The sequence below is a fragment of the Juglans regia genome, chromosome 12 (assembly GCF_001411555.2).
Source record: "Juglans regia cultivar Chandler chromosome 12, Walnut 2.0, whole genome shotgun sequence".
Classification (NCBI taxonomy): domain Eukaryota; kingdom Viridiplantae; phylum Streptophyta; class Magnoliopsida; order Fagales; family Juglandaceae; genus Juglans; species Juglans regia.
The window spans coordinates 30,257,543-30,364,605 of NC_049912.1; the positions used below are offsets into that span (position 1 = coordinate 30,257,543).

The window sequence follows — 107,063 nt, forward strand, 5'->3', positions numbered from 1 at the left end:
AATATGTGATAATATCGAATGAGAAGTGTTAGTTGAAAGTTTTTACACTATACATCATCTATATAACTTAACTTAATTTGTAATATTTAAATTTTAAAATTTATTTTTCAATCTAAATTATGTCACATAATAATATATAATGTAAATTTTTTTAAATATAATTATTCGTGACCAATATCAATATGTCCCCAAATTTAAAAAGTGAAAAATGAAGGTCCGAAACGGTTGGAACCATCTCAATAACAAAAGCCGTAGACCAAGTATAAAGCCTCGGCCCATCTGCAGACATTATAGCATGTGCTTGTTTTTGTTCAATTGTAATTTGTTCTGTTCTTTTGCCTCCTCGATCACCGTATTATAAATGAGAATTCCTACGAGCTGGTCCGTCCAACCATCCTCATTTAACAGCCTGTCAATAGTGGAGGGGCACTTAGACATTCCACCATAATTATTGTAAACTAGTACTACATGAAATACTCGGCTACTGCAAAAGAGACCGCCCTTACACCGGCCCTTCCCTTTCGTAAGAGACAGCTCCCTCCCCTTCGCCCACCTTCAAATCAACACCAACCCCTTCGCAGCCCCTTCGAATCGCAACGAAACCCCGTCGAAGACCCACCTCTTCGCAGCTCGCATCCCCTCTCCCTCTCCTTCGCCGTATGGATTTTTAATGATCTAAATGTACTTAATAATATTCATTTTGATTATTTATTTTAGGACATATAAATTTCTTGTTATATTCTTGGATTTGGATTTGGGGTTGTTAATGTAATTTGGAGGCCGAGGAATTTGGGATAGGAATCTTTGAGGGGAGGTTGGGTGGGTTCTGGAAAGGAAAATTCTATTCCTAAGCCGGTCCAAGGATCACACTCCACACAATTATGAGGTGGCAAACCCGGTCCATGCCAAATCCGGCCTAATAGCCTAATCACTCTCCCCCTTGTTCCCTCTCCCTCTATCGAATCCCTCAATCCCGTCGACACGAAGAGCTCTCGCCCATAAATTTTGGGCGTGGTAGAGGAAGGATCCCTAGTCGGTTAGACGCTATACATTTTGATTGTTACTCGAGAATTTCTGAAGTGGTTGGACTGAGGCATAGCGAGACGCTCGGGTTTTTCATGATGATGCTATAGAACCCATGTTCACACTATCTCAACCTGCATATGAGGGAGTGGAGTAGGTGGACACTTTGCCCAAGGTGCTAGGAATTTTTCTTCTTTTTAGAGAAGGGGTCTTCCCCAACTTCATTCAAAATCCCCAATAAAATCCAGATTTCGTGTCCCATGGCCATGGCCATCTCCAGACTTCATTCAAAGTCTCCTATCCCATGGCCATCTCCTAGAAGAAGATCTCAAGATGGTTTTGATGGACATCCGGAATTGACTCATTCAAGCTGGAGGCAGCCCAGACAGAAGAGTGAAACTAGTAGCGGCCCCAGACGGTGAAGCTGGCGAAGGGGTGAAGTGGGGAGGAAGAACATGCTGGAGGAAGGAAAAAAATTCGAAATGCCGTCAAATCTTGTTTTGGATATGTGAACCAAAACGCATGCGTTTTAAAAATAAATAAATAAATGCCACTTCATCGCGTGTGTGGTGTATGTAGAATAGATGGGCAGATGAGTAGAACTACTCGGTAGAAGCGGCTTTGATTATAAATATCACTTTTCTTGGGCTTTGAAGTGAACCAATGACCAAATTCCTTGTTCTTTTTTTTTTTTTTTGGGGGGGGGGGGGGTTTTGACTTGGTACTCACGCAAACTCCATTTGTTTTCACAGACATTTTAAGGAAAAGAATTATTCAAGCTAGGACGCACTCAAAAGTCAAACCTTCAAATGTCCATACAAGATTATTGTTTCTTGAATCTCAAATCAGGAAAACAAATGATGCGAACAAATACGTGGGATATAGACTGTAGCTAGGATTCAAAAAAGTAAGATATATAAGTCATTTTACCTCGTGTCAAACATATATATATATATGTATAATGTGAAATGAATAGATCATAGACCTTTTTTTTTTGGAAAGGAAAATGAATAGATAGACTTGATGTGATATTTAAATTGTAAAACATTTTTTCTTCTATCGTAACACATGATCAAGTTACTATGTCCTATAATTTCTCTTGTACGCTGTCTAACCTTTTCGCCAAACCAAACAATTTCTTATGGAATTGGGTTAAATATAATCAATCTGTTTAAGAGTATAAAAGACAAAGGTTTATTGGTTCGGTACATTAGTCAAGCAATGTTTGAATTACATCATCACCCTTCAAGTTATAAACGTGATTTTTCATTTAGATCGTACAATTAATTAATGGTTATTGCAATAATGTCAAAGTTCGATTGCGTGCACAGAAGTATGTCATGATACGCGCAACAACGACCTAAGAGAAGCTCCTCATGAATTACTTGGAGAAAGCGAACGCGTCGGTGGAGCAGCAGTACCACTACCAATATTATTAATTGGTATTGGGCAAACATATATAGGAACATTTCTCATTGCTAATCTATCTAGCTACCACTACTCCACTTCCGGCCATTTGTGCCTCGCCCGCCTTCTAGGTTCGAAAAACTAATGTAGAGAAGCTTGAATGTTATTAATTTCCACCTTCAAGCTATTTTTTTTCTTCTTCTTTTTGGGAACCTGCAGAGAAGTTAGCCGGCCTGTTTATTGAACAATGACATATATATATATGGATCTAATCATAATGGCTGATGAGATGGCAGCAAGCAAACCTCAGCTTTGCAAGCTCAGCCCAATCAAAATATTGGGATTTTAAGCTGCAAAAGCTAGCTCAAGTTGCGCTTAATAACTTGATCAAACTGCTATTGTTCATTGATGCTAGATAAAGATAGTATCATAAGTACCATGCATGTGATGAAAATTCTAAATCCAAAACCAAATTATAAAAGAAAAGAAAAAGTGTTGGTGGGGGGAGGCAGCTAGCTACAGAGGATCGCGCTCGGAACTCTCTCTCATGGCTACCTACCATCACCACCACCGAAAACTGAAAATTGCCTGGTTAAACCGGCCTCAACAATAGCATCCCCATCAGTACCGACCGAAGTCTGCGTGCTGGCCTTTTGAGAATACCACGACATAGTGGGAAAAGATTGCTCGTGGTTTTCAAACTGATCACGACCCCAAACAGCATAAGCACCCTTTTTGCTATATGGCACCACCACCATCTCCTCCCGCAGCTCCGACTCCCCCTCGAGGTACCTCACCAACTGCCGCGTCGTGGGGCGTGCCTCGGGAGCATCATTGGAACATATTAACCCCAGCTTGAGCACCAAAACTGCCTCAACCCTATCAAAATTGCCCTCCAACCTTGGATCTACAACATCAAGTATTGCTCCTTCATTCCACTTCTTCCACACCCACTCCGCCAGCAATATGGGCTCTTGATCAGGGGATGTTTTGGAATCTATGGGTCTTCTACCACATGCCATTTCTAGCAACAAAGCACCAAAGGCATACAGATCTGAGCTGGTTGTCGGCTTGCCCGTGCGCACGAGTTCAGGTGCCAAATAACCCAGCGTGCCCACCACCCTGGTAGTGCATGGGTTGGAGCCGTGCTCGTATAACTTAGCGAGCCCGAAATCACTCAGCCTTCCGTTAAAATCAGAATCCAATAGAACATTTCCTGCCTTGATGTCTCTGTGAACCACGGCCTGTTCCCACTCCTCATGTAAATAAAGAAGCCCTGAAGCCACTCCTTTGATGATCTTGAACCTTCGCTCCCAGCTCAGGATTACTGTGTTAGGCTCGTCAAAGAGGTGCTTATCCAAGCTTCCATTGGGCATAAAATCATAAACAAGTAGCAGGTCGCCTTCCCGACGACACCAACCCAATAATTGAACCAAGTTTCTATGGCGAAGGCGACCAATACTAGCAACCTCCGACACGAATTCTCGCAAGCCCTGTGTTGAATCATGTGAAATACGCTTAACAGCAACTTGGGTGTCTGTGTTTGTCAGAATTCCTTTATAAACTCGACCGAACCCGCCAGATCCAATTAGCTCGCTGAAACCCCTCGTTGCTTTCTTCAGCTCATTGTAAGAAAATCTATGAGGACCAATATCATGCTCCCAGGCTTCAACCACGTCAGCCTTCCCCATTCTCCTCACAATGTAAAAAGCCAAAGCGGTCCCCAAAATCACAATCAAAGCACCTGAAACTGAGACGCCAACAATTAGGCCTGTGCGATTCTTTTTGGTCCCAGGAATCGTGGGGAGATTAGGGAGTTTATCAAGGTAGAGATTTTTAGACTCTCCATTCATTTCGAAGCTCCAACCCAGGATATAATGCGAGCTCGCGGATGAACCAGTTGAAGCAGAAAAACCGACGTACATGGATTCTTGAAGAATTTCTGATAGGTTCACTTGACCGGACAAAAGTACAGACCGGGGTTGAGCAGAATCCGGCGAAACCTTTACAACTAGTTCACTTGTTTGCGAATTATATATGACCCAAGCCTGAATTACCTGACCACTCTTCAAGTTAAGCTCTTCCTTGTTCGTAGGACTGCCCTTAAATCGAATGATACGAACAGATGTGTTCGATGAAACGCTATTGATGTCGATGCCAACATGGTTGTCATCGATGTCACCAAACTCCGAGTCTTTGACAGTGTCCATCTCGACGGCAAATACGTGGTTCGAGAAGTTCCCATTATTGCTGGCGTTGAATAGGCCAAGATAAGGGCCTGGAGCACCCCCAAGAAGCTCTTTTGTAGGAGAGATCGTGAACGCGAGGCCATCGCCGCCTCGTTGCCCATGCTGGGTGATTATAGCAAAAGCGAACGAGGTGGAGAAGGACATGACTTCCCCGCTGGCGTTCTTGAATTGGATTGGGTGTGAATAAAACCCGTGGCCAACTACTTGGAGCGAGCCGTTTGTCAGCCGAAGTAGGCCATTTGTCTGAATCTCTGCAACGCCGTTTACGCTCATGTTGTTTCTTTCAGCACCGAACCCATCGGTGAGCTTGGTCGACAAGGGTCCATCATCGCCTAGGTCAGACTTTACTGAGCATAAAAGCAGAACAAAAACACAGAAAGAAATGAGTTTTTCTGCCATGTGAGAGAAAAGATAATTGGGCTTTGTGAGGTAAATGATAAAGCAGCTCAGGTTTTTATATGATTACTGACATGGTGGGTGTGGAAATTTCTGAAGTATAGTTTCTCTCCATTTTTGTTCTTTTGTCTTTGTCTGGCGAATATGTGGAGAGAATAAAAAAGAAAAAGAAAAAGAAAAAACAGAGGAGTTTATGTTCTGTGATGTTGGGTGGTGCTTGGAATGGGAGAAGCTACCTGTACCTGATGATTTCACATGGGACGGGAATTCAGGCTGAGTAGTACGTAAACATACTTCTACGTATTTTATGTATTTTATTGGTATGATTGATTAAAAAGTTATTTTATATTAAAAAAATAACATAATAAATAATATTAATAAGAAAAATGTTTGTTACATCTGATATAAATGGTGTACAAACGTAACTGACGTGAAAATACTTGATGAGAAATAGATTAAACTGATGAGAGAGATCGAACTATTAGAGCTGGTGAAAGAGAAAGATCGAGCTGATGAGAAAGAGTTGATGAGAGAAAGATCGAGCTGATGGAAGAGAGAGCTGATGAAAGGAAGAATTTATTTTAAATCTAACGTGGCGTAGACAATTGTACGCTGGTTGTATTTAACAACTGTATATAGAATATCTGTATTAATAAAGTGCACAAAAATTAAATAAAAATGATTGTAAATAAAATTTTTTATTCAAGATATGATTAAACACCAACGCACTAGCACTGCAAAACAAAGATGAAGAAAAAAAAGCCGAGAGCCTATAGCGTGAAGACATATAACCCCCCCACTCGATCCCTTATTAAAAAAAAAAAAAAAAAGGTAAAAGATTTGGTTCTTCCACAAAATTAACCAGCTAGCAAGACTGCTTTTTAGAGATCAGGATTTTCAATGCTCAAATTTCATAATTTAAAAAGATATAAAAAGACTATGCAAAATCTTATTGTATTTCAGATTTAAAAGTAACATTTACTATTGTAAAATTTAGATAAAAAATTATAAAGCGTGTTGCTGAAAGGTTCCTACCTACCGCTGCTTTGTTTTAGCAATGTTAAAAAACAAAGGAAAACAAGTCCTTATGTTATCATGATTGTAATTTGTACGGCCTCCGACCCAATGTGTTGTTCACTATGAAGGTGTAGTTTCATTACGAGACCTCCGAAGGTCATCGGAACATGTCCTTTCGAAGATGACAGGCCCTCTTTCTCTAGCTGTCTCCCCCAAAGTCCACTGAGTTTTCAATAATAAATTAAAATACGAAAAATACTATACATCATATTTTTATTTTATTTTAATTATATTAAATAATATATAACATATTTATTATTATTAAATAATAAAAAAATATATAATAAATGAACATTTAATAATAATAATAATAATAATAATAAATATGTATAGAATTTAAAAAAAAAAATCAATTTTTTCTTATAATATATTAGAAAAATTTTATATATCACATTATTATTTTATTTTTATGTTATTAAATAAGATGTGGTATATTTATTGTTATTAATTAATTAATTAATTTATTATATATTAATCAATCACAATAATTCCTCGGAATCTGTCCCATTCGGAACTCGTAATGCTGGTTGTACGTAAAGAAAACTGGTCCTTATTTTTATTTTTATTTTTTCTTTTCATGAAACGAATGGGAAGGGTCCGATGACGTGTACAGCTCACCTAGTTAGAAATTAGCTAGATGGCCAGCCAGTGTCAAACAATGGCAGTTGGGTTCCCTAATGAAATCTTGGACTTTCAAATCTTATGTTTTTTTATTTTTTTTTCTGATCTCCCGTGTTCTGCTAGACGTTAGCTAGATTGATTACATGATAGAAAAAAAAAATCATTTAGAAATAGAAAAAATTTATTTATAAGTCTTTTTATTATTGATGAATATGTATTTAACATGTGAAAACCTTATATATATATAAAAAAAAAAATTAGTATTTTTTATATTTTAAAACACAAGTCCCGAAAATAATAAAAATATCTCGAGTCTTTGACCCGTCTAAAATGTTCTCCTTTGACCTCCCCCCAGATATTTCAATTTTCAAGTCCCCCATATTATATATATATATATATATATATAAGCTCATGAAAGTTTGCAAATACCCAAATGCCACATACAAATTCTACGAGAAAGATATGTTTTTAGAAATTTATGACATATTAATAAATAAATATGCGTTCACGTCCTTGAATCTATTGATATGTTGACGATGATGAGCACGTGCTTTTGACTCCATCCCTGATCGGTAGTTACACAAATTTAATTACTGTATATGATGGAAGAGGTGGAATAAATATATATTTAATTTCTTTTCGTCACAAAATACTAAATAATTAGTGGAGATGCCTTTTATTTGATTGTTTTTTTTTTTTTTTTTATGTTATTGTCATAACAAATGTGGTTATTGTTAGTTGGTTTTGGACCTCTCTTAATTCTAAAAGTTAACTCAATAAATGAGATTTTTCTTTATATTTATAAACTGACTCCAACAATTATAATCAATATATTTTATATCATGGTCAAAATTAAGAAAAGGAGCCTTAGGAATTCCTAGCTATCATTTGTAGTTTGTACAAATATCCCTGCATGATCTTGGGGTGGTCCTATATATCCGTGTTTCATGGTACAGAAGTTTGGGTCAATATAATAGAAAAGATCTAATGTCTGATTTGGTGGTTCATGGCGGCTCAACAAAGACCATTAAAAAAATACGTTTTGCTTTGACAATGATGTTAAGAGGTCTCATTCGCATGAATAAATTAGGTCTTCAAATAGAGGATCTAGTAAGGTTTTTGCTTGTTTTTCTTGCATGTTACCCACTCATCGGTTGCTTTTGTATTAGGTCAATAGTCTTTCTTTTGGCACAGTAGTTGCATGTTATGGTTATTAAGGTTTGATGCCTAGGCTTTGGTTTTTATATTCTTCAGGTATCAGGTTGTAATCATATTTTATTTTATCACTAGTAAGTGTAAATTTAATGAAATTTAGGATATCATCCTATTTTAAAAGAAGAAGAAGAAGAAAAAAAACAAAACAAAACTTCAATGCAATACGACTGTAAAAAATAAAAAAACTCAATTCAATATGGAAATAATTAGGGGTGAAAACCGACGTCGTCGGCGCGGTTTTTGGGCAAAACCGACGCCGACCGACGTCTGGAAAAGTGGATGAGATGCCGACCGTAACCGGTCGATGGCGAGGAGGACACCGATCGAGGTAGTTCTCTGCCGGTTCTCGGTCGGCGTCGGTTCTTTGGCAGTTCTAGTGAGATAATTATGAGAGAGAATGAGAGAGAGAGAGAGATGCATAGGAGAGAGAGAGAAAGTTACAGAAGAGAGAGAGAGAGAGGGTTGCAGAGGAGAGACTTTCGGGAAGAAGAAGATCGGGGAAGAAGAAAGCTCTTAACAAAACGACGCCGTTTCACTTAAGTTTAAGTGGAACGACGTCGTTTCAGACTTATTATTTTTTTCTTACGTCCTTAATAAAACGACGACGTTTGGTTTAATGCCAAACGGCGTCGTTTCCAGTATCAGTTGCAGTACTTATTAACTAAAACGGCGCCGTTCAACTTAAACTTAAGTGGAACGACGCCGTTTTGATAAGGGTATATTAAAAAAAAAAAGGATTTTATTATATCGGTCGGTTCAGCGGTCCGGTCCAGCTTCAAACCGAGACCGAACCGCTGAACATCGGTTTCTAGCTATTTCCACCGCACGCCGACCGGTTCTTCACCGGTTCCGGCCGGTTCCTGACGCGGCCGGTCGGTTCGCGTCGGTGGCGGCCGGTGCTGTCGGTTTCTGTACAGCCCTAGAAATAATGTATAACGGAATAAAGCTGTACCTAGGAGCATTGGCAATGACCTAGCCATTAGCCAATGCAAGTTCAAATTAGAAGGAAACGTGAGAAAGAATCCCAGCATTGGTCTAGCTAAACTTCATAAGTTTAACATTTCATCTACAGTAAATGTTAGCAGCTCTCCATACTTGGCGAGGGACTGTACACAGACCAAAGTATATTTTTATCATTTCTCTACCTCCTGCTCTTCTTTCCCTCGGTTTTATTCTTCGTCATCCCAAAACCAACATTTCATCTATCTTCATTTTCTTTCTCCCGAAACCTATTTTTCTCCTGAAACTCATTCTCTTCTTCGCCCTTTTCTTCTTCAACCAGCAAGCCATAATCTCCATTTTCTTCTTCAGCCCGCAAGCCATAATCTTCTAGCCTCATTCTTGCTAAGACGTCGCTCTTCCCCAACCCGCAAGCGTCCCCTTCTCTCCAGCGATCGCCTTCTCCAGTGGTTGTCGTCGTCTTCATTCTCTCTAACGTAAGTCCCTCTTCCTTGCTCTTCTCTCCTTCTTCTTGTTTTGTGCTTTTGATTTGTGGGTTTTGTTTGAATTATAAGCGTTTTGTTGGAAATACTGCTCCTGCTTGGTTTGTCAAGAAAACACAAAAAAATAGTGAAGTTTCGTGGTGCTTTCCAAATCCAAATTAGTAAAGGGATGGGCTAGATGGCCTTGCCTTTCTTGATTCTGGTTTGTCGATTTCTATGATTTTCTTGATTCTGGTTTTGATTTCATGATTTTGGTTTTGATTTGTTGGGGAATGGTTTCCTTCCAAGTCTCCAACAATCTAAGAAAATTTAATGTTTGGGTGAATGGCTGAGAGAACGAGGGTGATTTTTTACACCTATTTGTCAACAACCAATGGTTGTTGACAACTTCTTGTGTGTATAAGCTTTATTCTATTTGAATTTGTCTTGTTTTCACACTCATATTTAGCCAATGGAAGTCTAGTAGCCTGTTTATGCATTATTGGACATTAGTTCTTCCCTCAAGTAATCGAAAAATTATAGAAACAAAGCATTGCAACAGAGCATTCACATGTATAGGCCATCGTGAATTATGTCTATAGCTTTTCTTAAGCATCAATACTTCTTAAACTTTTCTGTTTACACATGAAAATCTTGTGAAATGTTTTGTTTTATTGGTGGAATTTAATGTTGGGTAGCAACTGATTTATGAACTGTTTTTATAGCAACAGGTTTTGTTTTGTTGGTTTGGTAGTTGCTGAAGTTGGTGGATTTCTCAACTTTTGGATTAAATGTTGGTGAAAATGTTGCTGAATTTGATCTGTGATATTTAAGAATATTTAAGAATATAAAAAAAAATTGAAATGGCCTTATTGGGAAGATTCCGAAGTGGGAATTAGGGTTGAAAATTGACGTTTTCGGTGTGGTTTCAATCCAAAACCGATGCCGCACATACGAGTTTTGAAGAGGCTTAGAACCAGCTGATTGGGGTAAGAAAACCGGCAACTTCAATCTTGGCATGAATCGGTGCAGTTCGTCGGTGTCTTTGTGAAGGAGGAGGGAAGCAGTGGACTATGCCGATGGAAAGAAGCGGACATGCAGAGAAAAAAATCAGAGGGAAGAAGAAGATGAGATTATTAATCCCAAGTCGAAACAACATCGTTTCATCTAATTTTTTTTATATTAAAACGAAGACGTTTCACTTACTTAAGTGAAACGACATCGTTTTATATACGTATAATATAATATATATATATATATATATATATCGGCCGGTTTCGATTTGGTTTAGACCAAAACCAAATCAACCGACATCAGTTTTCTTATTTTTAAACCGCCGGTCAATTGGTATTTTGCCAATTTCGACTAGTTCCAGACTTCGAAGGCTGGTCCGCATTGGCAAAGGCTAGTTAGATTTCTGTACAGCCCTAGTGGGAATCCTCGATAGCTATAGTGCTACCCTCTATTTATTGATTTATTGCTTTTTTGGGTTCTCGGGCCCTCCCCACGAAGCCGGTGCTCAGATACTTTGGTCTTGATTGGGCTTTTCTTTCTTTTTTTGGATCTTCTGAATGGGCTTTAGTTGGATTGGGTCTCCTATATTAATTGTCCATGCGAGTGTGTGAGTATGGATGCACGTGACGCTGCAGGATTTTATTTGTCTGGAGTCCATTAGAGCATTAGCATTGAATTGACTATTTTACTCTTCAAATTTTGATTAATATGTAACTTTTTCACTTTTAACTAATCATTCAAAACTTAAAATCTACATTGGATTAGTCATCACACTCTCTATAATAATAAAATATTATTATTTTTTATTTTTATATTTTATAATTAATTTTTTTTATAATTAATTCTATTTTCATAACCTCCTATAATCACTTATAATTTCTAACAATCATATTCATATTCATTTTCACAATACAATAAACAAAATCGATATCAATATTATCAAAACAATTCCATCGATCTTCAATACTCGGGAGAGGAAGAGGAAGAAGAAAGAGAAAGGAGACGTGGGAGAGGGAGAGAGAGAGAGAGAGAGAGCCAATATTAATAAACAATATATTTGGAGGTAAAATAGTGCTTTTCATATTTGAAGAAAAAGATGAATTTACTGTAGCTGATATTTAGGATGAAAAGTGTTTGGCTAATTCAATGTGGGCCAACTATTGATAAAGTTATTTAAATTTAGAGATGAAATGTTATTTGAAGAAGCCAATGTGGATGCTCTTACATAAACATATATAATAAGTTTTGTTAAAAACGAAAAAAAGAACAGAACAAAACAAAACAAATAGAGAATTATTATAGACACAAAGAGATTACACAAAAGTAAACCCACAAACTAACATGATTTCATGTGATGCATTAGATCTACTTTATACTAAAAGTAACTTTACAATCTGACGTACTATATCAAATCACGTCAGTTTGTAGATTTACTTTTGTGTAATTAATTTATGGCTAATATTTCTCAAACAAAAAATGCTACTAATTACTATTAAGTTTTACTGATTTCATACATTAGGGTGTGTAAAAGTAGAGCTAATTGAATTAAATTATTTTTTTTAGAAGAAATTAAATTAACCTCCATGTGGTTAATTAATTAAAAAGGAAAACGTCAAGGCAGAGCAAGAGGCAAAATGCACTAAAAGTAAAAGCTCGGTGGTAGGAAGAGATCAGGATCGATTAAGATTGGAAACAGTACACTGTACTACACACGATTAGAACACAAAATTAGATCAGGATCCAATCCAATCCATTCAAACATGGTAACAACATTAATATTGTCTATCTAAAATCCTTTAGAAGCGTTTCTCTGAAAATTAACCTAGACAAGGCTTAGAAAATGTACGTGCACCTCCCATCATCACTCATAGAAATTGTATCAAAGTTCTCTGCATTTAGATCAGTACAACCTTCAAGGACAGGAATCTTCACTTGCTGCATGGGCTGCTTTGCCTGTGAAAGAAAATTATAAAAGCTTAGGATAGTTTTCTCTTAGTCTTCACTCTTAATGTGCTTCTTTTTATTTAAGGAATGAGTACTGGGCAAGGGGAGATGGAACGGATCTGGCCGAAGGGGAAGATCCAAGCTAGCTAGCTAGTGATCTCCGCTTCCTGATGATCATGATCAGTGTACTATCTTAAGGGGAAATTTACCGTAAAGATTGCAAAAAAGAAGGATCCAAACCTCCCATCACGGCCTCTAGGGTCAAGGAGCTAACCCTAGAAAGTTCCTCTCTTAATAGCATCCTGGTTGGCATCTCCAAGAGCAGCCTCGCTCAAGTACTTGTCGGCAAGCTGGACTCTCTTCACATTCTCTTGCTCTTGGACCAGCATGTTTCCGTACTCCAGGAGCTTCTCGAGGGTCATCTGGGGCTGCTCGAAAGTTGGAGGTCCTTCCTTTGAGTTCACAAGTTTCTTCCCAACGCCCGCCACACCAACACCAGAAACCCACTTCCTCACTTCGTCATCATAAACTCTGGCCCTTAGAGCACCAAAGAAATCTGCAAAAGCATCAATAGCATAAATTATATTGAGCTATATATTTTTTGAAGAAATTAGGTAGTCGTAAATATATACTGTTAGTTATGTGTCAACTATTTTCTCCCATCACTCTTTATTTTGTTTTTCCTCTAACACCGTGTGTATGCAGCATTTATAAGAGTGGGACCCTTTGGTGATAAGCAGCGGCACTTATTGATATGCAGAGTTGAGGTCATGTGATTCTCACGTGAGCAACCTCTTTGGCCTTCTGACTTGTGCTCTTCAGCCGCTGGATTAAGGACACGTGCGGTCATCTCTACAGTGTTTATATATATATGCCTCTTAGCCGTGTTAGGGTTACGGGATTATTGGGTGAGCTATTGTTTTCTGCCGTTTGTGAAGAGAACCGAGTGAGAGCTTTGTACATATGTGAGGGATCTGAGGGTTTTACTGAGGGAAGAAATAAAGCTGTATTGAGGCTTGTATTTTGGCTCAGTATTGGCTTGATCTGTATATATACTTTGGCTTTTGAAGATTGCTCAATAAAGAATAATCTCTGAGGCTGTTCCTGCCGTGGATGTAGGCCATTAGGGCCGAACCACGTTATATCTGTTTGTATTTCTTACCCTTTTACTTTTCTTGTTATTTTTACTTGTTCTTGTTAATATTCGTGCTGCTGATCTACCATTCTTGAGATTTCTTGTTTGGGTCTTGTTTCGTGGTTACTGAGTACCTTATTAAGTAGAAGGAACTCTGCTTGTGTTTATCACAATTGGTATCAAGAGCTTAGGTTCTATGGGGACCACGAAATTTGATGTTGAGAAATTTACAGGGCTTAATGACTTCGGGTTATGGAGAATAAAGATGAGAGCTCTGTTAGTCCAACAGGGCTTACAGGATGCTCTCACCTTTGATAAAAGGGGCCTTTCTACGAAAGAGGAAGGAAAGGGAGAAGTCCATAAGGACATTCTCCAAAAGGCCCACAGTGTTCTTATTTTGTCTTTAGGAGATAAAGTTTTGAGGGAAGTAGCAAGTGAGGAAACTGCTGCTGGTATTTGGCTTAAGCTAGAACACCTCTATATGACAAAATCTCTGGCTAACAGACTTTGTAAGAAAACTAGGTTATATACTCTCAAGATGACTCCTGGAACTCAAATAGGGGAACATCTAGATACCTTTAACAAAATTATATTAGACCTAGCTAATATAGACATTAAGGTGGAGGATGAGGATCAAGCAATCCTCTTGCTGAGTTCTTTGGACTCTTCATATCAGAATCTTAAGGAGACCATGATGTATGGTAGAGATACTCTGTCACTAGATGAAGTGCAGTCTGTTCTTCATGCTAGAGAATTACAGAATCAAGAAGATAACAAAAGAGATCTTGGTGAGGGTTTGTCTGTTAGAGGAAGATCAGAAAAGAGAGGCAAGAAAAACAAATTAGATTTTAAGAAAGGAAGGTCTAAGTCAAAAGGAAAACAGTTAAAATGTTTTCTTTGTCATAAAGAAGGACATTTCAAGAGAGATTGTCCTGATAGGAAAACTCAGACTAGTAACAAAATTAAAGAGGATGGAGATGTAGCAGTGGTGTTAGATGGGTATGAAAGTGCTGAGGTACTGAATGTATCTGAGGTAGGGTCTGGAAAAGAGTGGATTTTAGATTCTGGTTGCTCTTTTCACATGTGTCCCAACAGGGACTGGTTTGAAACCTTTTCTGAATTAGATGGTGGACATGTACTTCTAGGGAATAATAAATCCTGTAAAATCATGGGCATTGGGTGTATAAGACTTAAATTACATGATGGAATGGAGAGACTTTTGAGGGAGGTCAGATTTATACCTGACTTAAAGAGAAATTTGATTTCTCTTGGCACACTTGATAATTCAGGTTATTCCTTTAAGTCTGAAGCAGGGGTCCTTAAAGTTACTAAAGGTTCACTCATTATTATGAAAGGGGTAATTAAAAATGGCCTTTACACTCTAATTGGAAAAACCACTGTAGGGGAAGCATCCCCTGTGCAGAATGCCATTGAAAATAAAGCTGTGCTTTGGCACAGGAGATTAGGGCATGTTAGTCAAAGAGGACTTTCAGAATTACACAAACAAGGATTGTTGACTGATGATAGTCTGGAAAATTTACCTTTCTGTGAAGACTGTGTTTTTGGAAAGGCTAAAAGAATTAGTTTTAAAAGGGCAACTCATTTGACTACTCAGCCCCTTGATTATGTACACTCTGACCTTTGGGGACCTTCTAGAGTAGCTTCTCATGGTGGAGGGAATTATTTCCTCTCCATCATTGATGACTACTCTAGGAAGGTATGGATTTACATTCTCAAGCACAAGAGTGACACTTTTAAAACCTTCAAGGACTGGAAATCCTTAGTTGAGAATCAGGTTGACAGGAAACTTAAAGTCTTAAGAACAGATAATGGCCTAGAGTTTCTGTCAACTGAGTTTAATGTTTTCTGTCAAAAGGAGGGGATCTTAAGGCACAAAACTGTGAGGGAAACTCCCCAACAGAATGGTCTTGCTGAAAGAATGAATAGGACTATTCTAGAGAGAGTGAGATGCATGTTATCTAATGCTGGGTTACCTAAAACTTTCTGGGCAGAAGCTGCTGCCACTGCAGCACACTTAATTAATAAGTGTCCTTCCTCTGCCATAAATTTCAAAACACCTCAAGAAATGTGGACTGGTAAACCACCTAGCTATGATTATCTTAGAATTTTTGGTTGTACAGCTTATGCACACTCAAAAACAGATAAGTTAGACCCTAGGGCTCTCAAGTGTATCTTTGTGGGATATCCTGAGGGTGTGAAGGGGTATAAATTGTGGCTTGATGAACCTGGTAGATATAAGTGCATCATCAGCAGAGATGTGGTCTTTAATGAATCCGAAATGGCTAGGGTACCTAAGTCAGAGGTAGATCAAAGACCTAGTATCACTAGGGAAAAGGTTCAATTTGAGGTGGAGAGGGCAAACACCCAAATAGATCCTAAGACTGGGCAAAACAGTAACTCTGAGGACTCAAACTCAGAGGAATTAGATAAACCAGGTTCTGATTCTTACAATTTAGTAAGAGACAGAAAGAAAAGGATTATAAAACCACCTCTTAGGTACGGTCAAGCTGAGCTTACAGCTTTTGCTTTGACTGTTGCAGATGAAGTTGTTTATCAAGAACCAAGAACCTATAAAGAGGCTATATCCAGCAAGGATGCCACTAAGTGGATACTTGCTATGCATGATGAAATGGAGTCTTTAAATAAAAACAAAACTTGGGAACTAGTTACAAAACCTAATGGGGTTAGACTAGTGGGATCCAAGTGGATCTTTAAAAGAAAGGAAGGCATACCAGGGGTAGAAGGTACTAGGTTCAAGGCAAGGTTAGTGGCTAAAGGTTTTACTCAAAGAGAGGGAATAGATTTTAATGAGATATTCTCTCCTGTGGTTAAGCATAGTTCCATTAGATTACTTTTGTCTCACATTGCATATCATGACTTGCACTTAGAACAGCTGGATGTAAAAACTGCTTTTTTACATGGAGAATTAGAAGAGGTTATTTACATGCAACCCCCTGAGGGGTTCATAAAAGACATTAACTCAAATCAAGTTTGTTTACTTAAAAATTCTTTATATGGTCTAAAACAATCTCCTAGACAGTGGTATAAAAGATTTGATAACTACATGCTTGAAAATGATTTTAAAAGGAGCTGTTATGACAGCTGTGTTTACTATAAAGATGTTAATGGAACATTACTATATCTTTTACTTTATGTAGATGATATGTTAGTGGCTTGTAAAGACCCTGCTTTAATCAAACAGGCTAAGTGTATGTTAAAATCAGAATTTGACATGAAGGAACTAGGACCTGCTAGTAGAATTCTAGGAATGGATATTATTAGAGATAGGTCAAAGGGATGTTTGTACCTATCTCAGAAAAATTATCTCTTAAAAATTCTAAAAAGGTTTGATTTGGACCAAGTCAAACCTGCAAGTACACCTCTGGGTCAGCATTACAAGCTGTCCTCTAGCCAGGCTCCAGAATCAGAATCTGAAATTAAATTCATGCAACAAATTCCCTATGATAGCATGGTGGGAAGTGTGATGTATGCTATGGTATGTACAAGACCTGATCTTACTTATGCTATCAGTGTTGTCAGTAGGTTTATGGGTAATCCTGGTAAGGCTCACTGGCAAGCTATTAAATGGCTCTTAAGGTATATTTCTGGAACTATAAATTTGGGCCTGAAATATGGTTCAAATGTTAAAAGGGGTTGTGAGTTGGAGGGTTTTGTAGATGCTGATTATGCTGGTAATTTGGATACCAGGAAATCCTTAACAGGATATGTTTTTACTGCTTATGGAGGGGCTATTAGTTGGAAGTCAAACTTACAATCTGTTGTGGCCTTGTCTACTACCGAGGCTGAATATATAGCTTTGACAGAAGCTATAAAAGAAGCCATATGGCTAAATGGTATATCACGAGAATTAGGGATTTTCAATGGAAATATTACTGTACATTGTGATAACCAAAGTTCCATATACTTGGCCAAAAATCAAGTATATCATGAAAGGACTAAGCATATAGATATTAGGCTTCATTTTGTAAGGGATGTAATAGAGTCTAAGGAAGTTGGAGTAGAAAAAATTCCAACTGAGGAAAATCCCTCAGACATGATGACTAAGTCCCTTCCTGTAGCTAAGTTCAGACACTGTCTGAACCTTATTAACATGCAGGATGTTAAGGATCCCTAATAGAGGGACATTGCAGGAACAGCCGATATGAGATTAGGATAGAAGTGATGGTTTTAATATTGTCAAGGTGGAGAATTGTTAGTTATGTGTCAACTATTTTCTCCCATCACTCTTTATTTTGTTTTTCCTCTAACACCGTGTGTATGCAGCATTTATAAGAGTGGGACCCTTTGGTGATAAGCAGCGGCACTTATTGATATGCAGAGTTGAGGTCATGTGATTCTCACGTGAGCAACCTCTTTGGCCTTCTGACTTGTGCTCTTCAGCCGCTGGATTAAGGACACGTGCGGTCATCTCTACAGTGTTTATATATATATGCCTCTTAGCCGTGTTAGGGTTACGGGATTATTGGGTGAGCTATTGTTTTCTGCCGTTTGTGAAGAGAACCGAGTGAGAGCTTTGTACATATGTGAGGGATCTGAGGGTTTTACTGAGGGAAGAAATAAAGCTGTATTGAGGCTTGTATTTTGGCTCAGTATTGGCTTGATCTGTATATATACTTTGGCTTTTGAAGATTGCTCAATAAAGAATAATCTCTGAGGCTGTTCCTGCCGTGGATGTAGGCCATTAGGGCCGAACCACGTTATATCTGTTTGTATTTCTTACCCTTTTACTTTTCTTGTTATTTTTACTTGTTCTTGTTAATATTCGTGCTGCTGATCTACCATTCTTGAGATTTCTTGTTTGGGTCTTGTTTCGTGGTTACTGAGTACCTTATTAAGTAGAAGGAACTCTGCTTGTGTTTATCACATATACGAAGAACCAAAGGTTGTTAATCTATAGTTAGAACCAAATATTCTCTCTAATTGTAACTAACCGATTGATTGGCCTGGGAAGGTGTCAACAACCTTGACAATGTCATCTTCAGCAACGTTGTCACTCCGGAATATTCCTTTGCAGACACCAATGCGGTCTTCCCGAGTAGGTGCCCAGTAGAACTTCTCCATTCGACCATCACGGATGAGAGGAGCATAAAGTGTTGAGAAGTCGTTTCCAGTGACTATGATGGGGACACGTGGATTCTCCTCCTTGTTGTACATACCAGGGAGCTGGACATTTGTTGGGTTATCAGCAATGTTCATGAGAGTTGCATTAACCATTTGGTTGTTGACTGTGTATTGGGTGGTTCCACCAAGTCGACCAGCTCCTGCATCCAGATCGTTGATGAAGAGGCAGCACATTTTTCCCTTCCTGATTATATCGGCTGCCTCGCGGTACCTTTGCCTGATCAATTTTGCAGGCTCTCCTGCGTTCCCACTTTCCAGTTCTCCAGCACTCATCATGATGGGGCTGAAATTTCGTTGTTGAGAAATTGAGATTAAAGTGTAAGAAGCAAAAGCATTTCTATGGGAGAGTTCGATTTAAAGTGAACAAGAGATCACACTAATATATTAAGACAATGGGTACATTGGATTTGCTTGGATAACATTAGTTCATCTAGAAATATGAACTGACCTGATTCCCATCTTGGCAAAAACAAGCTCACACTGGAAAGATTTCCCTTGACCTTTACCTCCCCAAATACCCAGGATGAGAGGAATCTGTGAAAAAATACTTGAAAGGTTTATTGTTCCACTTTTGGGGTAATTTACAGAATACAAAATAATGTAACTTACATATATTCCCAAAGTTTTGAATATGTACCTTGATGTTGGGTAGGGCCATGAAGTTCTTGGTGATGTGAACAACAAGCTTATCCATGAAGGCAGGTGCAATGTAAAAACCATCCATGTTGTTGTCCAAGTTGTAACTGAAGCATGATCATGATCGATCAAAACCAACTTCGTTTAAGATAAAATGAAATTATAACCAATTTTAATATCTGAGGAAGAGCATCGATAATAAGTCCTCTTACTGGCGAAGTCCGGTACTGATGTAGTCATAAGAACTCATGACGGCATAGTGAGTTCCAGATCCCGTGGGAGCTTGGAAGAGCGAGTCAACCATGCCCTTTCCTCTGGTAATGTCTTGCTGGTCATCGGATGTGTCGAAAGCAAGGCCTTTCCATTTGTCCTTAGTGGTCTGTTTGTCCTCTTCAACCTCTGCCACAACCTTGAAGCTCCCAGTGGAAACCTTGGAGTTGTTGAATCTGGAGGTCACCTTCTTCAAGCTGCTGCCTAAGAAGGCTGAGCTTGGAACTGAAGCTCCAGCACCAGTGCTATTCAAGCTCAGCTGCATCAACATAATCCACCCGGTACATTATTGAGAAGTACAAAACCCAACTCTTTTATAACAATTTAAATACATACTGATATAATAAAAACCAAATAAAAATCTCTTGAAGGATTCCAATTTTTCTTCATTGCCATCGAAACACAAAGATTCTTGTTTCATTCTACATGTGTGGTGTGAAATCACCACTTATTCTAAATATTTAAACTGATAGGAAATAGATTTTTATTATATATTAGGGTAAAAGGATAAAATTACATATTTTTAAATAGTGTGCAGTACTTATATTTAGAAGTTTTTTATTTATTTTGTATCAACACGTAGCTTGATACGCATAAACAATTTCGCTACATAGCCTATATTCATGAAGATACATGCACGTTGTTCAGAAACACAAATACGTAATAAGTACGCAGTGTACTCATTGAAGGAATATATAAGGAGTGAAGCCTTCAGAATCTCATATGACGGGAAAAGGAGTACTCCATACCGGTGCTCGGTTGACAGCTCCAATGGTGGAGACGGCTGCAGCCATCAATATCCGCGATCAGACAGCTGTGAACGGCAGAACGGGGGAGGAGTAGTTGTAGATTTGAGCGAGGCACTGCAAGCCAATGCAGAGAGCTGGCGGGAGACCGAGATGAATTATGAGGATTGGTACCGTCAGGACTTATAGTAGTTCCTATTTGAGCGTACAGAAATCGAAATCCTGAGCATTGGTTTTTGAATTCTTAACGGCCACACAATCAAGATTGCCCTCTATTACACGTGGCAAGCGTTAGGGTGCCTGGAAATTGAGTCCTTACTAGTCCTTGAGGCTAGAATTTAAGCTCCCTCCTTCTCCACTTAAAATTGGGTTAATTCATTACCACAAGCGTATAAAAACAAGGTTCTATTTTTGAAAGCAAAAGAAAAAAACAGATAGGCGAATATATAACATGCTTGTAATGTTCTTTGAGTGTTTCTGGTTTCATCTCGAATGGTCTGTCATGGGTCCCCATTTAGACGAGCAGTCTTGATTAATGGAAGGTACATAATTTTGGAACAGAAAAAATATCGAAGTTAATGCATTATCCATTCCATAGGAGCATTTGAACCTTCCATTTACAGAAAATAAATTATATCAATATAAGTAGTGTTATACGTATTTATACTTTTATTTATAAGACTCATTTTATTATAAGTTTTTTTTTAATTTTTAGCATATCAATAACTGATATGTGGAGAAATAAGTTATTTTAAATATATTTAACATTTTTTTATTAATATAAATGATGATAAATAATCTGAAAAATGATTTGCCAAGAAAAATTGTTATGAATTTGAAAATATGCTCAATACTGGTTTTTTTTTTTTTTTAAAAAGTGCTGCTCCAGGCCCATAACTCAGAATTAATTGGCTTGCAGCTTGCTCTCTCTAAAACTGAGGTCTGGAATCTCCAGGGCCAGGGGGGACCAGCCCAAGCTAAGCATTTTTCTGCTCACAAATCCTCTTTAATTGTATTTACACTGCCAAGTATTTTTATTTTTTTTTCCCTCTACCAACCAACCTTCAGATCTGTCCGCGCACGTACGTCTTGAAAAAACTACAGTTCTTGCTTCTGACTACGCCATCCTCGTTATAATTCCATATAAATGGGGCATAAGAGGGAAAGAAATGTATGAGTGGGCAAGACAATTGCTCAAAGAAGATGCTCGGAAGTAAAAATCTTCTGCATCTAACATGTACTAATTAACGAGTAATGAAGTACCTAGAAGATGAAACTTAAAGAGGTAAACCAGTACGTAGGACCTTCTCAAACTGCAATATTACACAGAATGTTGGCTCAGTTACCTCAAGCAGTACTCAGATTGAGATCATCTTAAAATTCATAACCCAAATTGTCTGGTCTAATTGAAGAAAGACAAATACAATATTGTATGTTCCGAAAACACATTACACGTTCATTTGTAAAATCGCATGTTTTATGTTTCAAGGTTTCGAGTCTTAAACTAATTAGGTATTTAGGTCCATGGAAATGGACAAACGAACAACATTGTTGGAGTTGGCAAAACCGACAACTGCAGTTAGAAAAGAGTGATATTGATCCACGATATGCTAAAGCATAACTTACCTCTTTCCTTTAGAAAATACTACTGAAGATAACGCCAATTTATGATGCAGTTTTTTCAATAAAGTCTATTAATAGTATTTTGTTATTATAGAGAAACTTTGTTATCGTGCATCTTGGGACAGTATGAGTTTTAATGCTCTGTAATTTTCAATGCTATTTATATAATGTACTTCTCCATCTATAATCTGTAGAACATCAGAATCAATCAATAAGTATTTTGGTTGAAGTTCTCCTCTACTTTTCCATCTTTTTACTTCACTTCTGTACTAAAAATACCAACAAATACAGTACTTTTATTACCTTGTCGAGGTAATAAAAGTATTGTATTTCCTCAAGGAAAGAGATAAGGTTGTGTTTTAGCATTATACAGCAAGAACAATCGTAGAGATTCCTAGCCTTTGATCACTCGACTTTCCGTGATCTGTCCGATGGTTCAGTTACTTCGCTCAAACTTTATATGACAGCTCCCGCCCTTTATGTTCAATAATTGCACTTTCCAAGTTCGAAAATAGTACTGTTCTATAAGTGAACAAAGCCTGGTATCCTTTTTCATTGCCTAGAAATAGGAAAACCCGACTTTTTTTTTCTTCTATGCTTGCGTTTTTGTGGCTAGAGGGGGATGTCCTGACATCTCATATGCCGACTTTCAGAACCCAACAAAATAATGACCATAAGACTTCTTTTCCACCCCAAGAGAAAAGGCAATAAGATGATCATTTAAATGAGAACCAGAGGGTTTCAAACTTTCAATAACTTCGGCGTCTCTACCTTTGTCTCCCTACCATGGGAATTCTCACCTTTCGGGAGTCATATAAGTGAGATAAAAAAAAAAGAGGAGAAATTAGGAAATATTGACAAAGCCAGCAAGGCTAAACCTTCTAATGATGCAGATCATATTTGACCTTCACCCGACTAAATGCACATGAGCTGAACCTTAGTGAGAATGAACTAAACTTTTGCTTTCTTTCCTGGCTGCACATAATGTAATCCACGAAAAATAAAATCATCTTAATTACTTGTTTAAGCATATCAAAGCACTAGGAAAACAATTGGGAATGGGTGGAAGGGTTAAAAGTAGAGCAAGAACACCGCTGGGGCCAGGGATGAATCGTTTGTGCTGTAGCAAACTAGAGAGCAAAACTAAAAGCAAGAGATCTACGAACATAACAGTAGTAAAAAAGTAATGATATTCCGTGAGGTATTCTACGAATAATAGTGAAGTATTCTAAGATATTTTGTGAATAGTAGTAAAAAAATAACGATATATTATTGAATAATAATGAATAATAATAAAAAGTAATAATAAAATAATAAATAATAGTGAAGTATTATGAAAATAATATCCAAACTAGGCGTTAATTGTAAGCGATGCAGTAGCCATTGAACATTAGGAAATTATTCAGGATCCCAATGACTTTCCCGTAAAAGAACTTGGTCTTAATGGAATCAAATTCATCAGTTCTTCTCACAATTGCTATTATTCTTCTCGTACTAATAGCCAACATCTAGAACTTCATCACTGAGAAACCAATTCAAAGGGGCATCAGAATGCAAATAAAAGTTACTAGCGTATCAAAATAATGATACAAACCCGTTTATGTAAATAGATTAAACAAATCTGAAATTAATTCGTTTGACCTGATTAAGTTTCGCATAATTTTATATAAATGTTAAAATCGCAATATCTATAAAAAATATAAAACTAATTATAAGTCAAAAATTACAATCCAAATAATAGAAATATCGAAATTAAAATCCCAACAATTTTACTTCTAGGTATAATGGTATAATTGTAATTTTAACTTTCTTAACAAATCATAACCGGTTATCAACCTGTTAAACAATCGTGTCTTAACGGGTCAATCTGTTTTGACCCGAACCCGTTAAGACTAAACTCAAACCCGTTATTATCGATCATGTTGGTGTTAGGTTAACGAGTCGTGTCACATATTGTCACCCCTAGTTAAAAATAAGACAAGAACAATACCATTGGGGCAAGGGATGAATCGTTTGTGAAAGCCGTAGCAAACTAGAGAGCAAAACTAAAAGCAAGAGATCTACAAACATAATATTAGTGAAAAAGTAATGAAAAAGTAATGAAAAAGTAATGATAGAATATTGAATAATAATGAATAATAGTGAAAAGTATGTGAAAAATAATGATAATAATAAATAATAGTGAAGTATTCTGATAATAGTACCCGATCTAGGCATTAGTTGTAAGCGATGCAGTAGCCATTGAACATTTGGAAATTATTCACGATCCTAATGACTTTCCTGTTAAAGAACTTGGTCTTAATGGAATCAAATTCATCAGTTCTTCTCACAATTGCTATTCTTCTCATAGTAATAGCCAACATCTAGAACTTCATCACTGAGAAACCAATTCAAAGTGGCATCAGAATGCAAATAAAAGTTACTAGAGTATTAGAATAATGATACAAACCCCAAGGAGTTGGCCCAAGTGGTGAAGGCTTTGATCTTGGAGTATCACTCCCTCCAAGGTTCAACACCTCATGGGTGCAAACTATTCTTTGGGGTCATATCACTGGTGAAAAGTCAGTGATTTAACTAGTTCTGTGTAAGAAAAATTTCGAAGTTAAGGTGTACAAGAACTGGAATTTACTCTACAGGGATGGTCCGAAGGGTCCTGCCTTGAAGAGGTTCCCCAACATAAATAATAATAATCACGATGATACATACCAATCTTATGGTTCAGTCAATCATAAAAACATATGTTATAAGAAGTTGGATGTTAGTGCCTGCATACTAGACCAAAAACTTCCCAACATTTTTCACATTCAAACATTATTACAGAAAACAGAAATGAATTTTAAATACCTTGAACTGATTACAGAAAACATTATTAAAGGTTCAAGAAGCAGTACAGCCCACGAGATAGTGCACAACATCATTGGAAGCAAAGGAAATTAAACGAAACTAACATACAAATGCAAGTTATGGTTTGTGGCTGGATGGTTAAAAAAGTAAGAAGTGCACAAGAAGCCCCTACCCCCCCCCCCCCAAAAAAAAAAAAAAAAAAAAAAGACTATGCATTTACACATTCAATTACAAAAATCAGTCTCAATAACATTTGGCTCAAGCAACTCAGTATCAGATATTACATCCCTCTCAACCCAACTACATCTCTTCTCACATCCATTTACATTCTTCTATTGTATATGACATTTCCTCTAGCTCAATTAATTACTGGATATTGTCCATAGAAGAACTAATACCAATCCCCGCTCTCTCAGCTCTACATGTGCATAGGCACACGAGTGTTGCATTCATATTCTAAATTTAAATTAGCACTGTTTTCAATAAAATTTATAATTTTTTGACTAATCATATTGAATGAGTAGGCGTATTAGTGTGCAGAATTGCTTACAATTAAATTTTTCATGTATGTAAAATCCATATCATGTTAAGGTTCTGTTGGATATAGGAATTTGCACTCAAAAAAATCTATATAGCACCACAAGAATTTCTCTAGAAACTAATGATAATCAGTACTTTTTAATAGAAGTATGTATAATTCCAACAACAGCCACCACCTTGGAAATTTCTCATTGACCAACTTCAACCACCCTTTAATTACCAGAAGAGGGTAGATGGGGGGATTTGTGGAGTTAACGAGTTTAAGAGATTCATACAATAGTTAGTAACATATACATGAATGATAGATAATGTAATGATCTTAGATTATTCTGAGCATGGCTCAAAATCATTGAAAATGGCTGGAAGCTATAATCACGTTTTGCAATATAACAGTCCAAAATATTCATTCTTTTATATATTATACCTTTTCCTTGCACATTCTTTGATATCTAATTTAATATTATATTATACAAATAAATGAATACAACACTCGAATTACCAAAACGAAAACAAACATGGACAGATGCCATAGAAGTATAATTCTCATATATATATATATATATATATATGTTGCTACGTCACCCAGCACTCTCAAGTTTTTTACCAGCAATATTTAACCATCATAATAATTCCTAAAAGCCATAGTTTTGCATGCCAGCACACCAAGTACATCAACTGCTGAAAATCATGTATTTGGGTTCTTATTTCCACTTCAGATTTAAAAATCTTTATAAATTTGTCAGTGTCTTGTATTGAAAGAAATCAATAGTTTATGGAAGCAGTAAACACTGGATAAAGTCATCAAACTGCCCTAAAAACTACGTGAACATGAAGAACCGAATTAAATTAAATCAAGCATATTGCATTCATGAGGTCAAATCCCCTTTACTGTTAAGAATTTATCAACAAATGACCTAGTATACAGAAGGAAAGTTTCTGGACAAATGAACTTACATCACCACTAGCTAGGTCACTCACTTCTAACACAATCAACTAAAATGCCATATGCATTTGTAAAAATCGTTTAATGTATCTTGAAATTTGGTGATACCAAAAGGCAAAAGATAGCTATAAGGCCATATATATCAGACTCAACCGCATAAAACGAGAGCAGCGAGTCCACTCAAGGGGAAAGCCCATGAGGAACTCAATCTGTGCAGCCAAACAAGATTACAGCTGATAACCTCCCGGTCCTCTTAGCATGCCTACAATCGCTACATTCCGCACATTACTCTTACATCACCAGATGAAACCATGCCTATAAGATGGAGCACTCTTATACATCAAACCAAAGATGAAACCATTCGACCGCTGATAAATCTACACACCAGGACAGCTGATCTCTAAGAGAATTTGTCAATTCGCTTTATGTGGTGCTCAGACATGACTTCAACAATGAAACCCAAGATATGGCAAGTGTAAAGTGTCCCAATTAAACAACTTGTACTCACAGAAACTATTCTAGGAATTACTAATGAACCTCATCTATTTGAGGAGTCAAAAGGACCCCTGAATGTGAATGAAATTATGAACCTCTCTCCCTCCCCTCCCCCTCCCCCGTGAAAGTTCGATAAATTGCTCAGTCATTAGATTTTTCAAACCAAAGTACCTATGTTCTATCTTGATAGCAAAGTAGCTTTTCGGCATCGTCATTGCTCCATGAAAAACAATACATAATCACGTTTTGAAAAACATCAAATCTATTCCATTTTAAATTTAAAATCCAAGATATAAATTTCATTTATGGAACTGCTTACCAGAAGAAATTTCTTCTCGTAACTTGCAACTCCGACTTCATTTCTTGATCACTCAACCTACATCGTCAAATTGCATTCTTCCAAAGAAACTTGATTAGAGCGAACCAAGAAATCAAAAGTTTTAGAATATAGAAAATACCTAACGAGGAACACATATATTGATTTTCCTTGCCCGGAGCCCTGGAGACTGAGATTTACAAGAAGAAGATAGAAACAAGTCTTATCTTCATTTCTATGCTTACAATAATATGGACAAAAAAAAGTCAGCAAAACCATACTAACATTGAAACCCCCCCCCCCCCCTCTCTCTCTCTCTCTCTCTCAGAAAGGAGTACGAGGATGACCCCAAAAAACATCGTGGGGTATCTGACCATTCGGTAGTGGATTCGGAGGTAGATTGTACATAGGCATTGAAGCTGCTGCTGGTTCACTCAAACCTTGACATGCTGAATTTCCGGAAGTACCCGAATTGACCCCTGATTGTTGTTGCACTTGCATTGCCTGATCCCCAGCAGCCAGCTCATCCTCTAGTGGCAATCTCTCATACGTTGCATTCGTAAACGTCGCAGCAATAACCATAACCGGGCCCGACGCCGCCAGCGCGCCCACCACAGTCCCACCAACAATCTGCCCCTGCCCGCCAGCTAAATACAAGGTTAGCCCAGAAGCCCCAGGTGGCGATGGGGCTGGCAAGAAGGCTCCCGATAGGGACAATATCTCAAATCTTCCATGCAGCGAGATCAACCCGCTCGGTGCAGCAGGTTGCCTGAGAGTAACGTTGGTAACAATGCCACTACCACTGAGAACCGAGACCCCTCGATGCCGTCTATTGGCGAACGACGCAATGCAATCGGAAATATCGCTGCCACTACTGATTTCCAACACATGACTTCTGAGGACATTGGGACTTTCTTTGGCAATGACTATTGGAGGCTTCGGCTTGTTCTTCGACCCCGGCGGTCGACCTCGGGGACGGCGGCCACTACTACCTGGCTCAACGCTTTGTTGAGCTCCCGTGTTGGGGTCCTCGGCCTCGCGCTCATTGTCTCGGATATCTTCTTCTTCGATATTTTGCTTCTGTGGGGCAGCGTTGCTGGTGCTGCTCTTGGTTGGAGTAGTGTTTGCATTGCTGTTGTTGTTGTTGGTAATGTTGCCGTCCATGAATTCTTGCTCTCTTCTGGGTCCGAGCCGGTTTAATCCACCATTGTCATCTTCTGGGTTTCTGAGGTCAAGCGACAAGGCCGAGGACATGGGGTCCACCCCTGTCGTCGCAACATTTCCAGCCCACCAGCGATTCGCCATGTTCGGGTTTTGGCAGAGAGAAGAAGCTCTCACCTTTCAGAAAATCAAAGCCAGACGGAAAGACAAATCCAAGGACCAAATATACCCTCTTTATTACCTTTGTTGCATTTCTTTCTCTCTCGAGTCTGCTATATTTGCCTTGCTGAATTTAACAATGATAAACACCCAACTCAGAAAGCTAGCTTGGATACCCACCGAACAGAGAGTATGGATCATAAAGTAGTCTTCTTTCTTCTTTGTTTGTTTGCTGTTTTTGTAGCTTTAGATGTTAATAAGAAGACCAAATCCAACAGATAAAATCCAAAACCTTATCATCCTCTTTTCTTCACTGAAATCCAGCCAGCCATCTTGCATGAATCACACTACACGAATGGGTTTCCCTTGTAGTGCATGAAAACCCTAAACGGTACCACTCCAAATTAATTGCGAAAATCAGATCCAGCAAACACTAAAGATGAATCATAGATAACCCACCTTACCAGAGCTCAATAACATCAAAGATCTAGCACCAATAATTTGCAACTTCAGATACAGGACAAACCTTTTCTCGCACGCCCTACAATAATCACAGAAAAAAGGAAGCCATTTTCATGAAACCTAGATACGTAAATCGGCAGTGCACATAGTTTTCCGTTATGAACATAAAAGAGGAGGAGATGAGGTACTACCTGTATGCTGCAGAGCAGATTAGTACGAAGCTACGAGATTTTCAGGCCTCTTACGGGGGGTCCCTTCCAGTTTCCTGAAGCAGGTTAAGCTGCGTTCTGATGCACGGCGTACGTCAAAGAATTTAGGGTCCGTTTTACCTGAGACATGAGATAATTTTAGATATAGATTAAAAGTTAAATAAAATATTTTTAAAATTATTATTAATTTTAAATTTTAAAAAAATTAAATTATTTATTATATTTAAAAAAATTATAATGATGAATTACTGCTACATAACAAGTTATATACAATTATATAATAAAATAATGTTATTTTAAATTTGATTTTAACTTTTACTTTTAATTTGATGTGTTTAAATATAATAAAAAAATAATATTATATTTAAAATTGTCTATAAATTATGAATGGATTGTTAGCACTAGGTAGGCGCTACAGTCGCTGCTCCGGAGCTCCTAATTGTTGTGTTATTTTTTTTACATATATTTTTGTAATATTTTTAAATATTTTTTTAAAAAATAAAGAATATAATATTATTTAAAAATACTTATTAAATTACTAGATAAAAATAAAAATAAAAATGCAGCGGGAGATCTAGCGGTGAGAGTTCCTTTTCTCAGCGACTATCCTATCAAAAAACGGGGCTTAGAGCATTCTCATTGGATTAGCTAAAAGCTAAATCTAATGAGAATTTAGCTATTAGGTGGATAAATTGTTCACATTGAATTAGCTATATTCTAAATATTTGGAATATAGCTACAGTAATATCCAAACTAATTTCCAAATTTGGAAGATACTATTCATTCATCAAATCCTTTTTATATTATTTCTTTCTCTTTCCTTTTAATATTAATTATTTCTCTCTCCATTTTAAATGACAATTGAAAAAATATAATTAGAATACAATTACTAATTAATATATAATATTATGAATAGTAAAATATGATAAAATAAACTAAATTCATAATTAAAAAAATTAAAAAATTTTCAAAATTATTAATTACTCATTACTATATAATGAATAAATAGATAATTCAATTTGGAGATTTGATGTGAATAGTCAAAATTAAATTCATCTTATATTATTTTATTATCATATAATGAAAAAATGGCTATTCCAATATAGAGATTTATATAAATGGAATAACTAAAAGTTAAATTCATCTTACATTCATCAAAAATGTACTTTAATTTAACTATTGTGCTCTTAGCCCATCCTGGCTTTCGACAAGGATTCGTGTGGTACTGTATCTGTCTGTAGCGGTTTTGCAGTGGGCTGAGTTGTCTTGTCTGCCTGGTAAACGGTATTGTTCTGTTCAAAGTTTCGGGCACCAAGTTGAGTGAGATACAATATCCTACACCAAATCTCATGGAACCTAACGAGTAACAAACAGTGATTTGAAAAAAAATAATGTTATATTCGAAAATATGTAAATATCGTATAATTATTTTTAAAAAAATAAAATTTATTATTAAAATATTAATTTTTTTATATAAATTTTATATTTATTTACTGTTTTAAAATAATTATATAATATTTATACATTTACGATTATAAATATATATATACTTTTTTTTTTTTAAATAACTGGGAAATATGATATTGCCAGTTTGAGTAGTTTAGAGGGTTTAGATTTTGACGAGTGCGGAGATGGGATCAAAGTACAAAAAGCAGCTGTGAGGATTTCTTTCTTTCTTAACAGGTGGACTTTCTGGCAGCGTATAGGAAAGGGAAAGGGCAGTGGTGCGTTGGTTTGGGTGTTGGGTAACGTGCTCATGGGCCAGGAGTAGTGGGAACACGTCAGTGTCAGCGAGTCACGACAAGGTATCAAATGCCTAGATCTGCATCATCACCGCCCAAAACCGAGCCCCCAGAACCTACCAGGCCCGGTCAGCCCTCCCTGCTGGGACTCTTCTGCTTCACTTGCACGCACCCTCTCTCTGTCAACTGAACGACGTTTTTGAAATTTTCATTGATGTTACCGATGCCTCTGGGTGAAACCATACTGCACTGTTTACTAAGATTAGAATATAAAAATAAAAGTGAGATAAAATATTATTTTTTAATATTTTTATTATTTAAAAATTTAAAAAAATTAAATTGTATATTATATATTATACAAAAATTTAAAAAAATTAAGACTAATGAAATAAAATAAAATAAAATATTTTCACTAACTAAATAGATTTAAAGACTAACACGAGTCTCTTTTTTTATTTTTTCTCTCATTTTTATGTGATTTGATTTTACTATCAAGTTGCACATTTGGATTCCGTTTAGAATTTAGATTGAATAACTATTAATTCAGTTTAATCTAATTTTAAATTAAATATAATATCTAAATATTTAACTTTTAAATCATTATATTTATTTTAATTCAAAATTTTTTTACACGTGTAATCTATAATTTTTTTTAACTTAATATATTTTTACATACAGGATTCACAATTTTTTCAACTTTCTATAATACATCTGAAATCATTTTAAAGTCTAAATATATCTAAACTTATTTTAAGTGTATTCTACAAAACTCGTCTCACCATTTCAACTCAATACTATTTATAAAGAATTCAACTTATCTCAATTCAACTTAACATCCAAACAACGATAATAAAGAAGAATTGAGAATATTCTCATAAAGAAAATTGAAGTTTTGACTTTTGAAAATTGTGAAATCATCGCTTTGTTTTAAATTGACAATATAAGTGATAATTTTATATGCTATTAGTTCTCAATTTAAATATTAGTCTATTTCTTATTTTATTTAATTAAATATTTTATACTTTGGATTCACTTCTTAAGAAGAAAATTTGGCCTACACACAATAATAAATATTAATAATATAAAATAAATAATTAGATCAATCGTTTTCTATCAACTTCAATTTTTTAGAATTATGTGGTAATTTCATAATAATAAATTTTTATTTTCTTAATGCGATTTTACTTCTAAGCTGCACACACCCTCGAGTCTATGCATCCCCAACAAACAAAAAGTCTCGTACTTAAGAAAGTTTTGATATTGTTTAAAAAAAAAAAATTATAGATCGAGGTATCTTTTTCACCAATTTATAAATAAAGTATTCAATGCGTTGATTTGTAAATAGATTTTTTTTCACCTTTTAGGATTTCTCATCTGTCTATCATTGTTATATGATCTATACACGTGTGTTTAAACGTGATGTGTATACATTTTTTTTTGGGTTGAACAGTTTTTTGTTTGAAAACTCAAATTCAATACTAGATTCCTGTCATTCTCAATATATATATTTTTTTACCAGTATTATTATTATTTTGGAAACGTTGGATGTAATTGGAAAGGATGTTACTATCATTCCTCTATTATTTTAAAAGAGATCTGGATAGTGAGTTGTGATGAAAAAAAATTAAAAGTTGAATAATATATTATTTTTATTTTAAAATTTAAAAAAATTAAATTATTATTTATATTTATATGAAAATTTTAAAAAATTATAACTATTAGAAAGCTTTTTGCATTCAAACCTCCTTTTTTAACTGTTTTGAATTCAAAGATTGCTCTTTGTATAGGCTCAATTCAATATAACTGTTTTAAACAGAATCTCACCGACTAGTAATACTGGCCTACTATCAGTCCCTTTGACAGTTGGTTGTCAGTATTTAGAAATAATTTTAGATGAGTTGAATAAAATATTATTATTATTTTAATATTTAAAAAAATTAAATTATTTATTATATTTTATATAAAAATTTTAAAAAATTATAATAATAAAATAAAATGAATTGAGATGAGTTAATGTGAATTTTAAATATAAAATTTGAGCTTGTTTAAGCCGAGTCAAACGGGCCAACTCGGCCGACAGGGTCCAGCCCGTAATTTGTAATCGGCCCAAAGTTCAAAACCCCAGACCATCATCAAACACTTTCACCACGCGTCGTAAAACTATGCTTCAAAGCCCAAGCTTACTTGGTATTTTTATTTATATTATTATTATTCTTCCTCATTATCCACTTCCGATTCTCAGATTAAAACGGCAAGATCCCAAGGTCGCTTTTCGCTCCCAATGGCGCTTCTCAACGTCTCCTTCGCCTGTAGCCCTCACGTCTCAAATCCACACCCTCGTTATTCTTGCTCTCTCTCCCTCTGTCCTACGCTCCAGGTAGATTGAATTACACATCTGTTTTCCTCCTCGCAACATGTCCCTCTACTGCTCGACTGTCGCCGCGCCTTGGCTAATTCTCGTTCTTTTTTTTATAGAAACAGGTGCCGAAGAAGCCACGGACGGCTCCTCGGAATCTGATTCTGTTGTCGTTGGGCGAATCGGCGTCCAAGGCAAGCTTGCTGGCTCTCCTCTCTGCTTCTCTCTTCTTGGCTGATCCCGCACTCGCATTCAAGGGAGGAGGTCCGTACGGTCAAGAGGTGACGAGGGGACAAGATCTGACTGGCAAGGACTTCAGCGGCAAGACTTTGATCAGCCAGGACTTCAAGACGGTCTCTGTTTTTTTATTTTCCGGCCGCACATGAATATGTTTGTCGTAATCCGTTTTGTCTATATAATGTGCGATTTGTTTTGCATATTTATTCATTTGTTTGTGTTTTTTTTTCAGTCTATACTGAGGCAAGCAAATTTTAAAGGCTCAAAGTTACTTGGTGCGAGCTTCTTCGATGCAGATTTAACAGGTATTTAATTCTTCATTGTGTTCTTACACTATTGTCTTTGAGTATCTTAGATTCGCAGATATTCTTCGGAAAATTTGTTAGGATGCATGCTCCAATACAACTTTAAGTACTGTGTGATAATGTAGGCAGGGTGAGACAACTTGGAAGAGTTGTAGTATTCGATTACTAAGCCATAAGTGCAAAGTATAATCACAATCAAATTGAATTAATTGATGATGATACAGTCTTACTTTGACAGTCAAATTATTCTATTTTGTAGATTTATAATCATTATTTAGTTCCTTTTTTATCTCTACAAAGGGGCTGATCTTTCGGACGCTGATCTCAGAGGTGTAGATTTTTCCTTGGCAAATGTGACTAAGGTATCTTGATTCGATATTTTGGCGTCTGGTTCAATTTCTCTAGGAAATACTAGTTGCAATGTTTGTGTCCGTTCTCCCTCCGAGTATGTTGTGTTTGTGAGAACCACTTTCTTCAGGCCAACCTGAGCAATGCTAACTTGGAAGGTGCTCTGGCTACGGGAAATACATCTTTCAAGGGATCAAAAATAACAGGGGCTGGTATGTAGAAACTCTGCTTAACATTGTTTTCTTAGAGTTGATGTCAGATTTGGCCAATTCAATTGAGAGGGAATGAATGAATCGTTTTTGACTGATTTTTCCCGAGTTTGCTCAGATTTCACGGATGTTCCATTGAGAGAAGATCAACGAGAATACCTATGCAAAGTTGCAGACGGGTAAATATATAGTTTCCTTTATATTTGCGTTCTCAACTATTGGCTTTATTCATTATTAACCGCATTTTTGTTATCAGGGTGAATCCAACAACTGGAAACGCAACGCGTGAGACACTGCTATGCAATTAATTAATAATATTCGATTGCCCCCAGTAAACCATCACGTTTAAACATGGGGAGCGGATTTGCTGCTTCTGTAAGAGGCTGGCTAAGAGCTCCAGTTTTCGTGGGGTTGAATTTGATGCTGATTTATTGTAACGATTGTATCATATTACTAACAGTAGCACTATCTAATGATTGAATTTAATATCATATGGTTGAGGGTATTACTTGGGAGTATAAAATTGAATTTAATATCATATGGTTGTGGGAAAGAGAGGAAAGATGGAGGAAGGGAGTAAAAGCAGAGGGCAGGGGTTAACATTGTGCATTATGATTTATATATTGCTTCTACACAAACCGGAAGAAACAGCGATGAAAATCGATCGGCGGTCCTGGTATTATAATTTCCTTCTAAGAAACTAAATCTCATTTATTTTTTTTAATCTTTTTTGCTACAGTTGTTATTTAAAGCAACGGCAGAAGTCCAGGTACTTGAGAAAAGTTTCAAGCCGAAGAACACTTCGATATAATGATGGGTAAATACTACAAAGAAGTGAAGCGGAAATTTTTAGGTTATGTACATTCATTAGCCAAGCTGATACAAAAATTACAGGCAATTTTCATTTGGTGAAACAGGGCCTCCCTCCTGTTTGACCCGCTCATACTATGCTGCCTTGGAATCTTGATCGGGGAACACCTCAGATTGCAACGATAGAGAGATGTTATTTACATGTAGCCATGTTGTCTCCCACAAGCAATCTCCACCTAATGTCGTAATGCACTCCTCTGCACAAGCACGCCTCTTGATTTCAGAACAACCAGTGTTCTTCAGGAGCTCGAGAACTAGCTCCTGAAGCTTGTCGCTTCTCTTCCCTCTAGTTTAACCTTCGAATATTTTTCCATTCGGCTGAGAACACCCAACCATAGTTTTCTTAATGTAGTCAGCTGTGAGAGATCATTAACTGTAAAAACACTTTTGAAAAGGGTTTCATGGCAAGGGTGAGGGTGCCCCATGTTTCGATAGTCCTTTTGAGAGTGCCCCTCAAGCAACGTGAAGATCATCATATCAAAACATTGGAACCACAAACCACGCGGAAGGTGGATCTCAGCCACTTCTGTTAAGCATTTTTGCATTGATAAATAGCATGATTTCTAACTTCTTCTCTCTAGTCCAGACAAACCTTCCTTCGTCCCTGTAAAAGCCTCAACCACATCTCCCCAATATTCTGAGACGTTTTCAAAGCTTCCTCCTCCCCATTGCTTCCTTGGCCTGACTCGTCCACCTTGCTAAACAATTCACAGAACCTGCCATGAGATCAATTGCACAAACAGACCTTTCTGCCTGTACTTAGCAAACTCCCTTGACGTATGTACACAAAGCACATAATTGTCTGGAAACAAGTGAGCTCCATCATACATTTATGAATAACAGTGCATCAAATTCTACTATAGAAGAATTCAAGTTATCGACTCATGATGGAAAGTAGGGATGTAATCGTACGCCACCCCAATTGGGATCTGATGTGACAGGCATTTGCTTTCACAAGGCAACTGACTTCCTGTGTAATTTGCTCACAATACGCCTCAGCAACCCGGGCATCAAGCTTCAAAACAAGTTGCAGTGACCTTAAAAGTTCGTCAGCAAGGTTCTCTTTGTAGGGAAGCAGCCATTGGCAAATCCGAAGGAGCCCAAAACGGCTTTTTCCACGAGGGCACAAGGGATTGAAGTAGACTGTACGATATTGTATATGTGCTCATAAGCACCCTTCCAAAGAAGCACGCTCTGATCCCTATTAGTCAGGGTAATAGCAATCAGCAATTCCGGGCAGAAAACTGCTCTGCTGTATCTTCATCCTCGGGAGAGCTGTTCCCTTTCTGAGGTCGCTCAGCCAGCCCAAATGAGTGCTCGTGCAAGCCGCAACAGAGATTTAGCTTGCAGAAACTTACTTTTGGTAAATATGCTTATCAATGTGGCACTTTTGAATTGTCTGAAGGGTGCGTTGATGAGTAGCAAGTTGTTATTCAGTAGGTTGGAATCTTGGCTCCTCTGTATCAAGTGATAAGAGCTGACTGAACGGGCCAATTAATCCAGAGGATCTCCTAGTCCAACCTGTGCGGATGTAATCATCATACCTATTGGCAATAGTGAAAACCACTACAGTTGACATTCTTGCTTCCATGTCATTGCCAAAGGCCAACACAAGTTCCTCAATAGATGACGGATTCAAGAGAATGGTGAACTTATAGAGGGAGACGACTAGATCATCCAGTACGTCTTCTAGATGATGGCATGCAGAAATCTTTGCAACTGCTAAGAATCCATCTATACAAGTTTGGAAAACCTCTTCATGTTCTGCATGATCAAATTCTAAAGATATAGCAGCAACTGTTGGGCCGGACGAACATTATAGCAAACATATTATTGTCAAGGTAGCAGAATTTTTCTTTCCTGAAAGCTGGCACCTTGCTCTGGGGTTGTGCGGATTTCATTCTGTTAGGAGGTGGCTTGAATCAGATGGAACAGTGCATGTGTCGTAGGTTCGCTAGAGCGAAGTCAGACAGAGAGTCTCGCTCAAGCATCGCTCGAGATTCAGCTCGAGCAATATGAAGTCAGAGAGCTTCGCTCGACACTCGCTCGACACTCAGCTCGAGCGAGTTCAAGTCAGAGAGTTTCGAGAGCTTCGCTCAACCCTCGCTCGACAAGCAGCTCGAGCGGTATCCAAGTCAGAGAGCTTCGCTCGACACTCAGCTCGAGCGAGTTCAAGTCAGAGAGTTTCGAGAGCTTCGCTCAACCTTCGCTCAACAAGCAGCTCGAGCGGTATTCAAGTCAGAGAGCTTCGCTCGACCATCGCTCGAGTGTTGGCTTGAGCGAAGTACAGAAAACCTACGTTCGCTCGACACTCGCTCGAGTATTCGCTCGAGCCAATGTTCACAGAAGTGAACATTACTGTTCCTATAAATACCAAACGGCGCCCACTTCCCTTTACAACTTCAGAAATCACTTTTTTCACTTGTTTTTAGTGTTTTCTTGAGAGAGAAGTTATAGAGTGAGTTTTGAGAGATAACTTCCTTGTGAAGTTTTGTTGTATTCATCTGTACTCCATCTTTGTTGATAGTGAAATCTCCGATACCGACCCCACCAGTGGACGTAGGCTCATTTTGAGTCGAACCACTTAATTCTTGGTGTTCTTTCTGTGTGATTGTCATCTTTTCTTTCGTTTAGTTCCGCTACTATACTTCGAGTTAGTCTTAGATCTACAGTTATTCCCAACACATTCATGCAAATTGAGGCAGTTCAGTTCAGTTCAACACCAATACATCTCGACGGATGGACGGAGTTCACAAAAAAATTGATTCCGGGATTCGTTTTATACTTTTGTACAAATTTTTTAATATTTATAATTGAAAAAATAGAAAAGCAAACAATTTTAAAGAAAAATCTATTTACCATCATTTTATTATTATCTTCTCAAAATCTCTTGACGTGGCATTAAATAATAGATCTAAGTAAAATATAATAAATAATTTACAATCATGATATGAAATAATGAAAAGATGATGATAAAAGAGATGATGAGTAACATTGCTCTAATTTTAAAGTTTAAAAGTTTGGTGTAAATATCTGATTTAAAAATATTTTAGATGATAAGATATATGGTTTTAGATGGGTTGAATAAAATATTGTTAGAATTTTATTTTTTAATATTATTATTGTTTTGAAATTTGAAAAAGTTGAATTATTTATTATATTTTGTGTGAGAATTTGAAAAAATTGTAATGATGAGATGAGATGAAATGAAATGGTTTCTGTATTCAAACGAGCCCTAAAAATTACCACGCTCTAATCTACTTCGTTTAATACAAAGAGAAATGTTAGTATGCCACCTGAATTTACTCCTTTATTTTGACCAATCATATATTTTTTTTTATTTCTTTTACCTAATGATTAAGAAAATAACTTATTGATGTATTTTTTTATTTTTTAAAAATATTTAAGTATGTTAAAAAATATGAAAATAAAAATAATTAAATAAAAAGACAAATTTGTGCTTACGGCACCTCCAACGATTATTGCTGGACGGCAGTCTAGCACTACTCTAATACAAAATATACAAACGAGCCTTATTAGGTACAAATAGTTTAACGTATCAAACCGAGTACCAACACTTACATAATTTTTTTTATTAAAAAGAAAAACAAAAGAAGAAAATTTTGAGAGAAGAATAAAGTTCTCTATTTTACGAAAATTATTTTTAAATTTAATTCACACTATTTTATTAAATAGATATCTTATACATTAATATTGATACGTGATTTAATATGTGAACTCGTTTGTTAGAAAATTTTTCTGTACAAAAAATCCTCCTAATCGAGAGAGATAACAAAAGAGAACAAATTGTGTTTGGTGAGGGGGGCTGAGAAGTCGGCATGTCCAGTCATTATTCAAAAGTGAATTGGGAGTATTTAGGACCCATTTATCTTTTGGGCCTAACTGGTCCGAGTCGACTTCTATTCAATTTGTTTGTTCTCTGGGTCATTATCGAGGCTGATTGGGACCCATTATCGTTTGGGCTAACTAACCGATCCAAATAAGCCCGTTTTCTTGAAGTAGTCCTGAGCGAATCGACTAATTAATTAGCTAATTGCTTTTTTTCCCCTAAAAACCAAAACATATGCATAAGAATTGCCTTTATATTACTTTCCTCGTATGATGTTTTCATTGATCCCCATTAGCAAAACTTTAACTTATTTGGAGGATATAAGTTTATAACTGTTAAAAGTTTTTTTTCTAAACTAAAGTTTATTTTATTTTCACAACCATTCTCATATCATTCATTTATTAATTATTATAATTTTTTCAAATTTTCATATAAAATAAAATAAACAATTCAACTTTTATAAATCTTAAAAAATATATATTACACCAATATTTTATTCAATTTTTAACTTTTATCTCAATTCATCTCATCTCATCTACAAAAACAAATGAGACCTAAAAGACAATATGAAAGGATTGCTACAATGGTGATGACAAAAGGTCTTGATCCCGCGAGAGTGAACTATTTCCCGAAATCCATTATCTTCATGAGTTATGATATATTCAAATATCCAAATTTTGATGCCAAATTAATACCCCATAGATAGTTCTTACTTATATATTCTTAGAGAGGAAGAGATACTTGTTGAAAAATCCATATAATCATATATACCAGATTCTATCGATCGAAACCATCTATATACAGGTTGTATTACAACGTCGAGGGAGCTGAGGATAGGACATGGCTACAAACTTTGCATGATCAAATACACTGAGTACTTTCAAAACCTGAAATAAAAGGATCATACAATTTTGTTTAGTTTCGTGCTTAATTCTAAGCTCACTACATGAACATGCAGAAGCCATTATCGCCCCAATTAAAAGTGAAGTATGCATGACATTATATATATGTCAGGATGGATTGCTTCCTGCATGGTAATTAATCAGTGAAGGTTGTCGCATGATCTGCGCCTGCATATATTTATATATATAGGAATTCGACTAGGAACGGCTATATATATATATATAAAGAAGAACAATCCAAGCAGGGAACCTAATTTATCATTATTTTCACATAGAGAACCCTCAGCATACGCAACATGATTTTTTTTTTCTCTCTCTCTTTATAATTGTACGGTAAGAATGGGCTTAAATATTATAGTTTTTTTTTCCTTGGCGAATGAGCTTGATGTATATATATAGTTATCACCAATATATATTTAACTATCAGCTGATATATTAATTTTACAGTTTCATGAGTATCATTAAGTGTCATTTCATACCAACTATATATGTCTAAGCTGCTCTTTGTTGTTTTGTACTAAAGTCATGAGCATTGAGTAGGATTCGAGTTTTCTTTCCAACTTTCCTCCTTACACAAGTTGATAAAGAAGACATTGTGCGTAGAGTCTATGATCCGTAGCAGACAAATTTAGAAGTATATTTAATGAAGTACTAATGAGGCTAGCTAGCTAATATATATATATATAGATAGATGGCCTTCCGTGGTCAATCATTTTGATAATTAAATTATAATACTCTATCCTGATTGTTTAAGTTTTTTGGAATTATGCATGCAACCTCGACCTAGCTGGCTAGCTTTTCCCTCTCACCCAAATTAAAGAATATTTTTTGAAAGGACTGAAGAAAAAATGAGAGGCCGGATATATATATATATACGTTGCACTTTTGTGATATCAAGAGTACGTAGTGCCACGTACGTGGATTGTAAAGCCATCATGAGCTGCATGGTGAGGGACTTCCCTTCCCGTCCTGATCTATATATGCATTATCTTCATCGAAAGTGGTTGATAAAAACGATTTTGATATATAACTAAGACGTACGTACGGCCCATAAATCGTGAGAATTATTTATTTTCATTCATTTCTAATTGCATTGATTGCCCCGTTACTAATTAATTCATTGCGCACATATATATATATATATGCTCTAGTTAATTGGCTTGTTTAATTAGTTCCAATTTCTTATGATCATGAATTAATATTGCGACACTATATCACAAATTACACACTAGGCATGTCAACAAAAGTCGTTCAATAATTTATATATGCATACTCGATCAGCCGTTAACTTCTGATCTCCATACTGATCTCTAAATAATTCTTTCTTTTCGCTCCCACCAAATAAAGAGAATTTAGAAATTACTAAATTCAGATATATATATTCGAGAGACAAATATAATAAATAATATAAAGATAATTGATTATTAGTGATCCAAATTAAGGGATCAATGTGCAATTCCTTGCCTATTACAATGCCTTCTTTGACTCGTTTACGTGATGTGATATCGATCACGTGGAAGGAAAATGATCAGATTGTTAAATAGATTCTGAATTACATGCACGTTTAGTACTACACTGCAAAAGGAACAAAAAGTCTTGCAATGAACAAATCAAAGGTTAATTAGCTTATTCATTACCGTAGAATGTTTCTTCATTTTTTTATTTATTTGAGGAACATAATTATTTAATTAGAATATTTGCAATACCAGTAGTAGTTGCACTAATTGAGGAAATGTGGAGACAATCATCTGAATCATGAATTATCATCGTTATAATATTATATTAAGATAGACAAAAGCTAATGTATCAATCCTCAAATAAAGCTCTGCTAGCTCGTCTTTTTCAAACATATATATAATTAATTTTCAAGGGTACGTACGTATATAGGTCCTCTTTCTCACCTTTAAAAATGGCGATCTCGTGAAGTTATGACAAAGTAGCTTTCTGTGATATATATGCCTTCATTAGATAAGGAATCTGTTTAATAATAACCTTCTTCTTCATGCACATGTGGTACTCGTCGTTATTGTTGTTTCATTTCATTTTACTTATTTATTTATTTTAATTAATTATTGCGTGCATCATGTGTGCGTGAGGCTAGGGGACTAAGGGGCAGATGGGGATGATATCGCTTTTAAGTTCTAATTCAAATCTAAAGTGTAGGGTTCAAGTGAGAGATATATAGACAAACGTATTGTGTGGATTCTATAATTACATTCATATCGTTACTATTTATTATTACCTATATAATTTTTTTTATAATATTAAATATTTAATCAAGAGAAATATTTGGTCTACATAAAAATTTTACACATTGGGGTGGTTTAATTTACAAACTGACATAATTTAATTTAATCTATCATATTATAAAACTCTTTACAATAAACCATCTCTCACTTGAAGTTCGTTGTTGTTCAGAATTGAGCAGTTCGTATTAGGGGTGTAATCGGTCCAGTCCAGTCTGGGAGAGGTCACGAACTGAAAATTTTAGTCCATCATTTTTGCCGGACTGAACCGTTAGCTATCGATCTATGAACATTTTTTTTCCTCTTTTTCTTTTTTTGACAAAAAAGTTTATGCAAAAAATTAATTAAATTAGTAAAATTAAAATTAAGTAATCTCTATTCTCTTTGACATTTTATATATAGTTAATAAATATTAAATAATTTCATTGTATATATGGTCAATAGTGATCCCTTGAATGAAAACTACATAATTAATTTATACAGTTACCATATAAAATAATATTATATATAATATTTAAAAACATATATACACACATTCGGTCGGTCTCAGTTTGGTCGAGTCCAAGAAAACTACATCCCGAGACCAACTAATAAGATTATCAGTTTGATTCAATCTGGTCGATTTTTTCGATCCGGACCAATAGTTTTACACCCCTAGTTTGTATATTTGGGGAGATCATGGAAAGCGGAACAAATTATTTTTATGTTTTTATGATGAGTAATATTAGATATAAACCTCATGCAAGTATTTTATAAATAAATAAGTTACGTTAAAAAAAAAAAAAAAAGATTTCCTTACACTTTTTTATGATATGTCCTGCGTTTTACAAAGAGACTCGGAAAATTTTATTTATTTAGAACCTGTAAAAACCATTACTACGGTATATATATACTCATTTCTACCATCAAATTATCTCAGTGGCAGCGTCAGAAGCAAAGCAAACCCGAACTAAAATTGCTGAAGTAATACCGATAACAACGACTGTGTATCAAACCCGTACTAAAAACCAAAGGAATAGTTTCAATGGAAGAGCCAAAGGAAAGCAAACCCGAAACGCTAATCTAGTTACAAAGACCTTTTCATTGACGTTTTCTCTTCCTCATAGATTCTCAAGTTGCTTTCATGTATTCAACATGAATACGGGGAAGTATTCCTGAACCTTATATCTCTCCCTCTCCATGAAAACCTTCCATAAAATATCTATTCCTTTCTTTTTATCTTAATTTGCCAATTTCCAGTCAAAGAATATATATGCAGGAAGCTCCGTATTGGATGTGGATGAAGAGGAAACAAATCTTAGAGTCGGATTCTCAACGATCAGTGATTTGTCTGAACAACAGAACATGGGAAGAAAAGGCTTTTGCAGAAGATGCAGCTGGGCCTCTTGGGGGATGCATATGGCCTCCAAGATCTTATTCTTGTAGTTTTTGCAACAGAGAGTTCAGGTCTGCCCAAGCCCTAGGTGGTCATATGAATGTTCATAGAAGGGATAGGGCAAGGATGAAAGAATCCCTTAGCTCCTCCAATGATGTAGCCCCCCATCATCAAAATCATCATGACCAGAATCGTTCCAAGTCTCTGGGTGCTCAGTTTCCAACTGATGTTTGTAAGTTGTTTCACAGTCGAGACCCTAAATCTAGTCCTAACATTGTTGCATCAGGTGCTCTATCACCTTCGTGGGTTTCAACCTTTTACACTCCAGAAAATTTTAGTGAACAACGTACTTCTGCGCCTGCTCATTCTTCTTCTATTGCTCAATCTTTGTCCGATCCTGTGGGCGTTAGACTTCTCATGAGTATCTCTGAATCAAAACATGGATTGGCAAATAATCCGAGGGAAGAAGATTCTACTTGTTTACGTAATGACGATTATGTTGAAACTGAATTTTCTGTCGGTATGAATTCTTTTGTTTGCCAAAATCGACCAACTGGGTCCCCTGGGGATGAGGCGATCAGTTGCAAAAGACCCAAGACTGCTGTTTCTTCACTGTCGCTCTTTCTTAAGGCATGTTCGGATGCTAGATACCACCTTCAGTCAGAGGTAACCGAAGTAGTTAAGCCAATCAGCATGGAGGACTTGGATCTTGAGCTCAGGTTGGGTGATCCAGGATCACCTAAAGTGAAGCAGTAGGTTACAATTATATATATGTGCCTGATCAAGTTACATTTTGTTTGCTGTATGGAGAGAGAATCTTTGATATTGTTTGCATCTTCTCATGAGTTTCTCTTTCCTTTCCTTTCCTATGATCTCTTCTTGATCTAATGGCTAACAGGCAGAGGCAGCTCTGCGTCTATTAGAATCTTGATTGAAATGAAAGGCTTATTTTTCAATGAGCTGACTAAATGACACATCTCCATTAATGTATCAGCTGATATATTTCCTTTCTATCTGTATTTCTGGAGCTAGCTAGCTAGTTGGCTGGCTGGTATGATAATCATCAATCTCGGTTTGCACTATATGATCTTCCACTTTCTTCTTATGATCATATAGAATCGAAAGATGGATCAGACTAGTGGTTGGTAGGAGACAAATGAAGGAAAAGATGAATGTAGCTGCATCTCAATTTCAATAATACAAAACTCAAACTGATCTGAACATGTGCAATGATCTAGTTGCTAGCCTGTGTTCTGATGGATCTGTTCCGATCTTATAGCAGTTCAATTAATATTGGAAAGCTGACATAATATTTTCTGAATTCACTACCTATGATTTTCTAACAATAGGGTTATTATGAGGCGTGATCCCGGTCTTAGATACAATATTAGATGCAAATTAGTTCAAACAATTATCATTTAGTACTCGCTGTGTTAATATATGTTAGAATATCTTTTCTGGCCTGGGTTGGTAATCCAATATTACTAGATCTCACACCGTGACACCCTTAGTTAACTGCAAGTTCATACGTGAAGAGAGAGGCTAGGGAGAGAGGAATTGACAGCCTAGCTAGCTCAAGGAACTGACATTTAAAAGTCACTTCAGCTACATCCCAAAGGATTAAAAGTAAGAGCTAGCTAGCTAGACATACATGACAAAACACGGATTCCCTTTTCACCTGTATCATTACCATCAGCGAAATCTATTACCCTCACATATCAGTCCTCCCAATAAATTCCAAACTATTCGGTTCTTTTCCACACTTTTTACTCGATTTAAACCGGCCTCCAAATACTCCACCAACTCCGTGGAATAAAAAACAAGACAATTATTTTATAAAGCCAGAGAGAGAACAATATTAATATATACATATATATATATATATATAATCTATAACAATATCATTGGCATCATTTAACCCCTAATTTGTTTTTCCTTTTGGTGCTATACTTAGTACGTACTGATACGCTGATCTTAATTAACAACCGAAGATCATCACCAGCCCTAGAACTAGAAGCCTAAAAGCATCCAATAATTTTCAATGTTTCGAAACCCTAGGTCCTGTCTCGACGTTGTAGTAATGTGGTTACTGTGTATAGCCACCTTTTGACAACGACGGGTCCTCCAGTATAGATCCATGGCGAGGTCTGGTTGTTTTTCAATGTTTCTTAACAAGGAAAATCGATAAAACATCGCTTTTGACTTGATGGGTCGGTCGGAGTGAAAGCAACTGTGCTGATGATACATTGCTGCGTTTAGAGTACTGGTTTATGTTTCCCAACAAATTTTGTTCCCATAAAAGATGCTCTGTAGTACGAGATAATTGATGGGTTCTCTGTGTTTAACTTTGGGTTCAGAAAATGGGCAGATGGGAGAGAGAGAGAGTGAGGTTAGTGTCTTGGTCTTTGGTTGCTATGAAGTACTGTCTGTTTTGTGTAAGAGAGTTGTAATATCTGTCCGGCTTGTGTGGATTAATTAAGAAGTTGGGTCGGTTTTTTTCTAAACAGTTATAATTAGCGAGCGAGGTGATCTGAGTGTGGCTGTGTCTGAGTGAATTTTAACTTACGTACAGTCGCAGAGACACAGAGGCACATGGGTATAACGTGTATGATATGTCTCCATCTGTTTTTCTTCAAAGATTCACTAATAGTAAGCCAAAAGTAGAAAAAAAATTTAAGGGCATTTTCTCAGCTTTACATAGGTTTCTTTAAATTAGGGTTGTTTGAAAATTTTATGCTTACCATATATATATCACCGTTTCTCTTTCTGTTACTGTTTTTTCTCGACTTTATTTTCCTTTGTCAGTTTTATTATTTAAAAGAGAAATAAAAGTTAGATCATGTAAGTATGGCATAATTATTTTTAAAAAAAATAAATAAATATGATATTTTTGTAAAAAAATTAATTTTTTAATAATAAATTTTATTTTTTTAAAAATAATTATATAATATTTATACACTCCACAAGTATATAACATTACTCTCAAAATACATCCGGCTAGTCTTCCGCAATTAGTGGTGGCCAAGCGTGTACCTAGAAAAATATCAGTATTCTTTGAACATGAACGGCTTTTGAAGGTCCAAACAAATCATGAATTGGGCCCAAGCTAGCACGTATACGTACGTACATCACAGAATGTTGTCAGGGTGTTTGAGCAAAATAAGAATATCATGTGGGACTGGGACCGGCTTTACAGTGTTGAATCGAAAACCACTAGTCCAACAACTACCTCACTTTTTATTCCTTCCTTGCTAGCTACGTACGTCAGTTTTATACCCTCTCTTAATTCATCGCGCGGAACCAGAGGAACTATATGATAAACTGATGATCTGTTACATTAAATTATAGGCTAGATTCTTCACCATGTGTTTAATTCTCCTTTGTATCTTCTTAACACGGCATATTGAATACTGCCAGCTGGTTTTATTTGTTTTCCGAGATTTCATGCAATGTTATGCTTATAATTTTGGTGCGATTCCGAAATAAGTGAGGCAAAGAATAAGCAAGTGCTTTGAAATAACTAATTGCATGCTATATAAATTGTCACGTCCGTACAAATATATAAACTACCAAAAGATTAGCATTAATTCCAAACTATGTAAAGTTCAAATTATGTCTAAATCTAACGTTCGGAGACAGAGGAATTGGCCCAATAAAATGACAACGGAAGGCCCAGTGGTCCAAGCTTAGTGTCAAAAATAGCCTATCAAGTTTAAGCTGACGCCATTATATATCACCCTTTCACAAAAAAAAAAACGCCATTATATCACCAGTACTTATCTACAATTTTTTTATGAAAAAAAAATGTAGATTTTAATTATAATAATTTTTTCTAATAAGTTTTTTCAAAGTGTAGATCAATTTTTTTTAAAAGGTATGTCTAATACATAGAATATTCAATTAAATAATTTTTACTAAAAATATAAACTCGATATCTCTATTATGACATCATATTGAATTGTCAATTAGCTAGCTTAAAAAATTAAATAAAAATATATATTTAATTATTTAAATTATATCACTCTTAGTATTTTCGCTGTGGAAAGGGAAAGACCTACACCAAATATATGCATGCAGCATGAATAAGTAATAAGTATTTTGTCTAATATAGAATAGAATATTATTCCATTCTGGTTAATAAGGAAGGCTTGTACGTGTCAACAACTGTCAACCACTAAGCCAATACTGCCACGTATCGGTCCCCGTCCAGCTTTTGATCGTAGTATATCTAATAGTATTTAAATATTAAATTAAATTGAGTTAATATAATAAAATATTATTATAATATTATTTTTTAATATTATTATTATTTTAAAATTTAAAAAAATTATAACAATGAATTAAAACCAATTAAAATGAATTTAGAATATAGTACTAAATAATAAATAATTTAAGCAATAATGTTAAGAAATAAATAATAAAATAACTCGGCTACAGCCCATTGGGCTTGGGGTTGGGTTTAGGGTCAGGCTAAGGTTAGGTCATTGAGCGACTTACGGGAGTCAACTCGCGCAACTACGTCACCCCGTGCAGGATAGGAGTCATGGCTTGACAGCGTAGTCACTTCGACGTGGCGGATGATCGTTGGGTATAAATAATTGAGAAAAGATATTTATAATTATAAATTCAGCATTCGTCACGTAATAATATTGAAACAAGTTAATAAAATATGTGATTAATATAAAAATATATATATTTTTTAATAATATATTTTATTTTTCTTAAAATGATTATGCGATATATAAACTTTATGATTATAGGTAGAATTAGTGTAGATAGTTATATATTATTGGGTTGTGTCGCGAGTGCGTGGTATGCTACGTTGACCCGCGTTATTCAAATAGCAATTGCGAAAGACCGGCCACGCGTCGTGTGAACTGAGATGCACTTTTCTTTTAATAATGCTACATGCACTTTTTTTTTTTTTTTTTTTTAGTTTGAACTGAGATTCTTCATAGGAAAATGATAATATGAATGCTAAATATGCTCTGTCCATTCATATATTTTTTTATTTTTTATTTTTTCTTAATAGTTAAGAAAGTAACTATTAATAATTTTTTATTTTTTTCTTAATAGTTAAGGATATTTAAAAAAATTAAAAATTAAAAAATTATATATATTAATATACACATTTGATAGTCATCATAACAATATCCTTTTTCATATAAATCCTAAGCTTGCTTCACTTTTTTGTGCAATTTATAACTGTTCAAATTTTTATTTTTTACTTTTGTAACAGTCGGGCAGAAGGCCCCGTTAAATCTAACAAGGATTTGTGTTAGGTGTAAAATAGATTAAGCCCACCGTGTAACCATCATCAAAGGAATGGAGAGAATGAAGAGAAAATATATATAAGAGCTGTAAGAGGTGAAAGTAAAGAAAAGTAAGTTACACATATAAAAGGAAAATATAACAATGACATAAAATCGACAAGAGATCAAATACTCCTAAGAGGCCTCGATTTAAGGAGATTTTTCTATATATACCTCGACAGCTCTTGGGCAGGTTTTTCTACCTTCATCTTAAGGATTCTAGAGATATCAACTTTTTTCCTCTAGACAAGAGGATCTTCAACTTCTATTATATTGAGAAATATGTGAGATCATTAGAGATTGCACAAATCGCTAAGCATAGTAGATTTATCCTTTAAACACCCATTGGATGTAAGCTTATGCCGAACGATATAAATCAGTGTATCTCTATCTCATTTATATTATATTTATTGCTTATTTTCATAGAAGAAAGCAAGGCCATTGCAAAGCCGCTCAAGCCACTACCAACTAGTCAAATCACGACACTGGGACTCCTCCCTTCAAAGCATGTACCGAAAAATGCATATGAGTGGATATATGCTCGTGTGCACGTTTATATACATAAATAAAATCATTGTCCATGTTCGAATTTTTTACCCAACATATATTACTTTCTTATGTTGGGTGGTGTGTAGAGTCTGATTTCTAAGTAGAAAATCGAGAAACAAAGAGTTCGCTCGACCTAGCGCTTGAGCGAATCTCAACCCGTCAGTTTGCTTTAGGTGCGCTTGATAGTCGGCTCGAGTGAAGCTCAACACTTGAGTTTGCTTGAGTATTGCGCAACAGTGAGCTCGACTGAGATACAAACCCATGTATTCGCTCGAACTGTGCTCGACACATCACTCGAGCCAATGTTGATTGGTTGTTCACTCGATGCGCACTTGACATGCCGCTGGAGCGAATGACCCAGTTTTTCCAGATTATGGTTTTTAGCGCTGTTTTTATTTATATGTCTTATTTTGAATTTATTGTATACGATTTTCAGCAACTTTCAGTGAGGGAAAAAAAAAATCAAAGTGTGAGTGCATATTATGTGAGACAGAGAAAGTCCTAAAGAGTGTGAGTTGAGATTGAGTGATTATAGTCTCTTATAATTAATAAAATTTATGCAGCTCAGTAGACGTAGGCACGTTTATGAGTAGGGGCAAGAGGTACATAGAAGAGATTGGTAAGTTCTCAGGTTTGGGATCGACCATGAACGTTGATAATTGGGGCAGAAGATATGACAGGTTAAGTTTCAAGAATAGGAGCATGACGAGATCTGGGCAACAGATCATATACTAGAGTTGTGGCAAGCCATGCCACATCAAGAGAGACTGTCATAATCAAGAAAGTACTAAGAATGACGTTGTGAATGCAGTGGTTAAAGAAACATATGATGCCTTAATTCTTACAGTGCATAGTTTGATTGATGATTGGGTGTTGGATTCAGAGACTTCGATCCATAGAATCTAACATCGAGAGATCATGTAGAATTATGTTGCTTGTGATTTTAAAAATATATATGTGGCTTATGGAGAGGCACTGGATGTAATGGGAGTGAGTAATCGACACATCACACTTCCAAACAAGGGCATGTGGATTTTATAGCAAGTCAGACATGTTCTAGGTCTGAAGAAAAATTTGATCTTTGTGGGATAGCTGGATAGCAGAGGTAATGTAGTAGCGTTATTTGGAGGAGTGTAGAATATCACTAAGGGTGCGCCGGTTTTGGCTCATGGTAAGAGATCTAACTCTTTGTATTTAATATTAGAGTCCAATTATGTGCATGGAAATACATGAGTGAATAAAGCAAGCTTAATTGCGTGAAACATATGAGGAAGCAAAATAGAGTCAGTTTGATGTTCCTCGTGTAAGCATAGAGAAGTTGGCAAAGGTTGCCAGGATCAGTTCGAGATCGGACACTTCTATTGCAGTGAGAGTTGTGAGTCGTCCAGTGAATGTGCTAACTAAGGGCGATATACATGAGATACTGAAGTTGGGCTCGATTTCAGTGCTTTTGGCTCGAATACGGGAGCTGTGAGCTGCAGAGGTAGTAAGGCTTGGCTGGAAACACTGTATGGCATGTAGAGAATCAGTCTCCAAGTGAGAGGTTGAATGTGGAGCCTGATTTACGAGCAAAAAATCAAGAAACATAGAATTTTGCTCGACTGTCGCTCAACCTGGCGCTCAAGTGAAGCTCAACCTGTGATTTCGATCGAGGTGCGCTCGATAGTGGGTTCTAGCGAAGCTCAACCCTTGGATTTGCTCGAATCTCGTGTGACAGTCAACTCGAGCGAGACACAAATTCTAGCGTTCGCTCGAGCTGCTTTCGATACACCGCTCGAGCCAATGTTGATTGGTTGTTTCCTTAAGGCAATCTCAACACATCGCTCTAACGAATGACCTAATTTTTTCTAGATTAAGGTTTCCAATAATCCAATGCCATTTCTATTTATATGTCATATATTTGACTTTATTGTGTACAATTTTCAATAGTTTTTTGTGAGAGCAAAATAGTCAAAATGCGAACGTATATTGTGAGAGAGAAAAAATCTTAGAGAGTGTAAGTTGAGATTAAATGATTATAATCTCTTTTAATTAATTAAATTTTTACAAATTTATAGACGTGGACATATTTTCAAATCACGTAAATTGTGTGTATCGTGTATTTTGATCATTATTTTTATTTATTTATTATTGTTAGTGTGTGTTCTAACAACATCTTAGAAAGAGGTCATCATGTTTGATTGCATTAGCAGACGTTGGTCAGCTTGTCATTGCCATTGTACGTGGATCTCACTTAGGAAGGGTGGTGGCGCCCATTTCCGTATACGTATGCGAAAGTGATCGTGGGACGGGCAGTTTTAGGAGCATTTATACAAATATAATGAAAATTTTTGCAATCAAGAGCACTCCTAATAGATAATTCATTTTATCTTTTAAAATATATTATTAAAATTTATTTTTTTAATTTTATATACTGATTTTTACAATATATTGTACATTAATTTATCTATTTTTTATTCATATCATTTAAATATTATACTTTTTAATATTTATTATTCATTTAAAATATTTTCTCTAACTATCAATAATATTTTCATATTTTTTAATATTTACAATATTTTCTCACATACAATCTCATATCATTATGTTCTATTTTAAATCAAACTAAACATTGATTCAAAATATAACAAAAAAAACAAAGAAAAAATTATTTCTTATTTTAAATTACTTATAAAAAAAACATAGAAAAAATTGAGAAATCTAGCTCCAGTTTTCATTACAGTTTAGTGGAATCCCTAGCATATAAATCCAAATAGATAAGCAACTATGACCGGCCGATACCATTGAAACAAAATTAGAATAAAGGGAAAAAAAATTCAGAGGAGAGAAAAATAATTAAAAATATTTTACATGTATGAACAGTAATCTATAAATATAGCGGGATTACTGGAGCTACTTGGAAAATAAAGATGGTTTACAACATCCATTAGATTCTTATTTTGATCAACATTCTTCATATTTAAAAAAAAAAAAAAAACTCTATTTTAAAACATCCATTAGGAATACTCTAAGAGATGACAGTAAATGAGTTTAAAAGCTTTGTTCTAGCAAAACTTCTTCAATCAACACTCCAATAAGCTTTGCCAACATGTTACTGTCATCAGTCATGGAATGCATGGCAGAATTTAATTTGAGCACTAATTTGACAAATTCCACCGTTATCAACTTAAACAAGTAATTATGTAAATCTACATTACATTTAAGTTATGTTACTTTGCGTTTACGACGAGATATGATCTCGGTTAGATTTCATTGGAACTTGATTAAACATTATGCAAATATGGAGTATCAGGAGTGAATTACAATGCATGCAAGAGGGAGTTGGTTTCAATTTCTCAAACATGTGGGGGTGGAGTTTGCATTTTACGGTTTTTTTTCTAATTTACAGTAATGATAAATATAATTTTTCTTTAAAATAAATTTAATAATATGAATTTTAAATTTAACCATATTTAAAAAAATATAGGAAAGTTATCAATTTTTAAATTGTAAATGAGTAATAATATACACAACAAATTTAATAACTATATTTTAAGTCGGGAATATTTTTATAAAATAATATTATTTTTTAAAACTATTTTATAAAAATATCTCTTCTTTAAAATATAAATAAATATAAATACAGTAAAAATTATTGCAAGAAAGTTATTTTTTAAAATATCGTCTCTATTTTTTGATGCATTTGTATGTAATGGATGATAAAGTTTTTAGATATTATATAAGAAAAGTTATACTCATTATTTTTATATTATATATTATACATATATTTTTTAATTAAATATTTAATATATGGCTAATTAATAAAAAAATTTAATTAATTTTAAAAAATAAAATAAATATAAATATAATATGTGATGAATATAAAGATTGATTTGGTTATATAAAATTAAATTATCTCATTTTATTTTATATAATTATTATATTTTTTTAAAATTTTTATATAAAATATAAGAAATTATTTAATTTTTAACAAAAATTTTCAATTCGTTTCAATAACAAAAAGACGTTGTTACGTTCACAGAGAATTTCTCTGCCGAACATTACAACTTTTTTTTTTAATTTTTTTACTTTTTCCATAACAAAACTCATTGTACAAATTTCGACAGAGTGGGGGTGGCGAATAGCGCGAAGGACGATATGGGTTTCAGTTTCAGCTTCAGCTCCACGTCAGCAACCACTGCGTGTCCACTAAACAAGGTTCACCTTCTGATATTCCGTAAGCGTCAATCGACTCTGACATGTGGCCCCACACGTGTCCCAACCTCCCTTGTTACGTAGCCCCCTTTCATTTCCTAACAAGAGCAATCAAAATAAAGTGAGGACCCCACTGCTTTTTCTACATTCTCCAAACCGTCGAAGATGCGGGTGTTTCTGTACTCGCGGTTTAAGGGGGGAATCCCAACACGAATCTCGCTTCCACGATCACGCCACGTTGTGATGTCCTCTGGGGCAATTGTTTTTCCTCAGGAGGAAAAATGTTTCGCGTGTGGGACTCTAGAAGGCAGAGAAAGATTAGGCGGTATGTTGAGGACCACAATCCACATGCGTGTCCGAAAATAAGGGTGGGTTCGACCTTGCCTGTTGGAATTAGATTGGGCCACGTGTCGAATCTACGAAAAGGTTATGCACGTGGTGATTTTTGGAAGGACAGACGGAGATGGACGGTAGAGATGATATCTATAGCATTCAGTACTTTGACGTAATACCAGCTATACGTGTCCGATCCCTGCCCATGACGGTGGGGGGCAGCTGCCCCTTACTACTGTGGCCCCCAGGTGGTATTGGGGCTCTTCAGCTAAAGGCCAAGGCGGAAGCCATTTTTAAACGTTCCTCCAGAGCGTGTTCAAAATCCTCCTCCTTTTGTCCCTCGCTAGCTTTTGTTTACAGAGGCCATAATTGCTACTCTTCTACTTTTTCTTCTTCTTATATAAATATTTCTAATTTCAATTGCGCGGTTTCAAATTGAGCGGAACAACGAGAAGAGTGAGATTTACTACTTGAGAATTGTGCGACTGCGTCAATTGATTAATAGCTTCATAGAATTTTAATGGCTGGGATTTGCTGCGGAGTTGTTGGAGAGGTAGAGGCATCGTCTGCAATTGAGCCGAGCTCACGTGCTTCTAGGCGCCGGAGACTGGAGCTCCTGCCGCTAAAATTAATCGCCGATGTGGCCGTACCACCGGCTCTGGAGAATGGTCGGAAACGCCAGAAGATCGATCCATGCCCTCCGTCTTCACCACCGCGCGATTTCGAAAACGCAGTCAAAACTTGCGTGTCCAACCAAGTGGAAGCCAATGAGGAAAACGAAGAATCGAAGCCGAAAAATGAAGCGGGGAGTTCAGGTGAAAGTTCCTCGCCCGCGGAGGAAGTGCAGGATTACTTGAAGTTCGGCGTGACCTCTGTTTGTGGAAGGAGAAGAGACATGGAGGACGCCGTTTCGGTTCACCCTTTGTTTTGTCCCGAAAAGAGTCAGAGTTCAAACGGATTTCATTTCTTCGGCGTGTTTGATGGGCATGGTTGCTCTCATGTAAATGCTCGCATCTCTTGTCCTTTCTTTCACTTAATCGTTAATTTTTGGATCTAAAAAATTCCATTTTTTCTCTAGGTTGCGGCCAAGTGTAGGGATCGGTTGCATGATATAATGAAGGAAGAGGTGGAAGGCGAAGGAGAAGCTGTGGAATGGAAGGGCACGATGGAGAGGAGCTTTAATCGGATGGACAAGGAGGTGCAAGATTTGAGTGGCTCTGGGAGTAGCAGCTGTAGGTGTGACCTCCAGACTCCGCAGTGCGACGCCGTCGGATCTACTGCCGTTGTAGCTGTAGTGACGCCGGAGAAGATCATAGTCTCCAACTGCGGTGATTCTCGCGCCGTACTTTGTCGTAACGACGTCGTGACCCCGCTCTCGTCCGATCATAAGGTGAGAAAATCTCACCAAAAACAAGTGGAAAAAGTATCTAATTTGAGATCACTGAAAATATTTTCTCATGCCTGCGTTCGAGAGAAATCTCCGGTACGGCAAAACGGAAACAGTTTTGTTGTAAGCGCTTTCGACGCGTCCTTTCACGTGCGAATCACTTGGGTCGAAAGTGTGATAGTGTAGGCCCCCCACTAGTTAGGCGTGAGACATGTGGGTCTCACTCGCCCTTTCTAGGTTCGCTTTACTAGTAATCTGTTGTGTGCGCTTGTTAATCACGCTCCGGGTTTCTCCCTCGTAATATTTGCCTGCTATGCTTACCTGCAGCCTGACCGACCCGATGAATTGCTTCGGATCGAAGAAGCAGGAGGCCGCGTAATTTATTGGGACGGCCCTAGAGTTCTTGGAGTTCTGGCCATGTCCAGGGCAATAGGTATGCGGGCCGGACAAAGATTCTTTTAGCTTTCGTATTTAATTTGTGTAAGATTTTTGTTAATCTGGTGCATAATTAATTCTCTCAGGTGACGATTATTTGAAACCGTACGTGATTTCGGAACCGGAGGTAACGATAACGGATCGGAGGGAGGAGGACGATTGTCTTATCCTAGCGAGCGATGGTCTTTGGGATGTGGTCTCCAACGAGACCGCATGTGGAGTAGCGCGAATGTGCTTGCGCGCACAAAAGCCTCCAACACCGCCCGGATCGCCGGGCAGTGAGGAGGCGGTTGGCGTCGCCTCGAGCAGCCAGGACAAGGCCTGCTCCGACGCGTCCATTTTGTTGACCAAATTGGCCTTAGCTAGGAATAGTACGGACAACGTGAGCGTTGTCGTGGTGGATTTGAAAAGAAATCACCCTACCAATTGTCAATAAGAACAGGAAATTAATCTGTCCAAATGGGACTTTTAAAAAAGAAAAAAAGAAAAAACAATCGAACATCCTATTTCTAATTGTAATTTGCAAAGGTACTATTTTTTTTTTTTTTCCCCTTTAATAGAATGTGGGGGAGGCATTTAAGGGCTGCAGAAAGTGCAGAGATAATTGTAGATGGGAAAACTAATGGGCTTCGAATGGTAAATGAGATATGATGCAACAAATGAAGACATCATGGTATAAGAGGCTTGCCAAATATCAACTATCATTCCTTTTTTACTGAGTTCACTTTCTTCTTTTTGTCTCTCTCTTCATTCAAGCTAGAGCTAATTTTGCCCGTCTTTGTCAAATATATATATATATATAAAGTTCTGTTATATATGGTACGTATTTTTTTTATATATTTTGTTAATGTGATTGATTAAAATATTTATTTTTTATTAAAAAAACGATGCAATCATTCAGTGCTACATAAAGTTATATATATATATATCCTTTGGCAAGTCGGGATATATGAGTTGTGAGATATTTGTGAGTGTATCAAATATCGATAAAATTTTTTGGTTGAATTGAAAAAAGTATACACCCCCGAAATCCATGGGGCATGAGGTCTTGAATCAAAGTAGAGATGCGATTGCATCCACTTGTGTGAAAATTTTCGATGGACAAAAGAGGCCGACTGTATCTGGGCTTTGGGACCTCGTTATCGTAGATAGATGGATAAGAGAAATGCTTTTCTCTCCACGTGGGAAGGCCAATTGGCCTTTCCCTTTTTTTTTTTTTTTTTTTTCACTGAATGAAATATACGAAAAAAATATTAAATATTTATGTGAATAATATAACTGTTTAAATTTTTTTTTCCTTTTCATGTATTTCTTGTGACTTTTAACATTGTTAATTTAATAAAATAATATTATCATGTTAATTGTTTGAAAAATGAAAATAAGGAAATCTATTAGTTTATCAGTTTGTACGTAAAATTATTTTTATTATTAAATAAATTTATTAATTTATGAATTTATTTTATATAATCTCTTTGTATAACAATTCTAAATGATAAAATGATAATTTTTCTTCTTTTTATTTTATAAACAGTTAACATGATAATATTACTTTATTAAACTAATAATGTTAAAGACATAGGAAATTTATGAAAAAAAAAGTAGACTTAAACAGTAATATTATTCACATAAATAAATAATATTTTTTTAGTGTATTTCCTCTGATGAGCAAAAATGAGAAGACAAAAAAAAAAGGCGAGTTCGCCTTCCACGTCAAATGGGAGAGAAAAACGGGAGCCCGATGGATAAAGGCTAAGCACCCTTTCATAATTTACCCCAAAAAAGGGATAGATATTGGTAGATTTTTGGGCTCCACCATTTTAGTTGAACCAGCTTTTTCGTGGGGGTCACCCAACTCATATCATCAGCGGAAGACACGTAGCATTTGGTCACGGTTGTGGCATCGTTGTCAATTAGCTGGACTATATTTTATTAGATTTCATGCTGACGGATCTTTTTTTCCCTTTTGTTTGTTGGGAAAATGTCGAGACACATCATTTGGTTTCGGTCAACCAAACGCTGGTTAATTGGACGATCTTAGTTGGTTTTTTATTAAAAAAATATGATTTTTTTTTTGAAAGTAAAAAAATAAAATAAAAATGATATTGGTAGTTGATAGCTGGTGCAAAATTTGTCACTAAATTAAATGAAAAGAGAGTATACTACCCCAATATAAATAATGCTGTTCTGAATTCCTCATAGCTTATAAACAAATAAGCTGATGGCGTCCCGGCCCCACGCAATGACTTGTAGGATTATTGGGTCGGGCCCATGTCCAAAATTGTACTCAACAGAGTTATTACCCTTAATTACTATTTATCTTTAAGTCAAAACTAAATAAAATATTATTAAAATATAATTTTTTAATATAATTTTTTATTTTATAATTTAAGAAAATTATATCTTTTATAAAAATTTAAAAAAATTATAATAATTATATAAGATGAGATGAGTTGAGATAATTTAATTTTATATAACTAACTCAATTCTTATTTGTTAAGCATTATGTTTAAAAAAATATCAATCTTATAAAATATATATATATATATATATGTTGACGTGATTTAATATATAAAATTATACGCTATTGTGAGTTATATTGAGCTGCAAGTATTCATTGTACGGGGAATAAGCGTTTTGGCAAACCAAATTCCATAGCATAAATTCTAAGCTCTAGCCATGGATGGTCATTTCAAAGGGTGCACACCACACGCTTTGGCTAAATTCCTTCCATTGGCGTTTCCAACTTAGAAATTCGGATGTGATTAAAAGAGGTCGTCTAGTATGTATGTCCTCCTCCACGTCCCGATACGTGATTATCGGATTTTTAAATATGTCTTCCACGCCAATTTATAAGACATGCTAATAAATAAAAACTCATCTTCACAAATTGCAACATATTCATGAAATGACTTGAGTTTAAGACTTTGGGCATATTGGTATGTATGGATACCACATTCAGTGAAAGTTGAGGCATTTGCTCGGCTCACACAAAAATATAATGATCCACACATGTAGAATCCTTTCTCCCTAACCAATCCACGCATATGGTATATGTTTGTTGAATAATTTTATATATAATCGTGAAGTACATAAATGCTATGTAATTATAGAGTCTATTATTAAAAAATAATTTTTTATATAGATCTTATATTTTATTAACTTTTTTCAAATTGATTATGTAACAGTTTCGCAATATACAATTGCAAATATTTTTTTTTATAGTTGCTAAATGCACCCAATCAAGCTCATTGTCTTTTTGTAAATTTGAATATCTAAACAATAAATGGCATTTGTTTAGATCAATAGTTTTTAAATCTTATTGCTGTAGAGTCAAGGTCGCAACCAAAGAGATAGCGACAAAAAAAAAAAAAAAAAAAAATCAACACAAAACTAACTATAAATACAATTGAGAATTGTTACCATCTACACAATAAATCTATAAATTAACATGATTTTATATGATACGTTAGATTTATTTTATAATAAAAATATATTTACAATTTAACGTATTACATCAAATTATATTAATTTATTAATTTACTGTTACGTAGTCTCTAAATAATTAAAACACTTCTCAATAAATTTATATATTTTTCTCATTTAAAACAAATAAAACCTAGAATTCATAAATTTCATCAATAATATGACCCATTGCAATAAGAAGGTAACTGAGATTTTCATATGCATTAGTTCATTTAATTATAAAATAATAAGTTCCATTTTTTTTTTTATAGAAACAAACTTCATTTCATTCAATGAATCGAAATTACAATTATGACTCATCAATATAGAAAAAAATATAGACTATAAGTTAAACTAGGCATCTACTTTGAGGCATTCTCGCATACAAAATTACTTTATAACGAATATAGTCTTAACTTTTAAAAACTCTATTCTAATTAAAAAAAAAAACTCTATAAAAACATAACTAAATAGAACCTCCGACCTCTCAAGAGCAAGGCTACGTTTGGGTAGCAAACTCTTCTCAATACTCTTCAAGTATTATCGTATTTATGAAAATACTTCACATGCCAAACAACTTAAAATACTTTCAATGAGACCCACAAACCCACTTCAATCTCTACTCGTAACTATCCACAAATATTCTATAATATTTATCACTATTATATATAAAAAAATATTTAGACAATATAATATTTATCACTATTATATATAAAATAAAATAAAATCACTATAATATTTATCATTATTATATATAAATAATAAATAAAATTATTATAATATTTATCACTATTATATATAAATAAAATTATCATTAAAAAAAATCAATGATTGATGAGACTCACACATTTTTTAATTATCTATTCAAAAGTCAACAACTCAACATACTTCATACATCCAAACAATTCAAAATACTCTCAATGGAACCCATAAATCTACTTCAATCTCTATTTATAACTATTCACAAATATTTATAACACTTTTTAAATATTCTTACCACTCAAATATAGCCTAAGAGGACGGGACAAAATAAGTTCCTTGTATGAAAATTATAATATCTAAACAAACAATACTTTTATAAAATGATATAATTCTGTAGGATGACTGCGTAGAAGAAGCAACTATTCTTGCATTAACCATCTGTACCAAAACAGAGAGAATTTTCATGACCAAATCAAAAATCACGATTTTTTCTGACAATGACTAATTGAAAACCCATCAAAATCAAAGTCATTGCTGGCTGCTCGCAGTCGAAAATACGCTTCTTCCTGGAAGAAAAAAAAGTAATAAAGAAAAGAAAAAAGAAGACGAAAAGAAGTCCGAGGGTGGAGTAAGAGCGCGCTCGTTCATTTCCAAGCACTCCGTACATCTTCAAAAGGTCACCAAAAAAGGCGGAGAAAACATAAAGAAAGAAACAGAAAAGTAGAAATCCAATCTGGCGAAGCAAAGCCCCAGCACTGTACTGTAATCTCTAGTGGGTTAGCCTTATGACAGGCGATGTGAGACGGTGCCTTGGTTGGATTGGAACCCTAGAAAAATTAGGTGGAAAGGGTTCCATTATGCTTGTGGTAATGCTTTGTTCATTTCTATTTGTTACTAGTTTGACAGCTATAGATATAATCAAAATCGGTTTTTTGGTAAAAAATGTATTGTATTTATTTGTTGTTTGGTTTTTGTTGATGAACAGAAATGAAGGAATTAAGGGTATTAATCCCAAATTCTTGTTGATTTAATTCTCCCATTACACGTTTTCTTCACAGGACTAAGTAAGCACATCTACTTGTATAATTTGATGCTCAAGATTATCTGTATTGTTATGCGTCATTCATTCTCTCCTTACTTCTATATATAAGTGTATGTTAGGTGGAATGAGCTTTGTTTAGTTACAACATGATATATGATTTACATCTTAATTTTGCGAACAATACTCGAAATTCAGGTTATGGTTGGCTTCTACCTTCCGTGATGGTTGATTTTATCAGTATTAAAAGCAATTGTTACTCTTGAGTTTTGACACATTCAAATGTGTCTATATTGTTACCTGGAAATAAGAGATGAGTGCCTATAGTGCATTGGAGAATGTCCTTAAGGAGATACTTCAAGCGGTCAAACCCGTGCCAGAGGATTGGGAGAAACGTTCTAGAGTTATTGATGAATTGCGAAGAGTTGTTGAATCTGTGGAAAGTTTGAGAGGTAATTTCTGCTGAGTTTCACGGGTTTTCTTAGAAAAATGTTTCTTATGCTATTTAAAGTTTCTAATTTATGGTTAACAAATATTTAAGGTGTGCTACTGGTTGACTTACAACCTGGCTTTGATACCATATGTTTCAACCCAGGGAAAGTGCTAGCCTAAGTTTACTTAGTAAGTGGCAAATGTAGGGTTTAGCACCTGTGACTACCTTATATGCCACCCACTTTATATGGACCATTCATATTCCAAATGCTGTCCTAGTAATTGTAGGTCTGAGTCCAATAACATTGACATGGACACATACCTCTTGACTCGTATTTGTTGGGTCCTTAGTTGGGTGTTAGAAGAAGAAGAGGGAGCTGGCAAGGAAGTTGTGAAGTTGAAGTGGTCAATCGGATGTTATCTTTTTCTTTTCTTTCTTAGAGTGATTATTTTTGTGCAAACATTATTATGATGACTTCGTTTTCCTTATTTGGAAAGGTGAACAACTTCTTCTGGTTCTGAGAACTTTTTACACTGGATTGCATATGTGGAATGCCATGTGACGGGACCCTACATTTCTACTCTATAATGAATGAAAGTGTCGAGTCATCTTGAGGTTCTGTACGATGACATTAGTTTTCTTAAAGGAATTACAGTTCTTATAAATGTTGATCTTGGTTTGGAAGCTTCACTTTCATGTGCATAAACATTGGAACATCTTAAGCTGACTGACATGCTAATTGGAGCCTCAGCCATTCACTATTTCTACAGATACATGACTCCTGCCACCTGGCATGAAGGAGATCCATCTTCTCCAACTTGATAGGGGTGGCCAGGATGGGGTTATTGTGGTTTAGTCCCCTGTTAAAAGAAATATTTCTTCAAAAAGACTGAAAATCTACATAGGTTTCTATCACTAGTAAACCTTTATATCTTCACTGCTTTTTTTACAAGTCACCTATAATATAATATAGATACATCAATTAAGTGAATTTTCATTCATGTTTCTCCCCCGGAACAAAAAGGTTACTCATGTCAGTCTTGACACCAAGTCTCAAAAAGTGCTGTATGGTTGAATTAAAAGTCTTCAAGAGCCGTTCGAGTAAAACATCGAGGTCGTTCGAAAAAATAAACATAAGGGGATTTCCCCACACTTCATTTGTTTAGTCAATAATCATCACTGTATTTCATCTTATTCCATGAGGTATAGTAATTGCCAATTGGTAAAAACATTTATGATTAACAATACAAATTCATGATTTGGCTCAAACAGGTGCAACAGTGGAACCGTTTGGTTCATTTGTGTCTAATCTGTTCACAAGATGGAGTGACTTGGATATTTCTATTGACTTATACAATGGTTCTTATATTTCATCTGCTGGAAAAAAGCGCAAACAAAATTTACTGGTAGATGTACAAATAGCTTTGAGACAGAAAGGTAATTTACTTGAGCATAAAACCTTTCAGAAGATCCATATTTCTTTTCTGTTTACTCTCTCTCTCCCAAATCATAATTTTTTTTATAGGTAATCAAGATGTTTTATTCATAAGAAGACAAGGCATAGCCCAAGTACATCCCCCAAATCCCATTTAATTGTTCCACCATTGTAATTGCTTCTCTTTAGTACATGCCATGAAACACATGTCACTCTCGAGTTATTTTATGATAATGGTCAGAAAGTTTATATAAATACTGGAATTTATCATAGAAAAGAATATATGAAGCATTGGATATGAGCTGTAATTAACTTTAACTGCAAAGTGGGGAATGCCAGTCATTGTACCATCTTCACCTGTTGCTATCGAAATTTTAGTAAGTTTTACAATGCATGCAGGTCAGTTGTGAAAGTATAATTTCTTTTAGTTTGCTATCATGCTGTAAAGAAGACAATCATTGCCTTTTTTCCAGGTTGTAAAAAAATGTGTAAGATTCTACAATTGACTTCTACTTACAAAAAAAAAAGATTCTGCAATTGACTTCTATACATGGCAATGAAAATGCATCATTTCATTTTATTGAACCTTGCATCTGTAAAAATAAACCATTTGTAAGTTCCATTTATATTGATTCTTCAAACCTCCAGTGATTTTCTTGAATTTTAAATTCTGTAATACTTGGTTATATGGGAAAGCAATAAGGAATAGAAGTCCATGATATCATGCAAGCTCTTATTCATTAAAGGGTTTGATTCTAAATTGGTTTGATTATTCTTCATTAGAAGCCGTATCTTCTCTTTATGATGGTTGATCTGCAGGTGGATGGCGCAGGTTGCAATTGATCCCTAATGCAAGGGTTCCAATTCTAAAATTTGAGAGCAGCCGCCAGAGCATCTCTTGTGACATGTCAATTGATAACATACAGGGCCAAATGAAGTCCAAACTTTTGTTTTGGATCAGTGCGGTAGATGGGCGCTTTCATGATATGGTTCTACTGGTACATTCTTGTGGCAAAACGATACTTGATGATGTGAGAATTAGTGATAGTATTTGATGTGTTCTTTCTAGCTTTTGTAGGTCAAGGAATGGGCTAAAGCACATGACATAAATAATCCAAAAGTGGGGACTTTCAATTCATACTCTCTCAGTCTGCTTGTGATCTTCCATTTTCAGGTAATCTTTGGTCATTATTTATGGTACAATTTTTAAAAATGATTAAATTAGGAGGACGTTTCCTTTCTGATCCATGAAGTTCACTGATATGGTTGCTTTGGATCTGGTTTGTTGAATGTTTATACAGTTGCATCAGTCTTGTTCTGTTTATTTCATTTAAGTATCTTATCCTGCTGTAGAACACCAGGATATAATCTTCTTCTGGCTTACATATTTTGATATATTTATATCTTCTTGAGTTGTTCTGGTTTCCTGTCTTTGCTTCCATGCCTGTGGAAATTTACTGATTCAGTTCTGATGAGCGATGAGATTTAATTTTATTTTCACTATTTTTTTCCAGACATGTGTCCCTGCAATTTTACCACCTCTTAAGGATATATACCCGGGAAATATTGCTGATGGCCTTCAAGGTACTTTTGGTCCTCTGTCTTACGTACAGAAAATCAATATGATCCATGTGATAGTTGTTGGCAGTACCAAATGGCACCATCTCATAAGGGAATTAGGTAGAATAAATGAGAACAATATATGTGATATACTAAAAAAGTGTATTCACAAATTTAGTTGTGCCTACCATATATCTCAATCAGCAATTTGTTTGGCCATGCTCACGTACTCTGCATTCTTGTTTTGGCTCAAATTTTGGGCACAATTGCTTGCATAGACTGGGTGAAGCTTTTTCTTCTCCTTATATTTGCCATTACTGAAACTATTCAGAAGTACCTAAAAATGATCTGTTGAATTCAAATACCATCGTCTACTTCTGAAGACAAATGGAGTCATGAGACCTGTCTTTCAACATGCTTTATACAGGTGAGAGAATTACTGCTGAGAGGCATATTGCAGAAACATGTGCTGCTAACATAACAAGGTTCAGACAAGACAAATTCAGACCAGTTAATCGAAGTTCTTTGTCTGAACTTTTCATTTCTTTCCTTGGAAAGGTAATCATTTCTTTGACAATGATTTTCTACTTTTATAGATTAGGGAAAATAATTGAAATAGAGATTTGTGTGAAATGTTAATTAAATTTTAAGATATATTTAATTTGTTTATTCAACCATGCGCCCATGGATTATAGCTTCATGTTAAAGATTTTTTCAATCAAATGAGGTGGCTGTGATTAGGTGACGATGAGGTTAAATGTCCTTTCCCATTATAGGTTGGTGATGCTTGCATATCATCTTTCCCATATCATATTGTGCCCACGCATGCACTGTAATTACACTCTAATTGTATTGTTCAAGGTCCTTTATATGTTTCGCAGTTTTCTGACATAAGTTTGAAGGCCTCAGAGCTAGGAATTTGTCCCTATACGGGACAGTGGGAGCACATAGAGAGCAATATGAGATGGTTGCCCAAAACTTATGCGATACTTGTAACTCTCTCTCTCTCTCTCTCTCTCTCTCTACACACACTGCTGCTGCCATTGCTACTGATTTTGTTGTTGGCACTGCTGATGGCTGGTTAGATTGAGGATCCTTTTGAGCAGCCAGCAAATTCTGCGAGGGCCATAAGCATGAGTAAATTGACACGGATATCTGAAGCATTCCGGATGACCCACTGGAGGCTTATTTCAGCTAATCAGAATGAGGGTTCTCTTATTCCTACCCTAGTCCGACCCGAAGTATCACAATGTATTCCAAAAGCACCTGTTCAGAACCCAACTAACAGCAGGCGCTATCAGTCCCACCCACCTCGTCCACAGGTGCACAGGAGTAAATACTCCACTTCACAAGCTCAGCATCAATTTCAGAACTCGAGGGTAGAAAGCCGGTCCAACAATACAACCCTGCAAAGATCCATCCTGCAAAATCGCAATCAAGGCCAGCAAATATGGAGGCCTAAATCTCATGGATAGGTGTCGTCAGTTTCTGATTAATCAAACGGATTTTCGCTGCATAATTGTTCATCTTGAAAGATGTAATTAGCGCCAAGCTGTTTTGATGTCGGCCAGGATACAATTGCTGGATAATATACCCAACACCCGAAGCTGCATCCTAAGCTGATAATGCAGGCAATGAGGGTGTAAAATGAAGATGGGGATGTCACCATTCTAATTTCTTCACAAAATTTGAAGAGAGATTTACTCTTACTTTCTAAAATTCGTAAGATTAATTTGTGCGGAGGATAAACAACCCCCCCTTCCCCGAAAAAAAAAAACCCAAAAAAAAAAAAAACAATAGCTTTCGGTATATTGGGATTTTTATTGGAACGTAAATGGTCAGCCCCTGCAACTACCTAGAAGAGGGGAAAAAAAACTGCCAAGGTTATCTGGGAGTCGAAAGGATTCTGATTCTACTGAAGCATCAAGGTTCAAGCTTGAAAAATCATGCTTTGAGCATCAAATAATGGGCAAACTAATTGAGGTTTGCAGAAAAAATGAACGTGTATCAGCTTTGGCAGCGTTAGAGCTAAGACTCAAATCAGGTTTAGTGTTGTATTCCAAATTAGGAAGATTATGTTACGTTTGGATATTGAGGTATTTTCATATGATCTGTAAATAGTAATGAAATAGTATTGAATAGTTTGCGAATAGAATTATAATAGAAAAAATTGAATTGAACCAAATATTAGGACTAGAGAAAACTGTAACAGCTGTACACAATTATCAATACAATTAACATATACAAATGAAAGAATAAGGGTTACATATATCTCGTAAATCTGGGTAAATAATATAACAAATGATCTAGCTTAAAAAACTTGGATGTATGGTGTTTTACACGAGCCAACATTTAGCATGAACCGTGTGAATTACCCACCTAGATGTTGTTCCCAGCATTTGCGGCCACCGCAAGGTTAGTCTCACATAACACAAAAGCGATTTGCGTGTACCAGATGTCAATAATCAAATACAGTTCTTCTATATACAATCGTTAGATACAACAACATGCAATCGTCTATGCCACGTTAAATTTAAAATGAATTATTCCTCTCTCATTAGCTCGGTCTATCTCTCTCATCAGCTCCATTAGCTCGGTCTCTCTCTCTCTCTCTCTCACACACACACATCAGCTCGGTTTCTCTCTCATCAAGTGTCTCTACGTCAGCTATATTTGCATGCCGTTTGCACCAGGCGCTTGCAACAAGCATTTTTCAATCAAATAATTGCACAGAAAATCAACTCTCTATCCATCCATGTTTGTCATTCACTCGGAGATCATCTTGATTTTCAATGCTATGAAGACCCTCGTGTAAGAGAAAATATGGCCTGCTTGCCTATGTTCCTTCAGGGCGATCGGCAGGAGGAAAACAACAATGATTCGTGATTTCCACAACTTCAACCACGCAACAGGCGTTTATCAGCGGTCAAGACCCTATAACTCGCATAAGGACCCTCGGATATATCTCGCAATGTGACATGCCAGCCCATGGCCTTTGCAATCTCTCGAAGTTTCATCCGTGATGGCAAGAGTGTCGCGGATATATACACTTCCGCCGGGTCTCAGTATCCTATCCATCTCAAGCATGATTGAAGAAACGTTGCATCTGACACCAAATTAAAACCAACAACTTACCCCAAGCGATCCCAGCTCACATCAAGAACAAAATCCATCATAACACCCAAAGACTAATAAAGGTTTATTGACCCACATTATCCCACATAATTAATTCTAAGGTAATGATATTCTCACAATTCCTCTACTATCCAGTTTTTTTTTTTTTTTTTTTTTTCCTTCTTTCTTCTTCTTTTGAGTCTGGATTAAAAATATCAAAACATGATCTTCTTGTATAATTTAGAATAAAATAAATTCAATCAACTAACGTAATCATGTAATTTAATTAAAAATAAATTCAATTTTATAAAACTCGACATTCTTTTACTCTTTGAGTCAATTTTTATAAATTTAATTTATTTTGAATTAATTTAGTGGCTGATGTATAAAATTTCTCTTTTATTTATTATTCAAGTTAGACGTTGCAATTTAAGAAGACAAATAAATATAAATATTATGTGAAAATTTATATATTTAAATTTAAAGTTTGCTATAGACAACGTCAATATTTGAAGAGCCAACACGATGTGTATATATAAGAATTCAATTCAAAATAATTAAATATCATATAAGCAATTACTTTCTCTTTAAAATGATGAAATTCTTCAAATCCTCACGAAATGGCCCGTGAATAATTATACTTGAATCGCAACACTTACTACTAAGTGTTCAATCATCTCCTCGTCTCATTAGCCTTTGGAGTTGGGATCTAGGCGTGCGCTCGAGAGAGAGTATAACAATTCAATTCTCCCACTAATAACATTAGTTTGAATTACAAGTGGGGGCGGTGTATCAATTAGACACTTTTAGGTAGGGTTGTGCAGAAAAACCGCAGACCCAACCCACCCAAATGAACCGACCCGACCCGACTGATAACACACGGGTGAAAAGTATTTTTGGGTCGAACCCGTAAAATGCCGGTTTCAACTTGCCTAAAATCACGCAAATCACACCCTAGCTCTCTCATTACCTTTGTCGATTCCTGCCCTTCTTCTGTCTTCTCATTCGATTATTGGAAATCCTGTCGCCAATACCCACTATTAGGTTAACACGAATCTGGGAGACGGATGTAGAGAAAATCACGGCTAGGGGTTGGAAAGCACTGGACCCGATTTTATTCTTCATGAACCCTAGGCCTATCTATGAGGTAACGTTCTTGAACCAGTTACCCATAGAAGCGACAAGTTCCTCTGGGAAAAGTCTGCATGATGTTGCAAATTATGTGCAAAGGATCTTGGCTGCTACGCTAGGGTTTGAGTGCACGAACTTTACTAGAAGGGACAAGTATAGGGTTTTGACTGGAAAATGATGGAACTGTGTCTTATATTCGTGCGAACCTTCGCAGAGATTAGTCAGAGTTGAACAGGAGGAATGCCAAAATGGCATCAACAAGAAAGAAGAGAGAGCTCCCGTGAAAGCCTAAGCCTAGAGAAAAATAGAAGGCTATTCCCAAGTTAAGAAGGTGGGTGAGCATCTTCAAGCCATTTATTCGATTTTTGCTCCTTAGTGTGATGAGTCTTTCTCCTTCGATTCTTGTTCTTCTTTCGTCTTCTCCTTGTCCTCCTTCTCTCTTGTTTCTCTATAGGCCTCTGGGACTCTCAAGCGGTTCGATGATCTTGGGTTTGACAATTTCAGCAGCAAACTCACCACATTTGGGGCACATGAATGTGATCATCGAAGTTTCAGCACAAGAAAAAATGATAACGGGTTGACCCGACATCGTGTCGGGTTGGGCTGATATTCATCCATGTTTATACGGGTCGGGTCGGGCCCAAATATTAAACGGTTTGGTCAGGTTGTAGCCCTACTTTTAGGGTAAGACTATCGATACAGATCAAAAAAATCGACCGAACTGAACGATTGAATGTGTATATATATGTAAATATTTTATGTAGTAGTTGATAAGTTGTACAAGTTAAATATGTAATTTTCATCAAATGGATCACTATTGACTATATATACAATGAGATTATTTAATATTCATAATTATATATAAAATGTTAAATAGATCACTTAGTTAATTTTAATGATTTAAATTTTTAATTAATTTTTTTTAGTAATTTTTCTGTAAAAAAAAAAAAGAGGAAAAAAATGCTTATGCACTGAATAGAATGGAATGTACCGACCAAGCTGATAGCTAATAGTCTAATTCGACAAAAATGACTGACCAAAATTTTCGATCCATGACTCCTCTCGAATTGATTACACCTTAGCCCCCAATTGTTATAATCACTCTACTTTGTTAAGAGGTTGTAGAAGTGCAACGATCTAGTCTAAGAGCTCGTATGAGGTTGCGTTAGGAATATTAAAAGGTGTTTAACTAGTCTTAAAATTCTTTTAATAACAAAATTAGGTTATTTTGATGTTACATATTAAAATATTTTTTAATCTCAAATAAGTTAAAAAGTATATTTGGAAAAAATCATTATCTTAATGTTTTTCCTCAAACATGTCTTTATGGATAACGCAGAATGTAGTTTCAATTTAAAAAGATTGTCAATGAGCGAAAATACTTATCCAACTTTAAAATAATTACAACATTCAAACTTTCGAGTATATGGTCATAATTTTTAAAAATTCAAATGATTATCATTACTATTTTATAATACATTTTTTAAAAAAATTTATTTTTAAGTAAATATAACGTGTTTGAAATTATTTTAACTTTATTGTTATTAAACATAAATAATTTTTCAATAATAAAACTTATTACGTAACTATAAGTTATATTTTTTACTGTTATCTTAAAAGATGCACTAAACCTACATAAACAACTTAAAAGTTTGGCTCGATCAAGTTTGAAGGAAGAAGAAAGTAGACCTTGTAGGCTTGTAGAGAAGCGGATAGAATAAATAGCCTATAGAGTTAGGATCTGTCTGGTTACTCAACTGAGTTCAGTACAATTCTTTTTTACGTATCTTTCCACCATCCAAATACAAACTTGAGCTGTATCATAAATAAGTTCAGTGGATCTGTACTGCACATTGATGTAACCGGTTTTGACTTGTGGTAGGGATTCTGCAGTGGCATAATGCCTGCAAACCGAAGGCTGGAAAAAAAAAAGTCATGTTTTGTCCATTTTACCCTTACTTGACTTGAGGTGGATGACTGCAAGTGTAGCTTGGAGAAATTTTTTTGCACTTTATAGGATTTGAGTCATCGACGCCGACAGTTTATTTTTGGTAGAGCAGATGAACAGTTAAATTTAATGATGAGTAATTTATTTTATAATTTTTTATAAATATATTTAAATATCTAAATATATATAAATTTATTTTAAATAAATTTTATAAAATTCACTCAATCATTTTAATTTATTATTATTTATAAAAAATTTAATTCAACTCAACATCTAATATTTTATTTTTATAAATGAAATGAGATTAAAATTAAAAAATTAAATAAAATATTGTTAAAATATATTTTTTAATATTATTTTTATTTTAAAATTTAAAAAAATTAAATTTTTTATTTTATTTTATATTGAAAGTTGAAAAAATTATAATGATTAGATGAGATAAAATGAAATGAGATATTTTTTAAAAATAAACTAGAACTAAATGTAACTTTTAAGTGATCAGCTTGGTTAAAACTCACCCGGTATTCCATGTGAGTTGGTTGACTTGGATTGGACCCGATCGACCCAAAGAGGGATGTGCGAACGAAGACACCACCGGAGGTCGAGTAGTTAACCCAAACACCCACGGGCCACCGCACGAGTGGAATGCTAGATGGCTAGTCAGTCAAGTAGAAGAGACGGGCAATACATAAATTATACTGTAAGAGTTAAAACTACTTTTGTATCTCTCCAATGAATATCAAATACAAGAGCCGTCCCAAAAAAATAAAAAAGAGAAAAGAAAAGCAAGCTTGTATTTATAGACCATCTAGACTACAACGGGCCCGTTAAACATAAAATCGCCGCGACCTTTTCTCTTCTCACTCTGCCTTCACATCATATTTTCGCTCTTCTCCGGCTAAACCCTAATTCTCATAGGTGGTGCAATTGTTCGTTTCCAGCATTGGATTTTGCTACCTATAATTCTTTCAATTCAAGTAGTTTTGAAATCGCCTCAATATATGTTGCGAATTGCGCGGTGATGGCTTCCGCGGCGAATTTCAAGCCCGGCGATGACACGAGCTCGTGCTCCATATTTTTAAGCGAGACGGTGAACGGGTCTCACCGATTCACCGTACAGGGTTACTCTTTGGCCAAAGGGATGGGCGTGGGGAAGTACATAATGAGCGACACGTTCACGGTGGGTGGGTACGAATGGGCGATTTACTTCTACCCCGACGGTAAAAATCCAGAGGATAACTCTATGTACGTGTCGGTTTTCATTGCGCTGGCGAGCGACGGCGTGGACGTGAGGGCTTTGTTCGAGCTGTCGATGCTGGACCAGAGCGGAAACGGAAACAACAAGGTGCACAGCCACTTCCTACGCGCTCTGGAGAGCGGGCCTTACACGCTTAAATACAGAGGCAGCATGTGGTAATGGATTAATTTGATTTGGTTGATTTGGTGTTGTTATTATTTACATTGTTAATTTTGGTGCGTTGCGAGTTGGGAACAGGCCTTTAGAGGAAGGGATCTGCCGTTGTAAAACAATAAGGGTCGAGTTCTGGGACAAATTGATTTCAATCAGAGGGCTTTATGATAGTTCAGGAGACTGGTGGATGTTTGTGAGTTTAAGACTGAGTTTGTGAGAGAGTAATAGACCTTTGCTTCTGAGGTGGATTATGATATGGGAATTGGAATTTTGGTGTGGGGAATGCGTTTGATGGGAGAAGTGTGATTCTATATTTTCTGCCACAATTGTGATGAGTTTATGTGTTTAAATTGCGTCTGTTTGTTGTATTCCAAAGAAGTCCGTTCTACGATAGAAGAAACACTCGTTCAAGCAATTACGCTACTGATATTCCTATTTGGAATTAAAATGAATCCAGGATATTATCAATTGGAGAGACTAGCCACTTCTCCGAACTTTCTTTTGGTCTTGAGATAATAAAAAATGTTAGTTTGTTCAGTTGATGAAAAAATGAATGGGAGATACAAGAAGGAAAGAGATGTGGAAAACATAGAAAAAAATCCTATATTGAAGAAGTCAGTTGATGGAATTGCTAAAGTTGGGAAGCCTTGAACATTTATTTTATATCAGTAGTCTTGAACAAAAATAGAGAGTTGTATTGAGATTTCAGAGAGATTGAAATTGGAAAGCCAAGTCATGAAAATAGGATGCATTGAAAAAATGGATGACGCATACTCAGAACTCCTTGGTTTTAGTTGTTTTACTCATGATATGATGTTTAAAAGTCAGTAGTTCCCATTGTAACAACAATTAATTTTTTTTTGGGTATAGTAAATCAGTAATTACATATAAGAAATGCTTGGTCTACAAATAAATCTACAAAAGGGGATTTACAAATTGATGCGACTTGATGTGGTACGTCAAATTATAAAGTTCATTTTATTGTAAATTAGATATGAATCATGATACCTCACATCGAGTCACATCAGTTTGTAAGTTTGTTTTTGTAAGGTTTGTAGATGTAGCACTTCTTATTCCAAATAGTAAACCAATACTTTATACCTGGGTTATCATAACTAATTTGATGTCTATGCATGAATTAATATTATTTGCACATATTGCCCATAACTTTGGATGTTCCAGCTGTGTTTTTTTCTTTTTTCTTTTTTTTGGGGGGGGGGGGGGGGGGGAAGCTTTACGTTTTTCCTCATACTGTTGTTACACTTGCATTTCAGGGGATACAAACGATTTTTTAGAAGAAATCTTTTAGAAGCTTCTGATTATTTAAAGGATGATTGCCTTGTAATGTACTGCAAGGTTGGAGTTGTCACAAATCATCTTGAGTGCCCAAAATTACGTACCATTTCTGTACCACCGTCAGATATGGGTCGAGGTTTTAAAGACTTGCTAGTATCTAAAGTTGGTTGCGACGTAGTTTTTCAGGTCGGCAATGAAATGTTCAAAGCTCATAAGTTGATACTTGCTGCTCGTTCTCCTGTATTTAGAGCTCAGTTTTTTGGACTTGTTGGGAATCCTAACATAGATAAACTAGTCATAAAGGACATTGATGCCTTCATCTTCAAGGTAAGGCTTCTTGATCACATAGCTTCCTCTTATCACAATGCTATACCCATCTTTAAAACTTTTCCCAAAAGTTTAGAAACTTTCAAGAAAATCTTTTGAGAAAGCGGCACTGTTAAAGAAATGTTACAATTGAAGAACTTTTTGAGAAATGTTTTTATTGGGGTTTGAAAAAGTGTTGGCCCTGCTATCTGTTTTTTCAGGCGATGCTTCTCTTTATCTACACAGACAAACTTCCCGATGTAGACGAAGTTGAGAGCACGACAACTATTTGCTCGTCCACTGTCATGGTGCAGCATCTGTTGGCTGCTGCTGACCTATATAATCTGGATCGACTGAAATTATTATGTGAATCAGAACTGTGTAAAGCAATTAATATCGACACAGTGGCGACAATACTTGCCCTAGCCGAGCAACACCACTGTCCACAGCTTAAGGCCATCTGTTTAAAGTTCACTGCCAATCCAGAAAACTTGGGAGGTGTGTATTATCCGTAGGAATGCTGTGCAAACTCTCGGGTTATGTCAATTTCAAGTATGGTTCTGCTTTATGCTTCTTCATGCATAATAGCTAACATGTCGAATATTTTCAAAATCATTTACGAAGGTTTGTTTTTACAATGTTTTTTTCCTCTCAAAAAGTCAATATGGAAGAAGTTTGGATGATACTTTTGTAAAATTTATTTGGATGAAGAGAATGTTTCTTATTTAATTGCATGATTTGATGTTTATCTTGAGGACATGGTAACCGTGGACATCCTTTTCCTGTTTGGTTCATCAAAATTTATAATTACACTTAACGTTATGGTCGCCAAAACACACTTGTCACATTCTTTTGTGAAGAGAAATATCTTGGTTTTGTTACTTTTGTACATAACCATTGTCTTTGTGTTGTATGTTGAAGTCTTGAAATACTAATATCCTTCATTGTTTGCAGCGGTAATGAAGTCTGAAGCATTTAGGCACTTGGAGGAGAGCTGCCCGACGTTGTTGTCAGAGCTGCTGGCAACATTTGCATCGATAGATGAGAATTCAAATTCTCTATCGAATCGGAAGAGGAGTAGCAGCAGCACGTTCGGGATGGATCTAGCAGCAGATGGGGCTGAAGCAGAATCGGCTAATCCTAATGGCCGGTGCCTAAGGAGGCGATTGTAGTTGATAGTTACATGTAGGTGCCTTTAGAACCAGTAAGCCTGAAAGTTCTCCCATAAAGAGAATCCTAGTTATGCATAACGTTCCAGTCATTCATAGTGTTCCTTTTAGTTAGTCAGCCCCTATACAAAGTTCATGCGTTCTTTCCAAAAGGTGAAATTTCTCTCTAGCCAGCACTTTATCGAGTAAATTAGTTTGGGTGCCTTTGAACATTTCCCGCAAATCGTACGGCTTCGTCGTGTTATTTTCTATTAAGCAAAGCAACCCTCCTTCCGTTATTCTCAATATAACAGAACGGTCATGGCTCCCCCCCGCTAGTTAATTGGCGTGGCAAACCTTTCAGGTTCCATCTAAGGTCTTCATCCGTCGTTGACACCACTTTGAAAGGGTTCTCTTGTGCCTCTCAGTTAATGCTCGTGCAATCCCCCCTCTACCCCCAATATTTACTTGGCGATGATCTATCATTAGAAAATGATAAATGAACAACTGCTTTGTACACTTTTTTTTTGTAACTTTTATTTTAGATGATGGGTATCTTTACAAAATATCCTCTTATTTTTACAAAACTTACTAAATCATCTCATCTCACTTAATCATTATAACTTTCACAAATTTTAACAAAAAATAAAATTAATAATTTAATTTTTTTAATTTTTAAAATAAAAATAATATTAAAAATAATATTTTAATAATATTTTATTTAATTTTTAATTTTTATTTTAATTCTGCTTGTCTCGTCTCGTCTCGTCTCATCTCATTTACAAAAATAATCGAGATTAAAAAATTATTATTAGCGTTTGATGATGATGATGGCAAAACAAAAAAAAAAAAAACGAAATATAATCCAACTTTGTCAATACTAATTACTTGTGTCGAAGCATATGATTTTAGCTCATTGTGAAACACGAAGTCCAATGACCCAAAAAAGCCATATAGGCGAGTGTTTGTTCAAGGGCAGTTCAAGAGGGCATCCGCAATTTTAAACCCATAACGAAAACAGTAGGAAAATTGTCGTAGGCTAGACTCCTAGCATAGCTCATCTCCCTTTTTCCTAAACTACATGTAGCTTTGCTAGCCACCACCACTCCGGTCATGGTGCCACCACCATCAACACCTAGACTTGCTTGATATTACTCTCATCATTAATAGGATGAGAAATATTTAGTTAGGAAAGAAAACTTACTTGGTATTAATTAATAATTAGATATTAATAAAAAAATTAGCCTCCATTAAAGATAAATAACTTATAAATGAGTTAAAGTTAAACGCTCTTGTAAGGAGATTTTCCCCCCACTAAACCCAACAAACCTGTGAATGAAAACTAATGAAATCAAGACCAAAAGCTCGGCCCAGGACTAACAGTCTTCAACTTGGCCCATGGGGTTCTCTAAGCGCAACTTGCAGGAGGAAGGATGTTGCAGGAATGAGACTCGTCGATCTGAAAGCCCCTCAAGTAGTGTCGAACTCTTAAGTGCCCGCTCGCATAGTAGGCGTAATGTGCGGGAAACCTTGATCTTCTGACAGGAAATACATCAACAGACTACTAAGGATATTGTTTGGGAGAAGGAAACCAGAGAACCATGCCGCATTATTGGCACCATTGCCCAAACTACATGTCACATTAATGACGTCGTAACAAAGTCATGCCACATTAAATGACCCTGACACAGGAAACAGTACGAAGAACGTGAACTCTATGGGAGATAGACACGATCTGTCCCCTTAGACTTACAGTATAAATAACAAATCTCATGTACGAGAATATCTCTCTGATCCCTAGACTCCTTTAATTATTTACAAATTTTCAAAAATACTTATTAACTTTGACATCAGAAGTTCCCCATGCCCCAAGGCCGCTCTCTCTTTGTTGCACTTTCCTTCATCTTTTGCAAGCCCATTTCGAAATATCTGAGTTGTCAAAAGCTAGCCCAAAAGCATGCTAAACACGATGTTAACAACTCTCTTGAAAATAAAGACGATCACATTTTGTTAAGAGAAGTATTGTAGCTATAAAACGATTCAATAAAATTAAATCCACAAACTGACGTGACTTTAAATGATATATTATATTTACTTTATAATTTAATTTACTATATCTTAATTTATAAATTTACTTTTCTAAAATCTATTTATTGCAACATTTCTCTTTGTTAGTTTAACTAGTGGTATGCGAGAGCCAAGCCCAAGGCGCAAGGCTCCCCTTACCATGGAGATTCATCACCTACACAAAAAAGATATATTAAGGGACCCCCATCCTAGACGATTGTAGGCTACACAAATTGTATCCCAAGATTAAAGCACACGATCAACACGTATTACCCAAGGTCTACCTGATCATCAATCATCCATACTCACTGTGGGATCACAAACACAACCGGACATTTGATTTTACACTCGTCTAAGATCAGCCTCTCAATTATAGGGCCCATTCCGTACAATCATTACACCCTATTTTCTAACCACACGATCGATCTGCCGGATACCAAAACAAGTCACCCGTCTTCGAATGCATGATTGCGGAGCTGAAACAGTTTGCATACATTATTTAATGGGGCCCCAACTCTGCACATTTGAGAGAACATTTCCAGCGATATACATTGAGCACAAAGTTATCTTATACATACACCTTGCGATGTTCCAAAACACAGCATCATCAACCACTCAAATTATAGGGCCCCTCTCGTACCGTACGTACGGTCATCCACCACCCTAACCAAACAAAAAAACAAAGCAATCAACTGAAATGATTTCGGAGAGGCCTATCATTATTCAGGGTGATGTCCACCTTAAATGTGAGCAAAGTCCACGGACTTGATCATCATCATGGGACTGTTCACACAATCATTGTGCCTGCCTTCCTAACGGCAGGGTTGCTGAATATGATGGTTCCCGTTTTGATAATTGGGGCACCCTGTTATGTGGTGCATGAGGCCCAAACGTAGTTGCTTCGTGCGCTCTGCAAGAAATTGGCCGAATGAGTGGCTACACGGATCCGTACCCGATACACCACTTAAAACTATTAGTGGCTTCCAATTTTTTTCCACTTTATCCAAATCACCTTTTTTAAATTGTGATGCTTGTCGATTGTTCTTTTGGGCTGGACTGTGGGCCAGTTTTCGCAATGAACCGGCCGAAGTCCAATCGAAGGCCGAGCCAGTATAGTTAATTTTGACGAATCACGAGATAAGGGCCTTTCAATCGTGTATTAAAAAGACATTTGACATTTTGTAGACTAGACTATTAAAATGGTACGCACTTGTTATATTCTCGAAAGATATTTGATAAATTTACACATTAAAATGGAGGAACTTCTCTCAACTTATTTTGGAAAAAATCAATCATTTATAAGAAGAGTATTTTTTAAATTGAGTCTCCATAATCCAACTCTTGATCATGAATCGTGAAGCTGGAATTTCATGCCATTTATTATTATTATTATTATTATTATTATTATTATTATTATGCCTTTCCTCCATAAACTTGGGTTGATGATTATATTTCTTGACAAAGAACAAGCTAAGCTTCTTTAATTACTATAAGAAAATTACTTATTTGTGACTAGTTATTTTTTATAAAAATGAGTCTATTTTTATTGTAAATAATCCATCACAAATATTTAATTTTCTTATAATAAATATATATTTAAACCCATAAAGTCACACGTCTTAATCCTTTTTTTTGGAAAAAAAATAAATAAATACACACGTCTTAATCCTAACTCAGAGAAGTTGAGACTATCTGTCCAATAATGCATCACCAAAAATATGCCATGTAGTTTTCAGCCGTCCAATATATCTGGAAAATAATTATTTAGGTGCTGAAAATCCGATTGCATTTATTTGATTGAGACTTATCAATATTAGTAAAATTTGGTGCAGCTCTCTTTCCCATTTGTTATCAAAGAATGTAATGTACCAATCATTATTCATTTCTATACCTTATGCTTATAATATTTTTTTTATAAAATATGATAATATTTTTCATAAAATGTGAGGTGTAAGATATTAAATAGTGATTGATGAGAATAATTTTTTTTAGTTCAAACAAGAGATAGATACTCAGGAGGCTAGATAGATCTTGCGTACGTGCACCTTTTATTTTTGAATTTTTTCATTGCCGCTCGATGTTTCACAAAAGAGAAGAAACTGTTCTATTGTCGGAGAATTAATCTCAGTTTAGAGCTAGTAACTACTTCACGAAACGTATTCTCAAAATTAGGTGATTTGAAAATTTGTTTATATGAAAAGCTGTTTCTTCTTTTCCAAGTCTTGAGAATCTGTTGACAGAAGTGTAGAATATGTTTCATCTTTTTACTAAATTTAAGGTTCAACATGTATCAAGAATGGGAAATGAGGTTGCATATCGACTTGCACACTATGCTCGGAAGGTTGAAGATATTGAGATGTGATGGGAAGTTGTTTCAATGTGTGTTGCAAAGGCTGTTTAGCTTGACAAAACTTATTTGTAATCTATTACGAGGTTAATGATTATTTCTATTATATATATATATATATAAAAAAAAAAACTAACTCGGACATTAATCTAATGTTGTAAATGTTCCATGAACTTTCCGTATAGAGCATTGGAACTCAAGTCAAGTACTGTCTGTCTTATTTATTTATTGACATTGTCTTTTTGGCCGAAAAAAAGTACGTACTCAAGTGATTGAGACTTCGTTTGGATGAGAAACATCTTTCAACTCATCTCAATTCATTATTATAATTTTTTTAAATTCTAACATAAAATATAATAAACAATTCAACTTTTTCAAATCTTAAAATAATAATAATATTAAAAAATAATATTCTAACAATATTTTATCATTTCAACTCAACTTACTTCAACATCCAAACGCAACCTGAGAATGCATGAATGGCTCATGCGAATTAGCCAAAAGAATTAAGTAAAATGAGTCTGCACGTACGTCTTGTCTCTTGTCCTAACCTCCCCCCCCTCCCGATATTTTAGATAGTGCCATTCATGGGCGTGAAAGACCGTCACGGCCAGCATTCTTAACACACACATGTCGCAGACGAGCAATGCTTCTGAATGAAGGAAAAGAGACATGTTTGTCATTTTTATTCTGTATAATCGTTTTAAAAGATATAAAATTTATTATTAAAAATTTAATTTTTCTTCACATAAATTTTATATTTACTACTTTTTAAAATAAAATACACTTACATATTTCACGCAAATATCATTTTACATTAAAAAAAAAAACTTGATTAATCAGAGGGCCCCACGAGTGACTTGGACGACACTTCAGAATACAGAAACCTTCCCATCCTCCACCTTACACTTGTCGACGTCAATGATTGGGGTTCTAGTCCGAGGCCGACACGTGGCAAGGAATGAGGCCGGACACGACATCCACCCGCGCTTGGCCTCTAGAGTTCGGGGTGGGACTGTGGCCACCCTCCAGAAACTTCTGGCTACCAATGTCGGAGCCATCTACCGGTCAGAATATTGCCAAGTGTTCATAAACCCACGCGAGCATCCTACGTGGCATCCCCATGTCCCTGAAAATGATACGGCCCCTTTTAAGGGACCAGCCACCAAGCGAGCCGAAATGTTAGGGCACCTTGTACAGAGTCCTTCCCAAGTCTACCAATGACCAAGCTCAGAACTCTCTCTCTCCCAAAACTGAAACCTCAAGATAATTTAGCCTTCAAAAGCATTGTTTTCGTATCTTTTTCTTTCGATTAATTTCCTGGTTAAAGGCAATGAATGGGGAGGGTAAAGGGGACGACGAGGCTGTGAAAATGGAAGAGGAGATTAGGGGGAAATTAGTGTACATGTGGGGTTACCTTCCGGGAGCTTTGCCACAGAGGTTGCCGCTGACATCTCCGGTGGCAGTTAGAGTTCCGGCGACCATCAGCTTTGCAGGGGATTCCTGGAAGGATGTTTGTGGAGGGGGTTGTGGATTTGCCATGGCCATATCTGGTATGCTCTTCAGTCTGTCACTATTTGATTTTCGTTTTTTAATTTATTTTTGAAGATTCTGGTTCTCTTTTGGACACTGGCTTTGGGAATGTCGGTTGGTTTGGTATAGCAGCAGTGGTGGTTGATTGGTGCATTTGATTCTGTTTGGTTGCCGAGATAATGTGGCAAAAGGAAGGAAAAAGTGAACGTGGAGCGCATGCGATCTACTTCGTTTTGGTTTTGGGACATTGAAATATTACGTTTTTTTTCCTTCCTAGTTCCTCCACTTATTTTCTTTCAAATATAAAGTCTTCCCTCTTTAAAACAATTGTGGCCTCGTACTTGATTCCAAGCGGAGTGATTTGTATTTGTATTTTTTATTTTTGGTGGTTTTTTTGTTTTTGTTTTTGTTTTTTTTTTTTATGAAAAAAGCATCTCTTTTGAATATTAAACCGTGAAAATGTCCGTCCTACTGGATGTGATCTTTCCGTCTCTATTAGCTTTGGAGCACCATTTTTGGGCACTTTGAAATTCTTCTTGCTAGAATTGCCCTCAGACATGGATTTGCAATATCTGGGCTTTTCAATACTTATTTTGAAATAATTTTCAAGTACAAAGTGATATATTTGTCCTCCTCGTAGTTGAGTCTTTAATTGCTGTTCTCATAAATTTCTAGCTTCTTTAAAACCCAAGTTATATTTGTTATATTTAGTTGCACTTTCCTGACCCTTCTTTCTCAATCAGAGTCCGGAAAGCTCATTACTTGGGGTTCAACAGATGATCTAGGACAAAGCTATGTGACATCCGGGAAGCACGGGGTACTGCAATTGCTCTTAACTCTCTAATTTACAAATTTTTAACGAGTCCCCCTACTCGTAAAAACTTGGCAACATCCGCATAATGCAATTTACATGACATGCATTGATATGCTTGTCAGGTCATCCATCAAAAGATATTGGCTTGATTTCTGCCATGTCAGCGGTGTTACAAGTAGAAATTTTCTTTTTTAACTAATCATTATTTCTTTGTTTGTTTGCTGAACTAACGGAAATTTTAATAACTGAGAAGGAAACTCCGGAGCCTTTCCCTCTTCCAACTGAGGCTTTGATAGTGAAAGCTGCAGCAGGTTGGGCACATTGTGTTGCAGTAACAGGTAATTCTGATTTCTTAAAAGCATTTCTGCTTGTCATCTGCAGGCTGTCAAAAGCATCCTAGCAATTGATAACTAATTTTCTGATATGTAAATTCTTAAAAGAAACCAAAGTTTGCAAAACGAAGTTGACAAAAAATGTACAGAAGAGACATTAAATGATGCCAAAGTTTGCAAACGAAGTTGACAAAAAGTATAGGAGAGACAACCAACGTATTCAAGCTATTGGTAACTGATTGATATGTAGAAGCAAATCATTCAACTATGTCATGTAGTTCTCTGTGTAATCTACGCTGCATGGAGCCACTTAAAGAGTTTGTGTTGTTTTTTAAATACAGAGAGTGGAGAAGTTTATACATGGGGATGGAAGGAGTGTGTTCCCTCTGGAAAGGTCTTCGTAGACCCAACTTTGCGGGGTAGCTTCGAAAAGGATGTTTTTGAGAGGCAGTGTTCATTGACAGACCAAGGTACTATCAGTTTGGCATCCTTATCATGGGTCTTGACAATGGAGATAGCCTTCTATTCCTTGTCTCTGACTACTCAAAGTGGTTCTCTGACAGTAGGCCCTCTCTCTCAAGGCTCACGAACAACCGGTGGAACGCTATCTGGTACTGATGCTAGAGGAGGTGGAGAAGAAAGTACTAAACGAAGAAGAATATCTTCAGCAAAGCAAGCAGCTGAAAGTTCATCATCGGGTGATGAAACACTCACGGCATCGCCATGCCTTGTAACGCTGAGCCCTGGAGTAAGGATAGCCACGGTTGCTGCCGGGGGGCGCCATACTTTAGCATTATCTGGTAATTTAACTCTGTTCTCAATAGCTTTTGCCCAATAGCCTCAGTTTTGATGCATATTTTTTTTTTCTATTTCGTTTTTATTTTAGTACTTTGGTTATCGTACCTAGGTTGGTATGCAGTATGAAATTTGAAGTGGAAGATCAATCATTTAAAGCAAGACATATGATACTGATTTCCCGTAGTTTCAGATATCGGACAGGTGTGGGGTTGGGGCTATGGAGGTGAAGGGCAGCTCGGTTTGGGTTCACGGATACGTATGGTGTCCTCTCCTCATCCTGTACCTTGCATAGAGTCCTCTCCTTGTGGAAAAGATAGATCCATATTACTCTCTAGAGGGAGCATGAGTTCTGAAGGACAGGGTTTTAGAGTTCCGGGAAGTTATGTGAAGGGCATTGCCTGTGGAGGGCGACATAGTGCAGTAATCACAGGTGCGGCTATGAAGTAGTTGTACCATTAAGTATAATGTCATGAGCTTTTGTGTTTGATCAATTCTGGTATTATTAGTTTGGAGTTTGAACTCATCTGATTACCTGTTCATATTAAGCATATGTAGAGGTTTCTGTATTCTGAACTCTAGAAAGAGACTGTTTTTCTTGAGTGAATTCAGTTTAAGATTGATTGAAAGATTATAATAGCATACAATTCTGAAAGAATTTGTAGAGATAGTGTTAATATTAAAAAATGATAAGAGAACTTTCAAATTTGCTGGAGAGAATCGAAATACTTGAAAATTTTGCATGATTTTAATTAATATATGGTAGCGTATAAAAAGTGAATGAAGATCTCCCAAATCTATCTATCATGACTATAGACGAGTTATGAGTGGGAGTTGAACTAAAATGTACAGTAGGTTGGCAACTAAATTTTATATATTTTGAAATCTACAGTAGGTTGCAATTGAGTTTCATATATTAGTATGCTTTATGGCGGGGAAGTTCAAGAAAAGCCTAAATGCTACATTTCTTGTTCTGATTCCAAAGAAGACTGGAGCATCGGAAGTGAAGGACTTTAGGCCAATTAGCTTTATTAATGAGGTATACAAAATAATTTCCAAGTCGCTTGCAAACAAGCTAGGGATGGCCATTGGTAAGATAATCTCAAAGCGACATAATGCTTTTGTAAGGGGTCGCCAAATTTTAGATTTTGTCTTAATCGCCAATGAATGTCTAGATAGTAGGTTAAAGTCTGGTGTTGCAGGAATTATCTGTAAACTAGATATGGAGAAGGCATATGATCATGTGAACTGAGACTTCCTCTTGTATTTATTGAAGAGATGTGGCTTTGGGGAGAAATGGTGTAAGTGGATCAGATGGTGTATTTCAACAGCAAGATTTTCAATTTTAATCAATGGCAACCCAGAGGGCTTTTTCAACAGCTCACGAGGTCTAAGACAGGGAGATCCCCCGTCCCCTCTTTTATTTGTTATCATCATGGAGGCTTTGAGTAGGATGTTATCGGCGGTGGTCAGTCATGGGTTTTTGTCTGGATTCCTAGTGGGTGATTCAAATAGGGGCTTGATCTCGGTATCTCACCTATTATTTGCAGATGACACACTAATCTTTTGTGAAGCAGAGCAAGACCAACTTCAGGCTTTGAAGGCACTTCTCTTTTGTTTTGAAGTAGCGTCAGGGCTAAGAGTAAATTTTGATAAGTCAGAGTTAGTGGCTGTTGGGAACATCAGTAATTCTCGGCATCTGGCTAACACTCTAGGGTGCAAGGTCGCTTCTTTGCCTATGACATATTTGGGGTTACCGTTGGGGGCTGTATCACGGGTTTCAGCTATTTGGGATACAGTTATTGAGAAAATAGAACGGAGATTAGCAAGGTGGAAGAGACTGTATCTATCGAAAGGAGGCCAGGGCGACCTTATCAAGAGCACTCTTTCTAACTTACCAACATATTTTTTATCTTTATTTCCAATTCCAGCTTGTATGACGGCGAGAATTGAAAAACTATATCGTGACTTTCTATAGAGTGGACTGGGAGAGGAATTCAAGTTCCACCTTGTCAGTTGGGATAAGGTGTGCAGACCAATTTCCTCAGGTGGGTTGGGGATAAAGAATTTGAGAACATTTAACTGGGCACTTCTTGGGAAATGGCTTTGGAGGTACACTATTGAACCGGAAGAAGCTCTCTGGAAACTTATGGTTGATTGCAAATATGGCAGGGTATGGGGGGGCTGGTGCTCTAGTGAAGGGAATGGGTCTCATGGTGTGGGGATTTGGAAACACATAAGACGAGAGTGGGGGATGTTTTCTCGATATACTAAATTTAGGGTGGGGGAGGGTACTCGTATAAAATTTTGGAGGGACATTTGGTGTGGGGAAGAGGCACTCATGGACTCGTTCCCTATGGTTTTCCGAGTGGCACGAGACCAAGAAGCTTCGGTGGCGAACCTCATGGTTCGTTCAGGGGATCAAATTCATTGGAATATACTCTTTAATAGAGCAGCCCAAGACTGAGAACTAGACAGTTTTGAGGCATTTTTCAGATTAGTGTATACTATGAAGCCGAATGGAAGGTGTGGTGATAAGTTGTGGTGGACACCAGCAGGTAAGGGTATCTTCTCGGTGCGTTCCTTCTATAAGTCCTTTACTGTACTTCAGAATACCCATTTCCCTTGGAGAAAATTGTGGAGGAATAAGGCACCCCCTAAGGCACTCTTCTTCACTTGGATAGCCGCCCTAGGTAAGATTTTGACTACCGACAATTTACGAAAGCGTAGAGTAATTATTCCCGATTGGTGTTGTATGTGCAAGAAAGCTGGGGAGATAGTGGATCATCTTTTGTTACATTGTGAGATAACTAGTACCGTGTGGAGCGAAGTGTTCAGTTGCATAGGGTTAAACTGGACGATGCCTGCTACTGTGGTGGAATTATTGGCTAGTTGGGTAATACCAGATGGACCTCCACAAATCAAAGCTGTATGGAAGATGGTTCCTAGCTGCATTATGTGGTGTATATGGCGAGAGCGTAATGAGTGGACATTTGAAGATAAGGAGCGGACCTTAGAGGAGCTTCGAGTTTTATTTTTCCGTACCTTACTGCTTTGGGCTATAGCTGTAGATTTTAATGGCCTAAATGTACATGATTTCCTTGTTTCTTTTACAGCAACTTAGATAGGCCTTAACTCTAGTATAACTTCTTGTGTACTTGGACTATGCCTATTCTTATTTATACTATCGTTTACTTATAAAAAAAAAATATTAGTATGCTTCATCTAATATGTTATACTACCTATATGTTCTAGTTGCTGCAATGCCAAATTTGTTTTTGTTTGCCCATTGAAACTGGTTAACTTGTAATGTACTGACATTTTCCATATGTCATTACTTGTATTACAGATGCCGGAGCGCTACTTGCATTTGGTTGGGGAATGTATGGACAGGTGAGTTCTTTTGGACATGTGAGTTCTTTTTGTTGAATGCTTTTGTGCCTTGTGTTCTCTCCTGTTGAAATTGTTAGTGTGGCACTTCATTTTCTTTTTCAGCAAAATATGCTGATTCCTGGTTTAATAATAATTTATCAGCATCTACTTATCAAAAATAATTTATCAGCATCTATGCTTTACTTTTTCTGAGGTAGTTTGTCTGAATATGTCTCTTAGGTTTATTGTTGTCTTCAATGAAGCAATTTGCTGTGCTGTATGATGTTTGTGATTCAAAATGTTTCATAGTTCTAGCTAACGTTATATTTATGTTAAGAGGATCCATCATGTCACTTATGAGAACATAGATTAATAAATAAATAGTTATTGGGATTCAGTGTCATAAATTCCTAGCATTATGATCTAGTGTGAGCTCTTTGAAGCTTACTGCTAACGTATGTAAGTGCAACAAGTTCATTGAAGATTTCTTTTAGCATCACTTTAGTCAGAGATTGCCGTCTCTTCTTAGTTGCCATTACTAAGTGGTATTCCGGCAACCTTATTACCTCTGTTGTTAGTTGATATAAAGTACAAACCACTGTATTGAATTCCCATCTACTGCTTTGGCTGATATGGGGTACTATTAATTTAATGTTTCTACAAAATGATTAGGCACACTTCTATTAGGATAAGTGAAATCCTATATCTTGAGTGAAAATTCGTATGCACAGGCCAGCAGGATCCTATTTATCCACTTGTTCAATAGAGTCTAAAGCAAAGCAAAAGTGGTTCGTGAAATAACTTCACTAACTTGAACATTTGGCTGCTTGACCGTGAAAATCATTGTATTTTTGCTTCAAAATTATGCAAAACCACACAACGTATATTCTCTTTTACTTCAGGTGGCATGTATAACATTTAATCATCATATTTCTCCCGGGAAAGTAGTTGAGTCCCATTTCTTGGCTGTTCTTCTGGATTAGCATGTAGGCAAAGTTGAACATGGTGGAGAAAAGGCACTTTAGATTTTCAAGATGAGGTTCATTCTGGGGGATAATCTACTATATTTATGTTAATGTTCTCTTTTTTACTCTCTTTGTTGCTTTATGTTTTGACTAGCCATGATAAAGGAGTAAACTTGTTTGCTCTGTCATGTTTTTTATGTCAAAGTGTGGGCAAGGGGGTACAGATGATGAGTTAAGCCCAACCTGCGTGTCTTCCTTACTTGGTGTCCGAATAGAGGGTGTTGCTGCAGGACTGTGGCACACAGTCTGTATATCTGCTGACGGTGATGTGTATGCATTTGGTGGGAATCAGTTCGGGCAGTTGGGAACTGGTGGTGAACAAGCCGAGGTATAATAATCTATTCTTTGGTTTTTGGATTCTGTAAGTTCCTTCACTAAAATGGAGAGACAACTATATCCTCATCATATCACACGAATTTGGTTATTGTACCATCATATGGGGGTCTAGATTCCTAGATTGAAAATTCTTGGAAAAAACCCAACTATGCTAGTTGTACCATGAAAGCTTAGATTCTTACCTTGATAATCTAGTCAATGGCGCAACTAGATCATACTAGTTTGTATTCATATCTTTATCCTTTTTCAGATTTTTTATAAGCTAACTCTTACCTTTGTCTGGTGAAGTTAGAATGTTGATGGCTTCAATAACACAAATTAGGAGCTAAGGATGTTATTTCTTCATATTTATTAAATGTCTAAATTTACCTTTTTCCATTAGATTAAAGATCTACAAAGGTATGCCCCAACTATGCAGGCGCAATAGAGACAAGAAAATCATGTAAATCAAGGCCATTAAAGTTAACAGCTATGGCCCAAGTACATAGAGTTCTAATAAATAAAGCTTTTAGTTCCTCCATTGATCTCTCCTTGCCTTCAAACATCTGATCATTTTGCTCCTGCCACAAACACCACATGATGCATATAGGGCAATCTTCCACAGTTTTAATTTGTTGAATGCCTCTTAGATTTATCCAGCTAGCCAGAACTACCACCACTGTTGCGGGCATAACCCAAGCCAACTTCAGTCTGCTGAACACCTCATTCCATAACACTCTAGCTGTCTCACAATGTAGTAGGAGATGGTCCACAGACTGTTAATGATATAAATATTCTCATATTACTAGTCCTTAGTTCGAATTCTGACCTTACTCCCATGTCCACAATATATTTCACATATCAGACTGACTTACTAAAGGGGATTCTAGCCCAAATGTAAAAGAGTGTTTAGACGATTGGTCATTTAACAATATGTATTTCTTGGTTACCACCATGTCAATGCTCTACTTTTTATGTTGTGAGAAATTATTGTCCTTGAATGGAATTTTTGCGATTAACTTTATTATTTGCACTTTTAAACCAGACCCTGCCAAGGCTATTGGATGTTCCAGGCCAGGAAAATATGCATGCAAAAATTTTATCGTGTGGGGCACGTCACAGTGCCTTAATTACAGGTATGCCACCCCGGACTTCTGTAGGCCTCCATTATTCCTTTTGCTAGTGCTGACTAAGAACCACCCTCAGACCCATGAGATTCTATGTGTGCAATTTTGAACACTGCCGGACTTCAGCTTTGCACATATGTACACCACCATTCCAAATTGGGGAAAAAGGGCAAAGGGAAATAACTTATGGTGTGCTCGTTGGACACATATCAATACTGAATCCAAGTGTGGAGTCCAATGAAACTTCCACGAACCTATATGTCATTCTCTTGAGTTGTTCAGTGATAAACATCTGTTTCTACCTCATGTAGTTATTTGTCCAAGACTGTATTCACTTCATTTTTGTCAGCCACTAGACTGAGCATAATTTTTTGGGGAATCTGAACACAAGTTCGAATGGGCAAAGTCGTGTACAAGTTTATGGTAATCAATAGTCTCATTTTAGTAAATTTCAGCTAATTATAAATTTTATTATTGAATAGACAGAATGCCGAACAAATACAACTCACTAGGCAACTGTTTTGAAAGATCTTTACTGGGAAAAGTTTTTCTTTTACTTGTTTTTTCTTTTCTTTTCTTTTTTTCTTTTAAGCTTGTATTGCTGCTAAAAAATTGGACTAATTAAAAACTGAATTATATGTTGAAACGGTGAAAGATCAAGGTAGTACTTTGATTGGTATATTCCTTTTTTACCGTGTCGTAGAATGAAGTCGCACTGCATATATGTAGTTTATTAGACTTAGATCGTGTGAGAATTTTAATTTCATATGAATTGATGCTCAAAAGTTCATTTTTACTGATGCATCTGTTGACTTGCTTTCTCTGTTTCATGAAGACGATAGGAAAGTTTACTGCTGGGGATGGAACAAATATGGCCAGGTATAATGCTTGGACTTATCAATCATCAAGCTACCGTTAGCAGGGCACTGCACTGCATTAATATAATACCATCTTTTTTGTATTTTGTATCATATGAAATGACAGAATCTAGCTTCACATTATTTGATTACCAGTCTAAAGTTTTACTAATCTAGACTCCATGTTTGCATGTAACAGCTTGGTTTGGGAGATGTGATCGACCGCAACATTCCTTCTCAAGTCATTATTGATGGCTGTATTCCTAAAAATGTTTCTTGCGGCTGGTGGCATACCCTTCTTCTCGCTGAATCTCCCACTTGAATTCCTCATTTTCAGGAGGCCTTGGCAAAATTTTGCAGGTAGCAATTGTTTAGATTGTTAACTTATTGAGTAAAATATGAATATGTACATACAATAGCTTGTATACTTAATACATCCGTGCATGTACTCATTCTTTCATGGCTGATGTGTTCCATTCACAATCACTGGCCCTATCTTTAACACCGTTGCAAGAAGGAACCTTTGTTGGGTTTCCAGATCATGTATAGCATCGTGTACGTCTCTTTTCATGTAATCATCATCTAGCCTTTCTAGTTATGTATAGGAGTGTCTCTGGATTTACTCAAATCATTTGTGGATGATGGTTGGACTTGCCTTAGTCTTTTCATTCATCAACTAATGAAATTGTAGTTCAGTAAAATCTATGAATGTCTCCTCCTCTGTCAATGTTTGGTCCTTTCGTGGTCCAACAACATTTCCTTCTTGCGCAAACTACCAGCCTAAACCAGGGCTGGAAACTCAATGGGCTCGGCCGCAGAAATCTGTGGGATCCAAATCATTGACTCGTTTGTTTTCGTAAATGAGATGAGTTAAGATGAAAGTTAAAAAATAAATAAAATAGTATTATAATATATATTTTTAATATTATTTTTATTTTAAAATTTGAAAAAATAGAATTGTTTATTTTATTTTGTATGAAAATTTAGAAAAATTGTAATGATTAAATGAGATAAATTGAGAAGAGTTGTAAAAATGAGTGATTTGTTTATTTTCCATTTCGTTGTGAAGTGAACGAAATGGAGTGGTTTTTTAACTACCGCTCGTACAAGTTCATCATTCGAACTCTTTACACCAGCAGATTTGAATATTTGTTAACGATTTTATTACGGAATATATTTTATATGATATAGAGAATAGAGATGAGAAAACTTCTAAGATTTCGGAAAATAAATTAAAATAATATAAAAGTAAATAAAGAACTTATGATATGTTATGTTCAATTCTAAATCTCTTAACCCTAACTCACTAATTTCATATTGAGTATTGAGTTGATGATGGATTTATTTGATAAAAATTAGTAGTTTTGAACGTTGGATTTTAAAGTTAGAAATGAATTTTGTCGTCGTAGAATATGCAAATTTTATATATTTTCTTTAAAAAAATTGAATAAATATATGATTCGCATAAAACATTTCCTTTCTAGCGCAAACTACTCGGAATTCAATGGGCTGGGCCGCATAAATCGTCGGGACCGAATTACAGGAATATGTAACGTTGACAACAATTGTCAATTATTGTCGGCAAAAAAGTCAACGAAATGGAGTGGTTTTTGAATTGGGTAATTATTTTTTTACTATTTAATTATTTTATTTCCTTTTTTCTTTTAAAGCAAACTTGCACATTATAAATAAAAGGAATATTACACATTTGAGGAGGGTCTTTCCTTTTGCTATTTGATTCTAGAGTAAAAATATCTCAACATGATGTTCTTACTTAATCATGTAATTTAATTAAAATTTTTATATCAATTTTTATAAAATATCTCAATGAGTAAAAGAATATCAATTTTTATAAAATTGAATTTATTTTTAATTAAATTAGATGATTATGTTAATTGATTTAATTTATTTTCTTCTATATTATGCAAGAAGGTTATGTTTTACGATTTTTAATCTAAATTCAAAGAACTAAAAGAAAAATAAAATATTTAGATATTAAAGAAATAGCAAAAGAAGTGCAAGGTATCATTACCTTTTTGAACTACTACTCCTACGAGTTTATCCTTCGAACTCTTTAAACTTGCATATTTGAATATTTGTTAATGATTTTATTACGGAATATATTTTATATGATATAGAGATGAGAAACTACTAAGATTTCGGAAAATAATATAAAAGTAAAATAATATAAAAGTAAATAAAGAAGAACTTATGATATGTTATGCTCAATTCTAAATTGATCCAATTATCAAAAGAATTAAATCTCTTAACCCTAGGTCCCTAACTCACTAATTTCATAATGAGTATTGAGTTGATGATGGATTTATTTGATATAATTAGTAGTTTTGAATGTTGGATTTTAAAGTGATAAATGATATTTATTAGCTATAAAATATGCAAGTTTTATACACTTTTTTAAAAAAAAGAGTAAATGTGATTCACATAAAAAATTAGTTTTTTAATAATGTTTGCATCTAAGACTAAGACTACGTTTGGATGTTAAGATGATATAAGATGATTTGTGAATAATAATAAATAATAGTAAAAAAGTAATGAATAATTTATAAATAATATTAAATTATTTGTAAGTAGTAGTAAAGTTGGATAGTGAGTGTTGTGAGAAGACTTCATTACAATTTATTATTTTATTATTATTTTTTACATTTTTTTATTTAATATTTTATCATTATTTTTTTACTATTATTTACAAAATATTTCAAATCACTTCACTACCTAAACATAATTTCTTTTTAAATAAAATCAACTTGTTTTAAAATAAAATCATATAAAATCAAACTTGTATCCAATACGAGTCAATCCTTATCTAAATCATGATAACATGAATTGAAATCAAGCGATAGTGTGCCGCCCAGATGGGGGGTTACAAATTTTAGTTTTTATTTTTTTTTCTTTATATTTTTTTAACATTTTTAAATATTTTAAAAAAATAAAAAAATACATCAATATATTAATTATCACATATTTAATCAATAAATAAAAAAATTAAATATATTAACAGTCAAAATAAGAAAACAAAATGAGACCTCATAGCATTATTATTCTGATCAACAAAAGCGTATAGAAAAGACAACGGCGGCTCTACCTATTAAAGTAATTATGCGTTTGAAATTTTAGAAAGTTTGACTAAACACAGCCCTGGCTCTATCCATTAATTTCCAGTCGAACGACCAACAATAGTGTTGAAGAAGAAGAAGAAGAATTGAGAAGAAGAAAAGAAGCCTCTTCATTTCTCTCTCTCTCTCGATGGAGATGACTAAGCTGAAGCTCCTCATATTCACGGCGGCGCTGCTAATGTGCACCGGGTGTGCAACCTCCGCGAAAAGCTGTCCGAACTGCGGCAACAGCACAGTTCCTTACCCGCTCAGCACCGGTCTCACCTGTGGAGACCAGTCCTATAAGATCCGGTGCGATGCGGGCTCGCTCAAGTTCGATACGCTCAACACCACCTACGCAATCACGTCCATCAATCCCTCCATCCAACGTTTCGTGATCAGACCCGCGGAGTTCCTGCCCAACACCTGCGTCACATCAGATCTCGTCCACCAGGGTGTGCAGCTTAACAGCACCCTCCCCTTCAACGTCACTAGCAGCAACACCATCCTCTACCTCAACTGTTCCGAAGACATCCTCCGATCGCCTTTGGATTGCTCGTCGAATAGCTTGTGCCACGTGTACGCCAACGACAGCGGAGCTTCGGCTCCATGCGAGGCCGCACCGCGATGCTGTACGTTCAGGGCGGGCGGGTCATCGACTTCCTACATGATTCGGGTTCGGAAGTCGGGGTGTAGTGCCTACACGAGCTTCGTCAACTTGGACCCGAGCTTGCCTGTGAACCAGTGGCCCGACCCAGGTTTGGAGATTCAGTGGGTGTTGCCAAGGGAACCCGTGTGTGGGTCCCAGGCGGACTGTGATGACGGGCTGAACTCCCGTTGTGAGCCCGACCCAGCTGCGGGTGGGGTTAGTCGGTGCTTCTGTAACTCCCCGCTTGTTTGGGACCCGGTTGTGGGGTTATGCGCTGAAAGTAAGTTGTTATTCTATAGTTTCTAGTCAAATCTTGAAAGGTGGAGTGCACTGATTGGCTAACATATGTATTTTCTCCAGAATGTGCAAATGTTGAGGGCTGCGGCGGCGAATCGGACCGGACAGCACTGATAGCAGGTACTAAATCTTAATTAGCCATTAAATAAGGTGGATTATTATATCATGATCACTTTTATGTTCGAACACGAGTTACAACTTCATTTTCCCACAATTTAAGCTCCAAATTTTAAAACGAAGTAGACGTGATGAGCATTATATAGTGTCACCTTAATTTGTAAAGACTGCTCTGAAACTTTTATAATAAAAATAATTTTACAATGTAACTTATTGTAAGTTGATAATTCAATTTATGGACTTACTTTCGCTGTAGTTAAAACTTTTTCTATTATATAATTGGGATTTCTCTTGGGCTTTTGGACGAGTGGTGCTAAGATGTAGAAATTCCGATCCCCATATGAGGCTAGAATTGTAGGAAACCAAACTCTCCATTTTACTTATCGAAATGCACTTCTGATTATAACCCAGATTAGCGTGCGAAGTATAACTCTCTGCTCTGTAAAATCTTACAAAACTAAATGTAATTTTCTTTTTATTTTTTTAAACTGAATATAATTGTTGTAGGTTTAACTAGTGGCCTTGGTGCAACACTGTTTGTTGCCATCATCGCCATTTTACTCTACAAACGCCATAGGCGCATCAAAGAAGCACGAGAACGCCTGACCAGAGAGCGAGAAGAAATCCTAAATGCCAATAGGGGAGGCAGAGCAGCAAAACTATTCACTGGCAGAGACATCAAGAAAGCAACACACGTCTTCTCCAGAGACCGCCTCCTAGGCACTGGTGGGTATGGTGAAGTCTACAAAGGCATTCTAGAAGATGGTACAGATGTTGCTGTCAAGTGTGCTAAGGTTGGAAACACCAAAGGCACCGACCAGGTCCTCAACGAAGTCAGAATTCTATGTCACGTCAACCACCGAAGCCTTGTGCGCCTACTTGGTTGTTGTGTTGAGCTAGAGCAGCCTATTTTGGTGTACGAGTACATAGCAAATGGAACTCTTTTAGAACATTTGCAGGGTCTGAAACCTGGTGGGCGAGGTCACCTTAGTTGGAGTCATCGTCTTCGCATTGCCCATGATGCTGCTGAAGGTCTTGCATACCTCCATTCCTCTGCAGTTCCTCCAATATATCACCGAGATGTCAAGTCTAGTAACATTCTGCTCGACGAGAAACTGAATGCCAAGGTTTCAGATTTTGGGTTATCTAGGTTGGCTCATACTGATTTGAGCCACGTCTCAACTTGTGCTCAAGGGACTCTTGGATACCTTGATCCTGAGTATTATAGAAATTATCAGTTGACTGATAAAAGCGATGTATATAGCTTTGGAGTCGTGTTGTTGGAGCTGTTGACTTCTCAAAAGGCAATTGATTTTAACAGGGAAGCAGATGATGTGAACTTGGCAGTCTATGTGCAGAGAATGGTGGAGGAAGAGAGGTTAATGGATGCCATAGATCCAATGCTAAAAGACGGAGCAAGCACTTTCGAGATGGAGACCATGAAGGCTTTGGGTTTTCTGGCAGTAAGTTGCTTGGAGGAACGTAGACAGAACCGACCTTCCATGAAAGAAGTTGCCGAGGAGATCGAGTACATTATGAGTATTGCGAGGGCAAAAGATGTTCAGGATTAGTTACTAGTGAAATTTCGAGGTAATTAAAGACGCAGTTGATTTTATGATCACATATGCATGCTATTGGTGTTTGTTGTTGAGCATAATGACTCCTATTATATTACTTTGTTTAGTGCACATGATGTATACATACTATAATATGAATAAAGATCGACATAGTTTTGCTTGAAGAAGAAGAAGAAGGAGGTTCGATCTGTATAATATTAATATGATTACTAGTCATTTTGGGCATGAAATAGCTTCGCCTCTAAACGTTTACTGGCAGCTACTGCTAGATGCAAGACTTGGGCATATTGATCCCGCTCTCGTCCGGGCCGATTGATTATTTGGCGAGGTGGTAGGCTGGTAGCTAGAAGGAAATCACACTCCTCGAAGCTGATTTCCTTCTTCGAGCTCGCCCCACCGCAGCTTGCTCGGGTTTGGACGTCTTGTTCGGGTTGTGGGTTGATCACCATGGCTTGGCGACGAGCGTGTAGTATACTATACTGTAAAGTGCCTCTGGAGGCTATAGTTATAGTCGGCTATGACGTCGTTTTCGTATTAGGGGATTGGGCATTCGGCTCGCATTACTAATGGGCTTCTTTATGTTTAGTTCGGTCCATAAAAGTGGCAGCAACAACTATGTTATTTTCGTTCATTTGGGTTGGGCTTTTCAAGTGAACTCCTGCCCATAACTAAATGGATGCATCGAGCATTTTTTTGGTATATTTCAGATGTAGGTGTAATAATTGAGATATATTTCAGATGGAATATTTTTTTGGTAGATTTTTTTATCAGTTATATGACAAAATAATTGAGATATATTTCAGATCAGTACAAGTAATAAGGATTCTTTCCTTATTAACAATACAATATTAATAATACAATATAAGATCAGTAAAAGTAATAAGGATTCTTTTCGAGCTTCGGTCTCATTCGATAAAAAAAAATCCGGTTTTATTAAATGTCTGAAAAGACATTAAAACAACTAGTCAAAGCAATCATTATCATTCACTAATATGGAATTAGGTAAATTATTAGGAGGGAAAGAGGAGATCTAGCGACATTTTTAGACCTAGTTAGAGCATACCTAACATGTAAAAACTAGAATATCGGTTTCATATTCTTCGAGTACGTAGTACTTTGCATTCTTATGCTCTTCCTTACCAAACGATAATGATAAGATAATTTAAATGAGTTATTATATTCTCAAATTTGTATATAGAGTACATCATTCTCGTCATGTAAGTATTTTATTATATATGTGTACTTTATACACTGATTTAATAATATAATTTTTTATTCTCGATATATCAGTGCTTTCATTAGTTATGGTCAAAGTACATGATTAAGGAAAACCATTGAGGCAATTAACAGTAAATAAAGTGGTTGCAAGGTTACAATCTCGTCAACACACTAATTAAAAGATATGAAACAAGAAAAAGAAAAAGACAGAGAAATTAGGTAGTTGGTCTTTATATTACTATATATATATATATATATATCATATCATGTTAATGATATCATGTACTGGAGAAAACTAACGTAAATTAAGGTAGGTAATGACGGAAAGTTAAGCCTAAAAGTCCTATGATTCAACCTCGATCGATCGGCCTACAGCTAGCTAGCTTTTCCCATTCACAGCACTTACTGCGGCTTGCCTTATATTGCATGCATATAATGGCTTGGGTTAGGTCAACCTTTCCCTTTCCCTTTCCCGTTTGGAAAACATCGAATACGGTCTAAATTATAATGGCTTGGGTTAATGCACTAATCTCATGAATCTTTTTAAAAAAAAAAAAAAAAATCAAACAACGACAGAAGTTAACACATGATCTCATTCGCTTCATCTCATGTTTGTGTTTGACTGCCAAGAAATAATCGAAGCAAAGAGCAGTAGTACTACCGCTGACCACTTTACCAAACACGGTTTGCGTTTACCAATTTTATAAAACTTCGAATACTGATTTATTTAAATATTGCTTCAGCCTTCAATGATGTAGAAATTAATGAATCAACAGTATCTTCTTACTTATCCTTACTTTTAGGTAGTTTTAAAAAAAAAAAAAAAAATTTGTAGAGTAACACTTCATCAGAGCAAATCAAATGAATGAAAACCTGTTTCAATTGGTTTTTTCCCGTAAAAATTAAAAAGAAGGCAACACAGGATCGCGATGAATAGGGCATTGCGTTGGCGGTCGATACGATCTGCTACTTGTTTTTAAATTTAAGCATGTAATTTCCTGGAAAAACAGATATCAACCGCAGGAATTAAAGATCAGTTCATAACTAAACAAGGCATGCATTTCAAATAATAATAAATAAATTCATCAAATCTGCCCTATCTAGCTAACTTTAACAAGTTTATAAATTTTGACGTGCAGAGAAGATAATGGTATGCCAGATGGATTATCTAATCTTGGATTTGTCTTTCTCTTTTATTTTATAATTACCTAAAAATTTGTATGGAATTTTTGTTATTGATAAATTTAGTGTTTTAGATGGAAATAGTTGATCATTCGGATATTTGCTTTACTTTTGTTATAGATACTTTGTAACAATTAATGTAAGTAGTATTTTTCTGTCATAAGAGAAAATAATTAATAAAATTGAGGGTAAGTCCATCTTCTATATATATATATATATATATATATATATATTTATATACACACGTATATTTATATTTATAAATATATGGATTACATCTTGAGATCGATGTAATACATATATGAAAGTAGTCAATCAACTGAGTCATTGATATTATATTTATTGCTTGTACACGCGATGTTGTGGATTCCATGTAGATTATGGTGAAAGTTGTGGTCATCTTGACCAGTACTACTCCATCCGGATCATATATATATATATATATATATATATATATATAATAATTGGGTGCCGATCACATTCAGATCATAATCAAATAGAGTGCTTTTTGCTCATTGAAGATTCGCAAATTGGGAGTGAAACTGGGATACACCTTTTGATCCTAAATACGCCAATATATTAATTATGAATGAAGAAATAAGGCCGGTCTGGCCGATTGCTTTCGATCTGACAATATGCTTACTTTTTTATAATTGTTTATTTGAAAGGTGCATGGTGGATTACATCTCAGTATATATATTATATACTGATCACATCACACATTTGGTATAATTATACTCATAAATAGGGCATGCAGCCAATATGGGCTTAGAAAATGGAGCAAAGCCAAATCTCTATGACTTGCTATATCATCAAAGGTCATGATTGCCGGCCCCAAAGGTCATGAATTAATTAATGCGTGCTACGCATGGTTTGGTTATTTGCTGCATGTATGGTCAGCTCCACAAGCTTAGCTACCCGTACTACGCCCGCGGATTTGGTTGCTTGGTTTGCAGGTCATTTCAGATTCGTAACAGGTACTTTCAAAAAATAAAATAAAATAACTCATGAAGTTTATATACCCACTAAAAAACACTTAGATATTAGAAGTTTGTCCTAAAATTATAGGCCCAAAATTTGTATATAATATTACTCATATATATAACGTATGTATATATGTATATGTATATATTAAAAAAGGGATCGAGTTTGGCTAAACCATTGATGCGAGCAGATTAATTTGAAAATTGATAACCCTAATTTGTTATTTGTCATTGATATTAAATTATAAATATATTTTATTAATTATATGGGCGAAATTCGATACCTAAAGTAACAGTATTAAATTATTAATGCTACACTAAATTAAGAAAAACGACATGCCAAGTATCGGAAAAATGAACACCATATATATGGTCAGTTTTGTTTTTTTTCGGTATTTAAAATTCTAATACAATAGAATCATCTAAAATTTAAGATATCTACATGATTTGATATAGACTTATGATGATTTATAATACTTAGAAATTAGAATGTATTTTTCATTTCACACTATAACTTGAATATTTGATTCCAAATACTCAAAAATAATAAGCAATAGATAATTGAAATAGCCAGTCTGATGTGCTCTTAAAATTATATTGGGATTATTGAAGAATTAGCTTAAAATTTATTCAGAAATGAATGTGACACTGGCGATATCACAGCCAATTATCGCCATTGGGCACAGGGTTCCCCATCTCCTTCCAGAGTCCGTCCGTTTTAGTAGCAATGGCAGTACTACTTCATCCGCAAAGCGAAGCAGCCAAAATCAGAAACAGCCTCGAAATTACGCTCTCCAAACAAAGCCATTTAACCTCGGGCTCAGCGGACATCATGTCCTCTTCTCCATCATTCAACTGCTCAAAAGAAATCCAACAAAAGACAAAACACATGTTACTATGTGAGTTTTTAATTAGAAAACTGTTTTGGATCTGAGACTTTATTATTTATTTCTAAGTTAAAACGTGTAAATAATGATCAGATTTAAGATGAATATTATTGGGAGTAAAATGAGTGCACATGTGCTAGGCCCACCAAAAGGCTCATAAAGATTAAAACCCACTACAATATGATGGAAAGAGAAAGAGGACCTACAAAGAGAGAGTTGTTCGGATATAAAGTTAAGAGGGAAGAGATTGGAACATAACAAATAGAAATAAATTTAAACAAATTACAACAATAGAGAGAAAATAGGCCGGTTCCGGATCCACTTCCTGGAGAGGATAGGAACTATAGAGCTCCAAGGGGATTGTTCAAAGAAAATTCAATTAGAGTAATCGTAGAGAGCTTAATGAGAAAGCTCGTGTAAAATAATTTTAAACTCAAGATCCGTAGATGTATGTCTTGAACCACATAAATACTCGCTTCCTTTACGTTTATCATTTATCATTGAGTCAATCATGAATGAGCATTTCGAACATACAACCATTAAGAACCATAACATGTGAGAAGAGAGTCATAGACTACGTTGTTAACATTCACCTGTGACAAAATAATACACCAACAAATATAATATTCTTTAAACTCAAGACCAGTAGACGTATGCCTCAATATTGAACCACGTAAATTCTCGCTTCCTTTACTTTGGTCATTTATCATTAAGTCAACCATGAATGAGCATTTCGAACATACCACCGTTAAGAAACATAACATGTGAGAAGAGTCACAGACTAGGGGTGGGCAGCAGGGGCCCGCCTCCCGCTACCCCATCCAGCCCCGCATGAAGGACCCTTAACGGGAGTGGGGGGCGGGCTGACCCCAGCGTGGCCCCAATATTTTTTATATTTATATAAATATATATTGTATATAAATATATACAATTTGTTAAAAACTTAAATTCAAGTTAATAGATTGTCTTGACTTCATATATAAATATTAAGACAATCCAAAATACAACTATAATGAATTTATCTTTTTTTGAATAAAATTTATAATTATATTATATTATAATTCAACTCTAAAAAAAATTTTAGACAAAAAAAAAAATTATAAACCTAATGAATCACTAGGTTGAGTAGGGGGCGGGAAATGGTGCGGTTTCAACCCCAACCCTCGCTACTAGGGCGGGGTTGAAAAGCCTCCCCCCACATGGTGCGGGGCGGGGAGTGGGTGCCTCCGCCCAGTACTATGCGGGTAGCACCCCCTATCACAGACCATGCTGTTGACATTCACCTGTGACAAAATAATGCACTAACAAATATAATATTACTTCACATAATTATTTATGATTGGTATTATTCATGGTGACATCGTATTTTTAATTAATCATTTATCATCTTATATAATATTTAAAAACTCATGTATTATTTATTATCTCTTATTTCGTATTAGATTTCGTTTGGATGTTGAGATGAAATAAAAAATTTATGAATAATAATAAAATTATTTGAGTGAAGATGTTTTGTGAGGTTTTAGAAAGAGAGAAAAATTTAAATAAAAATATTTAAAAGTAAAACTATTGTTAAAATCTAATTTTTATTTTAAGATTTAAAAAAGTTAAATTAATTTTTATATTTTATTTAAAAGTTTCGAAAAATTATAATGATTAGGTAATAATTAAATAAAAAAGTTAAAAAAATTAGAAATACTTGTATTTATAATATTTAAATATTAAAAGAGATAAATTGAGATAATCAGATGACAAATCCAAACGCGCCTTAAATGAAACGAGGATTATGTTTTGGGGCTCTGAAATCCCCCATGTGTCGCGCGCGTATAAATATCCATCGAGTCTGAGCTTAACCAATGCTCTGTTTAGTCTGTACAGCTCAGACCCATTACCGACGGTACCAACCGTTGGGGGTGCTAGTGAAATAAATTCCCGTTCTGGAGGTTAGGCTGGTTTCGAGGTCTTGATCCGGTGCGAATCTAAGGTAAGATTGCACGTAGACTTCGTTGCTAGTGTGAGTCATTGGGAATTCTGTCGGATGCCTGCTTTGATTCATGATCTCAACGGTGCTTGGAGTTCTATACCGCTTCGTTTGTTTAGTTTTTTGAGAGGTTCTGCTTGTGGCTATGAACGTTATCTTAAATGTGTTTCGAATTTGATTTCCTGTCGAGTGGTAAATTATTTGTTTTGATTGGTTTGATTTCTGATTTTGCTCGTTCTTTTTAATGAATTTTGTGCATACTTCGATTCCATTTCCTGTTAGCATATTAAGTTGCTTGAATGAATTTAGCGTTTTTTGTTCAGATCTGGTAATGATAGCGTTTTCAATCGTGCTTGGATTAGCCACTGTGCCTCTTTTCCCCTTCCTTCAGATAAAATTCCAATGGAAATAATAATTTGTCAAATTTCTTGGCTATTTCTCAATAAGTTCGTTCTCGGCTTTGTCACGTCAGTATATGAAGTTTTGGTTTTCTTCTGTTTATTTGACTCATGACTGAGGTTAGTTCTTCATCGCTTAAGTGATGCTCTGAATAAGGACTTCACGGAGGATTACGATTCTAGTACCCAATCCCAACTAATAAGAGTGGGTTTTTAATGAGTTGATAACCGATCCAAAAAAAAAAAAAGTTTTTAATTAGTTGATTTCTTACAGAAAGGATCCTGCTGAATTGGCATGGATATACATTTGGAAGTATGATTTTGTTTAGCATACACCAATCAGAATTTTCTTCCTCGAATTAAATTGTTTTTTATTTTAAAAGAAAATGTTGGTGATGTTGATGCTGCTGAATTTTTGGCATGGATATACGTATAGGAGACTGGGGATCTATCTACTATCCATACGAGTATTTTCATTTTGTACCATTCTGTATTATATTTTTTCTAAGATTCTGACTATGATCTCAACAGGAAGAGCAAGCGGCATATCACAATGAAGGCACTTATTCTCGTTGGAGGGTTTGGAACAAGGCTGAGGCCATTGACACTAAGTGTCCCCAAGCCACTTGTTGATTTTGCCAACAAACCTATGATCCTTCATCAGGTATTTCTTCAAGAGAGTTCTCTTCTTTTGATTTCATGTTTGAGGTTTACAATCGAGAAGCAACTCTTGTTAACATGGAAAATGCGGGAAGCGTTAACTTCCAACAGATGACCAAGTACCATAGTTCTCCTTCGTCATTTAGTGAGCATCCATGTAGATTTTGTTAGCTAATTTCTTAGGCCCTCTTGTGGTAATATTGCTTGTTTTCTCTCCCCATCTTCCCCCTTCCTCACTCTGTTTGTTTGTGTTAACAGTAGGTTGACATTTATTTTGAATTTTTCCCCAGATAGAGGCTCTTAAGGCTATCGGAGTCAGTGAAGTGGTTTTGGCTATTAATTATCAACCAGAGGTGACGAGATGAAAGCTTCTATATTACTTCAACCGTACAATGCTTATTTGAGTATAAAGATTGATGCTTCTGAAGTTTGGAGAACTAATAATGGGCTCACTCCTTATTTCTGCAGGTGATGTTGAACTTCTTGAAGGATTTTGAAACAAAGCTTGGGATCAAGATCACTTGCTCGCAAGAGACCGAGCCACTTGGCACTGCTGGTCCTCTGGCTCTTGCTAGGGACAAACTAGTAGATGAATCTGGTGAGCCATTTTTTGTCCTCAACAGTGATGTTATAAGTGAATACCCCCTTAAGGAAATGATAGCATTCCACAAATCCCATGGAGGGGAAGCGTCCATAATGGTCACTAAGGTACACTTGTGTACAACATTTAGTTTATTGAAGACATGTTGAAACCCTTAGACAAAGTTGTCTGAAAGTTACTTCTTCTTATCATGTAGGTGGATGAGCCATCAAAATATGGTGTGGTGGTTATGGAAGAATCTACTGGGAAAGTTGAAAAGTTTGTAGAAAAACCAAAACTATTTGTCGGTAACAAAATCAATGCGGGAATTTACCTGTTGAACCCCTCAGTTCTGGATCGAATTGAACTGAGGCCTACCTCAATTGAGAAAGAGGTATTTCCAAAGATTGCAGCAGAGAAAAAGCTCTATGCTATGGTGCTACCAGGATTTTGGATGGACGTTGGACAACCGAGGGATTATATTACTGGCCTGAGACTCTACCTAGACTCATTGAAGAAGAAATCTCCGTCAATGTTGGCCACTGGCTCCCACATTGTGGGGAATGTTATAGTAGATGAGACTGCCAAAATTGGTGAGGGGTGTCTGATTGGACCTGATGTTGCAATTGGCCCTGGTTGTGTTGTTGAGTCTGGAGTTAGACTCTCTCGCTGCACAGTGATGCGGGGAGTCCGCATCAAGAAGCATGCTTGCATTTCCGGCAGTATAATTGGATGGCACTCCACTGTTGGGAAATGGGCCCGAGTAGAGAACATGACCATTCTTGGGGAAGATGTACATGTCTGTGATGAAATTTACAGTAATGGTGGTGTGGTTTTGCCCCACAAAGAGATCAAAGCAAGTATTTTGAAGCCAGAGATCGTTATGTGAGGAGGGGATGTTGGTGAAATTAGTTTATTTGTGTTTGGGAAGTAATAAGTTATTGCCACTGGGTCTGAAATGTGTTTGTTCTTTTCTCATCTCTACAAGGTGTATAAAAGTCGGTTTCTGGAATTCGGAGTGATGTGAGTTACCAAGCTGAAGGGTCAGTTACTTTTATGGAGGGCATAATCATGCACATCGATGTGATGTTTAATCATTGGTGTAAATGTAGGAATAAATTATTTGTTGGTCCAACCTTGTGTAACTTATAAAGATGGATCTTTATTTATGTAACATTTTTTAATCAGGTATCGGTGTAATGTCCCAGTGTTTGTATTGAATGAATATGGTCGTACACATGTCGGTAGCATTGGCTTGAATATTCTCTCTTTCTTCATATATTATTTTAAACCTCAAACTACAAACAGCTCAACTCAACAGAAGTTTGTCATGCAATTTCTCTCCCATTATATCATCACAACGGATGGAATGGAGAGATGCCTTTGTCTTTGAAAAGAAATTCGAAGGACCAGGGGAGTTGTTTCAACAAGCTGAAGAAAGTCAAAAGTTTTTTGACGAGATTAAAAAGGATTCGGATGGGGTTAGGAGAGGAAAGGAAATGTAGAAAATTGGTGACAAATGGATGAAACCAGATAGGGGGTTTGTGAAGGTGAATTGAGATGCTAGTTTGGATACAAAAAAGAATAAAAGAGGGGTAGGGATTGTGGTGAGGGATGAAGAAGGTGAGGTTTTGTTATCACTTTGCTGTTCAGTTGTAGGTACATGTACACCAGCAGTTGCAGAGTTACAAGCCTTGTGGAGAGCGGTAAAGTTTTGTGAGGAGCTGAGTTGGCAGAGGGTCATCTTTGAAGGTGATGCGTTAGGGATCATACAAGCTGTAAATAGGAATAGCTGCTGTTGGAAGTGGCATGGACAGATAGTTGAAGATATAAAACTGTTTTTATACAATAGAAGGAATCGGTCTATACAATACACACACAGAGAAAACAATAAAGTAGCTCACACTTTAGCTAAACTGGGTCTTGATGTATTGAATGAATTCGTTTGGATGGAAGGGGGTCCATCAGGAATTAATTTCTTTATTTTGCAAGACAAATTATGTAACGTTCCAGTTATGAGGTAATACAGAAATGAAAATTTTCTGTTTTCAAAAAAAAAAACGGATGGAATGGAGCAGATTTGGCTTGATTTTCACTTTCTTACCAAAATCTTCGTATATTTTTTGGAATTTTAGCCGGGGTAAAATATAATTTTTATTTATTTATTTAAAAAAAGCCAAAACTTTTGGACTGTTTATGCTTTATGCCCCCACATCCATAAAGTGGCACCGACAGTTTAGACAGAAGAAAAAGAGAGGAGAATGCGTGGCCTACCATGTGAAGTTCAACTACCTACACTGCAACATAAACATGTTGTAATTATAAAATGATATAAAATATTAATATTAATAACAATAATCCTATAATAAGAAATAAGAAATAATAATAATAATAATAATAATAATAATTATTATTATTATTATTATTATATAAAGCAATTGCAACTGGTGGCTATGCATTAAAAATAAAAATCAAAACACGTGCAATTCCTCAGGGACCCCGTGCCCAATCCTTTTCGCCAGAAATTAAAAATAAAAAGAAAACTCGAAAAATAAATGAAGGAGGGAGAAACGGAGGAGATGATTTGATCCTCAACACAGAGCAACTTCAGTTTGACTAGTTGCAGAGCGGCAGTCTGTTCCAGAGTCACATGCCCCCTCCCCCCCCCCTCTCTTGCACGCCAGACATTTTACGGTGGGCTCGTGTCGTGCCCCTCTGGCCACGGCTTTACATATGGATAAAGTAAGAACATGCAGCACACCAACAACAATTCGTTAGGGTCACCCCACCACCACACATAAGTGCCTATGTGTCGTATGATGTATCTGTCAACCCACTACCGTTGGAATATAGAATATTTTAATATTGTACAATAATTTAATTAAATACGTACAATATTTAATTAGATGAAAGATGAAATCTAAGGTCGAAGTTAGCTTTATTATAACACCTCGTTAATCCCTCACTTATTTTAAATTGGTTAAAAAAACAGTTCTTTTAGTTCTTTTAGATATAAGCGGCTTATCGCGTACCAATTAATATTTTAAGTTGTTGTGAGTTGTATAATGTAGTAGAAAAAAAAATAGCAAAACACGTGAGAATCTCAAAGAGCTGAAACGAAGCAGACGATAGAAAGGAAAAGAACAAGATAGTGAAAGTCTTCTTCCCTAATTTGACGGTCTCAGGTACTCTATCTTTCTCTGGCTCTATTTCACAAATTTGAAATAAGTTTTTAGAGTTAGTGAAGAATCGAAAATGAGAAGAAGACCGGTGAACTAGGTTAAAAACAGGGAAATGAATTTTTCAAGAAAAAATCGAAAATGGATTTTTATAGTGGATAAAATCGGTGAACCAACCATGAAGTGTTTGCTATTTTGTAGTTTATTCAAGAGAAGAAACCAAGGCACGCAAAGAAGATTACATGAGAAGAGAGAATGCAAAAGGAGAGAAGCCACTTTTTGCAAAAGGAGAATCCTGAAAGTATAGCTCTTCTATTTACAACATAGAGAGATCTTGGAGTATCAGAGATTCAGAAGATCAAATAGAAAAAGAGATACAATATAAAAGATAAAACTATTAAACCATCTAGCTAAAACCATCAAAACAAAGTTTTGACGATCAAACATTAATCATAAATAAAATGAAAAAGAAGAAATGGGAAGTTGAGCTATCTAGGCAAGTTGAGCTTCTCCAAAGCCATGCATGTGTGAAGCATCCAAAGGAAGAAATGGGAATTCACCAAGCTCTTGAATAAACCCTTCCAAGTCCGCAAAGCCGCCCAAGAACTTACCTGAATTCTCACCATTCCACATCCCTTCCTCATCCTTAACTCTCTCCCTTGACATCAAACCACAAAACCTAGCTTGGAGCTCCAGTTTGGCCACTGGTTCGTCGAATGAAGCATTTCTTGGCTCTTCTCCTTGCAGCCCTTTTCCGTGGGTTTTCCAGTGAGTCGTTTCACTAACTCAAGGAAGTTTGTTGCTTCAATTTTGATGATTTCGGGTGCAAATATGTGAATTATGCGTATCTTTGGCTTGGGCTTGGATATTTTCTTTGAATCATGGCGCATGTCTAGGGGAGGTGGAGTTGAACAAGGTGTACAAGTTTGTTTCTTTGCCTTGTGAAGTTAAACT

General features: G+C 36.0%; 11 protein-coding genes and 1 pseudogene across 24 annotated transcripts; 8 read left to right on the forward strand and 4 right to left on the reverse strand.

The window, feature by feature from the left end:
* Positions 1-2,816: 2,816 nt before the first annotated feature.
* On the reverse strand, positions 2,817-5,193 carry LOC108982654 (L-type lectin-domain containing receptor kinase S.4-like). Its single transcript, XM_018954089.2, has one exon. The coding sequence runs from the start codon at positions 5,076-5,078 to the stop codon at positions 2,982-2,984; it is 2,097 nt and encodes a 698-aa protein (XP_018809634.1). The 5' UTR covers positions 5,079-5,193; the 3' UTR covers positions 2,817-2,981.
* A 6,887-nt stretch (positions 5,194-12,080) lies between these two features.
* LOC108983347 (ribulose bisphosphate carboxylase/oxygenase activase, chloroplastic) lies at positions 12,081-20,519 on the reverse strand. Its single transcript, XM_035683151.1, has 7 exons — positions 20,321-20,519; positions 19,514-19,830; positions 19,303-19,408; positions 19,114-19,199; positions 18,476-18,948; positions 12,608-12,923; positions 12,081-12,376 (listed from the first exon to the last, which is right to left on the reverse strand). The coding sequence occupies exons 1-6, from the start codon at positions 20,363-20,365 to the stop codon at positions 12,643-12,645; spliced, it is 1,308 nt and encodes a 435-aa protein (XP_035539044.1). The 5' UTR covers positions 20,366-20,519; the 3' UTR covers positions 12,081-12,376; positions 12,608-12,642.
* A 6,689-nt stretch (positions 20,520-27,208) lies between these two features.
* On the reverse strand, positions 27,209-29,187 carry LOC108983345 (AT-hook motif nuclear-localized protein 15-like). Of its 2 annotated transcripts, none has more exons than XM_018954941.2 (3): positions 29,052-29,187; positions 28,863-28,939; positions 27,209-28,782 (listed from the first exon to the last, which is right to left on the reverse strand). In XM_018954941.2, exon 3 carries the CDS (start codon positions 28,381-28,383, stop codon positions 27,403-27,405), a length of 981 nt encoding a protein of 326 aa, XP_018810486.2. In that variant the 5' UTR covers positions 28,384-28,782; positions 28,863-28,939; positions 29,052-29,187; the 3' UTR covers positions 27,209-27,402. The 2 variants fall into 2 exon arrangements, with proteins under 2 accessions (XP_018810486.2, XP_018810485.2); XM_018954940.2 differs by having other exon boundaries at positions 27,382-28,782; positions 28,858-28,939; positions 29,052-29,171.
* Positions 29,188-33,036: 3,849 nt separating this feature from the next.
* Positions 33,037-35,570, forward strand: LOC108983356 (thylakoid lumenal 15 kDa protein 1, chloroplastic). Of its 2 annotated transcripts, none has more exons than XM_018954959.2 (8): positions 33,037-33,188; positions 33,287-33,520; positions 33,637-33,709; positions 34,010-34,071; positions 34,188-34,269; positions 34,385-34,445; positions 34,523-35,083; positions 35,184-35,570. In XM_018954959.2, the coding sequence occupies exons 1-7, from the start codon at positions 33,093-33,095 to the stop codon at positions 34,572-34,574; spliced, it is 660 nt and encodes a 219-aa protein (XP_018810504.1). In that variant the 5' UTR covers positions 33,037-33,092; the 3' UTR covers positions 34,575-35,083; positions 35,184-35,570. The 2 variants fall into 2 exon arrangements, with proteins under 2 accessions (XP_018810504.1, XP_018810505.1); XM_018954960.2 differs by having other exon boundaries at positions 33,046-33,188; positions 33,293-33,520.
* On the reverse strand, positions 35,191-37,037 carry LOC108983355 (annotated as a pseudogene).
* Positions 37,038-43,386: 6,349 nt separating this feature from the next.
* Positions 43,387-44,265, forward strand: LOC108983348 (zinc finger protein 10-like). Its single transcript, XM_018954944.2, has one exon. It carries the CDS (start codon positions 43,387-43,389, stop codon positions 44,263-44,265), a length of 879 nt encoding a protein of 292 aa, XP_018810489.1.
* A 9,928-nt stretch (positions 44,266-54,193) lies between these two features.
* On the forward strand, positions 54,194-56,455 carry LOC108983349 (protein phosphatase 2C 37-like). The gene is made up of 4 exons (XM_018954945.2): positions 54,194-54,897; positions 54,976-55,287; positions 55,612-55,717; positions 55,806-56,455. The coding sequence occupies exons 1-4, from the start codon at positions 54,418-54,420 to the stop codon at positions 56,153-56,155; spliced, it is 1,248 nt and encodes a 415-aa protein (XP_018810490.1). The 5' UTR covers positions 54,194-54,417; the 3' UTR covers positions 56,156-56,455.
* Positions 56,456-60,382: 3,927 nt separating this feature from the next.
* LOC108983354 (protein HESO1-like) lies at positions 60,383-66,002 on the forward strand. Of its 4 annotated transcripts, none has more exons than XM_035683152.1 (10): positions 60,383-60,749; positions 60,869-60,947; positions 61,121-61,374; positions 62,628-62,792; positions 63,610-63,788; positions 63,869-63,964; positions 64,305-64,374; positions 64,778-64,908; positions 65,046-65,126; positions 65,232-65,342. In XM_035683152.1, the coding sequence occupies exons 3-9, from the start codon at positions 61,236-61,238 to the stop codon at positions 65,085-65,087; spliced, it is 822 nt and encodes a 273-aa protein (XP_035539045.1). In that variant the 5' UTR covers positions 60,383-60,749; positions 60,869-60,947; positions 61,121-61,235; the 3' UTR covers positions 65,088-65,126; positions 65,232-65,342. The 4 variants fall into 4 exon arrangements, with proteins under 4 accessions (XP_035539045.1, XP_018810503.1, XP_018810501.1 ...); XM_018954955.2 differs by lacking the exon at positions 65,046-65,126 and adding an exon at positions 65,436-66,002 and having other exon boundaries at positions 60,409-60,749; XM_018954958.2 differs by having other exon boundaries at positions 60,384-60,749; positions 65,046-65,340.
* A 5,256-nt stretch (positions 66,003-71,258) lies between these two features.
* On the forward strand, positions 71,259-74,877 carry LOC108983352 (BTB/POZ and MATH domain-containing protein 3-like). Of its 2 annotated transcripts, none has more exons than XM_018954951.2 (4): positions 71,259-71,956; positions 73,229-73,577; positions 73,778-74,054; positions 74,511-74,877. In XM_018954951.2, the coding sequence occupies exons 1-4, from the start codon at positions 71,565-71,567 to the stop codon at positions 74,726-74,728; spliced, it is 1,236 nt and encodes a 411-aa protein (XP_018810496.2). In that variant the 5' UTR covers positions 71,259-71,564; the 3' UTR covers positions 74,729-74,877. The 2 variants fall into 2 exon arrangements, with proteins under 2 accessions (XP_018810496.2, XP_018810497.2); XM_018954952.2 differs by having other exon boundaries at positions 71,336-71,956; positions 73,778-74,108; positions 74,511-74,594.
* Positions 74,878-80,282: 5,405 nt separating this feature from the next.
* On the forward strand, positions 80,283-89,989 carry LOC108983350 (ultraviolet-B receptor UVR8-like). 7 transcript variants are annotated; one of them, XM_035683155.1, is made up of 11 exons: positions 80,283-80,671; positions 81,395-81,468; positions 81,719-81,803; positions 82,139-82,267; positions 82,364-82,597; positions 82,786-83,025; positions 85,942-85,985; positions 87,135-87,317; positions 88,350-88,440; positions 89,267-89,310; positions 89,488-89,989. In XM_035683155.1, the coding sequence occupies exons 1-11, from the start codon at positions 80,452-80,454 to the stop codon at positions 89,608-89,610; spliced, it is 1,467 nt and encodes a 488-aa protein (XP_035539048.1). In that variant the 5' UTR covers positions 80,283-80,451; the 3' UTR covers positions 89,611-89,989. The 7 variants fall into 7 exon arrangements, with proteins under 7 accessions (XP_035539048.1, XP_018810495.1, XP_018810491.1 ...); XM_018954950.2 differs by having other exon boundaries at positions 80,298-80,671; positions 82,361-82,597; XM_018954946.2 differs by having other exon boundaries at positions 80,309-80,671; positions 82,361-82,597; positions 82,780-83,025; positions 85,942-86,003.
* Positions 89,990-92,401: 2,412 nt separating this feature from the next.
* On the forward strand, positions 92,402-95,200 carry LOC108983353 (wall-associated receptor kinase-like 20). The gene is made up of 3 exons (XM_018954953.2): positions 92,402-93,330; positions 93,411-93,467; positions 93,972-95,200. The coding sequence occupies exons 1-3, from the start codon at positions 92,553-92,555 to the stop codon at positions 95,033-95,035; spliced, it is 1,899 nt and encodes a 632-aa protein (XP_018810498.1). The 5' UTR covers positions 92,402-92,552; the 3' UTR covers positions 95,036-95,200.
* Positions 95,201-101,061: 5,861 nt separating this feature from the next.
* LOC109019608 (mannose-1-phosphate guanylyltransferase 1) lies at positions 101,062-104,190 on the forward strand. 2 transcript variants are annotated; one of them, XM_019001939.2, is made up of 5 exons: positions 101,062-101,295; positions 102,222-102,354; positions 102,641-102,703; positions 102,819-103,058; positions 103,148-104,190. In XM_019001939.2, exons 2-5 carry the CDS (start codon positions 102,244-102,246, stop codon positions 103,817-103,819), a joined length of 1,086 nt encoding a protein of 361 aa, XP_018857484.1. In that variant the 5' UTR covers positions 101,062-101,295; positions 102,222-102,243; the 3' UTR covers positions 103,820-104,190. The 2 variants fall into 2 exon arrangements, with proteins under 2 accessions (XP_018857484.1, XP_035539049.1); XM_035683156.1 differs by lacking the exon at positions 101,062-101,295 and adding an exon at positions 101,401-101,422 and having other exon boundaries at positions 103,148-104,180.
* The last annotated feature ends 2,873 nt before the right edge of the window (positions 104,191-107,063 follow it).

Coding starts and splice junctions, on each gene's coding strand:
- LOC108982654 (XM_018954089.2), bottom strand. CDS start 5,078: ATGGCAGAAAAACTCATTTCTTTCTGTGTTTTTGTTCTGCTTTTATGC.
- LOC108983347 (XM_035683151.1), bottom strand. CDS start 20,365: ATGGCTGCAGCCGTCTCCACCATTGGAGCTGTCAACCGAGCACCG. Junction 19,831..20,320: donor GAGCTGTCAACCGAGCACCG/GTATGGAGTACT, acceptor ATGTTGATGCAG/CTGAGCTTGAATAGCACTGG. Junction 12,924..18,475: donor CTTCCCAGGCCAATCAATCG/GTTAGTTACAAT, acceptor ATGCTTTTGCAG/ATTTCTTTGGTGCTCTAAGG.
- LOC108983345 (XM_018954941.2), bottom strand. CDS start 28,383: ATGGCGAATCGCTGGTGGGCTGGAAATGTTGCGACGACAGGGGTGGAC.
- LOC108983356 (XM_018954959.2), top strand. CDS start 33,093: ATGGCGCTTCTCAACGTCTCCTTCGCCTGTAGCCCTCACGTCTCAAAT. Junction 33,189..33,286: donor CCCTCTGTCCTACGCTCCAG/GTAGATTGAATT, acceptor TTTTTTTTATAG/AAACAGGTGCCGAAGAAGCC. Junction 34,270..34,384: donor ATCAAAAATAACAGGGGCTG/GTATGTAGAAAC, acceptor GAGTTTGCTCAG/ATTTCACGGATGTTCCATTG.
- LOC108983348 (XM_018954944.2), top strand. CDS start 43,387: ATGCAGGAAGCTCCGTATTGGATGTGGATGAAGAGGAAACAAATCTTA.
- LOC108983349 (XM_018954945.2), top strand. CDS start 54,418: ATGGCTGGGATTTGCTGCGGAGTTGTTGGAGAGGTAGAGGCATCGTCT. Junction 54,898..54,975: donor ATGGGCATGGTTGCTCTCAT/GTAAATGCTCGC, acceptor TTTTTTCTCTAG/GTTGCGGCCAAGTGTAGGGA. Junction 55,288..55,611: donor CGCTCTCGTCCGATCATAAG/GTGAGAAAATCT, acceptor GCTTACCTGCAG/CCTGACCGACCCGATGAATT.
- LOC108983354 (XM_018954956.2), top strand. CDS start 61,236: ATGAGTGCCTATAGTGCATTGGAGAATGTCCTTAAGGAGATACTTCAA. Junction 63,965..64,304: donor TTGTGATCTTCCATTTTCAG/GTAATCTTTGGT, acceptor ATTTTTTTCCAG/ACATGTGTCCCTGCAATTTT. Junction 65,343..65,435: donor CCAAAACTTATGCGATACTT/GTAACTCTCTCT, acceptor ATGGCTGGTTAG/ATTGAGGATCCTTTTGAGCA.
- LOC108983352 (XM_018954951.2), top strand. CDS start 71,565: ATGGCTTCCGCGGCGAATTTCAAGCCCGGCGATGACACGAGCTCGTGC. Junction 71,957..73,228: donor AAATACAGAGGCAGCATGTG/GTAATGGATTAA, acceptor CTTGCATTTCAG/GGGATACAAACGATTTTTTA. Junction 74,055..74,510: donor CAATCCAGAAAACTTGGGAG/GTGTGTATTATC, acceptor CATTGTTTGCAG/CGGTAATGAAGTCTGAAGCA.
- LOC108983350 (XM_035683153.1), top strand. CDS start 80,452: ATGAATGGGGAGGGTAAAGGGGACGACGAGGCTGTGAAAATGGAAGAG. Junction 82,598..82,785: donor CCATACTTTAGCATTATCTG/GTAATTTAACTC, acceptor CCGTAGTTTCAG/ATATCGGACAGGTGTGGGGT. Junction 83,026..85,941: donor ACATAGTGCAGTAATCACAG/GTGCGGCTATGA, acceptor CTTGTATTACAG/ATGCCGGAGCGCTACTTGCA.
- LOC108983353 (XM_018954953.2), top strand. CDS start 92,553: ATGGAGATGACTAAGCTGAAGCTCCTCATATTCACGGCGGCGCTGCTA. Junction 93,331..93,410: donor TGTGGGGTTATGCGCTGAAA/GTAAGTTGTTAT, acceptor TATTTTCTCCAG/AATGTGCAAATGTTGAGGGC. Junction 93,468..93,971: donor CCGGACAGCACTGATAGCAG/GTACTAAATCTT, acceptor TAATTGTTGTAG/GTTTAACTAGTGGCCTTGGT.
- LOC109019608 (XM_019001939.2), top strand. CDS start 102,244: ATGAAGGCACTTATTCTCGTTGGAGGGTTTGGAACAAGGCTGAGGCCA. Junction 102,355..102,640: donor AACCTATGATCCTTCATCAG/GTATTTCTTCAA, acceptor ATTTTTCCCCAG/ATAGAGGCTCTTAAGGCTAT. Junction 103,059..103,147: donor CGTCCATAATGGTCACTAAG/GTACACTTGTGT, acceptor CTTATCATGTAG/GTGGATGAGCCATCAAAATA.